Source organism: Bos mutus, chromosome 26 (assembly GCF_027580195.1).
Source record: "Bos mutus isolate GX-2022 chromosome 26, NWIPB_WYAK_1.1, whole genome shotgun sequence".
NCBI lineage: Eukaryota > Metazoa > Chordata > Mammalia > Artiodactyla > Bovidae > Bos > Bos mutus.
The window spans coordinates 50,924,071-51,068,249 of NC_091642.1; the positions used below are offsets into that span (position 1 = coordinate 50,924,071).

Below are 144,179 nucleotides of genomic sequence, written 5' to 3' on the forward strand. Positions count from 1 at the left end.
GTCCATTTTAGTTCACTGATTCCTAAAATGTTCATACTCACTCTTGCCATCTCCTGTTTGACTGCTTCCAATTTGCCTTGATTCATGGACCTAATATTCGAGGTTCCTATGCAATATTGCTTTCTACAGCATCAGACTTTACTTCCATCACCAGTTATGTCCATAACTGGGTGTTGATTTTGCTTTGACTCTGTCTCTTCATTCTTTCTGGAGTTATTTCTCCACCAATCTCCAGTAGCATATTGAGCACCTCCCAACCTAGGAAGTTTACCTTTCAGTGTCCTGTCCATTTGCATTTTTATAGTGTTTATGGGGTTCTCAAGGCAAGAATACTGAAGTGGTTATCCTTGATTGTGCATGTCCAATTCAGTTGCTTGAAACAAAACAAGCAAAAGCAAAATAAATAAATAAATAAATAAATAAAGTGGTAAACTATTTAAATATCCCAACTGTTTCCGATGCATTGTCATCATTTGTTCACATTTGTCTCTTTCATTCCCTGTGACTTTCCTAGTTGAGGGGATTCTGATTCAAATTATTTGCTTTACATCTACTAACTGTGTTTTTCACCTAGATGTTATAAATCATAAGTTGTTTTCTTCATTCTTTGCTATGTGTAGACCTAAGAACAATAAATACCCTCTGTCTACATCATATATCATTAAAATTCAACTTTAAAAATTACATAGCATTAATTTGTTCTGTGACCTGTGGCAAGAATCTAAGCTATTGTTTTTCCACACAGCAAACTAACTTCCCTAACATTGTTAATTTAATAATCTGTCCCTTTCTTATTAATTTATAATTAACATGATTTTAAAAATATCACCTCATTTACTAAACTAACTCAATAAAATCCATGAGTTTAGAGTTTCAGAAACTTGATAGGTATAGGGCATTTTTATATATGCTTTACTTTATGAAAAGAAAATGTTTTTTTAGAACATAAATAAAGTATAGTTGACACCTGAACAATACGGGTTTGAACTGCATGGATCCACTTATATGCCATTTTCTTTTCAATAAATACTACTACAGTCCTACTCCATTCAAAGTTGTTTGACTCTTCAGATGAAGAACTGCATATCTAATGCAAAATTAAGGCAAATTCTACAACAAGTGGGGTTTATGTCCCTAATTCTACATTGCTCAAGGGTCAAATGTATATGTATGCATCATAATAAAATTTGATATATAGAAAAATATGAAAAAATATACAGTATAAATCATACAGTACAGGTAACTACTCTTTAAGTTTGAAGACAATTCATTTTACTTCATAATTTATGTACTTTATTAAAATATGTTCATAGAGTATATGATGATTTACTACTTATACTGCCTCCCCCTCTTTTTTTTTCCCATCCAGTCAGTCATTCATCAATATCCAGGGGGGAATGGTTCAAGGACAACTTTCCTCCCTCCCCACCAAATGCAGGGGTGATCAAGTCCCTTATACAAAATGGCATAGCACAGCACAGTTGTCCCTCCAATTCAGAGGTTCTGCATCAGTGGATTCACCAACCATGGTTCCTGGATGAATTGCCAAATTCAGGGTCCTCATATATAAAAGCCTGATGATATAGCAGGATTCTGGGCTTCCCTGGTGTCTCAGATGGTAAAGAATCTGCCTGTAATGCAGAAGACCTGGGTTTAATCCCTGGGTCAGGAAGATCCCATGGAGAAGGGAATAGCAACCCATTCCAGTATTCTTGCTTGGAAAATCCTATGGGCAAAGTAACCTGGCAGACTATAGTTCACAGAGTTGCAAAGAGTTGGACATCAGCTATTAACACTACTATTACTACAATATCAGGATTTTATATACCATGTAAGATTATTTCAAAAATGTTTCTAATACTCTGTTATATATCCAATTTTAATATTTTGTCACTTTTTCTAGTTAGTAAAATGCTTCCCTGGTGGCTCAGTTGTAAAGAATCCACCTGCCAATACAGGAGACATGAATTCTATCCCTGGGATAGAACCCAAGGAGAAGGAAATGGCAGGAAGATCCACTGGAGAAGGTAACGGCAACCCACTCCAGTATTCTTGCCTGGAAAATTCCATGGACAGAAGTTGCTAGCTGACTACAGTCCATGGACATGACTTGTCATCAAAAGAGTCAACATGACATAGTAACTAACCAACAACAAATTAGAAAATACTAATCCTATGATAAATTCTCTTACTCAAGATTGGTTTAGAATGATCCAATATTTTTAAGATTAAATAATGAAAAATAGAAATGCTGAATAAAACAATAAGTCTACTTTAACATTTTCCTGTTGTTGTTCAGTCACTAAGTTGTGTCCAACTCTTTTCAACCCCATGGACAGCAGCTTGCCAGTCTTCCCTGTCCTTCACTATCTCCAAGAGTTTGCCCAAACTCATGTACATTCAGTCAGTGATGCCATCCAACCATCTCATCCTCTGTCACCTCCTTCTCCTCCTGCCCTCGAACTTTCTCAACATCAAGCTCTTTTCCAATGAGTTGACTCTTCACATCAGATGGCCAGAGTATTGGAGCTTCAGATTCAACATCAGTCCTTCCAATGAATATTCAGGGTTAATTTCATTTAGGATTAATTGGTTTGATCTCCTTGCAGTCCAAGGACTCTTAAGAATCTTCTCTGGCATTACAGTTTGAAAGAATAAATTCTTTGGCCCTCAGGCTTCTTTATAGTCCAACCATCTCATCTGTACATGACTACTGGAAAAAACAAACAAACACACAAACATAGACTTGTACTTACTTTGCTTCAAAATTATCTTTTTTGCAGCACTGTTCTTTGCAAAGTTGTTTGTGTTTGTATGCTGCTTCCAGTGTATGTCTTCCCACTCCTCATGAAATCATTCCAGTCATCCTTTTATTCCCATTATTCAATATAGAGTCCACTTAACAAGATCATGCTATTAATCTATCAGCCGTATTTGCCATAGTTTTTCCTTCCTTGATGAATTTTCTTACATTTGAATTTTCATGCCCCCTGAATTTCTTCCTGAATGTTCATCCTCAGTTTCATTGCTGGTTTCTCTTCATTGCCTTGACTTCTAAAATGTTGGACAGATACAAGTTCAAGTCCTTGTAAATTTCATCTGATTATATCTACACATTTTCCTTTATTTGTTAATTTCATTCAGTCTTATTCCATTTAACAGTGCCCATATGCAAATTGTTCCTAATATAACTCTTCACCTTAGTACATTCTGAATTCTAAACTCTCATATTCAGCATCAGATTGATGTCTTTACTTGGTAGTGCACTAAGCATCTTAGATTTAGTGTCCAAAACTGAGTTTCTAATACCATTCTCTTTCCTTTCTCAAGTCTGTTCTCAAACTCCTCTGAATCCTATGGTTGCTCCAGGCAAATACCTTGAGTCACTCTTGACTTGGAGGAAATCAGATTGGTGCTTTATTCCAATTTATCTGTCATCAAACTTATTTTACCAGCTAGAATGCTACTCCATGTTTTTATCCATCATCCTTTCAGCTAGGTTCCCTGTTTCCATCCCTTCTCTCTTCAGTTGATTGTAAAGCAGAGTAATTTGTTTAAAGAGTAAATTTGGTTATCTCACTCCCTGGTACAGAATCCTCCAACAGTTGCCCATTTTACCCTGTATAGAAATCAGATTCTTTTTTATGTTTTTTTTTTCAAATTTATTTTGAATTGGAATATAATTGATTTACAATGTTGTATTGATTTCTGCTGTGCAGCAATGTTAATCAGCTTTAAGTAGACATATCTCTCTTTCTCTTGAGTTTTCCTCCCAGTTTTCCTCTCCATCCCATCCCTCTAGGTCATCACAGAGCACCAAATGAGCTCCCTGTCCTCTACAGCATTTTCCCACTAGCTATCTATTATATACATGGTGGTGTATACATCTCAATGCCACACTCTCAATTTGCCCCACTCTCTCAGATAGGCAGATGACACTGTTCTAATGGCAGAAAGGAAAGAGAAACTAAAAAACCTTCTGATGAAGGTGAATGAGGAGAGTGAGAAAGCTGGCTTAATACTCAGTGTTCAAAAAATTAAGGTCTTGGCCTCCAATCTCATCACTTCATGGCAAATTGATGGGGAAAAAGTGGAAACAGTGCTAGATTTTATTTTCTTGGGCTCCAAAATTTCTGCAGACTGTGACTGTAGCCATAAAATTAAAAGATATTTGCTTCTTGGAAGAAAAGATAATAAATCTAGACAACTTCTTAAAAAGCAGAGACATTATTCTGCTGACAAAGGTCCATATAATCAAAGCTATGGTTTTTTTCAGGGGTCATGTAAGGATGTGACAGTTGAACCATAAAGAAGGCTGAGTGCTAAAGAATCAATGCCTTCAAATTGTGTTGCTGCAGAAGACTCTTGAGATTCCCTTGGACTGCAAGAACATCAAACCAGTCAATCCTAAAGGAAATCAACACTGAGTATTCATTGGAAGGACTAAGGAAGAAGCTCCAATGATTTGGCCCCCTGATATGAAAAACTGACTCATTGGAAAAGACCCTGATGCTGGGAAAGACTAAGGGCAGGAAGAGAAAGGGGTGACAGAGGATGAGATTGCTGGATGGCCTTACTGACTCAATGGATATGAGTTTGAGCAAACTCCAAGAGAAGGTGGAAGACAGGGAAGCCTGGCATGCTGCAGTCTACGGGTTTGAAAAGAGCCGGGCATGCTTAGGGGCTGATCGACAACTTATTCTCCTCCTGTGTTCACAAGTCCCTTCTCTAAATCTGTCTCTATTTCTGCCCTGCAGATAGGTTCATCAGCACCATTTTTCTAGATTTCATATATATGCAGTAATATATGATATTTATTTTTCTTTTTCGGACTTACTTCATCCTGTATAACAGGCTCTAGGTTAATCAACATCACTTCAAAAATTTTACAGAGGTCCACAGAACTGGGAATGATTGAGCTGTATATGGCTTTCTGACTACACTTATCTTAATTCTTCCCCCTCCCCCATTCCCTTTTTTCTATCTATCTATCTATCTACCTATATATTAGTATTTTGGGGCATGCAAGCTTGCATGTGTGTGTTCTGGGCTCTTCTGTCCATTGGATAATCCAGGAAAGGATACTGGAGTGGGTTGTCATGCCCTCCCTCAGGGGGAATCTTTCCATCCCAGGGATCAAACCCATGTCTCTTATATCTCCTGCACTGGCAAACTTGTTCTTTACCACTAGAGCCACCTGGGAGACACCATGTTTGCATTTGTTCCCTCTGCCTAGGATACCTTTCTTTGACATCTCAATCTTTCGCCCCCTGGACACTTTCACAGTGTGAAATGTGAGAACACTAAAGTTAGATTATCTAGGCCCAAATTTTGGATTTGTTGGTATGAGTCATGACAATACTTATTCACGTAACACCCTATGTTTTGCTTTCAACATCTTTGAAACAAAAATGGACATAGTAACTGCTTCTGGTGTGGCTTTGAGGATTAAATGTGTGTGTAAACTATGCAAATATAAAGGATATAAATTGTGTAAAAGATCTAGAATCATGTCTGTATTATCATAAATGCCACATCAGCATTAATTGCTAGTGCACTACTTCTCTTCCCTAATTTAAGTTTTTTCCCCAATATCATTTATCATTATACCAAACTTTTAGTTGGTTTGTTCCTTTGTCTTCTCTGTTGTTTATCATATGGGAAGAAGTTTTGGTCTCTTATCAGCCTCTTTATATGTGTTTGTTGACACAAACTGGAGACTCAGTAAAGATTCTCAACAGAGTTGTAATCGTTTTTATTTTTTTCTGCATTAACATTAATAATTATATATGTAGTTTTCACTTGCCAAGCTCATTCTTTAAAAATAATATTTTCTCTCTTATGCCTATTAAATCATTGTTGTTGTTTAGTTGCTATGTCATTTCCAACTCTTTTGCAACCCCAAGGACTGTAACCCACTAGGCTCCTGTGTTCATGGGATTTTCCAGATAAAAATATGAAGTGGGTTGTCATTTCCTTCCACAGAAGGTCTCCCTGACCCAGGGGTTGAACTTGTGTTTCCTTCATTGGCAGGCAGATTCTTTATCACTGAGCCACCAGGAAGCATTAAATCTTTAGTAAATTATATGTTTATCATTAGTAAAATTTAAATTTTACTAATAATTAAATAAATTAACATAAAAGAGGAAACATCCTTTGAAAATAATGAGATTGGTATTGTTGGGAGTCAAACTGCCAAAACTTTTTGAGAAATTCATTTATTGCTCAGCAATAATTTAAGTCCCCAGTTGTGTCAGGAACTACAGATAAAGTGGCTCAAAAATGTTTTATTTTTTGTTGTTTTTTTTAAATTTCTAAATCAAGTTACATAAGGCTTTTTATTTTCTTTGCCCAGTTTTTGGTACTTAATTTCTAATATACCTAGGTTCAATCTTTCTTATTTAACTATGAAGGAGGATACTGCTATTCATGAATAATTCTCTACATATACCTTCATTTGTATTCTTTTAGCTTTTATTTCAGAGAAGGCAATGGCAACCCACTCCAGTACTCTTGCCTGGAAAATCCCATGGACGGAGGAGCCTGGTAGGCTGCAGTCCATGCAGTCGTGAAGAGTTGGCCACGACTGAGAGACTTCACTTTCACTTTTCACTTTGATGCTTTGGAGAAGGAAATAGCAACCCACTCCAGTGTTCTTGCCTGGAGAATCCCAGGGACGGGGGAGCCTTGTGGGCTGCCGTCTATGGGGTCGTGTAGAGTCAGACATCACTGAAGCGACTTAGCAGCAGCAGCAGCAGCTTTTATTTGAGCTTCCCTGGCAACTCAAATGGTAAAGCATCTGCCTGCAGTGTAGAAGACCCTGGTATTAAACACACACACATACGCAATTATTTCTCTGATATTTTTAAGCTGAAAATTTGACATTCCTTGAAGCAAGTTTTTTATTTGTTTTCACAGAGTAAGTTGATTTGAGGGCTTCCCAGCTAATGATAAAGAAAATGCCTACCAGTGCAGGAGATGCAACAGACATAGGTTCAATCCCTCAGCTGGGAAGATTCCTTGGATTAGGAAATGGCAACCTACTCCAGTATTCTTGCTTGGAAAAGTCTGTGGACAAAGGAGCTTGGCAGGTTACAATTCACACAGGAACAAAGAGTTGGACAAAACAGGACACTGGGCACTGGCGCTGACTGGACTTATGAATAATTGCTGATCATTAAGTAAAGAGAAACTGAAGTTAGAGTGTGCTTAAGTTTCAGTGATGAAACTGTCTCTCTGGGTCTTATTACAAAACTCTTCCCTGCAAACAGAATTCCCTACTGTAATTGCTAAAGGTAGATTTACCTTTTAATCAGTTTCAAGGAGACTTATTAAAATTATGTTCCTCAGCTTTTTCTTGGTGATGTATTAACAGAAACCAATTTCAACAAATAAAGTTTCAACTCAGGATTAATGAATATGGAGTTCAGTTTGAGTGTGCTGAAGTAATCATCTGATTCCTCAGGGATGACTATGTCCTCAGCCTTGAAGCATCTTCCTTTAAGAGATCAAACTGCAGACTGCAGTGGGAAGATTACAGGTTTTGGAGCAGGATGTAGGTTTGACTCAAGCTCATCAATTACCTCCCTACACACACTTGGGAAAGTCATAAACTCTGAGTCCCAATTAAGAAAGAAAAATACTTATAACACCAGGCACTTTTGATGAGTAAACCTTTCAATTCAGTTCAGTCACTTTGCAGACTGCAAATTGATGCTGCTATAATAATTGCAAGTAGAATGATAGTAATGATGATAACTGTGACTAAGATTTATTGGGTCCTAATTATATGATAAGAAAGGTACTAAAAAATCTACATACTTTATATTGTTATTCCTTGCAAAACACAATGATGCAGGAAAAATACTCCCATATATTAGATAAGAGAAACTCAGATAATTTAAATAATTTGTCTCAAGTCACAGCTGATTAAATCATTAGCTAGTATCAAGAATCAAGGTCTAACTGCAGAATGGCTATATATTTCAAAATTAATGCTATCTAAAATTCTCAAGAATGTACTATTATTATGTCCCTTTCAGAATGTCTAACAAAATTCTTGGATACTTTTGTCATTTGTAGTAGTATATTAGATAGATGATAGATAGATAAATACATACATACATATATACATATGTATATCATTAAATTATTTTAAATATCTCAACCAAAGAAATTATTTTTCTTTCCTCAAAAAGAATCCCACTATAAAACCCCTTATCACACCAACATAAACCAGAGAGCAATGAACTATGAAAGTACATCTCTAAATTCTCTTGTTTTTGAAGTACACACATAGCATCTATAATATATATATTTTTCATTTTGAATTCCATTTTTTCTATCACATTCGGAGCTAGCAACTGTAAAGGACAGTTTGAAGGTATATATGTAATATATATTTTTTCTTGTGTAAAGATTTGCTGACCTGTATGATAATAGTTTTAATAAAGATGTATTAATATTTCAAACCACAAGCTGAAACAACTACTAACAGACTTTCAATGATTTTTATCTTTTTACTAAAAAAACTAACTATCATGTAATCAGGATTTTTGCTATGGAAATTTTCAAACCTATACATAATTACAAGATTTGATACAATAATTTCCTCCATAAAACCTGCCAGCTTTAACATGTCTGTTCATTGTTAGATATGTTCCATCCATACCTCTTGTTGTTCAGTGGCTCAGTTCATCTCTAGGTCCATTCATGTTGCTGCAAATGGCATTATTTCATTTTTTCTTTATGGCTCAGTAGTAGTATTCTATTGTATATATTTTAATCGTAAGGACATATAGAATGGATAAACAACATGTTCCCACTGTATAGCACAGGGAACTATATTCAATACTCTGTGATAAACCATAATAGAAATGAACATGAAGAATATGTATATTCAATATTATATATTATATATAATATTATATATTATATATTCATATATATTATATTATTCAATATTATATATATATTGCATGCTTATATATGTTATATATTATATTATATATTATCAGTTCAGTTCAGTTCAGTCGCTCAGTCACGTCCGACTCTTTGCGACCCCATGAATCGCAGCACGCCAGGCCTCCCTGTCCATCACCAACTCCCGGAGTTCACTGAGACTCACGTCCATCGAGTCAGTGATGCCATCCAGCCATTTCATCCTCTGTCGTCCCCTTCTCCTGCCCCCAATCCCTCATAATATATATTATATATATATATAAAATATATAATTATATATATATATTATTCAATATTATATATATATTGCATGCTCAATATTATATATATATATATATATATATATATATATATATATAAAATGCATGCTCAGTCACTCAGTCATGTCCACCTCATTGTGACCCAATGGACTGTAGCCTTTCAGGCACTTTTATATATATATATATATATATATATATATATATATATATCTCTGTGTGTATATACACACAGATATGAATCACTTTCCTCTGAAGAAATGTCAACTATCCTTTAATTAAAAAAGAAAAGAAAATGTGGCATATACATACATAGGAATATCAGTCTTAAAAAGAAAGAAATTCTGCCATATGTGACTACATAAATGAGCCTGGAGGATATTGTAAGTAAGATAAGCCAGTTAGAGTAGGATAAATTGCTCATTATTCCACTTATATAATGTATCTAAAATAGTCCTTCAAAGAAATGGTCGAATGGTGGTTGCCGGGATCTGGGAGGAGGGGTGAATAAGAGCTGTTTAGGAAAGAAAAGTGTCAGTTATACAAGATGAATAGCTCTAGAGATCTCCTGTACAATACTTTGTCTGTAGTTAACAATATCTTATTGTGTACCTAAAAATTAAAGTGGGTAGATCTTATGTTAAGTGTCCTTACTACAGGTAAAAAAAAAAAAGAAAGAAAGAAAGAGGGACTTCCTTGGTGGCCCAGTGGTTAAGAATCTGCCTGCCAATGCAGCGGACACAGGCTCTATCCCTGGTCTGGAAAGATCCCACATGTTGCAGAGAAACTGAGCCTGTGCAACACAAACTCACAAATTACTGAAGCCAACAAAGGTCCGTCTAGTCAGGGCTATGATTTTTCCTGTGGTCATGTATGAATGTGAGAGTTGGACTGTGAAGAAGGCTGAGTGCTGAAGAATTGATGCTTTTGAACTGTGGTGTTGGAGACGACTCTTGAAAGTCCTTTAGACTACAAGGAGATCCAACCAATCCATTCTGAAGGAGATCAGCCCTGGGATTTCTTTGGAAGGAACGATGCTAAAGCTGAAACTGCAGTACTTTGGCCACCTCATGTGAAGAGTTGACTCATTGGAAAAGACTCTGATGCTGGGAGGGATTGGGGGCAGGAGGAGAAGGTGACGACAGAGGATGAGATGGCTGGATGGCATCACTGACTCAATGGACATGAGTCTGAGTGAACTCTGGGAGTTGGTAATGGACAGGGAGGCCTGGCGTGCTGCAATTCATGGGGTCGCAAGAGTCGGACACGACTGAGTGACTGAACTGAACTGATGTTCCTAGAGCCCATGCTCCATAACAAGCATAGCCACTGGAATGAGAAACCCACACACTGCAATGTAGACCAAAATGAATAAATTAAAAATATCATAAAAAAGAAACAAATCAAAGAAATCATGGTATCATAAATGACAAGAAGTGAGATAATGTACATTTTCAAATTTCAGAGGAATCTAACTAAGACTGACAAAAGTTTATTGTGTTTATCAATCATATAAGCTAGAAAGGACTGGTGTCAGTGTTGTGGGAAAAAACTGGGTGGAAAGGACAAGGTTTAGGAAAAACTGGAAGCAGTGGACAGCTTTTTCAGGAAGTTGGTGTACTGCTGTGAGTAACGTTTTCATGCACAAACATATTTTGAAATTGGTTTAAAGTTGATTTTCTAGTTTGAAATTTGTGAAAAAAAATCTGGATTTCACCATTAATGGTAACATTTCCTTTACTGTGCAGATTCACCAAGATAGAGTCTGACACTGTGTTGAAGTGGTTCCATTTTTCAGGTAGTTTTTTGGAGTATGTTTATTTTTTTTAATGTTCTGATTTACTTCCTTTTTTCAGAGAAGGCAATGGCACCCCACTCCAGTACTCTTGCCTGGAAAATCCCATGGACGAAGGAGCCTAGTATGCTGCAGTCCATGGGGTCGCTCAGAGTCAGACACAACTGAGTGACTTCCCTTTCACTTTTCACTTTCATGCACCAGAGAGGGAAATGGCAACCCACTCCAGTGTTCTTGCCTGGAGAATCCCAGAGACGGTAGAGCCTCATAGGCTGTCGTCTATGGGGCCGCACAGAGTCGGACACGACTGAAGCGATTTAGCAGCAGCAGCACTTCCTTTTTTAAAGAAAATATCTTTTGAGTATTCACTATTTATCATAGAGTTTACTGAGTCTTTACATATATTAATACATTCAATGTTCATTAAAACATAAAACATGTTTTACTTGATTTTACAATTGAGGAAGCTGAGATCTAAAAAGAATAAGACATTACCCACATTCTTATACTTTACTCAGAATTTAAATTCTGGTCTTATCCTTTCACAAAGCTTGAGTTCTTATTTAAATGAATGAAAGTGTATGGTCTTTTTACATTGCTGTCTTTAATACAGCCTACTTTTGCTTCTGTGGAAATTGTCTGATAGGTATACTTGAAATATAGCTTCTTTAGGAATACAGATAATTATATATTTTTTTCAAATCCCCAGTTATAATTTGTTCAGCTCATCACACTTTGAAAGAAACAGATATCTCTCGAGGTTCAAATTTAGACTCAAAGGGATCTAGGAACTATTAAATCACCCAGACAACTTTGGAATGAGTACATTTGGAGCCAGAATCATGGCTAAGCAGGTGAGTCTTGTGAAGTTTGTAGAGTGAATAGTCAACCGTCCACCTAGAACTTAGCTTTCCACTAGAAACCTTTCTCCTTTATATGCTGAGGTATTGAATGGAATCCTAATACCTCTTAACTGCATTTCTTACTTTCATACTGTCTGCATTTCAGTCCTTTCTACAGGATATCTATTGGTACTTCAAATACTTTTAAAAGAGTTTTTAGAAGTTTGATCTCCTGAAATTTGGCTCAACTATAGTTTTCATTTTTGACTTCTCTAAACATTAGGTTCATACCAGAGCAAAATAGGCATATCTGCCAGTATTGTTACACATTGGGCAGCATGGCTTGATGGATTAGGAATATGGACTCTGCAGTCAAACAAACCCAGTTACATCCATACTGTACCATCTACTCTCTGTGTTGCTGTTGCTGTTTAGTTGCTAAGTAATTTCCAACCCTTTGCAACCCCATGGACTGTAGCCCACCAAACTCCTCTGTCCATGGGACTTCTCAGGCAAGAATACAGGAATGGGTTTCCATTTCCTTTTCTACAGGATCTTCCCAACATAGGGATAGAACCTGCATTTCCTGCATTGGCAGGCATATTCTTTACTGCTAAGCCATCAGGGAAGTCCCTATTCTCTGTGACCATAGCTCTAAGCCTGAGTTTTTCCATTGTTACTCAGACATGATGGGATAGAAATTTCATCAGAGTGTGTTAGCAAGAAACTATGAAAAATGAAAGTGAAAGTCGCTCAGTTGTGTCCAACTCTTTGCAACCCCATAGACTTCACAGTCCATGGAATTCTCCAGGCCAGAATACCGGAGTGAGTAGCCTTTTCCTTCTCCAGGGGATCTTCCCAACCCAGGGATTGAACTCAGATCTCCCACATTGCAGGTGGATTTGTTACCAGCTGAACTACAAAGGAAGCTCAAGAATACTGGAGTGGGTAGCTTATCCCTTCTCCAGTGGATTATCCTCACCCAGGAATTGAACCGGGTTCTCCTGCATTGCAGGTGGATTCTTTACCAACTGAGCTGTGAAGGAAGCCCATAGCACAAGTGAATTCATGTTTTGCACTATGTAGAATATCTGTAAGGACAGTCCTCAACTTCAACAGATAAATAATTATAGTATTAATAAATAAAATTTGAAATGCGAAGGAATTATACAGAGTTATGTCTTGAGGCTCCTTTTTTGTTAATATTTCATGGTTCCACTATGTGGGAAATAAAAACAGGATCAAAAATAAAATTCAAATAGGCTAACATTGGATTTAGTGAAACTAGTCTTATTTTTCCAGAGCTGCCAAAAATAAAAGTAATTATTCGGAAGCATTCATGAAGAACTACTATACATCCTTCCACAAAACTTCGTTTACAATTGAAGGTAAGTACTTTGGATGTTTTAAGCCCCTGAAATATACTGACACATGTTTATGGGAAAAGATGTTATCTACATATAGTATAGAATACATTATCTAACAGACTACTTAATTAGTGTTATCTATCAGAAACAAAGTACAAAATGTAGTAAATTTTTGAATGGGAACATAATCCTAAGTCTCTTTAATTATTATGCAAATAAAATTATATTTTCACATAGATCTGATTAATTTCCTTTTAACTTACATAGCATCAAGTATGTATTTTATAAAAGTAAGTAAGTCATGCTAGATCATTTTTATATTTTAAAGCTTTGGGGACTTACACAAAATTGAAAAACAGGGAAATATAAGTGTATTTTCATTTATCTATTATGTATTTTTAACTGCCACTTTTGTTACCAAATCAAAGCTTACTCTGCTTACTGCAAGGCAAGCCAATTAACTGTGAGCTTAAGTATTGAGGCAAGGAATATTGACTTTATTCAGAAAGCCAGCAGGCCAAGAAGATAGCAGACTGATGTCTCAAAATAATCATCTAATCAGGGTCCAGATGACAGGTTCTTTTATAAAACAGAGATGAGGGGAGGATGAAGAAGTAAATTTAAAAGGTCATTAGTTTTGCAATCATCTCCTGGAGTCTCAAGTCTTGGGCAGAAGATGTGTTAATTCTTTCCCTCCCATAGCCATCCACAGGTGGACAGGGTCCTGAACAAATGCACTTTGGTTTAACATTCAGGCAGAGGGGAAGGGTTTTCTGAGGTAGACCAATATGTATGAACAGTATTCTTTCAGTGAACAAAAGCACAGGAAACAAAGGTTAAAGAAAATAAATATATCCAACATGGAGTAAGTTTTTCCCTGTAACGTATACATGGGCATCAAAGCCTTGGTGGCACCAAAAACACTGGAATATTACTATCAGTCATCTCAAGTGCTTTCTTTCAGATACTATTTAATTTTTAATCAGCATCTTCCCATATTTTCTACATCACAAAGCAAAGAAGTACTGCTTATTTGTAGAGCAAAGTAAGGCTTAAGAGGACTACTCTGAGAGTAACAGACTCCTTTCCCTGGGGCTAGAATGGCATGCCATTGGAGAGCTGTAGCTACCTTGTGCCCACAAGACGCTTTGACTCACAGATAGAAGATGCTAATGATCACCTTCCCCAGCACTAGAAGAAGCCATAGAAGGTATCATTTTTATTTTTCAACTCGCAACAAACTCTGCCAAATCCACAGACTAAATGGCTAAAGTGAATCTTACTTTTGTCACTGATTCATTCTCAAGGGAATTACAGACCAGCCAGAGCTTCAAGTCCCCTGCTTCGTGGTGTTTTTGGTCATTTATCTGGTCATGGTGCTGAGCTTGATAACCCTTATTGGAATTGATGCTCAACTCCACACGCTTATGTACTATTTCCTCAGTCACTTGGTCTTTGTTGATGTTTGCTGCTCCTCTGCTGTCACACCAAAGATGATGGTAAACTTTGTTGTGGAGCATGATACTACTGCTTTCTATGCTTGTACAATGCAACTGGGCTGTTTTCTCACCTTCATCATCATGGAGTGTTTCCTTCATGGCCTATGATAGCTATGTAGCCATCTGCAGTCCCTGCATTATTCCACACTGATGTCAAAGAGAGTCTGCATTCGATTAGTGGCAGTTCCATATGTATACAGATTTCTAGTTGCCCTGTTCCATACCATCATCACCTTCCATCTAACAGTGTGGGCCCAATGTTAATAAGCATTTCTACTGTGATGGTCTTCCTCTCTTGGCTCTGTCATGCTCAGACACACACATGAAGGAAATTCTGATCTTTGCCTTTGCTGGTTTTGATATGATCTGTTCATCTTCCATTGTCCTCACCTCCTACCTCTTCATCATCAACACCATCCTAAGGATCCACTCTACCCAGGGGTGACACAAGGCCTTTTGTACCTGTGACTCTCACATGGTGGCTATTACTATTTTTTTATGGCACACTGATCTTTATGTACCTACAGCCCAAGTCAAACTACTCCCTGGACACAGACAAAATGGCATCTGTGTTTTACACAGTGGTGATCCCCATGTTGAACCCACTTATCTATAGTCTAAGAAACAAAGACGTAAAAGATGCCTCCAAGAAAGTCTTGGGAAAAAGTTGTGAAACTTTAAATATATTAAAATTAAGAAAATAATAATAATAATATTTTATTACATACAAGAAGAGAAATAAGTCAGTCTTTCCCTTTTTGACATTGCTTGTAATTTTTTTTTTTTTTTTACCAATAAACTGAAAATGTGATTGTTAATTCAGAAAGTGAAAGTGAAAATGAAGTCGCTCAGTCATGCCCGACTCTTTGTGACCCCATGGACAGTGGCCCACACCAAGCTCCTCCGTCCATGGGATTTTTCAGGCAAGAGTACTGGAGTGTGTTGCCATTTCCTTCAGAAGATCTTGATAATTACTACAAAGACCCAGGTCAATTCTGGAAAGTCAGTTTGATTCTGAGTCTTGCTCAGGACATTGTAGCATTTAAAGACCATGAAATCATCTTCAAATACAAACACAAATACACTCCCAAACACATACACATGTATCCCAAACAAAGGTATCAGCATCTTTTTCTTAGAACTCAGGACTTTAGAACCAAGACTGCCTGAGTTTGAATTCTGTCTTCTTTTATTAGCTGTGAAACTTGGGACAATTGACCTGAACTCTGCATGATTCTCTTTCCAACTTTACAAAATAATGGGAACCAACTGGTTGATCCGGTTTTGAAGGTTAAGCAGGTTAATGTTTATGAAAGGCTTAGAACAGTATCCTGTTATAGTAAGTGCTATGCATGCTAAGTCACTTCAGTCATGTTCAGCTCTTTGTGACTCCATGGACTATAGCCTGTCAGGCTCCTCTGTTCATGGGCTTTATTGGACAAGAATACTGAAGTGGATTGCCATGCCCTCCTCTAGGGGATCTTCCTGATCCAGAAGTCAAACGTGCATCTCATATGTCTCCTGCAGGCAGATTTTTTACCACTTGTACCACCTGGAAAGCCCATAAGTTCTATGTGTTTGTTATATAAATGCCTTTATGTGTTTGTTATATAAATGCTTTTATGTGTAATTAAAAATCAATCAATTAAGTTCTCAAAAGTTCATCAGTCTTAAATAAGAAAGTCAGAGCCTAGATAGATTTATGCTGCCAGGATTTTAATCACCTAGTTCTACTTAATCCTATGTATCAAATCTACTGGAGTGTAAGGTTTCACTTCTAGGTCTCACTAATTTATAAATTGTCTAAGGTCACATGACTAATAATAGGAATAGTCTAAGTTCAAATTCAAGTCTATTTGAATTTTGTTTTCTTAACAGTTTGGATGTTAAGAGTATTATAGATTGCACCCTTAGTCTTTCAGGCATGTCCATTTCTTTGCAACACTTTGGACTGTATGCTACGAGGCTTCTGAGTCCATTGGATTCTCCAGGGAAGAATGGAAGGAGGCTTGGCATACGCAAAGGCGGGATCAAGCCTCAGGAGTCTCCCTGAAAATTCTCGAGCAATCTACCCCCCAAACCAGAGTCTGCCTACTTTCTGCTTTGTGCTTTCACCTACACCTCTGACTTTACGGGGGGCTGTCCCCCACTACCTCTCTCTGAAAAAAAAGTTAGCTTATAGCTCCAGTTAATAATTCCTGGGTGTGACAGTGTTTCAACCTACAAACTCCCTTGGAAGTCCTCTAGCCTGCCTGAATAGGTTTTTCCGGCCACATGTGATTGCTCAGAGCCTCCAAACTGTGAGAGGCATGAGATGTTCTAAACTGTCTAAATACAGATTCCTTCGAGCAGTCAAAAGATTGATTAGAAATTGTATTGGTGAAGGGATTTTCACTTGTTGGGCCAATATTTGCTGTTAAGTCTCCATATCCCTTACCTGCTGTGTCCCTGGCAGTGTATTGATTAATATAACTGGTGTAAATGGTAGCTTTAATGTTTGTAACCTGGGACCCTTGAGTTAATTCTTTTTCTTGTTATAGCCCACCACACCTTTGCTCTGTAGGAATGCAACTTTATCTAATGCTTTTTGGAGGCTGGCGCCAGACTTTAGAATAATCACCTTTAGAGGAAAAGGCCTCCGGGCCAGAAGATGATGCAAATCACCTAAACTTTTGCATATGATAAGTTTGCAGGAGGAAAGCCTGGCTTACTGCATGACTCTACCCCTTCCCCCATTATCCTCTATGCATAACTTAAGGTATAAAAACTACTTTGGAAAATAAAGTGCGGGCCTTGTTCACCGAAACTTGGTCTCACCATGTCGTTCTTTCTCTTACCTTCTGGCTGAATTATTCAGCCTCTTTTCTCCACTGAATTTCCTCACTGAGCTATCCTTATTTCAGCCTGTTTTCTCCACTGAATTTCCTCACTGAGCTATCCTTATTCTATTACTCTTTATATCCTTAATTAACGTTTAATTAAGCAGTTGTTTCCTGATCCTCACCGACGGCGTCCCCGCTTCGAATTCCCTGGATCCACCGGGGCTGGACCCCAGCAGTCCATAGCATTTTCCAGGTAAGAATACTGGAGTGGGTTGCCATTTCCTTCTCCAGTGGATCTTCCCAATCAGAGATCAAACCTAAGTCTCCTGCATTGGCAGCTGAATTCTTCACCCCAGAGCCAATAAGGAAGCCTTGAGATGTATTGTACAAGGGAATTATTTCCTCTTCTGAACTTAATTTGTAAAGAACCCATGTATGTTGCCAGGAAATATGTTTGGAACCTTGTGAGTTGGATGAATTCTCAGATTTTTAAATTAGGTTTAACAGAGAACATGGTGCTTCTATTCACTGCACTGTGCCTTGTGAGTACATATTTATATGATGGATATTCACACATATTCTCATATATCACATATAAAACACATAGAAACAACATAAGAAGGTTCCCCTTCACAGGAAAAGAAGTTCAAACCTAAAGAATCTTAATGCCTCACTTGAGGAACTCTGCTCTTCTGGAGTTTCACTTTACCTTTTTGATTCCAATGATTATTTACAATAGCAATGTTGAAACACAAATTGGAGTTTTCATATAAACACAATTTTAATCCCTTACTATTAGCAGTCATTTCTTAAAGTAATCCTGACTTTTCTCAGGGAAATTCAAGGAGAAATTCACATATAATCAATAGCTATGTTATTCAGCTTCTTCCTAAACAGACACATACAATTATGTGCAGCCTTTAAAACTGTACTGTGAAACATCATTCCCTCAGCTAAAATATCAAAATCCACACTCTTATGCAGTCTTTGGAGCAGCGCTTCCCCAGGTCTATCCCAGGCCTGCACTCACTCTAGCTGGAGTCAACCTGCCAAAGTCACCACTTGCAAGCAGTGGACACAAGAGATGAACCCACACAAAGATACTCCTTCAAGACAAGGAGAGGTAGATGTTTTGCTAATTCATAAAAACAGAAATCAAAAGTCAAACATAATGAGGAGATAAAGGAATAAGTTCCAAACAAAAGAGCAAAATAAAACCCCAGAACAAACCCTAATGAAATGGTCTTTAGATAAGTGTTTACCTGATAAAGAGTTCAAAAAAATGATCAAAGGAGGCTCACCAAACTCAGAAAATGAATGGAGAAATTCAGTGAGAAACATCAACAGAGACAGAAAATATAAGAAAGAAGCAATAAAACTGAATATAATAACTGAAATTTTAAAATTTATATGTATATTTATATGTATATATATATGTATATATATATATTTTTGGGTGTTAGTTCTAAAAGGTCTTGTAGGCCTTCATAGAACCGTTCAACTTCAGCTTCTTCAGCGTTACTGGTTGGGGCATAGACTTGGATTACTGTGATATTGAATGGTTTGCCTTGGAAACAAACAGAGATCATTCTGTCGTTTTTGAGACTGCATCCAAGTACTGCATTTTGGACTCTTTTGTTGACCATGATGGCTACTCCATTTCTTCTAAGGGATTCCTGCCTGCAGTAGTAGATATAATGGTCACCTGAGTTAAATTCACCCATTCCAGTCCATTTGAGTTCGCTGATTCCTAGAATGTCGACATTCACTCTTTCCATCTCTTGTTTGACCACTTCCAATTTGCCTTGATTCATGGACCTGACATTCCAAGTTCCTATGCAATATTGGTCTTTACAGCATCGGACCTTGCTCCTGTCACCAGTCACATCCACAACTGGGTATTGTTTTTGCTTTGGCTCCATCCCTCCGTTCTTCCTGGAGTTATTTCTTCACTGATCTCCAGTAGCATATCAGGCACCTACTGACCTGGGGAGTTCCTCTTTCAGTACTCTATCATTTTGCCTTTTCATACTGTTCATGGGGTTCTCAGGACAAGAATATTGAAGTGGTTTGCCATTCCCTTCTCCAGTGGACCACTTTCTGTCAGACCTCTCCACCATGACAGGCCCGTCTTGGGTGGCCCCACAGGCATGGCTTAGTTTCATTGAGCTAGACAAGGCTGTGGTCCTACTGTGATTAGATTGACTAGTTTTCTCTGATTATGGTTTCAGTGTGTCTGCCCTCTGATGCCCTCTTGCAACAACTACCATCTTACTTGGGTTTCTCTTACCTTGATGTGCCGTGTCTCTTCACAGCTGCCCCAGCAAAGCTCAGTTTCTGCTCCTACCTTGGAAGAGGGGTATCTCCTCACTGCCACCACTCTTGACCTTGAACGTGGAATAACTCCTCTAGGCCCTCCTGTGCCTGTGCAGGCACTGCTTTTTGGACATGGGGTTGCTCTCCAAAAGATGTCCTTTTCATTATAGGGGATAGGAATGCAAAAGAAGGAAGTCAAGAAATACCTAGAGTAAACGGCAAATTTGGCCTTGGAATATGGAATGAAGCAGGACAAAGACTAATAGAGTTTTGCCAAGAAAATGCACTGGTCATAGCAAACACCCTCTTCCAACAACACAACAGAAGACTCTACACGTGGACATCACCAAATCGTCAACACTGAAATCAAATTGGTTATATTTTTGCAGCCAAAGATGGAGAAGCTCTATCCAGTCAACAAAAACAAGACCAGAAGCTGACTGTGGCTCAGACTGTGAACTCCTTATTGCCAAGTCCAGAAATTGAAGAAAGTAGGGAAAACCACTAGACCATTCAGGTATGACCTAAATCATATCCCTTATGATTATACAGTGGAAGTGAGAAATAGATTTAAGGGATTAGATCTGATAGACAGAGTGCCTGATGAACTATGGACTGAGGTTCATGACACTGTACAGGAGACAGGGATCAAGACCATCCCCATGGAAAAGAAATACAAAAAAGCAAAATGGCTGTCTGGGGAGGCCGTACACATAGCTGTGAAAAGAAGAGAAGCGAAAAGTAAAGGAGAAAAGGAAAGATATAAGCATCTGAATGCAGAGTTCTAAAGAATAGCAAGGAGAGATAAGAAAGCCTTCCTCAGTGATCAATGCAAAGAAATGAGGAAAACAACAGAATGGGAAAAACTAGACATCTCTTCAAGAAAATTAGAGATACCAAGGGAACATTTGATGTGAAGAACATTTGATGTCCTCAATAAAGGGCATAAATTGTATGGACCTAACAGAAGCAGAAGATATTAAGAAGATATTAAGAAGAGGTGGCATGAATACACAGAAGAACTGTACAAAAAAGATCTTCAAGACCAAGATAATCACGATGGTGTGATCACTGACCTAGAGCCAGACATCCTGGAATATGAAGTCAAGTGGGCCTTAGAAAGCATCATTACGAACAAAGCTAGTGGAGGTGATAGAATTCCAGTTGAGCTATTTCAAATCCTGAAAGATGATGCTGTGAAAGTGCTGCACTCAATATGCCAGCAAATTTGGAAAACTCAGCAGTGGCCACAGGACTGGAAAATGTCAGTTTTCATTCCAATCTAAAAGAAAGGCAATGCCAAAGAATGGTCAAACTACCACACAATTGCACTCATCTCAAACGCTAGTCAAGTAATGCTCAAAATTCTCCAAGCCAGGATTCAGCAATATGTGAACTGTGAACTTCCAGATGTTCAAGCTGGTTTTAGAAAAGGCAGAGGAACCAGAGATCAAATTGCCGACATCTGCTGAATCATTGAAAAAGCAAGAGAGTTCCAGAAAAACATCTATTTTTGCTTTATTGACTATGCCAAAGCCTTTGACTGTGTGGATCACAATAAACTGTGGAAAATTCTTCAAGAGATGGGAATACCAGACCACCTGACCTGCCTCTTGAGAAACCTAAACGCAGGTCAGGAAGCAACAGTTAGAACTGGACATGGAACAACAGACTGGTTCCAAATAGGAAAAGGAGGATGTCAAGTCTGTATATTGTCACCCTGCTTATTTAACTTATATGCAGAGTACATCTTGAGAAACACTGGACTGGAAGAAGCAGAAGCTGGAATCAAAATTGCTGGGAGAAATATCAATAACCTCAGATATGCAGATGACACCACCCTTATGGCAGAAAGTGAAGAGGAACTAAAAAGCCTCTTGATGAAAGTGAAAGTGGAGAGTGAAAAAATTGGCTTAAAGCTCAACATTCAGAAAATGAAGATCATGCCATCTGGTCCCATCACTTCATGGGAAATAGATGGGGAAATGGTGGAAACAGTGTCAGACTTTTTTGGAGGGGGCTCCAAAATCACTGCAGATGGTTATTGCAGTCATGAAATTAAAAGATGCTTCCTCCTTGGAAGAAAAGTTATGACCAACCTAGATAGCAAATTGAAAATCAGAGACATTACTTTGCCAACAAAAGTCCATTTAGTCAAGGCTATGGTTTTTCCAGTGGTCAAGTATGGATGTGAGAGTTGGACTGTGAAGAAAGCTGAGCAACGACGAATTGATGCTTTTGAACTGTGGTGTTGGAGCAGACTCTTGAGAGTCCCTCGGACTGTAAGGAGATCCAACCAATCCATTCTGAAGGAGATCAGCCCTGGGATTTCTTTGGAAGGAATGATGCTAAATCTGGAACTCCAGTACTTTGGCCACCTCATGTGAAGCACTGACTCATTGGAAAATACTCTGATGCTGGGAGGGATTGGGGGCAGGAGGAGAAGGGGACGACAGAAGATGAGATGGCTGGATGGCATCACTGACTCAATGGACGTGAGTCTGAGTGAACTCCGAGAGTTGGTGATGGACAGGGTGGCCTGGCATGTGGCGATTCATGGGGTCGCAAAGAGTCGGACAGGACTGAGCGACTGAACTGAAGTGAAATATATAATCACTAATGGTTTTTCTTCACAGATGACACTGTAATGTTACTATGAAGCAGTCAAACTATATTAATATATGGACTTCTCTGAACTAATATGTAAATAAGAAATATACTTGAGGGAATATGAGGTATGTATACGTAAGCAGCAAAATATTAAACTCATCAGAGTATTTACATTCTAAACATATTCTTGAAAATTTAGTGCTTCTACAATTTATTTTGTTAAATTATTAAATCATACTTTCAAGAAAATTTAACTTAATATGTTTTCTACTTATAATTTTCTAAAAGTTATGGGTTAAATCTCACTTTCTTTATTTTGTAAATCCTGATTTTCACATTGCTAAACAAATGCATATGACTTATTTCTTAGCATTGGTAACAGGATTAAATGAGTTGATAAAATTCAAAATTAGGCTAAGCAAAAGTAAGCACTCAATAAAGGTCAGGCATTTTTCTTCTTTTTCTTTGTTGCTGTAAATAAATTGTATAACTGAGTGATGGTCTTTGTTTAAATATATCATGTAAAAATAAGTTATAAAGAAAGTGTGCCCTCCTTTTTAAAATAATTCAATTGTTACTCAAGAAACTGAAAAGAATTGAGAGGAGCTTGTTTTCGGTACCAAAGGGTCTGTATTCTTCCCCAGGTTAGGGTAATTTTCTGCCTTTTTAAAAATATATATACAAATATATTATTTTTGAAATTATTTCAATTAAAGGCTACTACAAGATACTGAATACAGTTCCCTGCTACACAGTAAACATTTGTTGCATGTCTATTTTTTAAAAAGAAATCCAAAGAAATCCCAGGGCTGATCTCCTTCAGAATGGACTGGTTGGATCTCCTTGCAGTCCAAGGGACTCTCAAGAGTCTTCTCCAACACCACAGTTCAAAAGCATCAATTCTTCGGCACTCAGCCTTCTTCACAGTCCAACTCTCACATCCATACATGACCACAGGAAAAACCATAGCCTAATGCTCAAAATTCTCCAAGCCAGGTCTCAGCAATACTTGAACTGTGAACTTCCAGATGTTCAAGCTGGTTTTAGAAAAGGCAGAGGAACCAGAGATCAAATTGCCAAAATCCGCTGGATCATCAAAAAAGCAAGAGAGTTCCAGAAACATATATTTCTACTTTATTGACTATACCAAATCCTTTGACTGTGTGGATCACAATAAACTGTGGAAAATTCTGAAAGAGATGGGAATACCAGACCACCTGACCTGCGTCTTGAGAAACCTGTATGCAGGTCATGAAGCAACAGTTAGAACTGGGCATGGAACAACAGACTTGTTCCAAATAGGAAAAGGAGAACGTCAAGGCTGTATATTGCCACCCTGCTTATTTAACTTATATGCAGAGTGCATCATGAGAAACACTGGGCTGGATGAAGCACAAGCTGGAATCAAGATTGCCAGGAGAAATATCAATAACCTCAGATATGCAGATGACACTACCCTTATGGAAGAAAGTGAAGAGGAACTAAACAGCCTCTTGATAAAAGTGAAGGAGGAGAGTGAAAAAGTTGGCTTAAAGCTCAACATTCAGAAAACTAAGATCATGGCATCCAGTCCCATCACTTCATGGCAAATAGATGGGAAACAGCAGAAACAGTGACTGACTTTATTTTTCTGGGCTCCAAAATCACTGCAGATGGTGACTGCAGCCATGAAATTAAAAGACACTTATTCCTTGGAAGGAAAGTTATGACCAACCCAGACAGCATATTGAAAAGCAGAGATATTACTTTGTCAACATAGGTCTGTCTAGTCAAGGCTATGGTTTTTCCAGTGGTTATGTATGGATGTGAGAGTTGGACTATAAAGAAAGCTGAGTGCCAAAGAATTGATGCTTTTTAACTGTGGTGTTGGAGAAGACTCTTGAGAGTCCTTTGGACTGCAACAAGATCCAACCAGTCCATTCTAAAGCAGATCAGCCCTGGGTGTTCATTGGAAGGACTGATGTTGAAGCTGAAACTCCAGTATTTTGGCCCTCTGATGTGAAGAGCTGACTCATTGGAAAAGATCCTGATATTGGGAAAGACTGCGGGCAGGAGGAAAAGGGGACTACAGGGGATGAGATGGTCAGATGGCAGTACCGACTCAATGGACATAGGTTTGGGTGGACTCCAGGAGTTGTTGATGGACAGGGAGGGCTGGTGTACTGCCGTTCATGGGGTTGCAAAGAGTCGAACACGACTGAATGACTGAACTGAACTGAACTGAAACCCTTTTTCTACTACTTCAGTTACCTTGATTTTTCCTCACTGCCTGCTGCCTTTGAGCAAACCACAATGAAACAAAAAAGGTGTCCAATATACCTTGTGGCAAACTCTGTGAATGTCAACAACATTTAACTTTACTTAACTGTAGTGAGTATATTTTGTATCATTTGTTGGTCCCTCCAGAATGTGTTCCCTGTGTTGCACAATTTTAAGCAATTTCTGAACAAAACAACGTAATGATGTTTCACAAGCATAAACAATCATTATGCCTAATCTTTTGGGACTCAGTTTGCCTAACAGACAGGGACTGATCACTTGAAATTTCAGATCATTCTGCTGAATCTATGTAAAATTAAACATTAATAATTACCAGCAAAGATTATTTTATCATGTGGGAAAACAACTCAGAAATGTTTAACTGTTTTTATTTATTTTTTATTATTGGGGTTTGCAGGGACACTAGTGGTAAAGAACTCTCCTGCCAATGCAGGAGCATAAAAGACAGGAGTTCAAACCCTAGGTCAGGAAGATACCCTGTAGGAGGACATGGCAACCCACTTTAGTATTCTTGCCTGGAAAATCCCTTGGACAGAGAAGCCTGCTGGGCTACAGTCCACAGGGTCGCAAAGAGTCAGACATGATTGAAGTGGCTTAGCATGCACACATATACATGAGCCTTATTAAAATTTGAATTTTATAAGAACTCAGTGCACATTAAAGCAGTGAGTTAACTTTTCTGTTGGACTTTGCAAGGCTAACAAGTAATAGTTTATATTGTACCAAAGATTCAACCCTACATCTGCAACCCACTCAGTTATCTGTTAGGTTGTAAGGAAATAATAATTAAGCCATTAATTTAGAAGCTTGGAGTTACATTTAGTTAAGTCTCAAAAAATTGTTGTTTGAACATTCTGTTCAAAAAATAAAATAATTTAAAATTAACTTTGTTTTTTTTCTGAAGTCTGATGGAAAGCTTTTAAAGGCATGCAAGTCAGAGAGAAATGAACACTTCTTTTCTTCAAACTCTCTAACAAATTCTCCTCATTCCACACATGTATAAAGTGATAAATAGAAAGACATACAGATAGAAAATCCATAGACAATGCTTATTACAAAGAAAGAAAGAACAATTATTATTAAATGTGGATATTTTGTCCTAGGAAGACTTTTATGATTTTTATAACACCATTTTCTCTAGTAGAATAAATGACAAAGAACCTCAAACATAAATTGTACAGAAGTCATCGTATTTGTTTGCATTTTATTTCTAATCAATCTGTAATGATTTAACTCTGTAGTTTTTCTTAGAGGCTTGGTAGAAATTCAAGAAAGTTTAAAAGAGATCTATCAGCATGCACAAAGCTATGAGTGTCTAAAATATGTTCCTCAATTATTTTAGAAAAAAATTTTTCAACATTTTCCTTCTGTCAAATCATAAAATCTATCTTCAGGATTTCTTATTAGAGTTAATTTCACTTTAAAATGTTTTTCAATTCATTCTATGATCACTGTTGTTTCAACTATATAACATTTTTTTTAAAGAAAACCCCTAAGTTTTAGAGCCCTCAGGCAAAAAGGATTTATTATCTCTCATGTTTACATGGGCTAAGAACAATCTCTCTCCACTTGTGGTGTCAGCTGAGCAGTAGGCTGGCTGTATGGTCAATGAAGACCTCAGTCACAGGGCTGATATTATACTTGATGAGGCTGACAGCTGGATGTGATCCATGTAATGAGTGTCTGGCTTGGACTTCCAGTGAAAACATGGTGGTTGAGTTCAAACATTTAAAATTTCCCTGGAAAAAAGTTCTAGCCTTAGAAGCTGTACACTTTTAAGCATTCTATTGAAAAAAGCGTGTCACAGGGCTTATAGCTCTGAGCTATGTGTTGGATATTTCTGAAGACTACCAGATTTGATTTAACCTCAGAAAGAGTAGGTTCTGCAAGTAATCCAAAGATATTAGAAATATCTATGTTGGGAAAGAATGATGTCTGAGTCTCTAGGAAGCTGAAATCAGCATCACGGCACAGACTTTACAGAAAAGCCGGATATTCTGATGAAGAAATAAAATGGTTTTGTGTGTTCTAGTGTGCCCCAGTAGAAACTAAGTGCCAGATGATGAGCTAGCAAGTAAACATTTAGCATCTGCTGTCTATTCTGTGCTGGGTTTTACATGATCCACCAACTCAAATTTTGGTCCAGCACAATAGCAATCCATGAAATGGGAGTCATTCACTTACAACCTGGTTAAATTAGGTTGAGATGTTAGTAACAAATTATATGAACAAAGGATGCGGATTTTTATATTACCTGTCTCTGCCACACAGACCCTTACACAGTCTATGCTACAGTTTAATAAGCTAGGGGTTTCAAATTAAGAGGCCCCAAATAATATTTGGAGCTTAAACAGATCCAAAAAAGGAGACTCCAAATAAGGTTGGAGTGGCAACAGTGGTAGTGAATCTGCCTGCCAAGGCAGGAGATGCAAGAGATGGGGGTTCAGTCCCTAGGTTGGGAACATTTCTTGAAGTAGAAAATGATAACCCGTTCCAGTATTCTTGCCTGGAAAATTCCATAGACAGAGGAGCCTGGTGGGCTACAGTCCAAGAAGTCACAGAGTCTGACATGATTGAGCATACACACACAAATAAGATTTGAGCCAAGTGCAAAGAAGGGCTTTTACACCATGTAGGAAACAGTGGTGGTTCTGAATGATAGCAGTGAAGGCAGTTTGTCTTGGTGGTCTTCTATTTCAAATTGAGAGAGTGTGGCCTGAAGATGGTGGCCACTCTCTGACCCACAGATGGTGATGAACAGCGCTGGACACTCATTTATGGACTGAGGATAGCAAGGGTCCAAGAACATGGCATTTGAGGAAGAGGACTTTAGATGAAGTTGTGAAAGAGGCACAAAGCATGCTGATTTGATATATATATATTTTAAACTACTAAGGAGTAACTGGGCTTCCCAGGTGGCTCAGTGGTAAAGAATTTTCTTGCTAAGCAGGAGACAAGAGTTTGATCCCTGGGTTAGGAAGACCCCCTAGGGTAGGAAATGACAACCCACTGCGGTATTCTTGCCTAGGAAATCCCATGGACAGAGGAGACTGATGGGCTACAGTCTGTGGGGCTACAAAGAATTGAACTGCTTAGTGACTAAACAGCAAGGAGTAACTACAACAGAAGAGGTCTGCACTGATAAGAAGGATTGGAAAACCCATCATATGCATACTCGTCCCCTTCCCTTCTCCCTCACAGCCCCAGGGACACCATGGGCAGCATAGTCACAGTGTAAGGAATGAAGACCATGTGTTACCAAAAACATGACTCCTTCCTACTGCTACCAATGCTGAATGTCCAATCTGTTAGAAGCAGAGACCTATGCCAAGTCCTGAGTGTGGCACCCATCTTTTGAGATAAAAATCAGAAACATGTGATACAACAGTTATATCAAATCCCTTCAATGTTGAATGGGACAGCAGTTTGTCCCCACTAAAATCAATAGACTGAAAAGGAATTTTTCTTCCCAAGACCCATTATCCTAAGATGTGTTATTTTTCAATAGTTTAAAGGATGTTTTGTTCTTGAAAGTATAAGCCATACAATATTCCCTCAGAAGAAATACACTCACTCTATAGCAATGAAAGTTTGACATGGCCATGGTCTTAATAGTTTATCTCTTGTCAAGACTCAGTTGGCTTGATTGGATCTATGAATGGCAACCTGACAACACAGCCAAGTCACCAGCTCAGAAAATGATTTGGCTACATTGGTGCACCATCCTCCATGATACACTGTAGGTAATGAACTGATGAGAACATAAGTTATAGTGTCCCTAACAGCATAGGATCATGCATCTGGAAACAAAGACGTGAAAGTAGAATTGATCCTTCTCATCATTACATCTTGTGAATAATTTTCTGATTTTATGTCTCCTATTCCTATAATATTAGGCTCACTGGATTGTAGTATGAGAATCCCAGAGGGCAAATATTTGCACTAGCAGCTCAATTAGTGTTTTAAGAAACTGGAATCTTTGACTACTTCACACCAACCGACTGTCAGACAAGGAAAGACTTAATGTGCCAGTTAAGGTAATGAACTCGGATTAACTTAAGAAATTAGGGGTACCCATGCACAATGGAGCAAGGAAAAAAAATATATATATATATATGAAACATAGGAATTCATATGGCATCTTTAGAACTTCTGTGTCCAGTGATAATGCCACTGCCAGTGGGAAACTGCACAAACTATTAATATAAATTGACAAAAATGGGCAATTAATTTCTCAGTAATTATGCAGAATAAAAATTATGTCACTGCACCCAGAACTAATCAGTGGAGCTAAAATGCAGGCTGAATATAGAAGAGACAGTGCTTAAATGATCATGGTAAAATGTTCAACCAGAAGAGTTTGGCTGTTTCATACAAAAATAAACACATTTTTTTTACCATACAAATCAACAATTTATCAAAAGGATTTGAAAACTTGCATCTCTATAAAAATATGCATAAAGACATTTATGGCTGATTTATTCATAATTGTTAAAATTTTGAAGCAACCAAGATGTCCTTCAGTAGGTGAACAGATAAATAATCTTTGGTACATCCAGATAAAGGAATGTTATTCCAAGCTAAAAAGAAATGAGCTATTAGCTATGAAAAGACACAGAGGAACCTTAAATGCATGTTGCTAAGTGAAAAAAGACAACCAAAAAAGGCTATGTATTATATAATTACAACTCTATGACATTCTGGAGAAGGCAAAACATGAGAGACGATCAGAAAATCCATGTTTGCCATGGGTGAGGGCAGTGGGGATGAGATGAATGAACAGAGCAGAGAGGATGCTTAGGGCAATGAAAATACTCTGTGCAACAGTACAATGATGGATTAAATCATTACACATTTGTCCAGAATCACAAAATGCACAATATCTAGGGTGAAACCTAAGGTAAATTATGGACACTGCATGATTAAGATACATCAATGAAGATTCATCTATTGTAACAAGTGCACCACTTTGGTGCTGCTGCTAAGTCGCTTCAGTAGTGTCCGACTCTGTGCGACCCCATAGACGGCAGCCCACCAGGTTTCCCCTTCCCTGGGATTCTCCAGGCAAGAACGCTGGAGTGGGTTGCCATTTCCTTCTCCAATGCATGAAAGTGAAAAGTGAAAGTGAAATCGTTCAGTCCTGTCCGACTCAGCGAACCCACAGACTGCAGCCCACCAGGCTCCTCTGTCCATGGGATTTTCCAGGCAAGAGTACTGGAGTGGGTTGCCATTGCCTTCTCCGCCACTTTGGTGAGTGGTGTTGATAACTGGGAGGTTATGTATCTGTGACAGTAAGGGGGTATAAGATAAAGCTCTGCATCTCTCTTCAATTTTGTTGTAAACATAAAACTTCTCTAAAAAATAAAGCCTTTTAAAAAATGTCTGACCATATACATGTAACACTGTAAAGATAATAACTTCATTTTATGGACATTTTAAAACCAAAACATTTTAACCAAGCAACATATCATATTTAACTTTGGTTCAACCTGAAGGAAAAAATTTACATGGTGTTTATACTATTTGCATAGCTTGTGTCTCTCAAGATAGCTAAAATCCTCAATATTAGAGAGAAATGAGGCAAAATTATGATTTTAAAGTGCTTTATTTTTCATCTCTATTGACAAAGCATTTTATGTTCAAAGAGAACGGATAGTTTCTATCTCTTTCTTAGAATTTGACCATTAAAATATTTGTTATATCTACTATGTGTAAGTTAAAATAGGAAAATATCTATTTTCAAGGAGGAAATAAGACATCAGCAAACTGAGCCACAAAGGCCAAAGGCTTCTCTGCCTATTGATACTGAATCATTGTACAAGTCTTGATTTAAAATGTCCTAAATCTGTACCCTTATGGCAGAAAGTGAAGAAGAACTAAAGAGCCTCTTGATGAAAGTGAGAGTAAAGAAGCTGGCGTAAAACTCAACATTCAGAAAACTTAGCTCATGGTCCCATCACTTCATGGAAATACATGGGGAAACAGTGGCTGGCTTTATTTTCTTGGGCTCCAAAAATCACTGCAGATGGTGATTGCAGCCATGAAATTAAAAGATGCTTACTCCTTGGAAGGAAAGTTATGAACAACCTAGAGAGTATTTTTAAAAGCAGAGACATAACTTTACCAACAAAGGTCCGTCTAGTCAAGGCTATGGTTTTTCCAGTAGTCATGGATGGATGTGAGAGTTGGACTATAAAGAAAGCTGAGTGCCAAAGAATTGATGCTTTTGAACTGTGGTGTTGGAAAAGACTCTTGAGAGTCCCTTGGACTGCAAGGAGATACAACCAGTCCATCCTAAAGAAGATGAGTCCTGGGTGTTCATTGGAAGGACTGATGTTGAAGCTGAAACTCCAATACTCTGGCTACCTGAGCAAAGAGGCTGACTCATTGGAAAGGACCCTGATGCTGGGAAAGATTGAGGGCGGGAGGAGAAGGGGACGACAGTGTATGAGATGGTTGGATGGCATCACCAACTCAATGGACATGAGTTTGGGTAAACTCTGGGAATTGGTGATGGACAGGGAGGGCTGGTGTGGTGTGGTTCATGGGGTTGCAAAGAGCTGGACATGACTGAGAGACTGAACTGAACTGAAAACTATACCCAGCATTTCTTTAGTAACAACACAATTCTTATTTTTTATTCAAATACATCTTTTCAATAATCTTTCTCAAATCATTTTTTACCTCCCAATTCCTCAAGCTGTAGATCAATGGGTTTAGCATAGGAATCACCACAGTATAGAAAACGGAGGCAAAATTGTCTTTATATAGTGAGTGGCTTGATCTGGGCTTCAGGTACATAAAACTGAGGGACCCATAATGCATAGCAATAGAAAACAGGTGAGAGGTGCAGGTAGAAAAGGCTTTCTGTCTCCCTACAGCAGAACGGATCCTTACGATGGCAAAGATGATGAATACATAGGATATGAGTACAATGATAAGAGAACAGAAGACATTGAATCCTGCAGGGCTAATAACATCAGCTCTTTGACTTGGGTATCAGAGCAGGCCAGAGTGATCAAGGGAACATCATCACAGTAGAACTGATTGATCACATTAGGGGCACAGAAAGCCATGTGGAATGTAGCTACTGCTTGTATGAATCCCACCAGGAATCCATAAATATAAGAGCCAGTGACCATTTGGATGCAGAGTTTCCTAGGCATAAGAACTACATAGAGTAAAGGGTGACATATGGCCACATACTGATCATAAGCCAAGGCAGACAGCATTAACAATTCCCAAGCTGAAAATGTGATAAAGCAACACACTTGAGTGGCACATGCATAAAGTGATACACTTTTAATTTCATGAAAAGTGTTTACAAGCTTGTTTGGTGTGATGGTGGAGGAACCATAAAAATCCACAAAAGCCAGATGACAGAGGAAAAAATACATGGGTGTGTGAAGTTGAGGACTCACTTGTATTAGCACAATAAAACCAAGATTGCCCAAGGCAGTAATCAAGTAGATTAACAATAAAATGCAAAAGAAAATGAATTGAAGCTCTGGGTTATCTGTGAGGCCCAAAAGGATGAACTCAGTAACCACTGAACGATTGCTTTCTGCCATGAAATAAGCAATTCTATAGTAAATCCCACCAGATCACATGCTCTGAATAATCTTGACTCTGAAAGGAATGATTAAGTGTGAGAAGGCAGCCCTGGCACTTCAGGCTGTCATGCTAAATTCAGTTAAAGTAGAATCTTGATAAGCACCCTGAATTATGTGTAGATTTATTGTGAATTTACTGTAAAAACATTTGGTCCAGGTGGAAATTCCACTAAGAAGCTATGAAAGAAGAAAGAGAGAATTTCAATTAAAATTTTATAATCAATACAATAGCAAAGACTGTGTTGTGCTTTTCTTTAAAGAAACAAAAAAGAGCATTCAGGATATAAAGTGGCTTTGATAGAAAATACATTAACATAATTTCTTAAGTTGTATATTTCTTTCACAGAACTGTCATTTTATCATTTCATAAGAATATTAAAAATAAGCAAAATCAAGCATGGAAAGTATAAGTAAAAAATCAAAATACTAACAGTATGTATCTTTAGGGAACCAGTTTGGTATAATCGTAAAAGTTTCTTCACCTTGTTTTTTCTTCATATTCTATTTTTTTCAATATATACATAATATTTATATTTAGGAAAATGGCATTGTGAAATTTTCTGGCTATCTTTTGGGAAAATACACACCAGTGAACAATTTTCCAGATTGTAAAATGTTTTTAAGTAATTAAGATATATGTTTTTAAGCTCTATCTTGAAGTATCAAATGGTCCCAAGTGAAGAGCATTTGGACAGAATTTAGAAGAACCTCACTTCACAGAAAATTTATATAAACCCAAGGTGGCTTCTCAGTGCTCAAAAACTGGTACAATTGAATTTGTTCCCATCCTTTCTTAACAGGGCAGAATATAAGTTAACATGATTTTCCTTTATCACTGTATTTTCTCAGGTTACTTTACATGCACCTTATAGATTTTCAAGACAGTAAAAAACATGATAAAATAAATATAAAAGCTCCTCCCACATTAAATTTGGATTTACATCCCCTTGAAAACTTATCTTGGTTACTCCTTTCTCTTTCTGTCCCCATCACCAGTTTTCAACCAAACTTATTGGAACAGGTATCTGTCCCCAACTTCTCAAATATATTTATAACTATTTTCAGTTGCTAAGTTGTGTCTGATTCTTTGTGACCCCATGGACTGCAACATGCCAGGCATCCCTGTCCTTCACTATCTCCCAGAGTTTGCTCAAATTCATTTCCTTTGAGTCATTGATGACATCAAAACATCTTATCCTATCTCGCCCTCTTCTCCTCCTGTCCTCAATCTTTCCAGCATCAGGGTTTTTATCAGTGAGGCTGCTCTTTGCATCAGGTTGCCAAATTATTGCAGCTTCAACTTCAGTATAAGTCTTTCCAGTGAATATTCAGGGTTACTTTCCTTTAGGATTGACTGGCTTGATCTTGCAGCCCATGGGACTCTCAAGAGTCTTCTCTAGCACAACAATTTGAAAGCATCAGTTCTTCGGTGGTCAGCCTTCTTTATGGTCCAACTCTCACATCCATATATGACTATTGGAAAATGATAGCTTTGACTATACAGACCTGTGTTGGCAAAGTAATTTCTCTGCTTTTTAATATGCTGCCTAGATGTGCCATAGCTTTTCTTCCAAGAAGCAAGCATCTTTTAATTTCAAGGCTGTAGTCACCATTAGCAGTGATTTTGGAGTCCAAGAAAGTAAAATTTGTCACTGTTTCCACTTTTTCCTCTTCTGTTTGCCGTGAAATGATGGGACTGGATGCCATGATCTTAGTTTTTAGAATGTTGAGATTTAAGCCAGCTTCTTCACTCTCCTCTTTCACTCTCATCAAGAAGCACTTTCTGCCATTAGAGTGGCTCTTTGTGATCCAACGGATTGTAGGCCACAAGGCTCCTCTGTCCATGGAATTTTCCAGGTGAAGATATTGGAGTGGGTTACCATTTCATACTCCAAGGGATCTTCACAACTCAGATATGTAACTTGCATCTCTTATGTCTCCTGCACTGACAGGCAGACTATTTAACCACTAGTGCCATCCTGGAAGCTCCATTTATAACTTAACAAGGTGTAATCCACCTATCTTTCTCATTAAAACAAAAAAATTCCTGAGCATGTTTATTATCTACTTCCCTATTTTTGAATTCAGTAAAACCTGTATTTTTTGGCAGCACTGTAGCACTGAACTCGATTGAATACAAGTTTGAGTTCTAAAGCAAAGCAGTCTTCTGAGTTTGTTTATTTTGATCCTCAGTCTTGGAGTCTGTTTCTATTACTATGCTTTAGATGGCATGTTCTTCATGTTCTCTCCAAAGCTCCTTCCTCTCATTTTGGCACCTTCTTGATCAATTATCCAATCCTATGTGCTCAATAGGCATCTATATGCTGATTATGAACAAATCTATTAATAAATTATTTTTCCAACTACCTCTTTCTGCTCCAGTTTTATACAACTAAATATCTCTCAGAAATTACCATTTAGATATTTATCAAAGTATTACACACAGAAAACAACTTGATATTTCTGCACATGGGACCCAAAACCCAAGACTTGGCATATACATTTTCTAGCGCAATGAATGGTCTTCCCAGATGGTGTTAGTGATAAAGAATCTGCCTGTCAATGCAGGAGACATAAGAAACACAGGTTCGATCCCTGGGTTGGGAAGATCCCCTGGAGGAAGAAATGGAAACCCACTATAGTATTTTTTTGCCTGGAGAATTCCATGGACAGAGGAGCCTGGTTGGCTCTAGTCCATGGGGGTCACAAAGAGTCGCAATGAACAGTGTCATTATCCATTTGCTCTCCAAATCAGAGAGCAATTTCTTTTACTATGCTTTCCTGATCCTCATGCCAATGTTCAATTTGCCCCCCTACTACCGATAAAGAATCCACCTGTCAATGCAGGAGACACAGTAGATGCGCATTCAATCCCTGTGTTGGAAAGATCTGCTGGAGGAGGAAATAGCAACCCACTCTAGTATTCTTGCCTGGGAATTCGGCTCCTTTGTGACTGAGAGACTAAACAATGACAAGACTAACAATTTTATCCCTCACACAATTTTCAAATCTTGTCATATATATTGCTTTATTGGTCCAAGCACAATGATTTTTTTTTTTTTTTTTTTACTTTTAGTCTTGCCTCTAATCTGTCTTATTTTTCTCTGTTCCTCAGTTTTCAGCTTATATGAGATTTTACAGAAACTTTATTCTTATTTTGTCCTGATGAAACCCTTCAGTATCTTCCCATTGCCGTTTGGATAAATTTCAAGTTCTTTCTCATGGCTAACATAGCCCTTGAAAACTTCATTTCTGCATCTCAGATCAGGCACCTCCTGAAACATTTTTTATTTTTTTTAATCTAGTTTCTATGTCACAAGTATTCCAAATTTAAATATGAGACAGAATTTTGTACATCCTTTATTCTCCTCCTAGAACACTTTTCCTCTGCCATCATTGTTTTTATTTGCCTGATTTTTCTTTTACTTAATTTTCTCTACTCTATTAAATCACTTCCTCCTAGAGAATTTCAAGGGAGTTTAAGTCCTCCTCATATATACATTCTTGCAGCCACTGATTCCTTCATAATATTCACCACACTATACTGAAGACAACTATTAATATGTCTATAACACATTCTAAAGGAATGATGCTAAAGCTGAAACTCCAGTACTTTGGCCACCTCATGCAAAGAGTTGACTCATTGGAAAAGACTCTGATGCTGGGAGGGATTGGGGGCAGGAGGAGAAGGGGACGACAGAGGATGAGATGGCTGGATGGCATCACTGACTCGATGGATGTGAGTCTCGGTGAACTCTGGGAGTTTGTGATGGACAGGGAGGCCTGGCGTGCTGCGATTCATGGGGTTGCAAAGAGTCAGACACGACTGAGTGACTGATCTGATCTGAAGCTTGAACTCCTTTTGGCAAGCAATAATATTTCTATTTCATATTCAATTTAATCTTTACCTCCAACTGTACCTAGTATACAGAAGATGGTCAATCAGATCAGATCAGATCAGATCAGTCGCTCAGTTGTGTCCGACTCTTCGACCCCATGAATCGCAGCACACCAGGCCTCCCTGTCCATCACCAACTATCGGAGTTCACTGAAACTCACGTTCATTGAGTCGGTGATGCCATCCAGCCATCTCATCCTCTGTCGTCCCCTCCTCCTTCTGCCCCCAATCCCTCCCAGCATCAGAGTCTTTTCCAATGAGTCAACTCTTTGCATGAGGTGGCCAAAGTACTGGAGTTTCAGCTTAAGCATCATTCCTTCCAAAGAAATCCCAGGGCTGATCTCCTTCAGAATGGACTGGTTGGATCTCCTTGCAGTCCAAGGGACTCTCAAGAGTCTTCTCCAACACCACAGTTCAAAATAATTATCCCTAAATAATTAAATGGATAAAGTTATATTTTTGTAAGTCCAAATTCCTTCCCCCAAAAAGGGGATTGAGCATATTTTTCTACTACCTAATGCCTTTCAATATTCAATATGTCATCATTCAGTTCAACAGCAAACCCCTAAATAGTTCAGTGTGCCTGAACTATTTCAGGAATCTTTGTGAGGCCAGTAACATTTAAAATTACCTGGGTATTTATGAGACAACTTTGTATTTTATGTATGTAGTCCCTTGGGTAGATTTCTTTTTGTACTACATTCTTTTTAATAAAGGTTGAAAACAATATAATTATACATACATACATGAACATAATTATTTAATGTTTAGTAACTGGGGGGAAAATTATTTCCCTTGAAATGGTAGATCATTTTTTCATCTATGTTTAGTTAAAGATCTAAAGTAAAGGAATATTTTCATGATCTCTTTTGGGAAAACAACTTGATTAGTTGCTATGTCTGCTTTGATTATTTGCTTTGAAGTCTGTCACATTTGCTTTATATTAAAATTATGAATTTATTTAAGATAAGTGTTACATCTATGGGCCTTGTATTTGGTAGCAGTTTTTGTAAACCATTGGATAAAAATGAATTTCCCAATAAGTAACTTTCATTCCTTCCTTCTGAGATTCATGTTCAAATCAATATTATGATTGACATTTCAGTTCAGCTGCAAAGATTAAAAGTATTCATTTCTTTCTCTTCAGTATCTAGAAGACAAAACATATAAAACATAGGTCAATTTACATTTCAGATAAATATATGTGTACTTGCTTTAGATGGCCAGCCAGATGATACTGCACATCTAAGAAGAAAAGATATTAAGAGTTTTGTTCACATAATAGGGCTTTCTAGGGAGAGAAAGGTGAACTCCCAATCTGATCTGAAAATATGGCTAGGAGGAGCCAGCAATGGCTATGGGGTTTGAGGTTTTTTATTGTGATGAGTGAGTGGGACTGAGTGAGGATCCCCATGTGCAAGAAAATACTTATATAGTTTGAATCTTCTGCAAAAGATGGAGCAGTGGGTTCCTTACTCCAGTTATGGACTAAAATGAGACAAAGTGGTGAAGCTGGAAAGCTGTAACTGGTCAAAACAGCAAAAGACAGTTAGATACTTCTCTCCACACCTCTCTTTTTCAATAGGCTCTCCATCCTGTGATATCAGAGATGAATTTTATAATCATGTTTTTGAACCTGTCCTTTTCTGTCCCAAATAAGAAAGAATCTTTCTGTGATATAGGGTGAGATTATTTCTGTAATGAAACAAAGGGAAAGAGTCAAGGAAGAGTGAGAAACAAAATTCTATGAGTTGGGAGCTGACTGAGGTTTGGACAAAGGCACCCAAGAGGATGTGCCCTCGGGCTGCACCAGGCCTCTCTAGTGAGCACACATGGCCAGTGGAGACAGCGTCCCAACCAATGAGTCTGTCAGGAGCCTGTACCAGGAGTCTCTAAGGCTAGCCTGGATAACAGTCTGACCATGTCTAAGCACAGAGTCGGTCAGCTTGTCAACTGGAATCTCCCAGGCCATGCCCAGCACATGCTGGTCCACTAGTGGTCTCCCATGGGAGGAAGGGATGGCACCCAGACTGAGGAAGAATGGCAATACTCAGAGCCCACAGCCAACAACCATCCCTGAGCATGACCCCTCCTGAAGCCGCCCTGTCTGCAGGGTTAGGGAGGGCCCACCCATCCTCAGGGAGGACCCATTCATCCTCAAGGAGATGCTGGTGTCCAGAGAGTCTTAGCCAGGAGCTTCTTTTAAATGAAACATTCTGAATTCCTTGGGGGAAAAAAAAAAAAAAAACTTGCTATGTATTAATTATTGTATTTTTGGTTCCTGGGTTGTTGCCAATGGCCTAGCTGTTTAGCCTGCCACATGGAAAGTTGCATACAGAGAGATCTGTGGCCACAGACAGTGGAAGCAAGTAGTGGTTGCTGATAAATTTGTCTTAGACTTTCTCCAAATGGGCTAAGGTGAAGTCCCTGCAATCTAACATATCCTGATGTACTGGATTAATGCCATGAGGCAACAGGGAAGGTCACTGAAAAAATTTCAGGTGAAAAGGCATCTGCCTTTCACAAATATACTACAAATTGGGTAAAATTTGGGGGGACTTGGGTTGGATCCTGAATAGCATGTTTGAGGTTTATATCAAGATTGACCTCACCCTGTTTTTTTGAATCTTGTGATTGTGTGTACGCATGCTCAGTTGTGTCTGGTTCTTTGAAACCCCATGGAATGTAATCCACCAGACTCCTCTGTCCATGGAATTTTCCAGGTAAGAATACTGGAGAGGGGTCCCTATTCTAGTGTTAAAGAATATGCCTGCAATGCAGGAGATGCAGGAGTCATGGATTCGATCCCTATGTTGGGAAGATCCCCTGGAGGAGGAAATGGCAATCCACTCCAGTATTCTTGACTGGAGAATCCCATGGACAGAGGAGCCTGGTGGGCTACAGTCCATGGGGTCAGAAAGAGACACGACTAAAACAACTGAGCACACATGCAGGCATATATATATATATGTATATATATATACAAAATCTCCCTTTTCTTGTACTGTATGTATACAGATGTTGAAATATAATGTTGTACACTTGAAACTTATATAATATTATAAACCAATGTTACCTCAATATATAAAGAATGTAAACATGTCAGTTCCTTTTGTGCTAAAGGGAATTGTGCCTTCAAGCAAGAGACTGTATCATTAACCATTTTTAAATTTTATTTCAGCTTTGAATCACATTTTATAGATCATCACCATGAGTCTATCTTGAAACATACTTCAGAAGACCTGTCTTAGGAGTACATAGCACATGGTACATAGTGATGCAGGCACAGTGGAATCTGTGGAAGTGACTAGGAATCTGACAGGTGGTGGCTATGATTAAAGACTTCTCTGCTTGGGCCAAGAAACACTTCAGGCACAATAAGAATGATACAATGGATACAGAGGTTGGTTTTACTCTGCCATGCCTGCAAAGTACTTTACTTCCAAACATGAAGTAATGAAATAGAATCTAAAAGAGCTCTATTTATCCTCCTAACTTAAAAGAGTTGAATATTTGAGAACAGACTTTGATATATTCATTATTGTGGTTGTAATTTTAAGGCTAATCATAAAGTTATTAACAAATATACAGTCATTTAAAAAATTTTTTTTCAGGGTTTTCTTTTTTTTTTTAATTTTATTTTATTTTTAAACTTTACAATATTGTATTAGTTTTGCCAAATATCAAAATGAACCCACCACAGGTATACCTGTGTTCCCCATCCTGAACCCTCCTCCCTCCCCATACCCTCCCTCTGGGTCGTCCCAGTGCACCAGCCCCAAGCATCCAGTATCGTGCATCAAACCTGGACTGGCGACTCCTTTCATACATGATATTATACATGTTTCACTGCCATTCTCCCAAATCTCCCCACCCTCTCCCTCTCCCACAGAGTCCATAAGACTGATCTATACATCAGTGTCTCTTTTGCTGTCTCGTACACAGGGTTATTGTTACCATCTTTCTAAATTCCATATATATGCGTTAGTATACTGTATTGGTGTTTTTCTTTCTGGCTTACTTCACTCTGTATAATAGGTTCCAGTTTCATCCATCTCATTAGAACTGATTCAAATGTATTCTTTTTAATGGCTGAGTAATACTCCATTGTGTATATGTACCACAGCTTTCTTATCCATTCATCTGCTGATGGACATCTAGGTTGCTTATTTAAAGTTTTCTAAGGGATGGTATGGGGAGGGAGGAGGGAGCGGGGTTCAGGATGGGGAACACATGTATACATGTGGTGGATTCATGTTGATATATGGCAAAACCAATACAATATTGTAAAGTAATTAACCTCCAATTAAAATAAATAAATTAATATTAAAAATAAAATAAAAATTTCTAAAAAGCTATGGTATATTGTTTTGTAACAGTTTGTAACAAATGAAAAATACAATCTTAGTAATAAGCCCTTATAAAGCAAAAGGCAATTGTGTTAAACTAAACTTTGGGAAAGATGGATTGTTTTATTTATTTTCATAAGGAAAGATATATTGCTTTTAGGTATTACTGGCAAAGAGGTATTTAGGTATTACTTGCTTTTAGGTATTACTGTTCTTTTAAAGTTACAAAGGATTATGAATTGGAACATCAAAATAAGAAATATGTTAAAAGATATTGTTCAATTAAAGCATTAAATTAAAATTAAAAAACAAATGCTAGATGACTCATTTAACTTTTATTTTGACATAGATTCAGAGTTTCAAAAAAGATGCTTTTCTCAGAAATCTATGACATTTGTGAATAAAATTAAAGACAAAATAAATGAAAAGATATATTGTACTCATTCAGTTGAGTTCAGTTCAGTCGCTCAGACGTGTCTGACTCTTTGCGACCCCATGAATGGCAGCACACCAGGCCTCCCTGTCCATCACCAACTCCCGGAGTTTACTCAAACTCATGTCCATTGAGTCGGTGATGCCATCCAGCCATCTCATCCTCTGTCATCCCCTTCTCCTCCTGCCCCCAGTCCTTCCCAGCATCAGGGTCTTTTCCAATGAGTCAACTGTTCACACGAGGTGGTCAAAGTATTGGAGTTTCAGCTTTAGCATCATTCCTTCCAATGAACACCCAGGGCTGATCTCCTTTAGGATCGACTGGTTGGACCTCCTTGCAGTCCAAGGGACTCTCAAGAATCTTCTCCAACACCACAGTTCAAAAGCATCAATTCTTCAGCACTCAGCTTTCTTCACAGTCCAACCCTCACATCCATAAATGACCACTGGAAAAACCATAGCCTTGACTAGATGGACCTTTGTTGGCAAAGCAATATCTCTGCTTTTGAATATGCTATCTAGGTTGGTCATAACTTTCCTTCCAAGGAGTAAGCATCTTTTAATTTCATGGCTGCAATCACCATCTGCAGTGACTTTGGAGCCCCCCAAAATAAACTTAGCCACTGTTTCCTCATCTGTTTCCCATGAAATGATGGGACCAGATGACATGATCTTCGTTTTCTGAATGTTGAGCTTTAAGCCAACTTTTTCACTCTCCTCTTTCACTTTCATCAAGAGGCTCTTTAGTTCCTCTTCATTTTCTGCCATAAGGGTGGTGTCATCTGCATATCTGAGGTTATTGGTATTTCTCCCAGCAATCTTGAGTTCAGCTTGTGCTTCATCCAGCCCAGTGTTTCCAATGATGTACTATGCATATAAGTTAAGTAAGCAGGGTGACAATATACAGCCTTGGCGTACTCCTTTTCCTATTTGGAACCAGTCTTTTGTTCCATGTCCAGTTCTAACTGTTGCTTCCTGACCTGCATAGAGGTTTCTCAAGAGGCAGGTCAGATGGTCTTGTATCCCCATCTCTTTCAGAATTTTCCACAGTGTATTGTGATCACACAGTCAAAAGCTTTGGCATAGTCAATAAAGCAGAAATAGATGTTTTTCTGGAACTCTCTTGCTTTTTTGATGATCTGACAGATTTTGGCAATTTGATCTCTGGTTCCTCTGCTTGTTAAAATAGTTATATTCTCCAAGGCAGTTTACATATTCAGTGTAATTGTTTTCATACAATCATAAGTGTATGTTACTCAAACAAGGACATTCTTTAAAGACCAAAGAACTTCAGTTGAAATCAGCAAATTAACTTTATTATTGGAGCCATAGATCTTACTCTGTGCAGAAGGACATGCTTCCTTGTTAAAATTCAAGTTGCTGTTTCAGTCTTTTAAAGTGAGATTTTCTGTCAGTGTTGATATCAGTGTTCATGTTAGAGTTTCAGAATCAACAGTTCTTTTCAGATTCCTCTTACTCTATGTGTGTGTGTGTGTGTTTGTGTATGTGTGTGTGCATGAGTGTATTTTATACCATTCTGATAGTTGAAAGCTACTTTAATAATCTAAAGAAGATATGATATTTTTTTTACCATGTAAGTTTTTTGAATTGAAGCATTCAAGTAAAAATTCTGCTGTGAAAAAAAAAAAAGAGATTTTAAGTGATCTACAAAACAAAATTTAAACCACTGTTTGCAACTGAATTTATTTCAATCTTATATCTTTCAATATTGCTGTTGTAGTTCAATCATTAACCATGTCCAACCCTTTGTGACCCCATAGACTACAGCACGCCAGGCGTCCCTGTCCTTCATTATCTCCTGGAGTTTGCTCAGACTCACATCCATTGAGTCGATGATGCCATCCAACTATCTCATCCTCTGTCATTCCCTTCTCTTCCTGCCTTCAGTCTTTACAAGCATCAGGGTCTTTTCCAGTGAGTCAGCTCTTCACATCAGTTGGGCAAAATATTGGAACTTCAGCTTCAATATCAATCTTTCCAGTGCATATTCAGCATTATCAGAAGTTATAATTTACAAAATAATAAAAAATAAAATTAGAAAATAAGTGTATCTTCTGTATTAATAATTAACTAATTAACTTTCTAATTAATAAATAATTAACTAACTAATTAATAATTAATTAACTTTCCCTTGGTGGCTCAGATGGTAAAGAATCTGCTGGCAATGTGGGAAATTGGTTTCATCCCTGTATCAGGAAGATCCATGGGAGAAGGGAATGGAACTCATTCCCATATTCTTGCCTGGAAGATTCCTTGGGCAGAGGAGCCTGGAGGGCTACAGTCAATGGAGTCAAAAAGAGTTGGACAGGACTGAGATTAACACTATCACTTTCATTTTTTAAATATTGCAGTGTTAGAAAGCATGCTACTAAAGGTATGATCATGCAGAAAAACTATTTGTTTTTTTTTTTTTTTTTTTTTGCCTCCTAAATGTGAAGGCTTTCAGTTAAAACATAAGTCACTTATTTTATAGTAGAATACACTTTTGCCATAGTTCTCTTCAAAGCATTTTTACTTCCTTGTTCCTCAGGCTGTATATGAGAAGATTTAGCATGGGAATTACCACTATATAGAATATGGAAGGTATTTTATCAGTATCAAGGGAATGGCTTGTTTCTGGTTGCATATACATGAAAATGATCAGACCATAAAATATAGTGATAGAAGTCAAGTGGGAAGCACAAGTAGAAAATGCCTTTTTTCTGCTTTCAGCTGGTTTAATCCTTAGAATGGCAAATAGAATGAATACATAGGAGACAAGGATGATAAAAAGAGAAAAAGACATTGAACCCAGCAAGTGTGAACAGTAACAGCTTTTTTATCTATTTGTAATGGGTTTCATGACAGGCCAGGGCAACCAAGGGGATAGCATCACAGTAAAAGTGATTTATTATGTTTGAATGACAGAAAGATAAGTGGAATGTAAGAACTGCTTGTAGGAGTCCCACAGAAAAGCTATATAGATATGTGCTAACCTCCATCTGAATACAGACCCTTCTGTTCAAACAATGGTATAGAGTAAAGGATTACAAATGGCCACATACCTGTCATAAGCCATGACTGAGAGCATATAAAATTTGCAAACCACAAACATGATAAAGCAAAACAACTGAGTGGCACAAACAAGTAAGGATATTCTTTTAGTTTATTGGAGGAAGTTCACCAGTGTTAGGAGTGACTGAGGAGGTATAGCAAAAATCAACAAAAGCTAGGTGGCTAAGGAAATAATACATAGGTGTGCGAAGCTGAAGACTGACACAAATTAGCATGATTAATCCAAGATTACCCATGATATTAATTAAGCAAATCACTAAAAATATCCCCCAAAGTAGGACCTGAAGCTCAGGACTGTCTGTGAGTCCCAAGAGGATGAATTCAGTTACTTCTAAATTGTTGTGTTTGGCCACAAATTGTGTATAGAAGCATATCATACTTTTATTGCCAGAATACCCATTGCAGATAATCTGTCACTTTGTGGATTAAGGACTTCACTCATGCTTATTTTATGGTGACCATATTGGAAAGATAAATCCTCACTGGTCAATGGGCCATTCTCAGATTTCAGTGCTGCCTGCTTTGGATTTGAAGGGATTTGCTCCAGGTAGGAATTCCAACACACTCAGTAGTCCAGATGTTTGTTAAGAAAAACTGAATGTTTTGAATTAAAATGTAGGATATCATGCACATAAAAATCCAGCATCATAGGTAGTATGCTGCTGCTAAGTCACTTCAGTCGTGTCCGACTCTGTGTGACCCTATAGATGGCAGCTTACCAGGTTCCTTCATCCATGGGATTTTCCAGGCAAGAGTACTGGAGTGGGGTGCCATTGCCTTCTCTGCATAGGTAGTACAGCAGGATAAATATTTCAAGAGTTAAAGAGATGACCATGAATATATTAAGGTTAATATATTAAGAAACAATAGGCATTTCTACTAAAATTAAGACAATTGTGACTCTTACTAAATGTTATTATTAATGTGCTAGCCAATGCAATGAAGGAAAGGGTAAAACAGTTATGTATAAAATATGCTGCTGCTGCTGCTGCTAAGTCACTTCAGTCGTGTCTGACTCTGTGCAACCCCATAGACGGCAGCCCACCAGGCTCCCACTTCCCTGGGATTCTCCAGGCAAGAACACTGGAGTGGGTTGCCATTTCCTTCTCCAATGAATGAAAGTGAAAAGTGAAAGTGAAGTTGCTCAGTCATGTCCGACTCTTAGCAACCCCATGGAATGCAGCCCACCAGGCTCCTCCATACATGGGATTTTTCAGGCAAGAGTACTGGACTGGGGTGCCATTGCCTTCTCCAGTATAAAGTATGAAAGTGTATCTAGATCAATATGTTTATTGAAAAGGTAATGGATTTTTTTTTATGATTGTAACAATGTCTTCTATCGTAGTGCTGCGTAAAGAAAATTATAACATAATTTCACAAAAAATGTGAAACTTCAATGAAATGTGAAAACATAGTTATCACAATTCCACTTCATATGATAAACAAAACATTTAAACATAAAGCTTAATTTAACATTGAGCTGAGCAATATTAAATTGCTATATTCATCTTATATATTCATGTTATTTATGTTTAAGTCCAATAAATTCATCAGTTCAGTTCAGTTCAGTCACTCAGTTGTGTCGGACTCTTTGTGACCCCATGAATCACAGCATGCCAGGCCTCCCTGTGCATCACCATTTCCAGGAGTTACTCAAATTCATGTCCATCGAGTCGGTGATGCCATCCAGCCATCTCATCCTCTGTCGTCCCCTTTTCCTCCTGCCCCCCAATCCCTCCCAGCATCAGAGTCTTTTCCAATGAGTCAGCTCTTCGCATGAGGTGGCCAAAGTACTGGAGTTTCAGCTTTAGCATCATTCCTTCCAAAGAAATCCCAGGGCTGATCTCCTTTAAAATGGATTGGTTGGATCCCCTTGCAGTCCAAGGGACTCACAAGAGTCTTCTCCAATACCACAGTTTGAAAGCATCAATTCTTTGGCGCTCAGCTTTCTTTATAGTCAAACTCTCGCATCCATACATGACCACTGGAAAAACCATAGTCTTGACTTGATGGACCTTTGTTGGCAAAGTAATGTCTCTGCTTTTCAATATGCTATCTAGGTTGGTCATAACTTTTCTTCCAAGGAGTAAGTGTCTTTTAATTTCATGGCTGCAATCACCATCTGCAGTGATTTTGGAGCCCCCCCCAAATAAAGTCTGACACAGTCTCCACTGTTTCTCCATCTATTTCCCATGTAGTGATGCGACCAGATGCCATGATCTTAGTTTTCTGAATGTTGAGCTTTAAGCCAACTTTTTCACTCTCCTCTTTCACTTTCATCAAGAGGCTCTTTAGTTCCTCTTCACTTTCTGCCGTAGGGGTGGTATCATCTGCATATCTGAGGTTATTGATATTTCTCCTGGCAATCTTGATTCCAGCTTTTGCTTCCTCCAGCCCAGCATTTCTCATGATGTACTCTGCATATAAGTTAAATAAACAGGGTGACAATATACAGCTTTGACGTACTCCTTTTCCTATTTGGAACAAGTCTGTTGTTCCATGTCCAGTTCTAACTGTTGCTTCCTGACCTGCATACACATTTCTCAAGAGACAGATCAGGTGGTCTGGTATTCCCATCTCTTTGAGAATTTCCCACAGTTTATTGTGATCCACACAGTCAAAGGCTTTGGCATAGTCAATAAAGCAAAAATAGATGTTTTTCTGGAACTCTCTTGCTTTTTCCATGATCCAGCAGATGTTGGCAATTTGATCTCTGGTTCCTCTGCTTTTTCTTGTGGGGAGCTGCCCGTGAGAACGGGGTCCTTTGTCTGAAGGACACAGCTCTGGGAGCTGCCTCAGTCCTTGAGGGTTTGCTTGCAAACATAGCTCTCTGTCCCGCCACCCCAGAGATTAGGCGCTTATTTACTGCAGACACCTGGAGTTCTGTGCAAACTTCTCATGCACAGAGAAATGTTATCTGGTGTAAGAAATAATAACAGGGTGCCATTCCCATGCTCTCAAGATTTCTTGTGACTGTTTGTAAGATGTATAGGTCAACCAAGAAAAAATGTCAACTGTCTTGTCTTTCTCACGCTCTCCTGTATAAATATAAGATGCTGAATAAAGTCGGTGTCAGAGCGCTCCCCTTTGTGGAGACGTGTCTGAACCTCTTGACCCCATCTTTGTTGTAGTCTCTTGCTGTAGTTTCCTTTCTCAGCTCCTCCGTGCATGTTCTTGGGATGTGATTGACTTTGCCGGCTGGCACCAGCAGGTGGCGCCTGAACAGGGACCCAGGAATCGGAGCATGATGACAGCTGCTGCCCGCCAAGATTGAGGTAAGTGACAAAAAATTCCTAATTAATTAAAGTAAAGGACAGGGAGTGTTATTGTCGAGAGTAATAAATCATGGGACAAGACAATAGCCGCCAGTTATTTGTACATATGTTGAAAACTATGTTAAAAGGTAGGGGAATTCATGTAAATAAGTTATAGCTAGAGAAGTTTTTACTTTTTATAAAAGAAGTTTCTCCTTGGTTTCCAGAGAAAAAAACAGTTAGTCTGGAAACTTGGAAAAAAGTAGGAAAACAATTACAGACGTATTATTCCTTACATGGTCCCAATCGTGTCCCTGTGGATGCTTTCTCTTTGTGGACTCTCAGAAGAGACTGTCTGGGGGGAGGAGCTAAGATGGCGGAGGAGTAGGATGGGGAGAACACTTTCTCTCCCACAAATTCATCAAAAGAACATTTAAACGCTGAGTAAATTCCACAAAACAACTTCTGAATGCTGGCAGAGGACATCAGGCACCCAGAAAAGCAACCCAAGTCTTCGAAAGGAGAGAGAAGAAATACAGCTCCACCCAACAGAACACCGACACAAGCTTCCCTAACCAAGAAACCTTGACAAGCCACCTCTACAAACCCACACAGAACGAGGAAATGCCACAATAAAGAGAACCCCACAAACTGCCAGAATACAGAAAGGACACCCCAAACTCAGCAGTTTAAACAAGATGAAGAGACAGAGGAATACCCAGCAGATAAAGGAACAGGATAAATGCCCACCAAACCAAACAAAAGAGAAAGAGATAGGGAATCTACTTGATAAAGAATTCTGAATAATGATAGTGAAATTGATCCAAAATCTTGAAATCAAAATGGAATCACAGATAAATAGCCTGGAGACAAGGATTGAGAAGATGCAAGAAAGGTTTAACAAGGACCTAGAAGAAATAAAAGAGAGTCAATATATAATGAATAATGCAATAAATGAAATTAAAAACACTCTGGAGGCAACAAATAGTAGAATAACAGAGGCAGAAGATAGGATTAGTGAATTAGAAAATAGAATGGTAGAAATAAATGAACCAGAGAGGATAAAAGAAAAACGAATTAAAAGAAATGAGGACAATCTCAGAGACCTCCAGGACAATATTAAACGCTACAACATTCGAATCATAGGGATCCCAGAAGGAGAAGACAAAAAGAAAGACCATGAGAAAATACTTTAGGAGATAATAGTTGAAAACTTCCCTAAAATGGGGAAAGAAATAATCACCCAAGTCCAAGAAACCCAGAGAGTCCCAAACAGGATAAACCCAAAGTGAAACACCCCAAGATACATATTAATCAAATTAACAAAGATCAAACACAAAGAACAAATATTAAAAGCAGCAAGGGAAAAACAACAAATAACACACAAGGGAATTCCCATAAGGATAACAGCTGATCTTTCAACAGAAACTCTTCAAGCCAGGAGGGAATGGCAAGACATACTTAAAGTGATGAAAGAAAATAACCTACAGCCCAGATTATTGTACCCAGCAAGGATCTCATTCAAATATGAAGGATAAATCAAAAGCTTTTCAGACAAACAAAAGCTGAGAGAATTCAGCACCATCAAACCAGCTCTCCAACAAATACTAAAGGATATTCTCTAGACAGGAAACACAAAAACCGTGTATAAACTCGAACCCAAAACAATAAAATAAATGGCAACAGGATCATACTTATCAGTAATTACCTTAAACGTAAATGGGTTGAATGCCCCAACCAAAAGACAAAGACTGGCTGAATGGATACAAAAACAAGACCCCTACATATGTTGTCTACAAGAGACCCACCTCAAAACAGGGGACACATACAGACTGAAAGTGAAGGGCTGGGAAAATATTTTCCATGCAAATAGGGACCAAAAGAAAGCAGGAGTAGCAATACTTATATCAGATAAAATAGACTTTAAAACAAAGGCTGTGAAAAGAGACAAAGAAGGTCACTACATAATGATCAAAGGATCAATCCAAGAAGAAGATATAATAATTATAAATATATATGCACCCAACATGGGAGTGCCACAATATGTAAGACAAATGCTAACAAGTATGAAAGGAGAATTAACAATAACACAATAATAGTGGGAGACTTTAATAACCCACTCACACCTATGGATAGTTCAACTAAACAGAAAAGTAACAAGGAAACACAAACTTTAAACCATACAATAGACCAGTTAGACCTAATTGATATCTATAGGACATTTCATCCCAAAACAATGAATTTCACATTTTTCTCAAGTGCACATGGAACCTTCTCCAGGATAGATCACATCCTGGGCCATAAATCTAGCCTTGGTAATTTCAAAAAAATTGAAATCATTCCAAGCATCTTTTCTGACCACAATGCAGTAAGATTAGATCTCAATTACAGGAGAAAAACTATTAAAAATTCCAACATATGGAGGCTGAACAACACGCTGCTGAATAACCAACAAATCACAGAAGAAATCAAAAAGGAAAACAAAATTTGCATAGAAACTAATGAAAATGAAAACACAACAACCCAAAACCTATGGGACACTTTAAAAGCAGTCCTAAGGGGAAAGTCCATAGCAATACAGGCATACCTCAAGAAACAAGAAAAAAGTCAAATAAATAACCTAACCCTACACCTGAAGCAACTAGAAAAGGAACAAATGAAGAACCCCAGGGTTAGTAGAAGGAAAGAAATCTTAAAAATTAGGGCAGAAAGAAATGCAAAAGAAACAAAAGAGACCATAGCAAAAATCAACAAAGCCAAAAGCTTGTTCTTTGAAAGGATAAATAAAATTGACAAACCTTTAGCCAGACTCATCAAGAAACAAAGGGAGAAAAATCAAATCAATAAAATTAGAAATGAAAATGGAGAGATCACAACAGACAACACAGAAATACAAAGGATCATAAGAGACTACTATCAACAATTATATGCCAATAAAATGGACAACATGGAAGAAATGGGCAAATTCTTAGAAAAGTACAACTTTCCAAAACTGGACCAGGAAGAAATAGAAAATCTTACCAGACCCATCACAAGCACGGAAATTGAAAATGTAATCAAAAATCTTTTAGCAAACAAAAGCCCAGGTCCAGACGGCTTCACAGCTGAATTCTACCAAAAATTTAGAGAAGAGCTAACACCTATTCTACTCAAACTCTTCCAGAAAATTGCAGAGGAAGGTAAACTTCCAAACTCATTCTATGAGGCCACCATCACCCTAATACCAAAACCTGACAAAGATCCCACAAAAAAAGAAAATTACAGGCCAATATCACTGATGAACATAGATGCAAAAATCCTTAACAAAATTCTAGCAATCAGAATCCAACAACACATTAAAAAGATCATACACCATGACCAAGTGGGCTTTATCCCAGGGATGCAAGGATTCTTCAATACCCGCAAGTCAATCAATGTAATACACCACATTAAGAAATTGAAAAATAAAAACCATATGATTATCTCAATAGATGCAGAGAAAGCCTTTGACAAAATTCAACATCCATTTATGATAAAAACTCTCCAGAAAGCAGGAATAGAAGGAACATACCTCAACATAATAAAAGCTACATATGACAACCCCACAGCAAACATTATCCTCAATGGTGAAAAATTGAAAGCATTTCCTCTAAAATCAGGAACAAGACAAGTGTGCCCACTTTCACCATTACTATTCAACATAGTTTTGGAAGTTTTGGCCACAGCAATTAGAGCAGAAAAAGAAATAAAAGGAATCCAAATTGGAAAAGAAGAAGTAAAACTCTCACTATTTGCAGATGACATGATCCTCTACATAGAAAACCCTAAAGACTCCACCAGAAAATTACTAGAACTAATCAATGATTATAGTAAAGTTGCAGGATATAAAATCAACACACAGAAATCCCTTGCATTCCTATACACTAATAATGAGAAAACAGAAAGAGAAATTAAGGAAACAATTCCATTCACCATTGCAATGGAAAGAATAAAATACTTAGGAATATATCTACCTAAAGAAACTAAAGACCTATATATAGAAAACTATAAAACACTGGTGAAAGAAATCAAAGAGGACACTAATAGATGGAGAAATATACCATGTTCATGGATTGGAAGAATCAATATAGTGAAAATGAGTATACTACCCAAAGCAATCTATAGATTCAATGCAATCCCTATTAAACTACCAATGGTATTTTTCACAGACCTAGAACAAATAATTTCACAATTTGTATGGAAATACAAAAAACCTCGAATAGCCAAATCGATCTTGAGAAAGAAGAGTGGAACTGGAGGAACCAACCTGCCTGACTTCAGGCTCTACTACAAAGCCACAGTCATCAAGACAGTATGGTACTAGCACAAAGACAGAAATATAGATCAGTGGAACAAAATAGAAAGCCCCGAGATAAATCCACGCACATATGGACACCTTATTTTTGACAAAGGAGGCAAGAATATACAATGGATTAAAGACAATCTCTTTAACAAGTGGTGCTGGGAAATCTGGTCAACCACTTGTAAAAGAATGAAACTAGAACACTTTCTAACACCATACACAAAAATAAACTCAAAATGGATTAAAGATCTAAATGTAAGACCAGAAACTATAAAACTCCTAGAGGAGAATATAGGCAAAACACTCTCTGACATACATCACAGCAGGATCCTCTATGACCCACCTCCCAGAATACTGGGAATAAAAGCAAAAATAAACAAATGGGACCTAATTAAACTTAAAAGCTTCTGCACAACAAAGGAAACTATTAGCAAGGTGAAAAGGCAGCCTTCAGAATGGGAGAAAATAATAGCAAATGAAGCAACTGACAAACAACTAATCTCCAAAATATACAAGCAACTCCTACAGCTCAACTCCAGAAAAATAAATGACCCAATCAAAAAATGGGCCAAAGAACTAAATAGACATTTCTCCAAAGAAGACATACAGATGGCTAGCAAACACATGAAAAGATGCTCAACATCACTCATTATCAGAGAAATGCAAATCAAAACCACTATGAGGTACCATTTCACGCCAGTCAGAATGGCTGCGATCCAAAAGTCTACAAGCAATAAATGCTGGAGAGGGTGTGGAGAAAAGGGAACCCTCTTACACTGTTGGTGGGAATGCAAACTAGTACAGCCACAATGGAGAACAGTGTGGAGATTCCTTAAAAAACTGGAAATAGAACTGCCTTATGATCCAGCAATCCCACTGCTGGGCATACACATTGAGGAAACCAGAAGGGAAAGAGACACGTGTACCCCAATGTTCATTGCAGCACTGTTTGTAATAGCCAGGACATGGAAGCAACCTAGATGCCCATCAGCAGATGAATGGATAAGAAAGGTGTGGTACATATACACAATGGATTATTACTCAGCCATTAAAAAGAATACATTTGAATCAGTTCTAGTGAGGTGGATGAAACTGGAGCCTATTATACAGAGTGAAGTAAGCCAGAAAGAAAAACACCAATACAGTATACTAATGCATATATATGGGATTTAGAAAGATGGTAACAATAACCCTGTATACGAGACAGCAAAAGAGACACTGATGTATAGATCAGTCTTATGGACTCTGTGGGAGAGGGAGAGGGTGGGGAGATTTGGGAGAATGGCAGTGAAACATGTATAATATCATGTATGAAAGGAGTCGCCAGTCCAGGTTTGATGCACGATACTGGATGCTTGGGGCTGGTGCACTGGGACGACCCAGAGGGAGGGAATGGGGAGGGAGGAGGGAGGAGGGTTCAGGATGGGGAGCACGGGTATACCTGTGGCGGATTCATTTCGATGTTTGGCAAAACTAATACAATATTGTAAAGTTTAAAAATAAAATAAAATTAAAAAAAAAAAAAAAAGAGAGAGAGAGACTGTCTGGATCCTGAACATGAGGGACATAAAATTCAAACGGCTCTCAGGGATTCCACAAAACCCGAAGTTGCAGAGCCTTCCGCCCCTCCGCCTGAGGTGCTTTATGCTGTGCCTGAGGGAACAGCTTGTAAGGCTGGAGGGAGTGATGATGTGTTAAGCTCTGATGAACAGAAAGAGTTAAATGAACAAGCAACTCAGTACCATAGAGAGGATATGCCTTGGGAGATGATGGTTAACATACAATCCCCCTCGGAAAAGGGGGAAATTAAAACATTCAGGGCTTTCCGAAAAACAGCTGGAAAATTTAATTCAAAAGATTGTTATACCAGTAAAAAAGGATGCACAGGGAGACTCCCACTCCAGCCAGCCTGTGCCTCCAGCATATCCTCCCTCGGTTCTTGCTGGGCTCGATCCACCTCCACCTTTCGTAGAACCGTGAGAGCTTATATCTATCCCTGCTTTTTTGCCCAGTGAAAACATAAAAATTAGAAGTGAGATATTATTATCTCCTCTTCAACAAGCGATTAAGCGAGCTACTGAAGAAGGAGAACATATTCCCGGGTTTTCAGGAATCTATCCAGTATTTGAAAATGCTGAACAACAGAGGTATTATAAACCGCTACCCTTTGAACAACTAAAAGAATTAAAAATGGCTTGTGCACAATACGGCCCGACTGCGCTGTTTACTCAGACTATTATAGAGGCTTTAAGAAATCAAAATCTGCCACCTAATGATTAAAAACAGGTTGCTCGGGCTTGTTTATCTGGAAGAGATTATTTATTATTGAAATCTGAGTTTGCTGAACAGTGTGGGATCACAGCCGATATCAATCGACAACAGGGGCTAAACACCACTTATGAAATGATGGTGGAAGAGGGAGATTATCGAGACATTAATAATCAACTTAATTATTTGCCTGGAGCCTATCCTCAGATTAGTACTGCGGCTCTACAAAACATGGAAAAAACTTCCAAATTCTGATAAAAAGACCAAAGATTTATCTAAAATTCGCCAGGGGCCAGATAAACCATATCAGGATTTTGTTGCCCGCCTGCTTGAGACAATTAGTAAAATGATAGGCGATGAGCAGGCGGGAATGGTGTTGGCTAAATTGGGTTATTGCCTTAGCTGGTTTTAGTGGACGGCTTGATAATCATTATCCCTCAGATAAAATTTTGCAATTTGCTCACTATCACCAATTTCTCTTCCCCAAAATCCGTTGTTTCTCAGCCCCTTGCCGATGCCCTAACTGTATTTACTGATGGCTCTTCTAATGGAATAGCTAGTTTGATTATATAGGACAATACTGCCGCCTGGCATACTAATTATAAGTCTGCTCAAAAAGTAAAACTATTTGCCGTTTTTCAGGCTCTATTACAAATTTCTGCTCCGTTTAATTTATATTCTGACAGTCTATATATCATAAGAGCCTTAAACACTATTGAGACTGTTCCATTTATTGGTACCCTAAATTCTACTATCCAAACTCGTTTTCGTGATATACATTTAATTTGCTCCAAAGTTAATAAATGCTATTTTGGTCATATTCGTGCTCACTCTGGACTTCCTGGACCTTTAACACAAGACAATGCTTTGGCTGACAAAGCTACACGTATGATATTTCCTTCATTGGAACAAATGGCAAAAACTTCCCACAGCTTACACCATCAAAACAGTAATAGCTTAAGACTTCAATTTGATATTACCCAGGAAGCTGCCAGACAGATTGTTAAACAATGTCAAACATGTCCTCAATTTTTTAACGCCCCCCATTATAGAGTTAATCCTCAAAAATTGTTGCCAAACGATATATGGCAAATAGATGTTACCCATATTCCTAAATTTGGTAAACAAAAATTTGTTCATGTTACTATTGACACCTTCTCCAGTTTTTTACATGCCTCTCTACAATCCAGAAAAGCTAACAAACATTGTATAGCTCATTACATTAAATGTTTTGCTGTTATGGAAACCCCTAAGACCATAAAAACAGACAATGGTCCAGGATACATTGAAAAAAAATTTCAACTATTTTGTACACAATTGTCTATCTCACATAAAACAGGTATCCCTTATAATCCTCAAGGTCAAGGAATTATTAAATGGGCACATCAAACTCTCAAACATCAATTACAAAAACTAAAGAAGGGGGAATTGTATCCCAATACCCCCTCCAACTCTCTAAACCATGCTTTACTTGTTCTAAATTTTTTACAATTGAATATAAGTGGCCATTCAACAGCACAGCGATTTTGGAACTTTGATGCACAAACAATAAGACCTAAAGTCTTTTAGAAAGATCCACTTGTGGGAAAAATGGTATGGACCAGATCCTGTACTAATCTGGGGACAAGGGCATGTTTGTGTTTTCCCACAGGATGCTGAAGCACCGCACTGGCTGCCAGAAAGGTTGGTACGCATGGCGGAGATGATCTCTAGTAAACCAGATGAGGAGATTGACGATTCAAGAACATGATGAATTACCATCTCAGCAACAACTTCAGACATTGATGCGAGAGGCACAAAATCATGTTGCTGTACAGGGTGATTCGATATCGCCTTTAAGCTTCCTGATAACCTTATTAATTATCTTAAATCAGATTAATACTGCAAGTTCTGAAAAATATTCAAATGCTTACTGGGCTTATTTTCCTGACCCTCCCCTTCTCCAACCGGTGGGCTGGGAGGGTCAGTCCATAACTGTTTTATTTCTTGCACCTTGTTTAATTAAAAAACTGATTGATAATCTATGGATGATAAAGGCTTCCATCTATTAAAATGCTCTGCGGTTAAAAGAACATAAGCGTGTGCCTATATAAAAAGAAAGGGGGAGATGCGGGGAGCTGCCCGTGAGAACGGGATCCTTTGTCTGAAGGACACAGCTCTGGGAGCTGCCTCAGTCCTTGAGGGTTTGCTTGCAAACATAGCTCTCTGTCCCGCCACCCCAGAGATTAGGCGCTTATTTACTGCAGACACCTGGAGTTCTGTGCAAACTTCTCATGCACAGAGAAATGTTATCTGGTGTAAGAAATAATAACAGGGTGCCATTCCCATGCTCTCAAGATTTCTTGTGACTGTTTGTAAGATGTATAGGTCAACCAAGAAAAAATGTCAACTGTCTTGTCTTTCTCACGCTCTCCCATATAAATATAAGATGCTGAATAAAGTCGGTGTCAGACCGCTCCCCTTTGTGGAGACGTGTCTGAACCTCTCGACCCCATCTTTGTTGTAGTCTCTTGCTGTAGTTTCCTTTCTCAGCCCCGCCGTGCATGTTCTCGGGACCTGATCGACTTTGCTGGCTGGCACCGGCATTTTCTAAAACCAGCTTGAACATCTGGAAGTTCACGGTTCATGTATTGGTGAAGTCTGGCTTGGAGAATTTTGAGCATTACTTGACTAGCGTGTGAGATGAGTGCAATTGTTCATAGTATCACATTATTTTTGGTACTATGACATTTAGAAAAGAACTTTATCTATAGTTGATCTCATCACAATAGATTTAGTATTTGTTATTAGTTTCACTTTCACACTGTTGAAGAGATGGCGGCATACTTAAGTTTCTGAGATGTTTTGACTCCTAAAAGGTCAGACCTAGCATTCAGATTCGGGCTTTTAGACACCAGGGAATCTATGATCTTTAATTGAAGAGCTGTGTCATGGTAAAAACTGCATCTTGCCAAGACAGGACGGTGTGAATTCAAAGACATTAATGACAGGTTTTGAGGATATGTAACACTGAAATGTTCAAATAGTAGGTAAATATGTTCAAAGAAAAGACAAAAAAAAAACTTTAGAGAACGGTGTATTAAGTCAACCCTGTATCTCTGTGATTCACCAAAATATATACTGTATTTCCTTTCCATGGTTATGTTTAAATGGCATACACACACACACACACATGCACACACATAGACTTCTTCACAGGTGGCCCTACTGGTAAAGAATATGCCTGCCAATTCAGGAGATGGAGGAAATACAGATTCGATTACTTGGTCAGGAAGATCCACTGGAATAGGAAATGACAACCCACTCTAGTACTCTTGCCAGGATAGTTCCATGCACAGAGCAGCCTGGTTGGCTACTTTCTATTGGGTCACAAAGAGTTAGACAGAACTGAGTGCCTGAGCGTGTGCACACACACACACACACAAACACATTAATATATATTAAAATTTTATGCAAATTACAATCTCAAAACCATTTTCTGTGAAATTGAAACTGCAAAATTATCATTACGCTTATCTGAAATTATATATCCATATCTGTATATCTATATCTGTCTAGCTATCTATATCATAGTTATCTGTTGTATATGTTAATCTTCATTTATAAATTGACCTCTCAAGGTTAGTGTAGTTGAGACTAGAACTCAAGTCTTTAGCAAGAGAGATGATATGCAAATGCTTATGATTTTATTATTACTCTTTTGTGTGTTCAATATTTTAGAAGACTTCACATTTTGTAATACTGTCCTTATTTAATTGACAAATAAGCTACAGGAAGACCACACACAGTTCAAGTCCATCCTTTGATTACAAGGCATGTGTTCTTTTCCAAGCTAGGCTGTATTGCCTAGTGTGTCATCATATTATAAACTATACCTTATCCAGTGGTGACCAACTAACCTGAGATCTGCCCAGTATAGCTGCATAGGATCCTTGCTACTGGAAAATGATCTATGATGCTTCAATTATTTTATGTATATTAATTTAGAATATATGATACACCTGGGATTCTATTCTTGAGTTATACCTTTTTTAGATACTTTGAAAAAATATAACAAGGTCTCATAGGCTTTAAAAAATGGAGTTCACTTAAAAATTAGTCTTCAGAGATCAGACCAGATGCCAGGCCACGTTAAATCAGTGACTCAGGTAAACTTAGGATTTGGTATTATTCTCCTCAATAAAGACAATTTGAAAAAACAATAAAGACAATTTGTTAAATGTATAAATATGGAGTAGTTTTATTAATTCATTCATTAATTTAAAATTATTTTTATTGAAGTATACTTGATTTATGGAACAGTTTTATAAAGCTTCCCTTGTGGCTCAGCTGGTAAAGAATCTGCCCACAATGCAGGAGACCTAGGTTCAATCCCTGGGTTGGGAACATCCCCTGGAGAAGGGAAGGCTATCCACTCCAGAATTCTGGCCTGGAGAATTCCATGGACTGTATAGTCCATGGGGCCTCAAAGAGTTGGACACGACTGAGTGACCCTCACTTTCACTTTTCACTAATCAATGGAAAGTTTAAAGATAAAACTGATCTTTGTGAGAGTATTAAATAACTATGAGAAATCCCTCTACATTATGTTTTGAGGCTTCCCTGTAGCTCAGATAATAAAGCGTCTGCTTGTAGTGTGGGAGACCTGGGTTCAATCCCTGGGTTGGGAAGATCCCCTGGAGAAGGAAATGACTACTCACTCCAGTACTCTTATCTGAAAAATTCCATGGACTGAGGAGCCTGATATGCTACAGTCCTTGAGGTCACAAAGAGTTGGACATGAGTGAGTGACTTCACTTTCACTTCACTTGATAATGTTATATTTTTCTGAGATACTAGCAAATCAGGGAAAGAAGTGCAATGTGCATCTTTGCTGTTCATATGGGATATGGTTAATGGAACTGGAGAATCCTGACCCAGGGATTTTGAAGTGGTGGAAAGGTGAAACCTTTGTCCTATATCTAGTTACATATCCAGATAATGGTTTGTTATGCAATTATTCATTTGAGAAATTTTAAAAAAGTGGTATAAATTCTTATGGAACAAAGAATTATTTTTTAATATAATTTCATTTGAAAATGAGAGAATTGGCAAAAATTCTAATGGACACTTTTATATCTGAAATCTCATTCTAATTGAAAATCTTTAGAAAATTTTATTACACAATGAACAGACATGTAGAAATCCAGTATTAAGAATAGGCATTTTGGTAGCTTAAGAGAAAAAAATCAGACTGTGAGGAAAATTCCATTTTTATTCATTCAAGTTACTTTCTTAATTTCATGAACATAAAAGCCTGGTTTCTATTCATGATAACTTTTTTCAGGGCATCTTTCACCTACTTATTCCTAAGGCTGTAGATTAAAGGGTTCAACATGGGAAAGATCACTGTATACAAGACAGAGGCCAAATTATCTGTGTCAATGGAATGATTAGAACTTGATTGTAAGTATATAAAGATGAGCGTCCCATAGAATATGGTGACTGCCAGCATGTGGGAACCACAGGTGGAAAAAGCCTTGCATCTGCCTTCAGTGGAGTGCATCTTCAGGATGGCAGAAATAATGTACATGTAGGAGACAAAGACAACCAGAAGAGAAAAAATGAACATGAGGCCAGCACAGGCAAAAATCCATAGCTACTTGGAGTGAGTGTCTGAGCAAGTGAGCCTGAGAAGAGGCATGTCATCACAATAGAAAGAAATGATTGATGATATTGGAATGGCAGTAGGAGAGGCAAAAGGTGAGGATGGTATGAAATAGAGCAACCAGGAATCTGTAGTTATAGGGGCCAGCTACAAGCTGAATGCAGATGCCTGGGGACATTACAACCATATAAAGGAGAGGGTTACAAATGGCCACATACCAGTCGTAGGCCATGGAAGCCAGTAGCAAACACTTGGCAGTCATGAAGGCCAGTCATGGGCCATGTGAAGCCCAGCTGGCACCACATCCATTGAAAGAGATAACATTTTGTTTGTACAAAAAATTCCCCAGCATTTTGGGTGTAATGACAGAAGAATAACAGAAATCAACAAAAGCCAAGTTATTAAGAAAGAAGTACATTGGTGTGTTGAGCCTTGAATCTGTTCTGATGACTAAGATCAGACCTAGGTTGCCTGCTATTGTGAAGAAGTAGATGGATAAGAACAGGACAAAGAGGGGCATCTTCAACTCCTGAGGATCTGTGAGGCCCACAGAAACAAATTCTGTTACCTGGATGCAATTTATCTGGATTATGTGTCTTTAGTATGTCTGGATGAAGAGACGATAATGAAATCCAACTTAATTAAATTCAAGTCTTATTATCCTTTAAAGCAATTGGTATTATCAACATGGAAATGATAACAGTAAAAGTGCTACCATCTTTGAGTCTGGCAATGGGATAAAGAGTAAATTGAGATATTTTATAGTCCAGGCATATTTCTCTCCCCCAAATCAAATGCATTTTATGAAATTAACAGCTGTAGATAGGATTCAGCCCACATTGAATCTGTGCTCAAAGCTAATATGTTATTTGGAGAAGGCAATGGCAACCCACTCTAGTACTCTTGCCTGAAAAATCCCATGGAAGGAGGAGCCTGGTAGGCTTCACTCCATGGAGTCGCGAAGAGTCAGACACGACTGAGCGACTTCACTTTCACTTTTCACTTTCACGCATTGGAGGAGGAAATGGCAACCCACTCCAGTGTTCTTGCCTGGAGAATCCCAGGGACAGCAGAACCTGGTGGGCTGCTGTCTATGGGATCTCACAGAGTCGAACACGACTGAAATGACTTAGCAGCAGCATTATGTTATTTAAAATTTAACGTTATTTTTTCAAAACATTAAAGCCATTGCTTTTATTAAAAATATTCTAACATTAATAATATAAAAGAAAATGAACCCCCTGCAGTGACATCATTCTGACAGATTTGCATATATAATACAAACTCCACATTCTGCAGTGCTGACAGAGCAATGAACAGCATGCTCTAGCCATCTATTCTATAATCACTACTTATTGCAGAGAGGCCACCGTGGATTGCTCCATAATCTTTACAAATCTGTTAATGATGCAAATGCTGAAAATGGGCAACTTTATGAGACTATAACCCACATCATGGGTTGTTATTTTTTTAAATATAATATAATATATTTTTTTTTTTTGGCTGCTCTGGACTTCCTCAGTGCACTCAGGCATTCTCAGCTTTCAGTGACCAGGGCTACTCCTCTGTGTGGCACCCAGGCTTCTCATTTTGCTGGCTTTCCTTGTTGCAGAGCACAGGCTCAGTAGTTGTGTCACATGGGCTTAGTTGTCCCACAGCATGTGGGCTCTTCCTGGACCAGGTATCAAACAGGTCCAGGAATGTCCCCTGCATTGGCAGGTGAATTCTTAACCACTTAAATATGAGAGAAGTCCTACTTTGCTTCTTATATGCCCATTTTATATGCAGGGAAGAGACACTGAGAGACAAAGCAACTGAAGTACGCTCAGACAGCCTGTCTGTAGCACAGGGGGTTTCAAACTTGTGTTTTTTTGATGCAGGAGCTCACCCACTATTACATAACTAACAAAGACCTACCTTATAATGCAGGGTAGTCTACGCAATACTCCAAAATGGCCTATATAGAAAAGAATCTACAAAAGATTGAATATATGTATATGTATAACAGCGGAAATTACAATATTGTAAATCAATAAAAATTATACTCCAATAAAAATTAAAGAGTAAATGCAAAATTTCTATTTGATTTCACTTATTCTATCTATAAGAAAAAAAGTACAATGGAGTCTCAGTAATGAACAGTTGATTTTCTAATAAGAGACAACTGTTGAAAAGTGCCATTTCATTGAGATTTATGCCAAGCACAGCACAGCAGGAAGAACCCTGAATGAAACTGGGAGATCTTTATCTGAATGCTCTGTCACCCTCAAAATACATTAATTTTAGCACATCAAAAATTCAATTTGTTACTCATTTTCCTAATTTAAAGTGGTGCCTATTTTATCAAAATCAAAAATATTTTTTAAGTGTGCGTGTGTGGGTGTTTCTACAACTTTCTATGGGAAGAGGATAATTTTTGATGGTATTGATCATTACATGAAGTGAGTCAGCAGAGTGTTTAAAAGCCTAGTTAGTGGTCCCACAAATAGATAAATTCCACTTTGAAATAGTTAAGCAAGTATTTGATTGGAAGTTTTGTTTACTATTTCCAAGACATCAGCTAAGACTTCACTGTTTAGCAGTTAGAAAGTGCTTCAGTATGCCATTGTATTTTATCTTAAAGGTAGAGCATGCATATATTTGACAATATATTTGAAATTATATTATATATTATCTTTTATGATCTATCCCATGATAGTTTATATCCATATTCCAGTCACATCTCTTTTGTTGCAGTCAACACACAGAATAATTATTTTTCAACCCTCAATTACAGTATGACTTTCCATTTTCCCCTACTTCTTATGTGTTTTATCCTATGCTTATCTCTACCAGGTGAATGATAATTAAACAGTTGGAAGAAAAGCTTCTATTTATTCTTCAAAGCCTATCAAAACTCAACCTTTCCTAAAAAGAGACTTCTTTAAATTCCAGTTCCTCTGTTACTTACCCGTTTTCATTTTTGTGTTCTGGAAACGTTTTATACATCATTTATTTACATATCATTTATGATTTCCATCTGTTTCCATATTTCTTCTTTTGATAGATTGTCAACTCCAGGGGTGGGAGCCATGAATTTTTAATTCATTTCTTAATATAGCCCCTTCTACATTCTTGGTGATAATGAATTAAATATTAATTTTTGTCATACTATTTCAATTTATGCCCCAATTCATAATTCATACTTTTATTTGTATCAAATATATTAAGGGTCACAATGATGATTTAATTTTAATGTGCTCATCTCTCATTCTGGGTAAAATGACTAGATTTGCTAAAATGGAAAAGAGACTTTTGACATAGTTTATAATCTAATCAGTTAAGTGCCTAACTTGTCTAAATGTTTGAATAGATTCTATCTCAGAGATTTCAAGTTTTTTTCACTCCTACCTACTAAAAATGCATTTTATATAATACCACATGTCTACATAACTGAAATAAGATTAGAGGGAATATTATTTTCCCTTGTTTTGAAAATGTCATCCAAAATATTTTATTCTAAAATATATTCTATTCCAATTCATTTTAAAACTGTTCATCTGTATCCCAATTTTTAAATATACTCTTTTAAACTATACCTGGGCAGATTGTTTTCCTATTTCTTCTCCAAATAAGTCTAGGCAGCAGCAAACTGAAAGGTTTCATCACTGACATATCCTAAGGGATCTTTCATACTTAGAGCATGATGCAAGTAAAATAATCAGAAAGCTTAGAGCCCACACCCCAAAGGGATCCCAAGGCAGGCTGGAGATCAATTAGCATTATTATTCATTTTGAAGAACTTCAGGTCTACAATTTTGCCTATGATATTATTGCCCTAAGATTTTCTAGTTTTTAAATTGCTCTTAATTATTTGTTGTTTTAATTGTTATGTGGTTGTTTTTGTTCAACAAAAGGATTTAAATCTATCCTTGGAAGAAAGATAAAAAAATTACCTTGTGAACTTTATAACTACATCTCTTTCAAAGAAATAAATATATAGCTCCCCCAAGAATCTATTTCTGAACATCATTGCCCTATTCTTTGAAATGTTCATGAAGAGTTCATTTCCTCTTTAGGTTGTCTCTGTCCATCATTACTTGATTTCTTTGGTGACCTAGTCTAAAGAGCACTCTCCCAGAGAGCTTTCTTAGTTCTTCTGTGTCTACAACAATGTTGTACAGATAAAAGATGGCTTTAAAATTTATTTGGAAACAATGTGTCTGCTATAAATTGAATTATATCCTCCCCAAATTCATAGATGGAGGCCCCAAATCCAGTGTGATGATATTTGCAGATAGTCCTTAGGGAAGTAGTGTTAGATGCAATACTGAGAATGGAATCCTCATGATAGAATCAGTGGCTTTATAAGGAGAGACACTAGCTTGCTCTCTCTCTATTTACATATAAACACACACAAACATCACACTGTCATACACACACAGAAGAGGCTATGTGAGCACAGTTAGATAGCAGCCACACACAATCCAGGAAGAGAGTTCCTACAAAGAGCCAAATTGGTCAAGACCTTGATCTTTGACTTACCAGTCTCCAAAATTATGAGAAAATGACTTTCTATTATGAAAAAACCACTGATTTTTTTATAGTATTTTGCTATGGTAGCTTGAATGGACAAAGCATGTTTATGGAAACAGTAATTTTCTACAATGGAAAAGTTTTTGTTGGGTTGGTGGAAGGGAGTGATGAGGGAGAAAGGAATTATGGAATTATCTTTATTTTTCCAATATAGTGCAATTTCTGTTACCTTCTCAGTAATATACAGTGTCCAGCATTTAAGTGAGGATGGACCACATACTTTAATTATATCTTTCAGAGGTTTTGAATAGATAGGAGGTGAAAAACAAAACTTCAGTTATACATAGTGAACCTAAAAGACATAGATGAGAGGAACAGTAAGACATTTGATGCAAACCGTGATGTCCAAAGCAAGAAAAAGTTTGCATCCCTAAAGATTCTGGATTAATGATGGATACCCTCAGATAACCATTATATCTACTACTGTGGGCAGGAATCACTTAGAAGAAATGGAGTAGCCATCATGGTCAACAAAAGAGTCCAAAATGCAGTACTTGGATGCAATCTCAAAAATGACAGAATGATCTCTATTCGTTTCCCAGGTAAACCATTCAATATCACAGTAATCCAAGTCTATGCCCCAACAAGTAACGCTGAAGAATCTGAAGTTGAACGGTTCTATGAAGACCTACAAGACCTTTTAGAAATAACACCCAAAAAAGATGTCCTTTTCATTATAGGGGACTGGAATGCAAAAGTAGGAAGTCAAGAAACTCCTGGGGTAACAGGCAAATTTGGCCTTGGAATACGGAATGAAGCAGGGCAAAGTCTAATAGAGTTTTGCCAAGAGAACACACTGGTTATAACAAACACCCGCTTCCAACAACACAAGAGAAGACTCTACACTTCGACATCACCAGATGGTGAACACGGAAATCAGACTGATTATATTCTTTGCAGCCAAAGATGGAGAAGCTCTATACAGTCAACAAAAACAAGGCCAGGAGCTGACTGTGGCTCGGACCATGAACTCCCTATTGCCAAATTCAGACTTCAATTGAAGAAAGTAGGGAAAACCACTAGACCATTCAGGCATGACCTATATCAAATCCCTTATGATTATACACTGGAAGTGAGAAATAGATTTAAGGGACTAGATCTGATAGACAGAGTGCCTGAAGAACTATGGAATGAGGTTCATGACATTGTACAGGAGTCAGGGATCAAGACCATCTATCCCCATGTAAAAGAAATGCAAAAATGCCAAATGGCTGTCTGGGGAGGCTTTAGAAATAGCTGTGAAAAGAAGAGAAGTGAAAAGCAAAGGAGAAAAGGAAAGATATAAGCATCTGAATGCAGAGTTTCAAAGAATGGCAAGACGAGATAAGAAAGCCTTCCTCAGCGATCAATGCAAAGAAAGAGGAAAACAACATAATGGGAAAGACTAGAGATCTCTTCAAGAAAATTAGAGATACAAAGACAACATTTCATGAAAAGATGGGCTCAATAAAGGACAGAAATGGTATGGCCCTAACAGAAGCAGAAGATATTAAGACGAGGTGGCAAGAATGCACAGAAGATTTTCATGACCAAGATAATCACGACGGTGTGATCACTCACCTACAGCTAGACATCCTGGAATGTGAAGTCAAGTGGGCCTTAGAAAGCATCACTACGAACAAAGCTAGTGGAGGTGATGGAATTCCAGTGGAGCTCTTTCAAATCCTGAAAGATGATGCTGTGAAAGTGCTGCACTCAATATGCCAGCAAATTTGGAAAACTCAGCAGTGGCCACAGGACTGGAAAAGGTCCATTTTCATTCCAATCCCAAAGTAAGGCAATGCCAAAGAATGCTCAAACTACCGCACAATTGCACTCATCTCACACGCTAGTCAAGTAATGCTCAAAATTCTCCAAGCCAGGCTTCACCAATACGTGAACCGTGAACTTCCAGATGTTCAAGCTCGTTTTGGAAAAGGCAGAAGAACCAGAGATCAAATTTCCAACATCAACTGGATCATCGAAAAAGGAAGAGAGTGCTAGAAAATAATCTATTTCTGCTTTATTGACTATGCCAAAGCCTTTGACTGTGTGAATCACAATAAACTGTGGAAAATTCTGAAAGAGATGGGAATACCAGACCACCTGACCTGACTCTTGAGAAATCTATATGCACGTCAGGAAGCAACAGTAGAACTCCACATAGAACAACAGACTGGTTCCAAATAGGAAAATGAGTTTTTCAAGGCTGTATATTGTCACCCTGCTTAGTCCAGCTCCAGCAACCAGGGATTCAACCTGAAAAGATGGACGGTGTTGGAGATGAGAAATGAGACAACCTCTCAGTTTTCTGTGGACTGCCTGTTTATTTCAAGTTCAAGATTATCTTTTATACTTTTACAAAAACATTAGGCCAGAGGTTTGACATTTTCAGTTCCCCCTCTCCCAGATTTATTATCTCCATAAATTGTTGCTCTTCAAAGAGAGTTCCTGCTTCAGTGATTCTCTCAGAATCAGCCTTATCATCTATTATCTACCTCCTCTAACGTATCCTGTAGTTAACTTGTGGTTACATTGTAACTCATGCTACATTCCTCAGTTTACTACTTATCTTCTTAAATCCTGTTTGCCCCTAACATCCTGAGCTCACTGTTTCTTAAAAAGGCTTCTAGCTATAGTGTCTCTAAAAATTCCTAACTTCTATAAGCTATACAAAATATGATAACTTTACAACATTCCTTAAATCTTTAACTTCTAACTATTTTAATTATTTCTATGCCCTAAATTCAGTAAACTCCTTTCCCATAAACATTTTCCTCACAAATAGACTTCAGATAGCAATCTCTCCTATGGCCTCGAGCTGCGGCCTATGTGCTCATTCTGGAACACTCTTTTGTAAAAGTCCTTAAACAAATGTTAATGATTAACTTTATGAATTATTCTCTGAGCACAGCTACAGAAGACTTTGTGCCTTCTCATGCTCCTCTCAAGAACAATAAGCACCTTAATATTCCTTTTCAGTCAACTCAGCCGAGGAGAGGAAAAGACAAGTCAGAATTACAAGGCCTAACTCCTTAATCCCAGGTCTGTGCCTGTGGAATGAGAAGAGGGGGCTGGGGGCTGTGTCTCCATTTTGTCAGTAATGCCTAACACGGCTCCCGACATATATGCAGAGTACATCATGAGAAATGCTTGGCTGGAAGAAGCACAAGCTGGACTCAAGATTGCCAGGAGAAATATCAATAACCTCAGATATGCCGATGACACCACCCTTATGGTAGAAAGTGAAGAGGAACTAAAAAGTCTCTTGATGAAAGTGAAAGAGGAGAGTGAAAAAGTTGGCTTAAGCTCAACATTCAGAAAACTAAGATCATGGCATCTGGTCCCATCACTTCATGGGAAATAGATGGGGAAACAGTGGAAACAGTGGCTGACTTTATTTTGGGGGCCCCCAAATGATTGCGGATGGTGATTGCAGCCATGAAATTAAAAGGCTCTTACTCCTTGGAAGGAAAGTTATGACCAACCTAGATAGCATATTCAAAAGCAGAGACGTTACTTTACCAACAAAGGTCTGTCTAGCAAGGCTATGGTTTTTCCAGTGGTCATGTATGGATGTGAGAATTGGACTGTGACAAATGCTGAGCGCCAGAGAATTGATACCTTTGAACTGTAGTTTTGGAGAAGACTCTTGAGGGTCCCTTGGCCTGCAAGGAGATCCAACCAGTCCATTCTTAAGGAGATTAGTCTTGGATGTTTTTTGGAATGACTGATGCTGAAGTGAAACTTCAATACTTTGGCCACCTGATGTGAGGAGTTGAGTCACTGGAAAAGACTCTGATGCTGGGAGGGATTGGGGGCAGGAGGATAAGGGGACGACAGAGGATGAGATGGCTGGATGGCATCACCGACTCAATGGACATGAGTTTGAGTGAACTCCGGGAGTTGGTGATGGACAGGGAGGCCTGGCATGCTGTGATTCATGGAGTCTCAAAGAGTTGGACATGACTGAGCGACTGAACTGAGCTGAACTAAACTGAACCAGATTGTTGTGCATATAGTTTGTGAGGACACATATTAGTCTGCTTTGTATATTGCACGGTAAAATTTACCATGTAGTTCTCTATGAAATCAATTTCCAGGAATAACTATGAGCTTTAATATAATGACTACAGTGGAGTGGCAGTGTTAGTATCTAACATTGTTTGTACATGATACATTAAAATGTCGTTCAGCAAGCAGGAAAAGCAGCAAATCCTTGCATTTCAAAGCTTGACATAATTACAATTTGTCAGCATCAATCAGGATTATATGAATTATGCTTAGTAAATTACATAATTATTCTGTAACTATGCCATACTTAATTTTACTTTAAATGACAAACATAATACAGTTGTTCTGGTTTCATTTATGTTTTATTGTAAAATGGCTTGGCTTCTACTTCGTATAGGGATGATGGAAAATTAACTAAGTAGAAATCTTCTGTATAAATCCCTCATAAAAATACATTAGGTTGAATTCAAATGACAATAAAGAGAGGTTATTAACCACAGCTTGTTAGTACTGGGTTTTTATAATGCTATTTCAACATTAGTTTTATATATATATCAACAAAGACTCTTCCCAGGAGAAGGTTTATCTTTATCTTTCCATTTCTTAAACTTTAGGAGAAAAAGTTCAGTTCAGTTGATCAAAGTTTTGGGGAGGAGAGAGTATTTGACTAGGAGGTACATTAAGGGAATTTTTAAGGTGAAGGAACTGTTTTGCTTGTTATCAGGGCTTCCCTGGTGGCTCAGAGGTTAAAGTGTCTGCCTGCAATGCGGGACACCTGGGTTCTATTCCTGGGTCAGGAAGATCCCCTGGAGAAGGAAAAGGCAACCCACTCCAGTATTCTTGCCTGGAGAATCCCATGGATGGAGGAGCCTGGGGGGCTACAGTCCATGGAGTTGCAAAGAGTCGGACACGACTGAGCAACTTCACTAGAGGGTTGTTACTTGACTCTATACAATTGTCATAAATTCATAGAACTTTATATTGCAAAGATTAAATGACATATATAAATTTATAAAAAGTTAATGAGATTGTCAGCCAATGCCAGGAAGAAATGCACACAAATGTATTTGGCTGTATTATGAATGTATGACATAATCACACTCAAGAAGGGGGATTTATTGTCATGAGTAACTATGGAAAATAGCACTTTGATTAGACACTGTAAAATTACAGACAAAAGGAACTGAATATACACTTTGCATTCTGGTTTATAAATCTGTTTCTCATGGTGGTTCAAGTTAATTTTGAAAGTGCTATACTGGAGTTGAACAAGTAATTAAATGGCTTTTAAGTAGTAGAACTAGGTGTCTTACTGTTGGACAGAAACTTGATAAATAAGCTTGCAAATGAGATAAGCATGTGGTCATTAAAACTTTTGAGTAGTATGTAACCTGAGATATTTTTAGAATAGTTGAATAAAGCTTTAGCCTTGCTTTCAGTGCATTCCACAATCAGATACATCCATTCAGTTCAGTTCAGTTCAGTCGCTCAATCGTGTCCGACTCTTTGCGACCCCATGAATCACAGCACCCCAGGCCTCCCTGTCCATCACCAACTCCCAGAGTTCACTCAAACTCATGTCCATCGAGTCAGTGATGCCGACAGCCATCTCATCCTCTGTCTTCCCCTTTTCCTCCTGCCCCCAATCCCTCCCAGCATGAGTCTTTTCCAATGAGTCAACTCTTCACATGAGGTGGCCAAAGTACTGGAGTTTCAGCTTTAGCATCATTCCCTCCAAAGAAATCCCAGGGCTGATCTCCTTCAGAATGGACTGGTTGGATCTCCTTGCAGTCCATATCATTTTTTTCTATTCATATCACCTTGGAACAAGCTTTTTGAACTCTAAATTTTCATCTCAGTCTTTCTGTTTACCTATTGATATTCAAAAGTATCAGTTGAACTAAGAGTAAACGATCTAGAAAATAACCATTTTATTCTTAGATGTTATTTTCTCTCTAAGATGCTACAGAGATTCTGAATTATCAAACCAGGAATCTAGTCCAATCCAAGGAGTGAGGTTGAGAAATAAAGGAAATACTAAAGGTTGTTGAGCCAGTTCATTCCTCTTTCCTAGATAGTATTTTCTGCTGTTGCTCTGGGCTTCTGTGATTTCTCAGGTGGTAAATAATCTGCCTGCAATGCAGGAGACTCAGATTTGATCCCTGGAAGATCCCCTGGAGAAGGAAATTGCTGTTTCTGTACTGAGTCCCACTCTGCTTTCAGGCTCCTTCCTCACGCACAGATAAGGACTAGGTGTTGCCTGGTCTGCTATCTTGGGTTTCATTGTACAAATAGACACACATTGGATTAAGCAAAGAAATTCAGATTTCTGGTAACAGTCCTACAATTCTGAAGTCTTCAGCTGTGTTAGGATTATTCTAATGCTTACTGAGGGTATCTCCATTTTCAGTGTCAATTATTATCTCCTTAAATTCCAGATTTTTTACCTTGCCCGTTCTTTTTTAAAATTTGATTTTAATGTTCTGTTTTAAGAATATATAGCATGCAATATGTCCCATTAAGTGATTTTTAGGTCATTTGTACAGTATTGTTAATTACAGGTACTAAATTGTACAGTGGATCTCTATATCTTATTCATGTTACATAAATGAAACTATATTTGTTGATTAGCAATTCCCCATGTGACCCAACTTACAACCTGTTTTTATGCAAAAGAACTGCTATCAGTATCTTAAATAGATAGGGATACACTGCTGATTCTTACTTGGCAAAAAGTTGTCTCCAGTCATTTTTTAATATCTTGGTGCAACATTTTATATCCTTCCATTGAGGACCAATCCTTAGAGTAGACAGGATAGAAAAAGCATGTAGTGGGATGACTGATTTTTCAACCTTCAGTCCTGGTGATAGCAGTTAGGAGTTATGTGGAGTTCATGACTTTCTCATAACTCTTAATAAATCATTATACTTATTTGCCAGTCTACTCACTAAGCTTGTAAAATGTTTTCTGGGAAACAAACAAGTGCTAAGAAATGAGTAAGAGAAACAAATAACTAAAACTTTTCCAAGTTAATGCATGGGAGTTATTTTCATAGAGAAGAATATGCATATCCATATATTAAAATTACTTTTGGGCTTCCCTGGTGGTTGACCTGGTAAAGAATTAACCTGCAATATGGGAGACCTGGGTTCAATCCTTGGGTTAGGAAGATGACCTGGAGAAGGGAACAGCTACCCACTCCGTTAAACCCACAGTATTACGGCCTGGAGAATTCCATGGACTGTATAGTCCATGGGGTCACAAAGAGTCAGACGTGAATGAGAGACTTTCATTTCACTTCACTTCAGAGCCAACTGTAAAATAAATAAAATTATTTTAGGTATATACAATATTTCATGAATAATGCATAATTTAAATTATTATTTTTCAAATATTACATTGGGTATATTTATTTATAAAAAAACAAATATTATATACAACATATGAAAAATTATCTGTTATTGATCTCAAATTTAAATGCCACTGAACAGCCTGTATTTTATCTGGAAATCCTAACATAAATGGATTCTCTTAGATTAAATTGGTGATGATTATTTTCCGGTACTTGTAACTTCTGCACTTGCAATATCCAAGTACCACTTTTGACTGTCACAAATTGAAGGATATATGACATGTAGTCAAGTGATAGGATTAATGCCTTAAAACTACCATCCTATTCCAGGGAAACCAGTTAATAAAGGAAATAATGACATTTTTGTGGTGTAAAGAATTCAAAGTGTCCTTAGTCAGAATCTAAGAATCAATGGAAATTACCAACACCCAAGTTGTTATCAAAATCAAAAAGTTTTATATACTCACCTTTATGAAGAATCAGATTTTCTGCTCTTATGTTCTTCTGATATTTCCTTGGGTAGGGAGAATATATGCTTTTTATCTTTCTTTGTAATGTCCTTGAGGAAGTAATATGGAATTTAAATCATCTAAGGGATTTAAAAAATAATTGCCTGTGATGCTTGCTAATTCTCCAGAATATTTTGCATATTCTCTAGGGGAAAAAATTGTAAGGAATAATTCAAGGAAAAAAAAGAAAGCAGCATAAATGATCTGTAGAGTTTCACGGACACCTACATGCCATAAAGTACTTACTCACAGAATCAGTGATTTAAATAACAATAAAACATTACAGTATGAGTTCCCTCTCAGCAAAACTGCAACAGTTCCAAAAGTCATGATAAAACTGTAAATGAATCACCTTCACTGCATAGATTTTTTTTTTCCTAAATTTGTTTTTCCAATAAAATAAGTAGTAGGCCCTAGGTTAAAAATATATCATTTGACCCTATATAGATATAGGTAATTACTATATAGTAATATAGATATTACTATCTCCATATCCAGAGGACACCAAGCTAAGACAAAGTATATCACTTGATCAAAAACATGTAATTGAAGATTAGAAGGTTTGAAATTAAAACGTCATCTTTGAGTGATATACATACATTGACCTTTAATATGACAAACACATAATTCTTGCAGTACAATGTATTACGATAATAATAGTCTATCGTAGTGTTTTCTGAGTTATCTCATCATTCTTGCATAATGTTCAGCACAAATTCATAGACATTAAAATCTAACAGCAGATAATATATTCCCTCTCATAACATTTACCCATGATCTCTTCCTCTATTACTTCCTCAAGTAGAATTGAGGGGAATTCATATATAGGTAAGGATGGATCTAAAATGTAAAATAGGATATGTTTTAGTAAATGTGCCATTTGTACCTGATACCTAAATCAAGATATAGAAAATTATCAACAACAAAAAGGCTCCTGATATTTTAAATGCATCCAAAATATCTCTACACCCTAGGCTACTCGCATTATAATGCCCTGAACAACATCCTCCCACTTCCATTTACTGCTACTATAAGCTTATTTTCCCTGTTTCTGAATTTCATATAAGTGGGATCACACAATAAACAGTCTCAAATAAACTGTATTTCACTCAGCATAGTGATATTGAAATTTATCTGTGTTGTATTTATACAAATACATAATAACTGACTGCATGCATATATCCCATCTTTAACCAGTCTCTTATTGATGGGTATTTGAAGTTTGGCTTGTTTTAATCAAGCTGGCTTTAGAAAAGGCAGAGGAACCAGAGATCAAATTGGCAACATCTGCTGGATCATTGAAAAAGCAAGAGAGTTCCAGAAAAACATCTAATTCTGCTTTATTGACCATGCCAAAACCTTTGACTGTGTGGGTCACAATAAACTGTGGAAGATTCTGAAAGAAATGGGAATACCAGACCACCTGACCTGCCTCTTGAGAAACCTCTATGCAGGTCAGGAAGCAACAGTTAGAACTGGACATGGAACAACAGACTGGTTCCAAACAGGAAAAGGAGTACGTCAGGCTGTATATTGTCACCCTGCTTATTCAACTTATATGCAGAGTACATCGTGAGAAATGCTGGGTTGGAGGAAGCATAAGATGGAATCAAGATTGCCAGGAGAAATATCAATAACCTCAGATATGCAATTGACACCACCCTTTATGGCAGAAAGTGGAGAAGAACTAAAGTGCCTCTTGATAAAAGTGAAAGAGGAGAGTGAAAAAGTTGGCTTAACGCTCAACTTTCAGAAAACTAAGATCATGGCATCTGTTCTCATCACTTCATGGCAAATAGATGGGGAAACAGTGGAAATAGTGGCTGACTTTATTTTTTGGGGCTTCAAAATCACTGCAGACGGTGATTGCAGCCATGAAATTAAAAGATGCTTACTCCTGGAAGGAAAATTATGAACAACCTAGACAGCATATTAAAAAATGGAGACATTACTTTGCCAATGAAGGTCCGACTAGTCAAGGCTATGGTTTTTCCAGTAGTCATGTATGGATGTGATAGTTGGACTATAAAGAAAGCTGAGAACTGAAGAATTGATGCTCTTGAACTGTGGTATTGGAGAAGACTCTTGAGAATCCCTTGGACTGTAAGGAGATGCAACCAGTCCATCCTAAAGGAGATCAGTCCTGGGTGTTCATTGAAAGGACTGATGTTGAAGCTGAAACTCCAATACTTTGGCCACCTGATGAGAAGAGCTGATTTGAAAAGACTTTGATGCTGGGAAAGACTAAAGACAGGAAGAGAAGGGGAAAACATAGGATGAGATGACTGGATGGCATCACCGATTCAACGGACATGAGTTTGGGTAAACTACGGGAGTTGGTGATGGACAGGGAGGCCTGGTGCCCTGCTGTTCATGGGGTCACAAAGAGTCGGACAACACTAAGTGACTGAACTGAACTGAATAAATCTAGTATAAACACTCTTATGTAACTGTATGTGTGCATATATGTGGGGCTTCCTAGTGGGTAAAGAGCCCGCCTGCCAATCAAGGAGACATAAGAGATGAGATGCAGTTTCCATCCCTGAGTTGGAAAGATCCTCTGGAAGAGGGCATGGCAACCAACTCCAGTATTCTTCCCTGGTGAATTCCATGGACAGAGGAGTCCATAGTGTCGCAAAGAGTCAGGTGCAACTAAAGTGACTTAGCATGCATGTTTATAGATGTATTAATTTCCCTAGTAATAGGTCTATGAAGGAAATTGCTGGAACATAGATAATTATATATTTAACTTTATAACAAACTGCAGATTTCTAAACTAACTCTTGCATTTTCATTACCTAAATCCATGTAAGAGAATTCATACTTTCCCCACATATTTTTCAATATTTGAAGTAAAAAAAAAGATTTATTTATTGAAACTGGGATAAAAATAATCTCTTTGTCAGATTATTTTCATTTACTTGATGATTAATAGTAGTGAACACTTTTCTACATACTTGTTCATTCATATATCTCCATCTTAAATGTCTAAATTTTGTTCATTTCAATTGAGATTTTTCTTTTCATTGGTTTTTAGAATTTTTATGTGCGATAGATAAAATTATTCTTTCAAATTTTATTCGAGAAGTTTTATATTTGATTTTTCTGTTTAGCACTTTGACCCATGATCTTGCAGTTTTACAAAAAAGAGTTTTGCTACAGTGAAGAAGGCAGAACAGTCTCTCCCAGCAAAGAGTTCCATGTGTACAAAACAGTTTGTGATGAAGAAGATGAAGTGGGTAGGAGAAGACATAAAGCTGAAAAAATCCCAACCTAAGGTACACAGACTAACACTGAAGACTGAGAAGGGATCAGGATAACACAGATTCACTCTCTTTTGTCACTTCAATGATTACACCAATTTTCTTGAAAACATTGATGTTCAGGGGACATGGAGTCTATGTTGGACACAGGGACATCATACTGTGAGGGTTTCTAAATATTGTTATAATCTTAAAAGAGTTGATTATATTTGTTCTTTTCCTTTTATTTTAGAAAAAGTTAACAAAGTTTGTGTCAAACTATAAACCCTGTCTCATTGGTGGTTACATAAATATTTCTTTGTATTTTTAGCCTTGTCTTGGATTCCCAGGTGGCCTCGTGGTAAAGGATCCACCTGAAGGAGACACAGGAGACATGGGTTTTATCCCTGGGTCAGGAAAATCTACTGGAGGAAGAATAGCAACCCATTTGAATATTCTTGCCTGGAAAATTCAATGAACAGAAGAGCCTGGTGGGCTACAGTCCATGGGGTCTCAAAGTGTCAGACATGACTGAGCATATGCACACACACACACACAGACACACACACACACACACAGCCTTTCCTGGGATACTAAATCTCCACACCTAAATGCCTCAAGACCAGTGAATTGCACAGATTTTGTACAAATAATATGGATCTGATTTTCACTAGCTGTGTTTCCAATTCATCCCCAAAATTTCTGTGGCAGTTGTCTCAATTTTTTCATTTTTATATTAGAAAAAAGGGCTTGTATTAAAGATTTCTGTTTGAAAGCTGTAGACTAGGACCTTTTCTAAAAACAGAAATTGTACAACGGGAAAATAACCCATTCATTTATCTTCTAATGTTGTTCAGACTATATGCCACACAATGGCAGCCTGTCTTCACCATCTCTTCAGTGACCTATAGAGTTTTAACATTGCATCACTAATTTGTCAGAAATATCTGCTGGGGTCCAGCCCCGGCTGATCCAGGGTATTCAAAGGAGAGACGGCATAGGCAAAGATCAGGAAACAATTGCTTAATTAAACGTTAATTAAGGATATAAAGAGTAATAGAATGAGGATAGCTCAGTGAGGAAATTCAGTGGAGAAAAGAGGCTGAATAATTCAGCCAGAAGGTAAGAGAAAGAATGACATGGTGAGACCAAGTTTCAGTGAACAAGGCCCGCGCTTTATTTTCCAAAGTAGTTTTTATACCTTAAGTTATGCATAGAGCATAATGGGGGAAGGGGTAGAGTCATGCAGCAAGCCAGGCTTTCTTCCTGCAAACTTATCATATGCAAAAGCTTAGGTGATTTGCATCATCTTCTGGCCCAGAGGCCTGTTAACATTTTAAGACCCTTTCTTCAGAAAACTTATTTTTCTCTAAAGGTGATTGGTCAGGAGCCACCCTCCAAAAGCATTAGATAAAGTTGCATTCCTACAGAGCAAAGGTGTGGTGGGCTATAACAAGAAAAAGAATTAACTCAAGGGTCCCAGGTTACAAACATTAAAGCTACTACTTACACCAATTATATTAATCAATACACTGCCAGGGACACAGCAGGTAAGGGATATGGAAACTTAGCAGCAAACATTGGCCCAACAAGTGAAAATCCCTTCACCAATACAATTTCTAATCAATCTTTTAACTACTCAAAAGAATCTGTGTTTAGACAGTTTAGAACATCTGCCTCTCACAGTTGGGAGGCTCTGAACAATCACATGTGGCCGAAAAACTTATTCAGGCAGGCTAGAGGATTTCCAAAGGAGTTTGTAGGTTAAACACTGTCACACCCAGGAATTATTAACTAGAGCTGTAAGCTAACTCATTTTTTCAGAGAGAGGTAGTGGGGGACAGCCCCCCGTAAAGTCGGAGGTGTAGGTGAAGGCACAAAGCAGAAAGTAGGAAGACTCTGGTTTTGGGTGTAAATGCTCGAGAATTTCCAGGGGGACTCCTGAAGCTCGATCCCGCCTTGCGTATGCCGAGCCTCCTTCCTCATGACCTTTGTCATGGGCGGAGTTCTCACTGGCTCCCAGCAGTGATAAATTCCAGTTGAGCTATTCCAGATCCTGAAAGATGATGCTGTGGAAAGTGCTGCACTCAATAGGCAATGGTACGTGAGGGAAAGAAGAAGACAGCAGGTCCGCCGAGATACCACCATCGTGTAAAGCAGGGGATGACAAATGGCTGCATAGTGGTCATAGGCCATCACAGCTAAAATGAAATTTCAGCTACAATGAAAACCAAGTGTTGCGGTCTTTTACAGACTGGGACCTGGGGGCTGGAGTCAACAAAAAGAAAGAGAGAAAGAAAGAGCAATATCCTTCGGGTTATGTGGAAAGCCAATAAAGCCCATACACAGGGCTTGTACCACTCACGAAGGCACAGGGCCTCAAGGAGGTCTTGAAAGCCTGGGCAAGAAAGTGAGCTCAGTAGGCTTCCACACTCTGAAGAACTAGCCAGAGACAGAAAGAAGGACACGGGGGACCCAAGTCTCTAGTGGAACAAGGGTATTTTATTAGCAGAAATGCATGCTTATATATCTTTAGTAAAATGATTACTAAACCATGAAATTCTACCAGTTGCAACAAAATGGATAGTCTATTAAGTACAAGGTCGCTGAAGAGAGTCACTGAAGGGAGTCACTGAAAGGAATCCAAGCAGGTGCTCTTTCCCATTATCTCAGTCCTGAGAACTGTGTGCAGCTCTACTCATTCCTGTATTACAGGAATTGATAAGGAACAGAGAGTCCTTCAGAAATGGCACACAAAGGAAGAAAATGCAACATATTGGATCCCTTAAAGTTGAACATCCCCTGATAATCAAGAACCCTCCTAGTTGGGTGGCACATTCTTAGAAGGAGGTGGTACAGGTATGCATGTTTTTACTAAAAATTGATCAACACTTTAGGGGCAATGACAGTTGAATTTCCAGGATTGATGATAGCCAAGTGCCTGAGGAAGAAATACATGGGGGTCTGAAGTCGGGAGTCCATACTGATGAGGGTGATGATGCTTGGGTTCCCTGTCACAGTCAATCCATAGATGACCAGGAAGACAAAGAAGAGTGGGATCTGGAGGTTTGGACATTCTGAGACTCCTTTGAGGATAAACTCAGTTACTTGGGTAAAATTTAAATTAGCCATGTATGAGTTTGGAAAGTCATCTATATGGAAGAAAAAGAGACTTGGTTAGAAATTAAGGAACTATTTTCTAGGACTGTCAATAGATGGCAAAAGCATCCCTTGGATGAGATTTCCTCAAATAATTTATTGAACTCATGTTTCTAGGTCTATTAAATCAAATTTGAAATCATCTATTAAAGAGAATATTTAAGTGTGGCAAATTAAACAGATGATCCAACATTATGAATATTTCGAAGATCCAATTCATTGAATTTTTTCATGGATATCTTATTAGCTTGAAAATATTTAAAGCCATGACTCATATCATGGCATCATATTAATATCTTCTGCACTGAGTGTGAGAAACTCTTGAGTAATTGTATGCTTCCAAATAATTCAATGTTCCTTGTGATCTTTAATTTGAAAATATTTGCTTATTCTGAATAATGCATGATCTAGTCATTTTTAAATATTATTTAGTTGCTAAATCATGTCCAACTCTTTTTGTGTGTGTGTGTGTGTGACCCCATGGACTGTAGATTGTCAGGCTCCTCTGTCCCTGTCATTTTTCAGGCAAGAATACTAGACTGGGTTGCTATTCCCTCCTCCAGAGGATCTTCCTGACCCATAGATCAAACCAATGTCTCCTGCATTGGCAGGTGGATTCTTCACCACTCTAACACTGATCCAATCACTATTCTGCTCTCTTTTCTTTATTCCATCGTTGTATTAACATTTATTCAGTGTAGACTGAAATTGTGAATTCTGTCATTTTTACACTTTTGATAATTTTTATTACTGTAATAATGCTAAACATTTTATTTTCCTAAGGTTTCTCTGAAAATTACATTGAATACAGTTGCCAAAGAATCAGCATGGAATTATAATATAATATTTTCCTAGAAATATCTGCTTGAAGGATGGCTTCCTGTTACTAACTAAGCCAATTATAGTCCCTTCTAACTTTTAATTGATTTCAGTAATGGTCTGTGGCCTTAAATATTCTGTCACAGTCTCTTATATGAAAATGTAAAATTTAGATTCAGAGAATCAACACTACTTCATCATTTAATATAAGCTCTACCCTTTAACAAAAAGTTAATTATGTATATGTATAAAATAATAATAATAATAATAAAATGGACAGGATGATACTTTTGGGAATGGTGGATATGTTTACAGCATAGATTTTTGGTAACTGTATCACTAATATATACTTATCTTCAAATTCATCAAGTTTTATACATTGACCATGTACAGCTCTTTTATGTCAATCATAACTCAGTAAAGTAATTTTTAAAAGATATGTATCATAAATGTCTGACCAGTAAAAGGCCAGAGTTATTGATATCTCTTCTCCTAAAGAAGATTTTAAAAAGTTCTGAATGAAATAAATAAATGAAATAAAATGAAATAAAAAATGAAGCAGTGATATAAAAACAATTGAAGAGTTAAGGCAGTAATAACACTAAACAGTTTTGAGTATTTGATATTAGTCATTTCTGACTCCAAATCTTTCTTCCTCTTAATTACTTTGAGTCATACTAGAAGGCTGAGGGTCCAAGAATTGACACTTTCATACTGTGGTGCTGGAGAAGATTTGTTAGAGTCCCTTGGACAGCAAGGAGATCAAACCAGTCAGTCTTAAAGGAAATCAACTCTGAATATTCATTGGAAGGCCTGATGCTGGAGCTCCAATACTTTGGACAACTGATGCAAAGAGCTGACTCATTGGTAAAAAACCTGATTCTGGGAAAGATTGAGGGAAGGAGGAGGTGGGGAGGCGACAGAGGATGAGATTGTTGGATGGCATCACTGACTCAATGGACATGAGTTTAAGCAAATTCTGGGAGATAGTGAAGGAGAGGGAAGCCTGGCATGCTGCAGTTCATGGGGTCACAAAGAGCTGGACACAACTTAGTGACTGAACAACAACAATATAATCTTATTTGTTTCCTACTTGTTCCAAGAGATATTAAAGTTTCAGTTACTTTATTTTCCCCTTACCTCTGGACCTACTATTCCAATAATGAGAAAGAAACAAAGGGCTAGAATAAAACACATAAACAAGATAAGTAAATTACCATAAGTAAATTACACAAAAATGATGCATCAAGATGACTTAGGAGAATTACTTCTTAGATGTTTTTAAGAGAATTCCTTTCTGATGGTGATATTTCAACTAAAACATAAGAATAAGAAGTAATCAAGTATTGAATAAATCATAGGAAGAATATGCCAGGATTCCAGGAATCTTTAAGAAATACATTAAGGATTATAAGAAACAGTGTATTTCCTAAAGATGCTGTCCTGAGATAGAAAATCCTTTTTTGTGTTTGTTTGTTTGTTTCATGGGAACTTAATAGAGTCTAGTGTTTCCTTTAAGGCCAGAGTGACTGAATAATAGTATTAGTAAAATCAGATAATGTAGGTCACAATAAATATTTGGATTTTTTTCTAAGTAAGTTGTAAAACACTGAAAGGATTTACATTTATAAAAAATAAGATTAATCTTGCAGTTACAAAGATAATGAATTATATGATTGGAAAGGGGTAGGAATTATATGTTGGAAGGGGGTAGAAAATATATGTGGGAAGGGAGCAAAAAATCGAAGAGGGGAGTAAAATCTTAACAATGAGCTAAACAGTGGAACAGGATTTCTGGCAGAAGATAATAAGCCAAAGAAGAAAACTTGAAAATAGAGAGAAGAGGTAAATTTTACAATTGGAAGAAGAAAAAAGATAATACCTGCGACATAATCTGTGTTACATTAGGAACAAGAAAGGGATTTGATTTAGGTCAGACCTGAATGGTCTAGTGGTATTCCCTGCTGCTGCTGCTAAGTCGCTTCAGTCATGTCCGATTCTGTGTGACCCCATAGTCAGCAGCCCACCAGGCTCCCCCGTCCCTGGGATTCTCCAGGCAAGAACACTGGAGTGGGTTGCCATTTCCTTCTCCAATGCATGAAAGTGAAAAGTGAAAAGGAAGTTTCTCAGTCCTGTCTGACTCTTTGCGATCCCATGGACTGCAGCCTAACAGGCTGCTCCACCCATGGGATTTTCCAGGCAAGAGTACTGGAGTGGGGTGCTATTGCCTTCTCTGGTGGTATTCCCTACTTTCTTCAACTTAAGTCTGAATTTGGCAATAAGGAGTTCATGATCTGAGCCACAGTCAGCTTCCAGTCTTCTTTGTGCTGACTATATAGAGCTTCTTCATCTTTAGCTGCAAAGAATATAATTAATCTGATTTTGGTGTTGGCTATCTGGTGATGTCCATGTGTAGAGTCTTCCCTTGGGTTGTTGGAAGAGGGTGTTTGTTATGACCAGTGCATTCTCTTGGCAAAACTTTATTAGCCTTTGTCCTGCTTCATTCTGTACTCTAAGGCCACATTTGCCTATTACTCCAGGTATTTCTTGACTTCCTACCTTTGCATACCAGTCCCCTATAATGAAAAGGATATCTTTTGGGGGTGTTAGTAATAAAAGCTCTTATAGGTCTTCATAGAACACATGGACCTTGATATTGAATGGTTTGCCTTAGAAATGAACAAGATCATTCTGTCGTTTTTGAGATTGCATCCAGGTACTGCATTTCAGACTCTTTTGTTGACTATAATGGCTACTCCATTTCTTCTAAGGAATTCTTGCCCACAGTAGTAATATAATGATGATTAATGGACCTAACATTCCAGTTTCCTATGCAATATTGCTCTTTACAGCATCAGGCTTTGCTTCCTTCACCTGTCACGTTCACAATTGGACATTGTTTTTGCTTTGGCTCTGTCTCTTCATTCTTTCTGGAGTTATTTCTCCACTGATTTCCAGTAGCATATTGGGCATCTACTGCCTTGGGGAGTTCTTCTTTCAGTGTCCTCTTTTTGCCTTTTCATACTGTTCATGAGGTTCTCAAGGCAAGAATACTGAAACAGTCGGCCATTCCCTTCTACAGTAGACCATGTTTTGTCAAAACTCTCCACCATGACCCATCTATCTTGAGTGGCCCTACAGGGCATGGCTCATAGTTTCATTGAGTTAGGCTAGGCTGTGGTCCATGTGATTAGATTGGCTGGTTTTCTGTGATTGTGGTTTTCAGCCTGTCTGCCCTCTGTTGGAGAAGGATAAGAGGCTTATGGAAGCTTCCTGATGGGAGAGAATGACTGAGGGGGTAACTGGGTCTTGTTCTAATGGGTGGGGCCATGCTCAGTAAAACTTTAATCTAATTTTCTGTTGGTGGGTAGAGCTGTGTTCGGTCCCTGCTATTTATCTGTGGCTAAACTGTGGTGCAAGTAATGAATATAATGGTGACCTCCTTCAAAAGATCCCAGGTACACACTGCTACATTCAGTGCCCCCAACCCTGCAGCTGGCCACCACCGACCCATGCCTCTGCTGGAGACTCCCGGACACTCACAGGCAAGTCTCGGTCAGTCTCTGGAGGGGTTCACTGCTCCTTTCTCCTGGGTCCTGATGGACAAGATTCTGTTTGTGCCCACCAAGAGGATTTTTCCCAGTCCTGTATGTGTTGTGGCAGCTCTCTGATAGGGTTACTGGCGACCTCCTTGAAGAGGGTTTTTGCCATTCCCAAGTCTGCTGCACCCAGAGCCCCTGTCCCTGCGGCAGCCCACTGCTGACCCATACCTACACAGGAGACGCTCAAACACAGCTCTGTCTCAGTCTCTGTGGGGTCTCTGGGTCCTGGTACTCACAAGGTTTGTTTTAGCCCTCTGAGAGTCTCTAGAGGGAATGGGGTTTAATTATAAATATGAATTCGCCCCACCTACTATCTTGCTGGAGTTTCTCTGACCTTGGATGCGGGGTATGTCCTCACGGCTGCTCCATGCCATGCAGCTGCCACTTCAGTGCTGCAGCTGAAAAGTTCAACAGTACCTGAACCCTGTTCTTCCAGATGTTCAAACTGGTTTTAGTAAAGACAGAAAACAGAGATCAAATTGCCAACATCCCCTGGATCACCAAAAAAGTAAGAGAGTTCCAGAAAAATATTAACTTCTTCTTTATTGCCTATGCCAAAGCCTTTTGCTGTGTGGATCACAACAAACTGTGGAAAATTCTTCAAGAGACTCGAATATCAGACTACCTGACATGCCTCTTGAGAAATCTGTATGCAGGTCAGAAAGAAACAGAACTGGATATGGAACAACAGACTGGTTCCAAATAGGAAATGGAATACGTCAAGGTTGTGTCTTGTCACCCTGCTAATTTAACTTCTATGCAAAGTACATCATGAGAAATGCTGGGCTGGATGAAACACAAGCTGGAACCAAGATTGCCAGGAGAAATATCAATGACCACAGATATGCAGATGACACCACCCTTATGTCAGAAAATGAAGAAGCCTCTTGATAAAGTGAAAAAGGAGAGTGAAAAACTTGGGCTTAAAGCTCAACATTCAGGAAACTAAGATCATGACATCTAGTCTCATCACTTCATGGCAAATAGATGGGGAAACTGGAAACTGTGACTGACTTTATTTTTTTGAGCTCCTAAATCACTGCAGATGGTGATTGCAGCCATGAAATTAAAAGATGCTTACTCCTTGGAAGCAAAGTTATGACCAACCTAGACAGTATATCAGAGAAGGCAATGGCAACCCACTCCAGTACTCTTGCCTGGAAAATCCAATGGACGGAGGGGCCTGGTAGGCTGCAGTTCATGGGATTTCTAAGAGTCGGACACGACTGAGCGACTTCACTTTCACTTTTCACTTTCATGCATTGGAGGAGGAAATGGCAACCCATTCCAGTATTCTTGCCTAGAGAGCCCCAGGGACTGTGGGGCCTGGTGGGCTGCTGTCTATGGGGTCACACAGAGTCGGACACGACTGAAGCGACTTAGCAGCAGCAGCAGACAGTATATTAAAAAGCAGAGACATTACATGCCAACAAAGGTCCGTCTAGTCAAGGCTATGGTTTTTCTAGTAGTCATGTATGGATGTGAGAGTTGGACTATAAAGAAAGCTGAGTGCCAAAGAATTGATGTTTTGAACTGTGGTATTGGAGAAGACTCTTGAGAATCCCTTGGACTGTAAGGAGATCCAGCCAGTACATCCTAAAGGAAATCAGTCCTGAATATTCATTGGAAAGACTGGTGCTGAAACTGAAACTCCAATACTTTTGCCATCAGATGGGAAGAATTGACTCATTGGAAAAAACCCTGATGCTGGGAAAGGTTGAAGGCAGGAGGAGAAGGGGGCAACAGAGGATGAGTTCATTGGATGGCATCACAGACTCAATGGATGTGAGTTTGGGTAAACTCTGGGAGTTGGTGATGGACAGGGAGGCCTGGTGTGCTGCAGTCCATGGGGTTGCAGAAAGTTGTACACGACTGAGTGACTGAACTGAACTGAACTGAAGGAACAGGAAAGACTTTTGTGATGTTTTCACAGTTAGGCCTTTGGCCATGACATTTTTCAAATATTAGAAGATATGATTAAAATAAAGTGATCAAAGTGATATTTTGAACATATTAAGTTTTAGGTACTTATGAGACATTTATAAAAATAGTCAGGCAAGTTAATGTAAGTCTGGGACACATTTGGTGTGATTAGTCTTCCAAGTACTTAAGAAAATGCCAACCTTGATAGGTATACTATTTTTTTTATTTATTTCAAAATTATTTGTTAAAAGTTGTAAAAAAATTTCCTAATATGTTCCTCAATCAACCTGCATCCTTTTACACTGTGGACAACCCTCTATTTTGAGATTCTAGCTTTTTTTTCCCCTCAGACACTGAACTACAGAATATTGCTTCTGTGTTCCCCCTGTTCCTACCATGCCTATTTTTTTCATCTTGTCTTCTCCATGTTTACAATTTTTAATATTTTGCCTGCAATTGTCAGTCTCTGTGTTGTCTTCCTTGGCAAACATATCATTTATCAGCCCAAACAAAAACTTCCAAGCTCCTGTATTTCTGCTGAAGTCTAATGCCCCACTGGTTATATACTTTATCTTAAATTGTAAAATTACATTTCAAAAAACAACTATTTTAGATCACAAACATTCTATTTATCCTCTAATTTTCTTATTCAAGTTTCCACATTGAAGTATTTGGCAATTTTTGTAATACTGTGCCATCCTAAGCACCCCCTCTTTTTCTTTCTTAGGTCTAGACTTCCCTGGGTCATTAACACAGTCATTGACTGCTATCCTTAATGGTCACTGTGTCATGATTCTCAGATTAGCTGATAGGCAAATGGCAGTATCACAACTTTTTAACTTATTAATTCATGCAGTCTAAGCTTTTCCTTTTAGAATAATTGAAGTATCTTTAGCTTCATTTTCAATGTATTCCACAATCAGGTTCATATTATTTTTCTTGTCTTATTACCTTATACCGGGATACATTGAAAATTTGAAAATAAAATCAGTAAAATCAGATAATTTAGGTCACAATAAATATTTGAATTTTTTTTCTAGTAAATTGTAAAATTGATAGGTTTTAATGTAGGTGAATAATAAGGTCACCTTTAAATTAAAAAAATATTCTTGCTGTTATAAAGATAATGAATTATGTAATTGGAAAGGATAGATATTATATGATTGGAAGGGGGTAGAAATTGGAAGGAGTAAAATTTTAAGAATAAGTTAAGCACTGTTACAGCATTTCTGGCAGAAGATAATGCACCAAAGTAGGAAATTTGGATTTTATTAGGATCTCTGGCCTTTTGTATCCATATTCATATTGATTCTTCAAATATATAGATTGGTGAGAGGTACCTTATTATCTGAAAAAAAGATTGCTTATCATTTGCAGCAGTTGCCCCATGCTACCAGAAACTGCAAATGAATGTAACTTCAAATGAGGCTACAAAACTTGAACTTGTAGTATTGAAAAACATCATTCCTGATCATACTCTTGGCATTTTCAGTCTTCTTATGAGCACAAATGAGTAACAGGAAGGCTAAAAGAAAGAGGAATTACCTTTAAATTAGCAACAGTGCTTATGACTAAGGAGGAGTAATAATATATATATATATATATATATATATATATATATATATATATATAATAATTTTCTCCATGTACTTAGAAATTTATTTTATTATAAAATTATAAGGCCAGTTTTTTTAAGTAAATTTATTTCAGATATCTTATTTTGGGTTACTTGAACTAAAAGCATCCCAGTAAATGAACATTCTCTTTCTTTCTGGGTTTCATTTTCTCCTTGAGAATGTTACAGAAAGTCTTGTCTTATCAAATCAGAAATTTAGGGGTCTGCAGTTGTTAATGTCTTGATCCTGTTTATGCACTGTTTCTTCAAACTGTTGTCTTCTTCTGAAAACTTCTTGAGTAAAATGTTGTCAGATTAATTTTATTGTACATAGGTGATTTATCTAAATATATATTATTATAGTATTAGTTATATGTTTTATACACACACACACAGATAAGGTGATGGCAAGCCACTCCAGTACTCTTGCCTAGAAAATCCCATGGATGGAGGAGCCTGGTAGGCTGCAGTCCATGGAGTCGCTACAAGTCGGAAGCAACTGAGCAACTTCACTTTCACTTTTCACTTTCACACAATGGAGACGGCAACAGCAACCCACTCCAGTGTTCTTACCTGGAGAATCCCAGGGACGGCAGAACCTGGTGGGCTGCTGTCTATGGGGTCGCACAGAGTCGGACACGACTGAAGTGACTTAGCAGCAGCAGCAGCATATATATACACATATATATTCACTTCTATTGTATTGAATATATTACCATAGTTAATGGAAATTTTCTTGAGAAAATTGGTGGTATAGCATTGTATTCTCAAAAAGAATCATCATTTTAAGTTTGGGTGACTCTATACTCAGTTTTCCTTCACTTTTTCTGTGTATGTGTGTGAAAGATGAATTTTTCATTTTAGTTAGTATTGCAGAAACAAAACTATGATATAAATAATCTCAGTGAGCAAAAATCCATTGTTTCAATAGTGGTATAAATATATAACATCTAATGATACCAGTTGTAAGTTTGAAATATAAACAGTTAGATAGTTTTTAATAACTTGTTTTCTCTAAAAATGTTACAAATCTTGGAAATAAGCTTTACTTATGTATTGTATTATTTGATCATACATAATGTCTGATACCTTCCAAAATGAAAGTGAAGTGGTGCAATTTAAAGTGTAGATTTCAATCTTTTGAAGGCCCTATGCCAAAATAAGATAAATATTTTCTACCCACCTCTAAGGCATATCTGTTTCAGCCTCTTAGTGAGAATTTCTATGTGGTTGTGTCAGTGAGAGTTGGTGGGCTCTATAAACCTTTGAGAACCTAACTAAAACACAGGTGATTCTAATATCCACAAATTGTCTTTTGCATCCTTTGGGAAGATGCCATTTGGGATTTGCTCTTTAATAAGATATCCCCTAGGAGTTCAACCAGACATCTCCTCAGTCTTCTTCTTTTTGGTGGCAATATGACCTATATTACTGAAGTGAGTTCAACTCCATGACGTCTGATTAAAATGTATCTATCAAAGTAACTTCGTTGCATTCACCGACTCATTACTGCAAAAATGCAAACCAAAGATCTAGAAACCAATAGACTAACAATGAAATAAAAACAAATTCCATCTACACATTTTGTTTTTATATGACACTATTTCTGTTTGTTTCCTACTTTTACTTCAAAGAATGCAATTTAGCACAGTCATTATTTCAAGAATGAGATAAATTGGATATTAAAGGTGAGGCTATGTCCTCAAATTTTTTTTCTATATTAAATATATTATTTCAATCAAGTCTTTATAATTGTATTTCAGGTGAAAAAATGTAGAAGATAAATTCTAGGCAAGGATCAAACATAGTATTTGAAACTAAAGCCTTTATATAATGTCTATAAATTTCCTATCATACAATTTTTTAAAATACTAAATATTTTACATATATATTTTCCTGCATTTAAAGACTAAGAGAATCATGTAAAAACCAAAATGCCCTGCAGAAATGATAACCTTTGGGGCTTAAGTTCTGTTTGCAACATTTTTTTTTTTTTTATCATATCATTTTCCCCTTTAGAGCCTTAGATTTAAAGCTGGAAGTGGAGTAAATGGCAAAATGTGATTTACATAAAGTATAGATACAGGCACATGGAACAATCATGTATATTTTGTAAGAATACAAGAAAATAGATTCACATTAAATACATTGAGATGGTTATCTGCCAGGGTCCAGCCCCAGTGGATCCAGGGAATTTGAAGCGGGGTTGGCGCTGGCGAATTGGATACAATAGCTTTAATTAAATATTAATTAGAGACATAAAAAGTAATAGAATAAGGATAGCTCAGTGAGAAAATTCAGTGAGGCTGATTAACTTGGTTACGTGGAAAGTTAATAAAATTCCAAAATAAAGAATTTGCGTCACCTATGTAGGCCACAGGCGTCCTCCTGTTCTCCCAAAGGAGAGGCGACACTAAGGCCTCCCTGGTCAGATCTTAGAAGCCCAGGCATAATTAGTAGGCTTGAGGAGCCTCCACGCTACAGATGGGAATTCAGCCAGGAGGTGAGAGAAAGAACGACATTGGGAGACCAAGTTTCGGTGAACAAGGCCCACACTTTATTTTCCAAGGTAGTTTTTTTTTTTTTTTTTTTAATTTTATTTTATTTTTAAACTTTACGTAATTGTATTAGTTTTGCCAAACATCAAAATGAATCCTTCACAGGTATACATGTGCTCCCCCTCCTGAACCCTCCTCCCTCCTCCCTCCCCATACCATCCAAAGTAGTTTTCATACTTTAAGTTGTGCATAGAGGATGATGGGGGAAGGGGTGGAGTCAGCAGTAAGCCAGGCTTTCTTCCTGCAAACTTATCATATGCAAAAGTTTAGGTGATTTACATCATCTTCTGGCCCGGAGGCCTGTCAACATTTTAAGATCCTTTTTTTCAGAAAACTTATTTTTCTCTAAAGGTGATTATTCTAAAGTCAGGCGCCACCCTCTGAAAGCATTAGATAAAGTTGCATTCCTTGTGGTGGGCTATAACAAGAAAATAATTAACTCAAGGGTCCAAGGTTACAAACATTAAAGCCTCTACTTACATTCCTATACACCAATTAGATTAATCAATACACTTCCAGGGACACAGTAGGTAAGGGATACGGAAACTTAGCAGCAAACATTGGCCCAAGAAGTGAAAAACCCTTCACCAATACAATTTCTAATCAATCTTTTAACTGCTCAAAGGAATCTGTATTTAGACAGTTTAGAACATCTCATGCCTCTCACGGTTGGGAGGCTCTGAACAATCACATGTGGCTGGAAGAACCTATTCAGGCAGGCTAGAGGACTTCCAAAGGAGTTTGTAGGTTGAAACACCCTTGGCACGCCCAGGAACTTTATTAACTGGAGCTGTAAGTTAACTCTTTTTTAGAGAGAGAGATGGTGGTGGGGTACAGCCCCCCATAAAGTCAGAGGTGTAGGTGAGAGCACAAAGCAGTAAAGTAGGCAGACTCTGGTTTTGGGGGTAGATGCTGGAGAATTTCCAGGGGGACTCCTGAGGCTCAATCCCGCCTTTGTGTATGCCGAGCCTCCTTCCTCATGACCTTTGCCACGGGTGGAGTTCCTCACGCTGGCTCCCGGCAGTTATCTAGTAAGGTTTTGTTGTTGTTTAGTTACTAAGTCATGCCCAACTCTTTTGTGAGCCCATGGACTGTAACCTGACAGTGTTGGGAGGCACAGTGCAGAATAGCCTTGAAGGAGAAAGTCCTCAGGGAAATGACAAAGGGCCAGAAGTACCCAGGCATTATGTACTGATAGCTGAAAAACATTTCCTGCCTTTGGCTATGCTCGGTGCCAAGATTTAACAATTAAATATTAAAGATGTTTCTTGAGAAAATGGGTCATGGGATAAACACATGGGTCTTTAAGAACGCGCTGTTCCTTGAAATATCTTTTACTGATTATGTCTTAGCCTCGTACGTGTTCTGCTGGCCGTATGCTCTAAGCTCTTTGTTCCTCACTCCTATAAAAAGGCTCAACTGCAGAAATAAACTTGTCAATCCTTGCAGAGATTGTCCATGTGTTGTTCTTTCAGGTTCGCCATTTCCAAGTCCCGCAGAGATATCTCCAACAGCCAGGCTCCTCTTTCCATGGGATTTCCCAAAAAAGAATACTGGAGTGGGTTGCCATTTCCTTCTCCAGGAGATCTTTCTGACCCATGGCTCAAACTTGTGTCTCCTGTATTACAGGCGGATTCTTTACAAGTAAGCCACTGGGGAGCCCACCTCATGGGGTAAATAAATAAAGATGAAAAATGTATTCATTTGCTTGAGCAGCTGTAACAAAAATACCAAAAACAATTTCCTTTAAATAAAAGAAATATGTGTTCTCAGTTCTCGAGTCTAAAATCCCATGATAAAGGGGCTTCCCTAGTGGTCCACTGCTTACGACTTCACACCCAGTGGGTGTCGGTTTGAAGAGTAAAGATCTCACATGCCTATGGGCCAAAAAAAGCAAAACATAAAACGGAAGCAATGTTCTAACAAATTCAATAAAGACTTTAAAAGCAGTCCGTATCCAAAAGGGCTTCCCCAATGTCTCAGCAGGCAAAGAATCTCTTGCCAGTACAGGAAGTACGAGTTCAATCTCTGGATCAGAAGATTCCTGGAGGAGGAAAACGGCAACCCACTCCAGAATTCTTGCCTAAAACATCCCACGGACAGAGAAACGTAGAGGGTTACAATCCAAAGGGTCACAAAGAGTCAGACACAACTGAGCAAATAAGCACACATATAAAAAAATCTTAAAATAAATAAATAAATAAAGTCTATGAGTAGGAGATTAGCAGGTTTGATTTCTTCTGGGGCCTCTGTCCTTGGCTTGCATATAGATGGTCCCCATCATGCTGTATCTTCATGTGATTGTCACTTGGTTTGGGTACATCAAAGTGTCTGGTGTCTCTCTATGTGATTTAGCCTCTTCTTATAAGGACACTTATGATATTGGATTAGGGCTAACTTTAGTAACTTGTTTTAACTAATTACTTCTTTAAAAAGCCTTATCTCTGAATACACTTAGATTCTGAGATACTGTGAATTGAACCTTCAACATACAAATTTTGGTGGGACACAATTCTGCCCATAACAACTTGGAAGAAAAAAATAAATACGTAAGAGAAGAGGTTACACCTGGCCCAGTATTGACAAAGTGTCACAATCTGAAAAACATAATTATTCTGAGGGTCTTGCTATAGAAACCTTGCTTCTTGAAGTCTGTTCTGATGAAGTCAATTCAAGGTATTAAGTTAATATCATCATGAGGGTATTATCAGTACAGAGAAATACTGCAAACTATGTATACAGTTTGGAAGTTTATACAGTGAGTTATAGATATATATTTAATATACTTTTATATATCCTTTAAATCTTTGTCTATATGGATTATATAAACATTCTAGAAAAGTGTCTAAAAAAAGTAAAAATAGTATTGAAAAGGTCATATTGCATTTTAAAGACATTAATATGGTATATTTTAGGCACAATAGAATATAAAAAAAATGTGAAGTATGTATGTCTGACCTTGAAAAATGATGACATGCTACTACTGCTCTCAATAAGAGAGAATTTCCACTATCTTGAAATATTTCTCAATCTCTCTTTACAGTGAATCACTCCATACTCTATCACAAAGTGTATTACTTTTTATTAGCATTTTATTTTTTTATTTTAAATTATTATGCAAATAGGTAAATAATTTACCAACAACACAGTTAGAATGTGGAAGGACCCTTATGCATCTATTTTATAAACAAAAATCAATAGTGTATCATAAGTACAAAGCTATTTATTACATCACTTTTTATAGTGGCAAAGAAATAAAAATATGCAAAAACCTAGGTCCATCAGTCGAAGAGTATCCAAATAAAAAGAGATCAGTGTATACTCCACAGTTATATGCTGTGATAGTGTCACAACCTGACAAACATAATTATTCTGAGGGTCTTGCTATAGAAATCTTGCTTCTTGAAGTCTGTTCTGCTGAAGTCAATTCAACATATTAATTTAATATCATCATAATAGTATTGTATCATGTATCACTTTATTAATTGTCATGTATCAATGTATTAATTTTCAATAAAAAATTTTAAAAAAGAAACTTTTATTAGCTAAGAAGGTTAATGTGATGCATTCTCAAATTAGGAAATTAAATTGTAGTTAATATGATGTATCATGGTTTTTTTTAAGGCTTTCCTATGTGATGAAACTAAAGATGCTTTTAATACTATTTAACTTAACTTATGGATTGTGAAAAGTAAAGGAAATTATATAATTTGGGGAAAAATGTGACCAAAATTGTCTACAGTATAATATAAAGTGTTGCTTTAGAAAATAAAATTTATTCATGACAATAAATATACATAAAGACAGGATCCAAAGGTACTGTAGCAAGTAAAATTGATGTTCTTGGAGAAGGCAATTTTGTGCTTTTTAATTTAACTTGCTATATTTTATTTCATTGATTTATTTTAAAAAGTCAAAATTTTCTGTCTTTATAATGTTAAAATTAATAAATAAAATTAGTATATATTTCCAGTGTGCAAATATGATATTCTGATATACATGTATAAAGGTGAAATATTATGATAATCACCTAATTAACATCCATCATCTCACGGGGATAGTTTTTTTTTTTTTTTCTTTTGTGGTAACACTTTCTTAATAAAGTAATTTGTTGTACATTAAAGAAGGGACAAATAAAATACATGAGTCTAAGATAAAGTGACTCTGGTTCATATTTTGATTTAATTCCCCAAAATTTTCACTTTGAATGCTAGACCGGATCAAAATGACTGGGGTAGTGTTTATAACCTTTTAAAAATTTAAAAATTGTCTATTCAAACAGCTAGGGTAACACTAATGTATAAGGAATCTGTTCATTTACTGGGTGTTAGTCGTTCAGTCATGTCTGACTCTTTGCAACCCCATGAACTGTAGCCCACCAGGCTCCTCTGTCCATGGAAATCTCCAGGCAGGAATACTGGAGTGGATAGCCATTCCATTCTCCAGGGGATTTTCCCCACCAAGGGGTCAAACCCAGTTATTCTGCATTGCAGGCTAATTCTCTACCATGAGCTACCAGGGAAGCCCTGAGTAAGTACAAAAGATGAAGTATTCTGTTAGCACAGAGTTCATGCAAAATACTGGATCTGTGTATACAAGCTGATGAAGAAACCAAAATATACATGACGAAAGGTCATTTAACCTAGAGTGTATCACTCCTCTCTAACCTAGGTTATAATTGCTATGGATTTTCAAAATATTTATGTCATTTTAGTAAATGACTGTATACACACAATCCTTCAAGCTAGGCTTCAGCAGTACTTGAATCAAGAACGTTCAGATTACAAGCTGGGTTTAGAAAAGGCAGAAAAACAAAAGATCAAACTGCCAAGGGAAATTCCAGAAAACAAACAAACAAACAAAATCTATTTCTGCTTCATTGATTAAGTGAAAGCCTTTGACTGTGTGGATCACAACAAATTGTGGGAAAATTTTAAAGAGATTATAATGCAAGACCACCTGACCAATCTCCTTAGAAACCTGTATGAGAGTTAACAAGCAACAGTTAGAACCTTACATGGAACAACTGACTGGATCAACGTTGAGGAAGAAGTTGCAAGGCTGCACATTGTCATCCTCTTTAACATATATGCAGAGCACATCACATGAAATGCCAAGCTGGATATTACAAGCTTGAATCAAGATTACTGGGATAAATAACAACAACCTCAGATAAGCAGATGACACCTCTCTAATGGCAGAAAGCAAAGAAAAACTAAAGAGCCTTTTGATGAGGGTGAAAAAGGAAAGTGAAAAAGCTGGTTTAAAACTTAACATTCAAAAAACAAAGGTCATGGTATCCAGTCCCATCACTTCATGGCAACTAGAAGAAAAAGTAGAAATAGTGACAGATTTTCTCTTCTTGGGCTCCAAAATCACTGCAGACAGTGACTTCAGCCATGAAATTAAAAGACTGCTCCTTGGAAGAAAAACTATAACAAATGTAGACAGTGTATTAAAAAGCAAAGACATCACTTTACTGACAAAGGTCCATCTAGTCAAAGCTTTGGTTTTTCCAGTAGTCATGTATGGATGTGAGAGTTGGACCATAAAGAAGGCTGAGAACCAAAGAATTGATTCTTTCAGACTGTGGTGCTGGAAAAGACTTCTGAGTGTCCTTTGGTCTGCAAGGAGATAAAACCAGTCAATCCTAAAGGAAATCAACCCTGAATATTCAGTGGAAGGACTGATGCCAAAGCTGAAGCTCCAATACTTTGGCCACCTGATGTGAAGAGCCGACTCAATGGAAAAGACCCTGATGCTGGGAAAGATTGAAGGCAAAAAGAGTGGAGGGTGGCAGAGGATGTGATGGTAGGATAGCATTACTGACTCAATGGACATGAACTTGGGAAAACTCCAAGAGATAGTGAGGGATAGGGTTGTACGGTGTTTTGCTGTCCATGGAGTGGCAAAGAGTCAGACACAGTTTAGTGACTGAAAAACAACAACCAGTAAATGATGAGATAAGTCATTTTTCTTGAATCTGCTGATCCTAAATAAACTTGTTTATCAGGAGGCTAGCATAAAACAAAACTAACTACAGTGTGTGACTCTGTCAAAGGAGACTCAGAGTTAGCCAGTAGTTTTCTCATGGTTCTTAATTTAAATATCTTCCCAAACCCCCACTGTATCCTTGAGATAGAAATATTAACTCAATCTGACTGAAAATTTAATTCTGAGAGACTTATTTATTTTCTATATTGCATATGTTCTTCAAATAATTTATACAGTTATAATCATAAACTTATTCACTTTCTTGCCTCTTGTCTAAATCTATACATTCAGTTCGATTCAGTCACTCAGTCATGTCCGACTGTTTGCGACCCCATGAATTGCAGCACACCAGGCCTCCCTGTCCATCACCAACTCCCGGAGTTCACTCAAACTCATGTCCATCGAGTCAGTGATTCCATCCAGCCATCTCATCCTCTGTTGTCCCCTTTTCCTCCTGCCCTCAACCCCTCCCAGCATCAGAGTCTTTTCCAATAAGTCAACCCTTCACATGAGGTGGCCAAAGTATTGGAGTTTTAGCTTTAGCATCAGTCCTTCCAAAGAACCCCTAGGACTGATCTCCTTTAGAATGGACTGGTTGGATCTCCTTGCAGTCCAAGGGACTTTCAAGAGTCTTCTCCAACACCACAGTTCAAAAGCATCAATACTTCGGCACCCAGCTTTCTTCACAGTAATATTCTTTACCTTTAGTACAATCCCTGGTTTAACATATATATCACTAATTTGTGGTCCATTGTACTCCATTTTGACAAATAAATACTTTTTTAACCTCTGCAAGTCTGAATTTGAACAAAAATTTGGTGTGATTTGCTTTATTTCTAAATAATATAGATTCTAATATGATCATGAAAATCACTTGAGACTTAATCATCTGACTACCATGCTTATTCAGTTAAAGTGGAGAATAATACTGGGATCCTAAGATGGCGGAGGAATAGGATGGGGAGACCACTTTCTCCCCTACAAATTCATCAAAAGAACATTTAAACACTGAGTAAATTCCACAAAACAACTTCTGAATGCCGGCAGAGGACATCAGGTGCCCAGAAAAGCAGCCCATTGTCTTCGAAAGGAGGTAGGAAAAAATATAAAAGACAAAAAACAGAGACAAAAGAGGTAGGGATGGAGCTCTGTTCCGGGAAGGGAGTCTTAAAAAGAGAGAAGTTTCCAAACACCAGGAAACACTCTCACTGCTGAGTCTGTGGTGAGCCTTGGAAGCACAGAGGGCAAGATAACAGGGAGGAAAAATAAATAAATAATTAAAACCCACAGATTACGAGCCCAACAGTAACTCCCCCAGTGGAGAAGCAGTGCAGATGCCTGCACCCACCACTAGCAAGCCAGGGCTGGGCAGGGAGGTGCAGGCTGCAGTGCTTAGAGTAAGGACCGGGCCTGAATGCCCCGAGAGCAATCTGAGGGAACTAACTTGGGCTAGCAAACCAGACTTTGGGATAGCTACCACGCACAAAGCCAGCCTTAACCTAAGACATCGCCAGGCCTGCGCACAGAACAAAGGACTGAACAGAGATAGCTGGCTGCAGACCATCCCCCTCCGGTGACAGGCAGCCAGAGCCAGAAGGGGGCAATTGCAGCCCAAGAGAGACATTATCTACCAAACTGCAAGCAGGCTTCTTTGCTAACTAAGACTTCTTGGGGTTCTGGACAGTCAACATCTGCCTGAGAAGGTGCGCAGGTTGTACACCCAGAAACCCGAGTGGAAGGGACAGGGGAGGTGATAAGTTGCAGCGACCACACTAGCCAAACACCTCATCACCTGAGCTGCTTAGACCTGGGAAGGGCACAAAACGCAGGCCCAACCGAGTCTGCACCTCTGAGGACTACCCGAGTGCCTGAGCCTGAGTGGCTGAGACGTGGGAGGTGCATGCAGCCTGGGAACCACCTTGGAAGTGACAGGTGCAATAGATTAAAACCCTATTGTTAGTACCGACTACATGGGAAGTGGCCTATAGATCTTGAGAAATATAAGCCAGACCAAGGAACTATCTGAAAATGAACTGACCCCACAATACCCAAAACATCAGAGACAGTCCTAGATATATTTTTACTATTTTTATGATCATTCTTTTTTTATTTTTTTTTTTAAAATTAAGTCCTCTATTACCCCTTTTATTTTCACTTTTATAACCTACTATTACTTTGCAAAAAAAAAAAAAAAGACTCAATTTTTAAAAGCAAACTTCATATATATATATATATATGTGTGTGTGTGTGTGTATATAGTAAATTTTGTGACTTTTTTTCTCTTTTTTTTCTTCTTTTCTTTAATATTGTATTTTTGAAATTCCAAACTCTACTCTAGATTTTTAATCTGTGCTTTTTGGTATTTGTTATGAATTTTGTACCTTTAAGAACCCAATCTTCAGTACCCATTTTTACTTGGGAGTGAGATTACTGGCTTGACTGCTCTCTTCCCCTTTGGACTCTCCTTTTCTCCACCAGGTCGCCTGTGTCTCCTCCCTAACTTCTCTCTACTTTACCCAACTCTGTGAATCTCTGTGTGTTCCAGATGGTGGAGAACACTTAGGGAACTAATTTATGGCTGGATCTGTCTCTCTCCTTTTGATTCCCCCTTTTATCCTCCTGGCTACCTCTGTCTCCTTCCTCCCTCTTCTCTTCTCTGTATAACTTCATGAACATCTCTGAGTGGTCCAGTTGTGGAGTGCACATAAGGAAGTGATTACTGACAAGCTTTCTCTCTCCTCTATTGATTCCACCTCATTTCATTTGGGTCACCTCTAACTCCCTCCTCCTTCTTTTCTCCATGTAACTCTGTGAACCTCTCTGGGTGTCCCTCACTGTGGAGAAACTTTTCATCTTTAACCTAGATGTTTTATCAACGGTGCTGTATAGAAGGAGAAGTCTTGAGACTACTTTAAAAATAAGACTGAAAACCAGAAGCAGGAGGCTTAAGTCCAAACCCTGAGAACACCAGAGAACTCCTGACTCCAGGGAACATTAATTGACAGAGCTCATCAAACACCTCCATACCTACACTGAAACCAAGCACCACCCAGGGGCCAACAAGTTCCAGAGCAATACATACTATGCAAATTCTCCAGCAATACAGGAACACCGCCCTGAGCTCCAATATACAGGCTGCCCAAAGTTACTCCAAAACCATTGATATCTCATAACTTATTACTGGACACTTCATTGCACTCCAGAGAGAAGATTCAGCTCCACCCACCAGAACACCAACATAACCTTCCCTAAACAAGAAACCTTGACAAGCCACCTGCACAACTCCACCCACAGTGAGGAAACTCCACAATAAAGATAACTCCACAAACTGCCAGAATACAGAAAGGCCGCCCCAAACTCAGCAATATAAACAAGATGAAGAGACAGATGAATACCCAGCAGTTAAAGGAACAGGATAAATGTCCACCAAACCAAACAAAAGAGGTAGAGATAGGGAATCTACCTGATAAAGAATTCCAAATAATGATAGTGAAATTGACCCAAAATCTTGAAATAAAAATGGAATCACAGATAAATAGCCTGGAGACAAGGATTGAGAAGATGCAAGGAAGGCTGAACAAGGATCTAGAAGAAATAAAAAAGAGTCAATATATAATGAATAATGCAATAAATGAGATCAAAAATACTCTGGAGGCAATAAATAGTAGAATAACAGAGGCAGAAGATAGGATTAGTGAATTAGAAGATAGAATGGTAGAAATAAATGAATCAGAGAGGATAAAAGAAAAACGAATTAAAAGAAATGAGGACAATCTCAGAGACCTCCAGGACAGTGTTAAATGCCCCAACATTCGAATCATAGAAGTCCCAGAAGAAGAAGACAAAAAGAAAGACCACAAGAAAATACTTGAGGAGATAATCGTTGAAAACTTCCCTAAAATGGGGAAGGAAACAATCACCCAAGTCCAAGAAACCCAGAGAGTCCCAAACAGGATAAACCCAAGGCGAAACACCCCAAGACACATATTAATTAAATCAACAACGATCAAACACAAAGAACAAATATTAAAAGCAGCGAGGGAAAAACAACAAATAACACACAAGGGGATTCCCATAGGGATGACAGCTGATCTTTCAATAGAAACTCTTCAGGCCAGGATGGAATGGCAAGACATACTTAAAGTGATGAAAGAAAATAACATACAGCCCAGATTACTGTACCCAGCAAGGATCTCATTCAAATATGAAGGAGAAATCAAAAGCTTTACAGACAATCAAAGCACCACAAAACCAGCTCTCCAACAAATGCTAAAGGAGATTCTCTAGACAGGAAACACAAAAAGGGTGTATAAACACTAACCCAAAACAACATAGTAACTGGCAATTCGATTATATTTATCAATAATTACCTTAAACGTAAATGGGTTGAATGCCCCAACCAAAAGACAAAGACTGGCTGAATGGATACAAAAACAAGACCCTATATATGTTGTCTATAAAAGACCCACCTCAAAAAAGGGGAAACATACAGACTGAAAGTGAAGGGCTGGAAAAAAATATTCCATGCAAATACAGACCAAAAGAAATCAGGAGTAAAAATACTCATATCAGATAAAATAGACTTTAAAACAAAGGCTGTGAAAAGAGACAAAGAAGGACATTACCTAATGATCAAAGGATCAATGCAAGAAGAAGACATAACAATTATAAATATATATGCACCCAACATAGGAGCATCACAATATGTGAGACAAATGTTAACAAGTATGAAAGGGGAAATTAACAATAACACAATAATAGTTGGAGACTTTAATACCCCACTCACACCTATGGATAGATCAACTAAACAGAAAATTAACAGGGAAACACAAAATTTAAATGATACAATAGACCAGTTAGACCTAATTGATATCTATAGGACATTTCACCCCAAAACAATGAATTTCACCTTTTTCTCAAGCGCACACAGAACCTTCTCCAGGATAGATCACATCCTGGGCCATAAATCTAGCCTCGGTAAATTAAAAAAAAAAAAAAAAAATTAAATCATTCCAAGAATCTTTTCTAACCACAATGCAGTAAGATTAGATCTCAATTACAGGAGAAAAACTATTAAAAATTCCAACAAATGGAGGCTGAACAACACGCTGCTGAATAACCAACAAATCACAGAAGAAATCAAAAAAGAAATCAAAATATGCATAGAAACAAATGAAAACGAAAACACAACAAACCAAAACCTGTGAGACACTGTAAAAGCAGTCCTAAGGGGAAAGTTCATAGCAATACAGGCATACCTCAAGAAACAAGAAAAAACTCAAATAAATAATGTAACTCTACACCTAAAGCAACTAGCAAAGGAACAAATGAAGAACCCCAGGGTTAGTAGAAGGAAATAAATCTTAAAAATTAGGGCAGAAAGAAATGCAAAAGAAACAAAGGAGACCATAGCAAAAATCAACAAAGCCAAAAGATGGTTCTTTGAAAGGATAAATAAAATTGACCAACCATTAGCCAGACTTATCAAGAAACAAAGGGAGAAAAATCAAATCAATAAAATTAGAAATGAAAATGGAGAGATCACAACAGACAACACAGAAATACAAAGGATCATAAGAGACTACTATCAACAATTATATGCCAATAAAATGGACAATGTGGAAGAAATGGACAAATTCTTAGAAAAGTACAACTTTCCAAAACTGGACCAGGAAGAAATAGAAAATCTTAACAGACCCATCACAACCACATAGGAACATAGGAAATTGAAACTGTAATCAGAAATCTTCCAGCAAACAAAAGCCCAGGTCCAGACGGCTTCACAGCCGAATTCTACCAAAAATTTAGAGAAGAATTCACACCTATCCTACTCAAACTCTTCCAGAAAATTGCAGAGGAAGGTAAACTTCCAAACTCATTCTATGAGGCCACAATCACCCTAATAGCAAAACCTGACAAAGATGCCACAAAAAAGAATACTACAGGCCAATATCACTGATGAACATAGATGCAAAAATCCTTAACAAAATTCTAGCAATCAGAATCCAACAACACATTAAAAAGATCATACACCACGACCACGAGGGCTTTATCCCAGGGATGCAAGGATTCTTCAATATCCACAAATCACTTAATGTAATACACCACATTAACAAATTGAAAAATAAAAGCCATATGATTATCTCAATAGATGCAGAGGAAGTCTTTTGACAAAATTCAACATCCATTTATGATAAAAACTCTCCAGAAAGCAGGAATAGAAGGAATATACCTCAACATAATAAAAGCTATATATGAAAACCCACAGCAAACATTATCCTCAATGGTGAAAAATTGAAAGCATTTCCCCTAAAGTGAGGAACAAGACAAGGGTGCCCACTATCACCACTATTATTCAACATAGTTTTGGAAGTTTTGGCCACAGCAATCAGAGCAGAAAAAGAAATAAAATGAATCCAAATTAGAAAATTAGAAGTAAAACTCTCATTGTTTGCAGATGACGTGATCCTTTACATAGAAAACCCTAAAAATTCCACCAGAAAATTACTGGAGCTAATCAATGACTATAGTAAAGTTGCAGGATATAAAATCAACATACAGAATACTAATAATGAGAATATAGAAAGAGAAATTAAGAAAACAATTCCATTCGCCATTGCAATGAAAAGAATAAAATGCTTAGGAATATATCTACCTAAAGAAACGAAAGACCTATATATAGAAAACTATAAAACACTGGTGAAAGAAATAAAACAGAACACTAATAGATGGAGAAATATACCATGTTCATGGATTGAAAGAATCAATATAGTGAAAATGAGTATACTACCCAAAGCAATATATAGATTCAATGCAACCCCTATCAAGCTACCAACGGTATTTTTCACAGAGCTAGAACAAATAATTTCACGATGTATATGGTAATACAAAAAACCTCAGTCATCATGACAGTATGGTACTGGTACAAAGACAGAAGTATAGATGAGTGGAACAAAATAGAAAGCCCAGAGATAAATCCACAGACCTATGGACACCTTATCTTTGATAAAGGAGGCAAGAATATACAATGGATTAAAGACAATCTCTTTAACAAGTGGTGCTGGGAAAACTGGTCAGCGACTTGTAAAAGAATGAAACTAGAACACTTTCTAACACCATACATAAAAATAAACTCAAAGTGGATTAAAGATTTAAACATAAGACAAGCAACTATAAAACTCCTAGAGGAGAACATAGGCAAAACACTCTCCGACATTAATCACAGCAGGATTCTCTATGACCCACCTCCCAGAATATTGGAAATAAAAGCAAAAATAAACAAATAGGACCTAATTAAACTTGAAAGCTTCTGCACAACAAAAGAAACTATAAGCAAGGTGAAAAGACAGCTTTCAGAATGGGAGAAAATAATGGCAAATGAAGAAACTGACAAACAACTAATCTCAAAAATATACAAGCAGCTCAATATATCCTGCAGATCAATTCCACAAGAATATACGACCCAATCAAAAAATGGGTCAAAGAACTAAACATTTCTCCGAAGAAGACATACAGATGGCTAACAAACACATGAAAAGATGCTCAACATGACTCATTATCAGATCAGATCAGATCAGTCGCTCAGTCGTGTCCGATTCTTTGCGACCCAATGAATCGCAGCACGCCAGGCCTCCCTGTCCATCACCAACTCCCGGAGTTCACTCAGACTCAAGTCTATCAAATCAGTGATGCCATCCAGCCATCGCATCGTCTGTTGTCCCCTTATTCTCTTGCCCTCAATCCCTCCCAGCATTAGAGTCTTTTCCAATGAGTCAGCTCTTCGCATGAGGTGGCCAAAGTACTGGAGTTTCAGCTTTAGCATCATTCCTTCCAAAGAAATCCCAGGGCTGATCTTCTTCAAAATGGACTGGTTGGATCTCCTTGCAGTCCAAGGGACTCTCAAGAGTCTTCTCCAATACCACAGTTCAAAAGCATCAATTCCTCGGTGCTCAGCCTTCTTCACAGTCCAACTCTCACATCCATACATGACCACAGGAAAGAAGAATAGCCTGGACTAGACGAACCTTTGTTGGCAAAGTAATGTCTCTGCTTTTGAATATGCTATCTAGTTTGGTCATATCTTTCCTTCCAAGGAGTAAGCATCTTTCAATTTCATGGCTGCAGTCACCATCTGCAGTGACTTTGGAGCCCCCCAAAATAAAGTCTGACGCTGTTTCCACTGTTTCCCCATCTATTTCCCATGAAGTGATGAAACTGGATGCCATGATCTTCGTTTTCTGAATGTTGAGCTTTAAGCCAACTATTTTACTCTCCACTTTCAATTTCATCAAGAGGCTTTTCAGTTCCTCTTCACTTTCTACCATAAGGGTGGTGTCATCTGCATATCTGAGGTTATTGATATTTCTCCTGGCAGTCTTGATTCCAGCTTGTGTTTCTTCCAGTCCAGCACTTCTCATGATGTACTCTGCATATAAGTTAAATAAACAGGGTGACAATATACAGCCTTGACGTATTCCTTTTCCTATTTGGAACCAATCTGTTGTTCCATGTCCAGTTCCAACTGTTGCTTCCTGACCTCATACAAATTTCTCAAGAGGCAGATCAGGTGTCTGGTATTCCCATCTCCATCAGAATTTTCCACAGTTTATTGTGATCCACACAGTCAAAGGCTTTGGCATAGTCAATAAAACAGAAATAGATGTTTTCTGGAACTCTCTTACTTTTTCCATGATCCAGCAGATGTTGGCAATTTGATCTCTGGTTCCTCTGCCTTTTCTAAAACCAGCTTGAACATCAGGAAGTTCATGGTTCACATATTGCTGAAGCCTGGCTTGGACAATTTTGAGCATTACTTTACTAGTGTGTGAGATGAGTGCAATTGTGCAGTAGTTTGAACATTCTTTGGCATTGCCTTTCTTTGGGATTGGAATGAAAATTGACCTTTTCCAGTCCTGTGGCCACTGCTGAGTTTTCCAAATTTGCTGGCATATTGAGTGCAGCACTTTCACAGCATCATCTTTCAGGATTTGAAATAGCTCCACTGGAATTCCATCACCTCCACTAGCTTTGTTCATAATGATACTTTCTAAGGCCCACTTGACTTCACATTCCAGGATGTCTGGCTCTAGGTCAGTGATCACACCATCGTGATTATCTGTGTTTTGAAGATCTTTTTTGTACAGTTCTTCTGTGTATTCTTGCCATCTCTTCTTAGTATCTTCTGCTTCTGTTAGGTCCATACTATTTATGTCCTTTTTCAAGCCCATCTTTGCCTGAAATGTTCCTTTGGTATTTCTGATTTTCTTGAAGAAATCTCTAGTCTTTCCCATTCTGTTGTTTTCCTCTATTTCTTTGCATTGATCGCTGAAGAAGGCTTTCTTATCTCTTCTTGCTATTCTTTGGAACTCTGCATTCAGATGTTTATATCTTTCCTTTTCTCCTTTGCTTTTCGCTTCTCTACTTTTCACAGCTAATTGTAAGGCCTCCCCAAACAACCATTTTGCTTTTTTGCATTTCTTTTCCATGGGAATGGTCTTGATGCCTGTCTCCTGTACAATGTCACGAACCTCATTTCTCATTATGAGAGAAATGCAAATCAAAACCACAATGAGGTACCATTTCACGCCAGTCAGAATGGCTGCTATCCAAAAGTCTACCAGCAATAAGTGCTGGAGAGGGTGTGGAGAAAAGGGAACCCTTTTACACTGTTGGTGGGAATGCAAACTAGTATAGCCACTATGGAGAACAGTGTGGAGATTCCTTAAAAAACTGGAAATAGAACTACCTTATGACCCAGCAATCCCACTGCTTGGCATACACACGGAGGAAACCAGAATTGAAAGATTGATGAACCCCAATGTTCATCACAGCACTGTTTATAATAGCCAGGACATGGAAGCAACCTAGATGTCCATCAGCAGATGAATGGATAAGAAAGCTGTGGTACATATACACAATGGAGTATTACTCAGCCATTAAAAAGAATACATTTGTAGCAGTTCTAATGAGGTAGATGAAACTGGAGCCAATTATACAGAGTGAAGTAAGCCAGAAAGAAAATCACCAATACAGTATACTAGTGCATATATACGGAATTTAGAAAGATAATAATGATAACCCTGTATGCGAGACAGCAAAAGAGACACAGATATATAGAACAGTCTTTTGGACTATGTTGGAGAAAGGGGGGGGGGGATGATTTGGGAGAATGGCATCATCAGTTCAGTTCAGTTGCTCAGTCGTGTCCGACTCTCTGCAACCCCATGAATCACAGCACGCAATGCCTCCCTGTCCATCACCAACTCCCAGAGTTTACTCAAACTCATGTCCATAGAGTCGATGATGTCATCCAGCCATCTCATCTTCTGTTGTCCCCTTCTCCTCCTGCCCCCAACCTCTCACATCATCAGGGTCTTTTCCAGTGAGTCAACTTTACCCATCAGGTGGCCAAAGTATTTGAGTTTCAGCTTTAGCATCAGTCCTTCCAATGAACACCCAGGACTGATCTTCTTTAGAATGGACTGGTTGGATCTCCTTGCAATACAAAGGACTCTCACTGAGCAGCAAACAATGGCCCAACAAGTGAAAAACCATTCACCAATACAATTTCTAATCAATCTTTTAACTACTCAAAAGAATCTGTGTTTAGACAGTTTAGAACATCTCCTGCCTCTCACAGTTGGGAGGCTCTGAACAGTCACATGTGGCCGGAAAAACCTATTCAGGCAGGCTAGAGGATTTCCAAAGGAGTTTGTAGGTTAAACACTGTCACACCCAGGAATTATTAACTGGAACTGTAAGCTAACTCTTTTTTCAGAGAGAGAGGTCCAAAGGAGTTTGGGGAGAGCCCTGTAAAGTCATAAAGTCAGAGGTTTAGGTGAAAGCACAAGCAGAAAGAGGCAGACTCTGGGTTTTGGGGTATATGCTCGAGAATTTCCAGGGGACTCCTGAAGCTCGATCCCCTTTGAAAGATGATGCTGTGGAAAGTGCTGCCTCCTTCCTCATGACCTTTTTGTCATGGCTGGTCACCATCTTCAGGATTTTCCTGACACTGGCGCTGAGTTTTCCAAATTTGCTGTCATATAGAGTAGCACTTCCACAGCATCATCTTTCAGGATTTGAAATAGCTCAACTGGAATTCTATCACCTCCACAAGCTTTGTTCGCAGTGATGCTTTCTAAGGCCCACTTGACTTCACATTCCAGGATGTCTGGTTCTAGGCGAGTGATCATACCATCATGATTATCTGGGTCATGGAGATCTTTTTTGTACAGTTCTTTTTTGTATTCTTGCCACTTCTTCTTAATATCTTCTGCTTCTGTTGCTGCTGCTGCTGGTATATCGCTTCAGTCGTATCCGACTCTGTGCGACCCCATAGATGGCAGCCACCAGGATCCCCTGTCCCTGGGTTTGTCCAGGCAAGAACACTGGATTGGATTGCCATTTCCTTCTCCAATGCATGAAAGTGAAAAGTGAAAGTGAAGTCGCTCAGTTTTGTCCAACTCTTCGCGACCCCATGGACTGCAGCTTACCAGGCTCCTCTGCCTATGGGATTTTCCAGGCAAGATACTGGAGTGGGGTGCCATTGCCTTCTCCATTAGTTCCATACAATTTCTGTCCTTTATTGAGCCAATCTCTGCATGAAATGTTCCCTTGGTATCTCTAATTGTCTTGAAGAGATCTCTAGTCTTTCCTATTCTATTCTTTTCCTCTATTTCTTTGCATTGATTGTTGAGGAAGGCTTTCTTATATCTCCTTGCTATTCTTTGGAACTCTGCATTCAGATGCTTATATCTTTCCTTTTCTCCTTTGCTTTTCACTTCTCTTCTTTTCACAGCTATTTGTAAGGCCTCCCCAGACAGCCATTTTTCTTTTTTGCATTTCCTTTCCATTGGGGTGGTCTTGACCCCTGTCTCCTGTACAGTGTCACAAACCTCCATCCATAGTTCATCAGGCACTCTGTCTATCAGATCTAGTCCCTTAATTCTATTTCTCACTTCCACTGTATAATCATAAGTGATTTGATTTAGGTCACACCTGAATTGTCTAGTGGTTTTCCCTACTTTCTTCAAATGAAGTCTGTATTTGGCAATAAAGAGTTCATGATCTGAGCCACAGTCAGGTCCTGGTCTTGTTTTTGCTGCCTGTATAGAGCTTCTTGATCTTTGGCTGCAAAGAATATAATCAATCTGATTTTGGTGTTGACCATCTGGTGATGTCGATGTGTAGAGTCTTCTCTTGTGTTGTTGGAAGAGGGTATTTGCTTAATTAACTCTACTAATTTTTGCCCTGCTTCATTCTGTACTCCAATGCCAAATTTGCCTGTTACTCCATGTGTCTCTTGACTTCCTACTTTTGCATTCCATTCCCCTATAATGTAAAGGACATCTTTTGGGGGTGTTAGTTGTAAAAGGTCTTGTAGGTCTTCATAGAATTGTTCAACTTCAGCTTCTTCAGCGTTACTGGTTGGGGCATAGACTTGGATTACCATGATATTGAATGGCTTGCCTTGGAAATGAACAGAGATCATTCTGTCGTTTTTGAGATTGCATCCTAGTGCTGCCTTTTGGACTCTTTTGTTGACCATGATGACTACTCCCTTTCTTCTAAAGGATTCCTGCCCACAGTAGAAGATATAATGGTCATCTGAGTTAAGTTCACCCATTCCAGTCCATTTCAGCTCGATGATTCCTAGAATGACGACGTTCACTCTTGTCATCTCCTGTTTGACCACTTCCAATTTGCCTGGATTCATGGACCTAACATTCCAGGTTCATATGCAATATTGCTCTTTACAGCATTGGACATTGCTTCTAGCACCAGTCACATCCACAACTGGGTATTGTTTTTGCTTTGGTTCCATCCCTTCATTCTTTCTGGGGTTATTTCCCCACTTATTTCCAGTAGCATATTTGGCACCTACCTACCTGGGGACTTCCTCTTTCAGTATCCAACATTTTGCCTTTTCATACTGTTCATGGAGTTCTCCAGGCAAGAATACTGAAGTGGTTTGCCATTCCTTTCTCAAGTGGACCACATTCTGTCAGACCTCTCCACCATGAACGTCAGTCTTGGGTGGCCCCACATGGCATGGCTTAGTTTCATTGAGTTATACAAGGTTGTGGTCCGTGTGATCAGATTGGCTAGTTTCCTGTGATTATGGTTTCAGTGTGTCTCCCCTCTGATGCCCTCTCGCAACACCTACCACCTTGCTTGGGTTTCTCTTACCTTGGACGTGGGGTATCTCTTCACGGTTGCTCCAGCAAAGCACAGCTGCCACTCCTTACCTTGGACGAGGGGTATCTTCTCACGGCTGCCCTTCCTGACCTTGAACGTGGAGTAGTTCCTCTCTAGATATATATTTATTCTTGGTTAACCTTCCTTTTGTAGCACACAAGACTCTTGATTAAACCTTCCATCTATAGGGCATGTACAACCAAGAGTCAGTATTCCCACAAGTTCTCAAATGTGTGACTGTGGGGAAATTTTCAACTTTGTTCTATTACAGTATTTACTATATTTAGGAAATTAAAATAATACGTTATGCTGATATGAGGTGTTGCTTCCTTGATTTGTTGCCCATGTGACTGTTTTTACTTATGTCTCAGAGATAGAATTTAGTTACTTACTGTTACTTCTTATTTCATCATGAATTTCTATCACATGGATGTTTACAAATTCTGCTTTTCTTTTTTATTATTCTTTACTGCATAGTCTATCATTTTAGTTTTTCCAGTCTGTGTTATCCCATTCCAATAGCACCTGTTTCATCACATGCTCCCTGTGTATTCCTTTTACAACCACATCTCTTTCCTCCTCTGCCACCATTCCCAACCCTCGGTATCACTAATCTTTTTGATCTCTACACTTTGTCATATAGAGAAAAGGGATTGGAATTTTCTCTCAAGATAAATATCTTGAGAATCTTTGGTACTTTTCTGTGTACAGATAATCTCTTCCCTATGTTACTGAATAATATTCTTGATATTGATGATAATTTGTTTAAATATTCACTTATTGAGAGACTTGTGAGTTCTTTCAGTTTTCTATTATGATAATTAGAGCTACCATGAATTTTCACTTAGAAGTGATTATATTTTTGGTGATGAAAATTTTCCTTACTCCTCTAGGTTCTTATGACAGCAAATGGATGGACATTTCTGGTGATTCTGGGCTTTTGCCACCACAAAAGATAAATAAATAAATAGCTCAGTTCAGTTCAGTCATGCAGTCATGTCTGATACTTTGTGACCCCATGGACCACAGCACTCCAGGCTTCCCTCTCCATCACCAATTCGCAGAGTTTACTCAAACTCATGTCCACTGAGTCAGTGACGCTATCCAACCATCTCATCCTTTGTCATCCCCTTCTCTTCCCATCTTCAATCTTTCCTAGCATCAGGGTCTTTTCAAACGAGTCAGTTCTTCGCATCAGGTGGCCAAAGTATTGGAGTTTCAGCTTGAACATCAGTCCTTTCAATGAACATTCAGGACTGATTTCCTTTAGCATGGACTGGTTGATCTCCTTGCAGTCCAAAGGGCTCTCAAGAGTCTTCTCCAACACCACAGTTCAAAGGCATTAATTCTTCAGTGCTCAGCTTTATTTATAGTTCAACTCTCACATCCATACATGACTACTGGAAAAATCATAACTTTGACTAGACAGACTTCTGTAGGAAAAGTAATGTCTCTGCTTTTTAATCAGTGAAAGTGGAGAGTGAAAAAGTTGGCTTAAAGCTCAACATTCAGAAAACGAAGATCATGGCATCCAGTCCCATCACTTCATGGGAAATAGATGGGGAAACAATGGAAACAGTGTCAGACTTTATTTTTCGGAGGTCCAAAATCAGTACAGATGGTGATTGCAGCCATGAAATTAAAAGACACTTACTCCTTGGAAGGAAAGTTAAGACCAACCTGGATAGCATATGCAAAAGCAGAGACATTACTTTGCCAACAAAGGTCCGTCTAGTCAAGGCTATGGTTTTTCCTGTGGTCATGTATGGATGTGAGAGTTGGACTGTGAAGAAGGCTGAGCGCCGAAGAATTGATGCTTTTGAACTGTGGTGTTGGAGAAGACTCTTGAGAGTCCCTTGGACTGCAAGGAGATCCAACCAGTCCATTCTGAAGGAGATTAGCCCTGGGATTTCTTTGGAGGGAATGATGCTAAAGCTGAAACTCCCGTACTTTGGCCACCTCATGCGAAGAGCTGACTCATTGGAAAAGACTCTAATTCTGGGAGGGATTGGGGGCAAGAAGAGAAGGGGACGACAGAGGATGAGATGCCTGTATCATTGACTTGGTGGACGTGAGTCTGAGTGAACTCTGGGAGTTTGTGATGGACAGGGAAGCTTGATGTGCTGCGATTCATGGGGTCGCAAAGAGTCGGACACAACTGAGCAACTGAACTGAACTGAACTGATGTTGGTCATCACTTTTCTTCCAAGGAGTAAGCGTCTTTTACTTTCATGGCTGTAGTCACCATCTGCAGTGATTTTGGAGCCCCCCAAAAATAAAGTCTGACACTGTTTCCCCATGTATTTCCCATGAAGTGATGAGACTGGATGCCATGATCTTCATTTTCTGAATGTTGAGCTTTAAGCCAACTTTTCACTCTTCTCTTTAACTTTCATCAAGAGGATTTTTAGTTCCTCTTCACTTTCTGCCATAAGGGTGGTGTCATCTGCATACCTGAGGTTATTGATATTTCTCCCAGCAATCTTAAGTGCAGCTTGTGTTCTTCCAGCCTAGAATTTCTCATGATGTACTCTGCATATAAGTTAAATAAGCAGGGTGACAATATACAGCCTTAAGATACTCCTTTCCTGTTTTGGAACCAGTCCGTTGTTCCATGTCCAGTTCTGCTGCTCCTGACCTGTATACAGATTTCCCAAGAGGCAAGTCAATGGGTCTGGTATCCCCATCTCTTTCAGAATTTTCCACAGTTTGTTTTGATTCACATAGTCAAATGCTTTGGCATAGTCAATAAAGCAGAAATAGATGATTTTTCTGGAACTCTATTGCTTTTCTGATAGTCAAATGGATGTTGGCAATTTGATCTCACGTTTCTCTGGCTTTCTAAAACCATCTTGAACATCTGTAAGTTTGTGGTTCATATGCTGTTGAAGTATGGCTTGGAGAACTTTGACCATTACTTTGCTATCATGTGAGGTTAGTGCAATTGCGCAGTTCTTTGAGCATTCTTTGGTATTACCTTTCTTTGGGGTTGGAATGAAAACTGACCTTTTCCAGTCCTGTGGCCACTGCTCTGTTTTCCAAATTTGCTGGCATTTTGAGTGTAGCACTTTCACAGCATCATCTTTTAGTATTTGAAATAGCTCAACTGGAATTCTATCACCTCCACTAGTTTGTTCATAGTGATGTTTCCTAAGGCCCACTTGAGTTTGCATTCCAGGATATCTAGTTCTAGATGAGTGATCACATCATCGTGGTTATCTGGGTCATGAAGATCTTTTTTGTATAGTTCTTCTGTGTATTCTTGCCACCTCTTCTTAATATCTTCTGCTTCTCTTAGGTCCATACCATTCTTGTCCTTTATTGAGCCTATCTTTGCATGAAATATTCCCTAGGTATCTCTAATTTTCTTGAAGAGATCTCTAGTTTTTCACAATCTATTTTTTTCATCTAGTTCTTTGCATTGATCCCTGAGGAAGGCTTTATTATCTCTCCTTGCTATTCTTTCGAACCCTACCTTCAAATGGGTATATCTTTCCTTTTCTCCTTTTCTCCTTTGCTTTTCACTTTTTATCTTTTCACAGCTATTTGTAAGACCTCCTCAGACAGCCATTTTGCTTTTTTGCGTTTCTTTTCCTTGGGGAAGTTCTTGCTTCCTGTGTTTTGTACAATGTCCGGAACTTCCATCCATAGTTCTTCAGGCATGCTGCCCATCAAATCTAATTACTTGAACTATTTCCCACTTCCACTTTATAATGTAAGAGGGTTCATTTATGTCGTACCTGAATGGTCTAGTGATTTCCCCTACTTTCTTCAATTTAAGTCTGATTTTGGGAACAAGGAATTCATGATCTGAGCCACAGTCAGTTCCTGGTCTTGTTTTTGCTGACTGTTTAGAACTTCTTCATTTTGGGGCTGCAAAGAATATAATCAATCTGATTTCAGTGTTGACCATCTGGTGATGTCCATGTTTATGGTCTTCTCTTGTTTGTTAGAAGAGGGTGTTTGCTATGACCAGTGTGTTCTCTTGGCAAAACTCTTATTAGCCTTTGCCGGCTTCATTCTGTACTCCAAGGCCAAATTTGCCTGTTACTCCAGGTGTTTCTTGACTTCCTACTTTTGCATTCCAGTCCCCTATAATGAAAAGTACCTCTTTATTGAGTGTTAGTTCTATAAAGTTTTGTATATCTTCAAGAATTATTCAACTTCAGCTTCTTCAGCATAACTGGTCAAGGGGTTATTACTGGTCAAATAGCTCAAGGGAAAGAAAGATGTCTTCTTTACACACTTAGTAGCTCTTACCTGGCTTAATTATTAGATTGACATAAGGTTAACTGGACCAAACCATATTTATTTTATTTAGTAAATTGTATGTGTAGATGGGAGATATCATCAGACTAATTAAGATTCAAGAAATGGGTAGGCTTAATTGCTTTTATGGGCTTCTTAGGTGATGTAGTGATAAAAAATCTGCCTGCCAATGCATAAGACAGAAGATAATTTGGTTTGATTCCTGGGTCAGAAAGATTCCACGGAGTAGAAAATGGCAACTCGCTGCAGTATCCTTTCCTGGAAAGTTCCTTGAACAGAGAATCCTGTTGGGCTAGTCCATGGGTTCGCAAAGAGTCAGACACAACTGAGCACACAGTTGTTTATATACTAGGCTGAACCAAAAGCAACATTTGTAGGCAAGTCACTAAAATATATGGGAAGACTAAAGAGAAATAAATTTAAATCTGAATATTCATTGAAAGGATTACTGTTGAAGTTGAAGCTCCAATACTCTGGCCACCTGATGCAAAGAACCAATTCATTGGAAAAGATCTTAATGCTGGGAAAGATTAAGGTCAGGAGGAGAAGGGGGTTACAGAGGATGATATGGTTGGATGGCATCACTGACTCAATGGACACGAGTTTGAACAAACTCTAGGTGATAGTAAAGGGCAGGAAAGCTAGACATGCTACTGTTCATGGGGTCACAAGAGTCAGACATGACTTAGTGACTGAAGAACAACATTTAAAATGCATAAAATATATTAGAAAACTTGGTATATCTCTACATATTTTGTTCTCTTTCTGGTTTATCTTTTGGGGGACTATAGAATACAGGATTTATTTTAGAAATGGGATATTGGGATATGAATAGTCACAGTTAATTTTTTTCAAATCCAGATATTAGATTCTTTTACTTTTTTCTGTTATAAAAATCACACTTATTCACTGAAGATAATTTAGAAAAATACATATCCAAAAATATTAATTTAAACATTTTCATGTTCTCAAAAGCTATCAATAAATAATCATCATTTTACTGTATGTTTGTCCAACATATATTTTCCAAAAACCAAAAAATTTTCATGTATTTATATTTGAAATGTTTATATTCAGTACATATTTTTCTTAGTAATTTAAAAACACCTATATAAACTATATATATATATATATATATATATATATATATATATTTCCTCACTTGAAAGAGTACTTATAATTACTTTTTATTCTAATGAATTATTTTAATTACTTTAAATAAATTATTTTAATTCAAATTTGATTGACAACATGAAGAATTTAATCCATGACAGTGAAAAAAAATGTTTACTCTATGATGTAAATAAAGTTTCATGAGTGTTAAAATGCTAAATATAACCAGAGAGGGTGGAAATTTAGAAGGGTTAGGAGAATTCACAAGACTTAATATTTATATAAATTCGTACATATCTTACTACACTTTCACTAGAAACAAACTATAGAACCACAGAATTACCTTCTTTTGCTTCTTATAAGAATGATTATCAAATTCAACATAATAAAATATATTATAAACTCTTATGAACCAATATTGAGGAAAGTCACCCCATGAAAGAGACCACAAGCCTAATTCAACATAGAATAGACCTCTTATGTAAAGATGCACAAATATTAAACAAGAAATATTCTTGCTCTTCACAGAGGTAAGGAAATGTAACAACCTCATGAAACAAAGGTCCACATAGTCAAAGCTTTAGATTTTCCAGTAGTCATGTACAGATGCGAGAGTTCTACCATAAAGAAGGCTGAGCACTGAAGAATTGATGCTTTCATATTGCAGTGCTGGAGAAGACTCTTGAGTCTCTTGGACTGCAAGGAGATCAAATCAGTCAATCCTAAAGGAAATAAACCCTGAATGTTCATTGGAAGGACTGATGCTGAAGCTGAAGCTCCATTACATTGGCCCCCTAATGGGAAGAGCCATCTTATTGGAAAAGACCCTGATGCTGGGAAAGATTGAGGGCAAGAGGAAAAGGGGGTGGCAGAGAATGAGATGGTTAGTTAACATCACTGATTCAATGGACATAAGTCTGATCAAGCTTAGGGAGATGGCAAAGGACAGGGAAGCCTGGCATGCTGCAGTCCATAGGGATGCAAATAGCCAGAACTGACTTACTGACTGAACAACAACATTAAACAAACAGAAGTGGTTGGTAATCAAAATCTGCAAAAAATTATAAATACAAGATTGAAAGTGTCCATGGGAGACCTCAAGAGATTTATTTATTTTTTTTGCATCACTGAGATATAATTGGCTTACAGCATTCTGTAAGTTTGTGGTGTACAATGTGTTATTTGATACACTTACACACTGCAGCAAGATTACAAGTTAGCATGAGGTAATACCACCTTCAGTAGAAGGAGAAGGGATGGCAGAGGATACGATGATTAGATAGCATCACCGACTCAATTGACATGAATTTGAGCAAACTCTGAGCTTCCCTGGTGGCTCAGTGTAAAGAATCTGCCTGCTAATGCAGGAGATGCAAGTTTGATCCCTGGGTCAGCAATATCCCCTGGAAAAGGAAGTGGAAACCCACTCCAGTATTCTTGCCTGGGGAATCCATGGACAGTGGAGCCTGGCTGACTACAGTCCATGGGGTCGCAAATAGTCAGACATGACTTAGCAACTAAACAGTAAAGATGGGATATGGTGGAGGACAGAGAATCCTAGAGTGCTGTGATTTATGGCGTTTCAAAGACTTGAACTTGACTTAGTGATTGAACACCACCACCACCACCACCAATACCTCCATCATATTACCTTTTCTTTTGTGTTGAAAACATTTAAATGCTGCTATCTTAACTTTCAGGTATACACAGTACAGATTGCTAACTATAATCAAAGAAATTGATCTTAATTGGAATGTCCACTGGTACAGAGAATGAACTGATTCAAATAAAATATCAGGCTGATTTTGTAGGTTACTGAATTGCAAAGTGTGTTGAGTTATTAAGATTTCTAGAGCTCATGTATGAAAGCAACTTCACTGATGAGAACAGATCAAGACTCTAACCTCCTCCATGCAGTATGGAAACATTTGGGAAAGTTCAGATAATTGCTGAGGTCAAATCATTATGCTACACTGAGCAGCCTTGAAACCACAATAAATTGAATTTTTTTGTTGTGTGCTCAGTCATGTCCAATTCTTTGTGACCCCATGGAGTGTGGCCCATTAGGCTCTTCTGTTTGTGGAATTTTCCAGCAAGAATACTGGAGTGAGTTGCCATGTACTTTTCCAGGGGAGTTTAATTTTGCATATGCCTTAGAAGCATATGGAGAATCAAACAGATAGATATTCTTACACAAAAAAACATATGCACATACTCAAACATACACATAGTCATGGGGAGGTTTATTCTGGTAGTTGATAAAAGCAATAGTCATTTAAACTCACCTTTTATATCTACTATTCTTCCTTTCTCACACACAGCATACTCAATGTCCTTATCTACTTGAATACTCTGTAGGGTCCTAATCAATTCTCCTGTATAATAACATTTACTTAATTATATTTATGATTAATCTCTCTTACACAAAGAAGGCAGATGTTTTTCTTGCTTTGTGTGCTAGTGTAATTACAGCACATTAAAGTGTTACTGGTGCATAAAAGACCATCTCTAAAAGTACATTGAACTTATTTGTGCTTGTTATTCCATTTAAAGACACATAGAAAAATGTTTGAAGCACAGAATTTAAGTGATAGGAATCATATTGTATGTAGGCTTTAAGAGGAAATGTTACAAAGCTTATTCCACACCTTTTGTAGTGCATATTTCACATCTTTGTTCCTCAAACTGTAGGTCAAGGGATTTAACATGGAGATAACAAGGGTGTAAAATATAGATGCCATTTTATCAGTGTCAAAGGAGTGTTTGCATATACATAAATATCAAAGTCCAAAAGACCACTGTGACCACTGTCAAGTGGGATCCACGGGTAGATAAAGCCTTGTGCTTAGCTTATGCAGTTCATCCTGAGAATGGCTACAAGGATGAGCAGATAAGACATAAGAATAACTGGAAGGAAGACATACAGATGGCTAACAAACACATGAAAAGATGCTCAACATCACTCATTATCAGAGAAATGCAAATCAAAACCACTATGAGGTACCATTTCACACCAGTCAGAATGGCTGCGATCCAAAAGTCTACAAATAATAAGTGCTGGAGAGGGTGTGGAGAAAAGGGAACCCTCTTACACTGTTGGTGGGAATGCAAACTAGTACAGCCACTATGGAGAACAGTGTGGAGATTCCTTAAAAAACTGGAAATAGAACTGCCTTATGATCCAGCAATCCCACTGCTGGGCATACACACTGAGGAAACCAGAAGGGAAAGAGACACGTGTACCCCAATGTTCATCACAGCACTGTTTATAATAGCCAGGACATGGAAGCAACCTAGATGTCCATCAGCAGATGAATGGATAAGAAAGCTGTGGTACATATACACAATGGAGTATTACTCAGCCATTAAAAAGAATACATTTGAATCAGTTCTAATGAGGTGGATGAAACTGGAGCCTATTATACAGAGTGAAGTAAGCCAGAAGGAAAAACATAAATACAGTATACTAACGCATATATATGGAATTTAGAAAGATGGTAACAATAACCTGGTGTACGAGACAGCAAAAGAGACACTGATGTATAGAACAGTCTTATGGACTCTGTGGGAGAGGGAGAGGGTGGGAAGATTTGGGAGAGTAACATTGAAACATGTAGAATATCATGTAAGAAACGAGTCACCAGTCCAGGTTTGATGCACGATACTGGATGCTTGGGGCTGGTGCACTGGGACGACCCAGAGGGATGGTATGGAGAGGGAGGAGGGAGGAGGGTTCAGGATGGGGAACACATGTATGCCTGTGGCGGATTCATTTTGATATTTAGCAAAACTAATACAATTATGTAAAGTTAAAAAAAAAAAAGAATTACTGGAAGGGAGAGAATCGTATTAGCACCTGAGAAGATCAGAATGATCAGTTCAATTTTTTGTGTGTTTGAACAGAGCAAAGATATCAAGTGGAGACAGTCACAGTAGAAGTGTTTGATGATATTGTAGCCACAGAAGGATAAATTAAAAATATTTACTTTGACAGTAAGAGACACAGATGCACTATAGAGGTAGGGGATTGCCATCAGTATCCAACACACCCTTTGTGACATGATGACTGTATAAAGCAGGGGTTTACAGATGGCCACAAAGTGGTCATAGGACATTGCTGCCAGAATAAAAAGTTCACTTATAATGAACATGATGAAGAAAGCCAGCTGTGTGGTGCACAAATAAAAGGAGGTTGAATTTTGACCCATAATAAAATTTGCCAACATTTTGGTTCCTACAGCTGTTGCATAGCCAAGATCAGTAAGAGCCAGGTGTCTGAGAAAGAAGTACATGGGTGTCTGTAGCCTGGAGTCCACCTTAGTGAAGATGACCATGCCCAAATTGTCCACCGCTGAGGTCACGTAGATGATGAGGAAGAGCCCAAACAATGGAGCCTGCGGCTCAGGGAGGTCTGTGATTCCCATGAAGATGAATTCATTTGGCACAGTTAGATTTTGTGTTTTCATGCAGGTTTATCAGGATATGTATTCTGGGTTGAGACATCAAGCATAGCAAGCAGATTTCATGTAGGTTTTTCATATGTGAAGCTTGTCAAAGTCAAATACATCCTAACTTTCCAAAATAGGATGTTTTTTAAAAATCCCATATTCTATGTATAATAATGTGCATAAATAAAGATAGAGACAGAGTCTGAAATATTCACTAGTTCTCAAATAGGGGCTTTTTTACTAAGCAAATAACAATTGTCAACATCTGAAAGACAACTGGAAGCTTATTGCAACTGAAAGGTGAGTGGTACTTGCATATAATGGTCAATGGTCAGTTATGTTTATAAGCATCTCATAATACCCCTTATCAGTCCAAAATCTCAGTAGTGCTAAAGCTGAAAAACCAGAATGTTATAGATGGTATACCTAGAGATAAATACAGAGATAGATACATATCCTCTGTCCATGGGATTCTCCAGACAAGAATATGGGAGTGGATTGTCATGCTTTCTCCAGATAATCTTCCTGACCCAGGCATTGAACCTGTGTCTCTTATGTATCCTGCATTTGCAGGCAGATTCTTTAACACTAGAGCCACCTGGGAAGCCCCATATAAATATATAGATACACATATAGGTGTGGATACCTATGGATACATAGATAAAGACACAGAAATGTATGCATAGAAGTACATTAGAAATGAAAAAAATTAAAAGTGTGATACATATATAAATTTATACAAATACAAACATATGATACATATTTAAAGTTTTCTATTAGTCATTTATGGATAATTGCAATCACATTATAATATTTATGTTATACTTGATAATATCACTTAATCATATTGCTGAATACATATAAAAACTGTATTATTCAATTATATAAGAATTATGATAAAAATGTAAAGCCATACATTCCAAAAATGTACAGAACACACTGGGCTTCCCTGGTGGGCTTAGATGGTAAACATTCTGCCTGCAATGAAGGAAATCCGGGATTGATCCCTGGGGTGGGAGAATCCCATGGAGAAGGGAATAGCTACCCACTCCAGTATTCTTGTCTGGAGATTTCCATGGACAGAGGAGCCTGGTTACAGCCCATGGGGTCACAAAGAGTTAGACATTTTCACTTCTCTTTTATGCTGCTGCTGCTAAGTCACTTCAGTCGTGTCCAATTCTGTGCGACCCCATAGACGGCAGCCCACCTGGCTTCCCCGTCCCTGGGATTCTCCAGGCAAGAACCCTGGAGTGGGTTGCCATTTCTTTCTCCAATGCATGCAAGTGAAAAGTGAAAGTGAAGTCGTTCAGTCATGTCTGACTCTTAGCGACCCCATGGACTGCAGCCTACCAGGCTCCTCCATCCATGGGATTTTCCAGGCAAGAGTACTGGAGTGGGGTGCCATGGCCTTCTCCAACCTACTATTTCAACACATAGTCCTAAAAATCCTTTATTTAGGTGATACAGACTGAAACAGTTAACAGACAACAAAATTTAGACATTTGTATAAATAAGAAAAATATAATAGATTGCAGTGAGAATTATCCCTTTATAGAAATATGTGAGACATATATGTATAGAGATAAAATCTCTGCTATACTTTCTTTTATGTTATATACAAATGATTCCTTTGGACAAATAATTTAATTTATTTGAAAATCTTCATTTTCTTATGCAAAACTGATATTTCTTTACAGGGTAGTTGGGAGAAAAAATGAAGAGTAAAGGATTCAATATGTTTAGGCTACCTGAAATCAGGTTAAATATATATATATATATTTATTTATTTATATAAAAAATATATATATATATTTTACATGGTGACAATAATTTAGCTCAAAGAGAGTTTCTTTATATATTTGTGTGTCAGTTCTTCTGCACTGTGACATTATCTTATTTGTCAAGGTTATGATATAATGATCAATAGGTGAGGTCTAGGTCAAGTAGAATGGAGCACATTTAACTTACTCCAAGCCCTTCACTATTCCCCTTTGCAGGCCTAAAATTGGACCTCTGAAGTCCATAAAGTGGATTCTTTATGTTCTAGTTTTATTTACTATGTTAGCAAAAATGAAAGCTCATTATGATGCAAATTTTCCTAAAACATAATCTTTCCCTAGGAGCATTTTCACTACAATTGACATATGCTAATTTGTATGTAACAATTCAAATATATGTAGTCGTGCATGAACCCAGGAGAATACGAGGAGATCTAAGCAAACTGAAGGAAAGAGTAGTCAGTGGCATTTTTTCTGCATAATGAAAATTCATTAAAAACTCCTTTTGGGAAAGAAGATGCTATGCTCTAAAAAAAACAAAACAAAACAAAAAAAACAAAAAAAAGTGTAAGGTTACTATGTCACACAAGGCTATGCTGTTGTTTAGTCACTAATTCCTTTTTGACTCTTTGTGACCCCGTGGACTGTATTCTTCCAGCCTCCTCTGTCCATGAGATTTCCCAGGCAAGATTAGTGGAGTGGGTTGCCATTTCCTGACCCAGGGATAGATACTGCATTGACAGGTGGATACTTTACCACTGAGTCACAAGGGAAGTATTGTCTACACAATACTATAGACATGAATAAAATACATTAAATAGATATACATGGATTAGGGGTGTTTCTTAATTTTTTTTTTTTTTTTTTGTATTTTAAGGCCACAAAACTTCACAAATTATAATGTAATACAAAACACAAATCAACATTTTATAAAAACAAATTAAAGTGTATCTAAATATAATAATAATAAACATAGTACAAATATACCAGAATAAGAGGTGGATTTCCCTGGTGGCACAGACACTAAAGGATCTGTCTGCAAGGCAGGAGTCCTGAATTCTATCCCTGGACTGGGAAGATCCCTTGGAGAATGGAATGGCTACCCACTCCAGTCTTCTTTTCTGGAGGATTTCATGGACAGAAGAGCCAGTGGGCTACATTCCATGGGGTCTCAAAGAGTCAGATACATCTAAGCAACCAACTTGCTAGAGTAAGAGGTAGATGGCAGATCAAGGTAAGAGGATTATTAGGTGCAAAATATTGTCAGCATAAATGCTTCCTTTAAAAAATATAAATAACATTGGTTACAATAAATTTTCAGTACTGCAGTCTCTGAGTACTCTGTAAGAAAATTAATTTAAACAATTTATAACATTAAATATAAAAGTGTTTATATTTAATTAGCATTTTGCTCACTTAAAATATTGTTTGCAATTTTAAGATCTCCTGATAGTCTTCCTGGACTTGATGCAGACAATTTTCTAATATCAGAAACATGAAATGTGTATCAGTCAACAGTTATTGTAGAGAAATATCTTCAGTAAATGTAATAAGTAGTATAAATCTTGTTTTCTTGTCTTTATTTTGTTTTACAATTATGAAAAGCTAAAAAAAAATCAGACTTTGTAAATTCTGATTTTCCTGTAAAGGTAAGAAAAAATAGAAGTGTTTTTGGTTCTTTTCTCACAAGCTTTACCATTCTATGAAAAGACCCAAATAGCTATCTCATAGTTTAACATTTTCATTAAATCCCAATTGTCAAATTTTTAAAGCTGTGCCCTGTGAGATAATTTTATCTAATTTGCTGTCAAGATTCCACTTGAAATTGAAGGACACCCTGAAAATTGCACCATTGCCGTAAAACTAGGTACTTAAAAGCCTACTAATAACCAAATAACCATTTCCACATCTCATTGTGAGGTGGAAATGCTCTTTGTCCCATCAAGGGATCCAGAAATAATCATATTTATATACTGATGTACATAATCATTAAATATTAAATTATATTGAAACCGTCACAAAAAAACACCCAGAGCACTAAATGACTAAGAATTTAGAAGACCATCACAATAAGAGATTGAATACATGAGGCTTCTTAATTTTACCAGTTTCTAAATATTCATGTGTTTTTGGCAGTGGTGTTGTTTCAGTCTCTAAAGCATGTGTGACTCTTGTAACCCCATGAACTGTAGCCTGCCAGGCCTATCTGTCCAGGGGATTTCTCTGGCAAAAATGCTTATGTGGGTTGCCATTTCTTTCTCCATGGTATCTCCCTGACCCAGGGAATGAACCAGGGTTGTTGCAGGCAGATTCTTTACCAGCTGGGCCACCACGGAAGCCCTCACGCATCGTTAGTTTTGCTTTACTGCCTCTTAGTTTTGCCTTCCACTAGAGATATCATTATTTATATAAATGTGTGTTATGATGATGTTTCAGAAATGCTTTTTAGCATTTAGTCTGTAAATCCATATGAATATTTAAAAAAAAATAATATGAAAAGAGAAGAAGAGGATTTCTATTCCTGCTCAGGCATTACAGAGAGGTAGAAAGCTGAGAGAACTGAACCAGAAATGGTCTCATTTTGCTTAGACTTTGCCAGTGAATTAATGTGATATTTTGAATTTGTCACTGAAATGCTGTCAGCATATTGGAAACAAGGCATCACATGAAACACTCTATCATTTTACCTGTAATGAAGTCTCTGTCATGACTCCCTCATGTGGCTCTCACATGGCTAAGTGGAACAGTTTATGGATTTCTTTCACCTTTTGATACTCCCCCTGAGGAGATGTCAAAGAATGTGCTGATCATCCCTAAAGACCTGAGACCACAACAAAATATCTTGAGATTGTTTTTTTTTTTTTTTTTTCAATTTTCTAGGACAGTTATTTCTTTCCTCCCTATTGTTTCCTACTTTTTTTTTTTTAACTCTGGAATGATGCTAAAGCTGAAACTCCAGTACTTTGGCCACCTCAAAGAGTTGACTCATTGGAAAAGACTGATGCTGGGAGGGATTGGGGGCAGGAGAAGAAGGGGACGACAGAAGATGAGATGGCTAGATGGCATCACTGACTCGATGGACGTGAGTTTGAGTGAGCTCCAGGAGTTGGTGATGGACAGGGAAGACTGGCATGCTGCATTTCATGGGGTCGCGAAGAGCCAGACACAACTGAGCCAGAACTGAAATGAAATGAACTTTCTTTTTGTAGTATGTAAGTCTCTTAATTAAACCTATCTCTAGCAAATGTCCATTAAGTCTGCAAGTCCACAGTGGTCTTCTCAGATGAATGATGGTATAGAAATGTTTAAACATTGTCCTATTTCATTATTGAAAAATAGGAAATTAAAGATGGGCTTCTCAGGTGACTCCATGGTAAAGAATCCGCTTACCTAGAAGGAGACACAGGTTCTATTCCTGGGTCAGAAAGATCCCCCAGAGAAGGAAATGATAACCCACCCCAGAATTCTTACCTGGAAAATCTTATGGACACAGAAACCTGGTGGGCTACAATCCATGGAGTCTCAAAAAGTTGGACACAATTGAGGGTCTGAGCACATATGCATGATATCAAGTCTTCATCAGACCTAGATCCTAGATATGGATTTTACCCTATTGTTTTATCTAAATATTTTATTTGTGGCTGTTATTTAATTGCTAAGTCATGTCTGATTCTATTGTGAACCCAAGGACTGTAGCCTGCTAGTCTCCTCTGTACATGGAATTCTCTGGGCAAGAATACTGAGTGGACTGCCATTTCCTTCTCCAGGGAATCTTCCTAACCTGGTGTTTCCTGCACTACAGGCAGTTTCTTTACCACTGAGCCACCAGGGATGCCCTAAATGTTTCATATTAGGTCAACATTATTTATTTGCTTGCTCATTTTTTCCTCTATATCCCTAATTACCTCAGCACAATGATTTAAAAGGCTATACCCCTTCTTTTGAATTACCTTTGCAACTTTATAAGAAACTAGTTGAACTATTTGTAAAAATCTATTTCTGTCGTCTATTCTGTTCCATTAATTTATGTTTGTGTTTCTACCAATATCAAAATCTTGATTATTTGGTTATATAATTAATCCTAACATGAAGGAGTGTTATTTCCTAGTTATACTAAATTTTAAAATGTATTTTCATCTATCTTTTGCCCTTAACTTTTCAATAAAATTCAGTATAAAATCACCTCTGCACTAAATCTTGCTGAGGTATTATTTAGGTTTTCATTAAATCTATGGATCAATTTGGGAAGAATTTTATCTTTAGTATACTGATCTAAGCTAAATATATCTATTAAATTATTCAAATCTCTTTCAATTTTTAAAATTGGGATTTGTACTTTTCAGCATATAGATCCTGTGCAGGCTTTGTTAGTTTTTATGTACATTTTCATTAGATATGAAGTGACTGTAAATGGTCTTGTTTTTATATATATATATATATATACATATATATATATATATTTCTATATCTTTTGTTAATCACATATCTGGTCTCCTTTGTGAACTCATGTTTTCCAGATTGTTTTATTTTCCTCAGTTTTGTGGAAATTTTCTATTAGAAAGCGTATCTTTTGAAAATAGGGATGTTTTCGTTTCTTTCTTTGAAATTTCTATGAATTTTTATTAGTGTTTTTTTTTTTTTTGTTGTTGTTGTTGTTTGTTTCTTTTTTTCCTTACACTTGGACACTACTAAGCAGTTAACAGTTTCACTTTCACTTTTCTGGGGATATAAAAGCAATAATTTCAATGAGTCCAGACTCTTGCATATTTCCATTCATAGAAAGATGCTAATTCATTAATTTGAGATGTCTGCTTTTTCTTCAACAATAATCTGGTAATCTGATAATGTTCCAACTACCCATGTTTTGGTTTAAGTGTCTAGGATAAGATTTTTAGAACATTAACTCTAAATTTGAATGTCATCCAATGAGGTATGTGATTTGTTTGAACCTTCACTGCTTTATCTCAGCAATCAATTTTGTACTGAAAGCTCATTGCAGGTCAAATGTAATATGAAAGTAACACCTAAAGACAAAGTTGAAGTATTCAACCTAATGTTTTAGAATATATATATATATACATCAAATTTAGCATAAAAGTGATTATACTCATTGAGTACTTAAGAATCATACTTTGTTTATTCATCCATTCATTTGTTCAGTCACTAAATGGCTTCCCACTCTTTTCCATCTCATGGACTGTAGTCTGTCAGGCTCCTCTGTCCGTGAGATTTTCCAGGCAAGAATACTGGAGTGGGTTACCATTTTCTTCTCCTGGGGATCTTCTGGACCCAGAAATTAAACTCAGGTCTCCTGCATTGGCAGGAAGATTCTTTACCACTGAGGCATCTGGGAAGGCACAAGCCTTATTATTAACTCATAAGTATTAATAATAGGCCTTAGTATGGCATTATCTATGGATTTCCCTGGTGACTCAATGGTAAAGAACCCACCTGGTAATGCCAAAGACTTAGGTTCAATCCCTGGGTCAGGAAGATCCAGGAGTGGAGAAAGAAATGGCAATCCATTCCAGTATTCTTGCCTGGGAAATCCCATTAACAAAAGGAGCTCGATGGGCTTTAGTCCATGGGGTCATAAAAGAGGAGACACACTTAGTGACTAAACAATGATGACATGGCTTATCTATGGAAGCAAGAGACATTCTAAAAGAAGGACAAAATATGCAGCTTCCTCCCCCAAGGTCCAGAGTTCCTTCCAAAGATAGCCTAAGAAATCAAAGTCCTTTGTGTGCCTCCAGCCACAGAATTACAAAGCTGTGACAACAGGTATACAATACCAGGATTAGATTTTTCCAGAAGTGGATATTTTCCAGCAATGAGGATCAAAGTGACAAAGTTCTTCTCTTATGGATTGGAACTTGTTCTTAAGACTAACTCCCCTGAGAACTGGTATGGTTGGACAAAGGAATGCTACCTGTCACATCATGACTCTGGCCCCAGCCAGCTGGCTTGCCTTGATGCAAGCCTGACAACCAGCATCTTCAGCCAGCAGAAACTGGAGGGAACGTCCCCACTGGTTACAAGGTCTCAGGACAGAAACAAGATGAAAGGAGAACTTGAAATTCTATGCTTTCTCCACAAAATGGCTTTTTTCTGTTTTTCTCTTTTGCTTGTGGAACATTTATTGTTCATATACAAATGAGTCTATTTCTGATCTATCAATATATTTTCATTGATATATACTGCCAATTTTTATATCAGGAGCAGACTTAAAAAATAATTGTAGCTTTGGAATAAGACTGGATATCATTACTGCTTGTCTTAATGTTCATATTACAAGTTTATTCCTTTTTGAAAAGTTAGTTCAGCTATTCTAGATCTCTTTTTCTATATGATTTGATTTTAGCTCCTTTATGTATTTTGGTTTTAGCTTCTCAATTCTTATCAAAATAGAATTTCTGCTTAAATTTTAATTGTGTTTGATTTGAGAAATTGTCACATTTACTTAATATTGAATAAATCAGTAAATAAATATGGTACAATCTCATTTGTGTGTGCCTCCATTAATATCTTTCAGGAATATTTTTTTAATTTTTACCATAAAGGTTTGCATATTTTGTATATATCTTTAAGCATTTCATAATTTTGATGAATTTATAACAGGTATTTAACATTTTAACAAGGCTATGATTTTTCCAGTAGTCATGTATGGATGTGAGAGTTGGACCATAAAGAAGGTAGAGAGCATAAGAATTGATGTTTTTGCACTGTGGTTTTGGAGAGTCCCTTGGACTGCAAGGAGATCAAATCAGTCAATCCTAAAGGAAATCAACCCTGAATATTCATTGGAAGGACTGATGCTGAAGATGAAGCTCCAAAACTCTGGCCAGCTGATGTGAAGAGCTGACTCATTGGAAAATACCCTGATACTGGGAAAAAATGAAGGCAAAAGGAGAAGAGGCTGACAGGATAAGACGGTTGGATGGCATCAGCAGTTCAATGGACATGAGCTTGGCAAACTCCAGGAGATGATGAGGAAGAGAATGGCCTGGTGTCCTGCAGTCCATAGGGTTGCAAAGAGTCAGACAAGACTTGTCAACTGAACGATAACAACAACATTTAACAATTCCATTTCTAATTTTTCATTTGTAGTATATAGAAATAAAAAAAATTATTGTGTGTACTGATCTCTCCTTGAAGCCATTCTAAATTCACCTTTTAATTCAATGCTTTTTTCTATAGTTTATACTTCCACCTGCACAACCTCATCATGTAGTAATAAAAGCAGCTTAAATTTCTTCTTTCCAATCTGAATTTTTTTTCTTTGCCATATTGAATACCACCTCCATTAAAATGTCAATATCATGGGAAAGAAGAGCCATACTTGCCTTTTTCTTGATTTAGTGAAAATGTTTTTGAGTTTTTAAGGACACTGAACAAAGAACAGTGCAGTCTCTCTATGATGTAAATGAAATTTCATAAATGTTAAAAATACAAAATTAAACAAAAAAAGTGACAATTAAGAAGAGGACATTTGTATGCATATTATATATATAACAAATTGTTGCATATCTTATTACATTTTTCCTAGAAATATTGACAAAATCTTGGAATTTTGTCTTTTGTTTGCTACAAAGAGATGATCAAATTATGGCAATCAAGCAAAAGAATAAAAGTTATAGAATATAATTAAATATATTACAATACAATATACAATACAGTACACATATATGCATGCATATATAGTAAAATATTTTTTACACACTCCTATGAACCAATACTTTTTTTTTTCTTTCTCTTAGGATTAAAAACAAAATGCTTAAGGTCAAAGAGGCCCTGTTTCATATGTCTAATATGGCCTGGACTACTGCACTAACTACATAATACCCCTCTTTCCCCTTGCTTTCTACATTCTAGCTACACTGGCCTTTCAATTTCTTCAATGTTCTGTGCCCCCTCTCACCTCAGGCCCTTTGCACAGTCTGCTCTCTAGGTGAAATGATTGTTTTGTGAATGTATTGTTTCCTCAGAGAGCTCCTGTCTAGATCAGTTTTATTTGCTGGATATTCTCACTGATCTCTCTTTCTTTCCTTCATAGCTACTTGTGAGGACCAGTATAGCATAATGGTTAAAAGCAGGGGCCAGGTTATCGAGGTTTGAATTCCAGCTCTATCATTTATTGACTGTGCAACATTGGACAAGTTACTTAACCTCTCTCTGACTCAGTTTCATTGTCTGCAAATATGTATAATAGTGGTGGGTATAGCAGAAAGTGAAGAAGAACTAAAGAGCCTCTTGATGAAAGTGAAAGAGGAGAGTGAAAAAGTTGGCTTAAAGCTTAACATTCAGAAAACGAAGATCATGGTATTTGGTCCCATCTCTTCATGGGAAATAGATGGGGAAACAGTGGAAACAATGTCAGACTTTATTTTTTGTGGCTCCAAAATCACTGCAGATGGTAACTGTAGCCATGAAATTACAAGATGCTTACTCCTTGGAAGGAAAGTTATGACCAACCTAGATAGCATATTGAAAAGCAGAGACATTCGTTTGCCAACAAAGGCCCGTCTAGTCAAGGCAATGGTTTTACCAGTGGTCAGGTATGGATGTGAGAGTTGGACTGTGAAGAAAGCTGAGCACTGAAGAATTGATGCTTTTGAAGTTCAAAAGTTTTATCCCTTTTAGAAACACACAGAGAGCAGTTTGAAGCCCATCACCTAAATTATAGGATTCATATTGTACAGAGCCTTAAGAGAAAAAAATTGCATAGCCTTTTCCACGTCCTTTGTAGGGCATGTTTTACATCTTTGTTCCTCAAAGTGTAGATCAAGGGATTTAGCATAGGGATAATGAGAGTGTAAAATACAGATGCCATTTTATCTGTCAAATGAATAGTTAGACTTTGGCTGCACGTACATAAATATTAAAGCCCCATAGAATACTGTGACCACTGTCAGATAAGACCCACAGGTAGAAAAACCCTTGTGCCTGCCTCCAGCAGAGCTCATCCTGAGAATGGATGCAAGGATAAGAAGGTAAGACACAAGAATTATCAGAAGAGAGAAAACCAAATTAAAACCTGCTTAGATAAGAATAATCAGTCCAATTTCATTTGCATTTGAGCAGAGCAAAGATAACAAGGGGAGACTGTCACAGTAGAAATGTCTGATGACATTATAGCCACAGAATGATCAGTCAAATATCTTTACAGCGATCAAAAGAGACTCAAATATTTTATAGAGATATGGCATTGCCACCAGCACCTGACATACCCTTTGCAACATGACCACTGGGTAAAGCAGAGGGTTACGGATGGCCACAGTGGTCATAAGACATTGCTGCCAGAATAAAAAGCTCACTAATAATAAACACAAGAAAGAAAGTGAGCTGTGTAGTGCAAAAAAATAGATTTTATTTTGATCTGCCACAAAATTTACTAACATTTTGGGGCCCACAGCTGTTGAATAACCAAGATCAGTGAAAGCCAGGTACCGGGTGTCTGCAACCTGGAATCCACCTTAGTGAGGATGACCATGCCCAAATTGCCCACCACAGACATCAAGTAGATGATGAGGAAGAGCCCAAACAATGGAGCCTGCAACTCAGGATGGTCTGTGATTCCCATCAGGATGAATTCACTCAGCACTGTTCCATTCTGTGTTTCCATCCAGGTTTATGGGGAAACCTATTCTGGGTAGACAGAGCAACAGAGTCAATAGATTTTGTGTAAAATATCCTCTAAGATGTGTTAGCATGCATAACTGGTAAGTAAGATAAATTTAAATTTCCAATTTAGAACATTTAAAATTAAATCCATCTGACACATATTAAAATATACATAAATAGAGACAGTAGGAGATATGGAGGTAGATCAGCTCTTCTCAATTAGAGTGATTTTACTCCCCCAAGAATATTTTTCCACTGTCTGGAGACATTTTGGCTGTCATAATTGAGAGTTGAAATGCTATTGGCTGCTAATGTTTATAGGTTAGTTAAAGTGCTCAATATCTTAACATATCAAATATGCAACCTGTAACAATATTGAGCCAGTAGTCACAATAGTATCGGGTTGACAAGCAATATTGTATAGGTATAGAAACATAGACAATTAGACAGACATATGTAAATATAGATAATAAAGCAAAACTGAGAAGTTAAACAATCATAAAACTTTAGGTATTTCAGTACTCTTCCTTAAAGTTTTATTTTTATTCTTTATAAGGCATAATCACATAATGGCATTTTAAAAATACATCAATACTAGGATATAGTTCAGTTCAGTTCAGTTGCTCAGTCTTGTCTGACTCTTTGCGACCCCATGGACTGCAGCACACCAGGCCTCCTTGTCCATCACCAACTCCCGGAGTTTACTCAAACTCATGCCCATTGAGTCGGTGATGCCATCCAACCATCTCATCCTCTGTTGTCCCCTTCTACTCCTGCCTTCAATATTTCCCAGCATCAGGGTCTTTTCATATGAGTCAGTTCTTTGCACCAGGTGATCAAAGTATTAGCATTTCAGCTTCAACACCAGTCCTTCCAATGAACATTCAGGACTGATTTCCTTTAGGATGGACTGGTTGATCTCCTTGCAGTCCAAGAGATTCTCTCAAGAGTCTTCTCCAACACCACAGTTCAAAGGCATTAATTCTTCAGTGCTCAGCTTTCTTTATAGTCCAACTCTCACATCCATACATGACTACTGAAAAAACCGTAAATTTTACTAGATAGACCTTTGTTGGCAAAGCAATTTCTCTGCTTTTTAATATGTCATCTAGGATATAATGCATATGCTAATGATACAATAAATTTTTAAACCACAATTCCCAAAATTCATATAACCCACTACTCAAAACATAGTCTATGAAAGATATTTTTTTCCTTCAGATGGTACTGATTAAAACTTAGCAGACCACTTGGCAGGTATGAATAAGAAATGCATAATGGACCACAGTGGGAATTAAATTTGTTTACATGGTGAATCATACCAGGACATGCATGACTATGTATCAAACATGTATGTCCATGTATAGGACATATATGTCTATAAATACAGTTTATGCAGTGCTTTCATTTATGGTGAGAAGAGGGCAGCAGAGGATGAGATGGCTAAAGAGCATCACCAACTCAATGAACATGAATTTGAGCAAACTCCAAGAGATAGTTAAGGATAAGGAAGCATGCTACCGGGGTCCAGCCCCGCCTGGATCCAGGGATTGCCTCCGGAGGACAGCATTGAGAAAGAGATAAGGAAAGAATTTTGCAGTTGAGAAAATAGAGGAGAGAAAAGAGGCTGATATTCTTTGGTTTATGCAGAAAGCCAATAAAGCCCCAGGAAGGGACTTGCTCTGTTCACATAGGCTGCAGGTGCTCTCTTGAATCGCGGAAGGTGCCCCACCTTAGGCACCTTCTCGAGTGGGTCTTAGAAGCCCAGGCAGGAAAGTGAATGCAGAGAGCCCCTGCACTCAAGGGGATCAGCCTGAAAAGGAAAAGGAAAGAGAAAGAATGACATGGGGAGACCAAGCTTCAGTGAGCAAGGCCCGCACTTTATTTTCCAAAGTAGTTTTTATACCTTAAGTTGTGCATAGAGGATAATTGGGGAAGGGGTAGAGTCATGCAAGGTTAGCAGTCTTTGATCCTTATTGAAGCCAGGCTTTCTTTCTGCAAACTTATCATATGCAAAAGTTTTAGGTGATTTACATCAACTTCTGGCCAGGAGGCCTGTTAACATTTTATGACCCTTTCTTCAGAAAACTTATTTTTCTCTAAAGGTGATTATTCTAAAGTCAGTCGCCATCCTCCGAAAGCATTAGATGAAGTTGCATTCCTATAGGGCAAAAGTGTGGTGGGCTATAACAAGAAAATAATTAACTCAAGGGTCCAAGGTTACAAACATTAAAGTTACTACTTACATTTCTATACACCAACTATATTAATTAATACACTCCCAGGGACACAGTAGGTAAGGGATATGGAAACTTGGCAGCAAGCATTAGCTCAACAAAGAAATCCTCTACTAGTTCTATTCTAACAATTTTAACTCTCTGAGAAGCTCTGCATTGTTAGAATATCTTAAGCTTTCTGTGTCTCTCATAGTTGGAAGGCTGTAAACAATCACATGTGTAGCTGCAGGAGTCCAAACAAACCTATCAGGCAAGCTAGAAAATCATTAGAGGGGTTTGAATTGAAACACTCCTGTTATGCCCAGGAGACTTATTAACTAGAGATTTTTTTTTTAATTTATTATTATTTTAAAATTTTATTTATTTATTTTTTAAATTTTATTTTGTTTTTAAACTTTACAATATTGTATTGGTTTGGCCAAATATCGAAATGAATCCACCACGGGTATACATGTGTTCCCCATCCTGAAACCTCCTCCCTTCTTCCTCCCCATACCATCCCTCTGGGTCATCCTAGTGCACCAGCCCTGAGCATCCAGTATCATGCATTGAACCTGGACTGGTGACTCGTTTCATACATGATAGTATACATGTTTGAATGCCATTCTCCCAAAAATTCCCACCCTCTCCCTCTCCCACAGAGTCCATAAGACTGTTCTATACATCAGTGTCTCTTTTGCTGTCTCGTATACAGGGTTATTGTTACCATCTTTCTAAATTCCATATGTATGCGTTAGTATACTGTATTGGTGTTTTTCTTTCTGGCTTACTTCACTCTGTATAATAGGCTCCAGTTTCATCCACCTCATTAGAACTGATTCAAATGTATTCTTTTTAATGGCTGAGTAATAATCCATTGTGTATATGTACCACAGATTTCTTATCCATTCATCTGCTGATGGACATCTAAGTTGCTTCCATGTCCTGGCTATTATAAACAGTGCTGTGATGAACATTGGGGTACACGTGCCTCTTTCCCTTCTGGTTTCCTCAGTGTGTATGCCCAGCAGTGGGATTGCTGGATCATAAGGCAGTTCTATTTCCAGTTTTTTAAGGAATCTCCACACTGTTCTCCATAGTGGCTGTACTAGTTTGCATTCCCACCAACAGTGTAAGAGGGTTCCCTTTTCTCCACACCCTCTCCAGCATTTATTGCTTGTAGACTTTTGGATTGTAGCCATTCTGATTGGCGTGAAATAGTACCTCATAGTGGTTTTGATTTGCATTTCTCTGATAATGAGTGATGTTGAGCATCTTTTAATGTGTTTGTTAGCTATCTGTATGTCTTCTTTGGAGAAATGTCTATTTAGTTCTTTGGCCCATTTTTTGATTGGGTCATTTAATTTTCTGGAATTGAGCTGTAGGAGTTGCTTGTATATTTTTGAGATTAGTTGTTTGTCAGTGGCTTCATTTGCTATCATTTTCTCACATTCTGAAGGCTGTCTTTTCACCTTCCTAATAGTTTCCTTTGTTGTGCAGAAGCTTTTAAGTTTAACTAGGTCCCATTTGTTTATTTTTGCTTTTATTCCCAGTATTCTGGGAGGTGAGTCATAGAGGATCCTGCTGTGATTTGTGTCAGAGAGTGTTTTGCCTATGTTCTCCTCTAGGAGTTTTATAGTTTCTGGTCTTACGTTTAGATCTTTAATCCATTTTGAGTTTATTTTTGTGTATGGTGTTAGAAAGTGTTCTAGTTTCATTCTTTTGCAAGTGGTTGACCAGTTTTCCCAGCACCACTTGTTAAAGAGATTGTCTTTAATCCATTGTATATTCTTATCTCCTTTGTCAAAGATAAGGTGTGCATAGGTGCGTGGATTTATCTCTGGGCTTTCTATTTTGTTCCATTGATCTATATTTCTGTCTTTGTGAGAGTACCATACTGTGTTGATGACTGTGGCTTTGTAGTAGAGCCTGAAGTCAGGTAGGTTGATTCCTCCAGTTCCATTCTTCTTTCCCAAGATAGCTTTGGCTATTTGAGGTTTTTTGTATTTCCGTACAAATTGTTAAATTATTTGTTCTAGCTCTGTGAAGAATACCGTTGGTAGCTTGATAGGGCTTGCATTGAATCTATAAATTGCTTTGGGTAGTATACTCATTTTCACTATATTGATTCTTCCAATCCATGAACATGGTATATTTCTCCACCTATTAGTGTCCTCTTTGATTTCTTTCACCGGTGTTTTATAGTTTTCTATATATAGGTCTTTAGTTTCTTTAGGTAGATATATTCCTAAGTATTTTATTCTTTCCGTTGCAAGGGTGAATGGAATTGTTTCCTTAATTTCTCTTTCTGTTTTCTCATTATTAGTGTATAGGAATGCAAGGGATTTCTGTGTGTTGATTTTATATCCTACAACTTTACTATAATCATTGATTAGTTCTAGTAATTTTCTAGTGGAGTCTTTAGGGTTTTCTATGTAGGGTCATGTCATCTGCAAATAGTGAGAGTTTTACATCTTCTTTTCCAATTTGGATTCCTTTTATTTCTTTTTCTGCTCTGATTGCTGTGGCCAAAACTTCCAAAACTATGTTGAATAGTAATGGTGAAAGTGGGCACCCTTGTCTTGTGCCTGATTTTAGAGGAAATACTTTCAATTTTTCACCATTGAGGATAATGTTTGCTGTGGGTTTGTCATAAAAAGCTTTTATTATGTTGAGGTATGTTCCTTCTATTCCTGCTTTCTGGAGAGTTTTTATCATAAATGGATGTTGAATTTTGTCAAAGGCTTTCTCTGCATCTATTGAGATAATCATATGGTTTTTATTTTTCAATTTGTTAATGTGGTGTATTACATTGATTGACTTGCGGATATTGAAGAATCCTTGCATCCCTGGGATAAAGCCCACTTGGTCATGGTGTACGATCTTTTTAATGTGTTGTTGGATTCTGATTGCTAGAATTTTGTTAAGGATTTTTGCATCTATATTCATCAGTGATATTGGCCTGTAGTTTTCTTTTTTTGTGGGATCTTTGTCAGGTTTTGGTATTAGGGTGATGGTGGCCTCATAGAATGAGTTTGGAAGTTTACCTTCCTCTGCAATTTTCTGGAAGAGTTTGAGCAGGATAGGTGTTAGCTCTTCTCTAAATTTTTGGTAGAATTCAGCTGTGAAGCCGTCTGGACCTGGGCTTTTGTTTGCTAAAAGATTTTTGATTACAGTTTCAATTTCCGTGCTTGTGATGGGTCTGTTAAGATTTTCTGTTTCTTCCCGGTTCAGTTTTGGAAAGTTGTACTTTTCTAAGAATTTGTCCATTTCTTCCACGTTGTCCATTTTATTGGCATATAATTGTTGATAGTAGTCTCTTATGATCCTTTGTATTTCTGTGTTGTCTGTTGTGATCTCTCCATTTTCATTTCTAATTTTATTGACTTGATTTTTCTCCCTTTGTTTCTTGATGGGTCTGGCTAATGGTTTGTCAATTTTATTTATCCTTTCAAAGAACCATCTTTTGGTTTTGTTGATTTTTGCTATGGTCTCTTTTGTTTCTTTTGCATTTATTTCTGCCCTAATTTTTAAGATTTCTTTCCTTCTACTAACCCTGGGATTCTTCATTTCTTCCTTTGCTAGTTGCTTCAGGTGTAGGGTTAGGTTATTTATTTGACTTTTTTCTTGTTTCTTGAGGTATGCCTGTATTGCTATGAACTTTCCCCTTAGGACTGCTTTTACAGTGTCCCACAGGTTTTGGGTTGTTGTGTTTTCCTTTTCATTCGTTTCTATGCATATTTTGATTTCTTTTTTGATTTCTTCTGTGATGTGTTGGTTATTCAGCAGCGTGTTGTTCAGCCTCCATATGTTGGAATTTTTAATAGTTTTTCTCCTGTAATCTTACTGCACTGTGGTCAGAAAAGATGCTTGGAATTATTTCAATTTTCTTGAATTTACCAAGGCTAGATTTATGGCCCAGGATGTGATCTATCCTGGAGAAGGTTCCATGTGTGCTTGAGAAAAAGGTGAAATTCATTGTTTTGGGATGAAATGTCCTATAGATATCAATTAGGTCTAACTGGTCTATTGTATGGTTTAAAGTTTGTGTTTCCTTGTTACTCTTCTGTTTAGTTGATCTATCCATAGTTGTGAGTGGGGTATTAAAGTCTCCCACTATTATTGTGTTATTGTTAATTTCTCCTTTCATACTTGTTAGCATTTGTCTTACATATTGCAGTGCTCCCGTGTTGGGTGCATATATATTTATAATTGTTATATCTTCTTCTTGGATTGATCCTTTGATCATTATGTAGTGACCGTCTTTGTCTCTTTTCACAGCCTTTGTTTTGAAGTCTATTTTATCTGATATGAGTATTGCTACTCCTGCTTTCTTTTGGTCCCTATTTGCATGGGAAAACTTTTTCCAGCCCTTCACTTTCAGTCTGTATGTGTCCCCTGTTTTGAGGTGGGTCTCTTGTAGACTACATATGTAGGGGTCTTGTTTTTGTATCCATTCAGCCAGTCTTTGTCTTTTGGTTGGGGCATTCAACCCATTTACGTTTAAGGTAATTACTGATAAGTATGATCCCGTTGCCATTTACTTTATTGTTTTGGGTTCAAATTTATACACCATTTTTGTGTTTCCTGTCTAGGGAATATCCTTTAGTATTTGTTGGAGAGCTGGTTTGATGGTGCTGAATTCTCTCAGCTTTTCTTGTCTGAAAAGCTTTTGATTTCTCCTTCATATTTGAATGAGATCCTTGCTGGGTACAATAATCTGGGCTGTAGGATATTTTTCATCACTTTAATTATGTCTTGTCATTCCCTCCTGGCTTGAAGAGTTTCTATTGAAAGATCAGCTGTTATCCTCATGGGAATTCCCCTGTGTGTTATTTGTTGTTTTTCTCTTGCTGCTTTTAATATTTGTTCTTTGTTTTTGATCTTTGTTAATTTGATTAATATATGTCTTGGGGTGTTTCACTTTGGGTTTATCCTGTTTGGGACTCTCTGGGTTTCTTGGACTTGAGTGATTATTACCTTCCCCATTTTAGGGAAGTTTTCAACTATTATCTCCTAAAGTATTTTCTCATGGTCTTTCTTTTTGTCTTCTTCTTCTGGGACCCCTGTGATTCGAATGTTGTAGCGTTTAATATTGTCCTGGAGGTCTCTGAGATTGTTCTCATTTCTTTTAATTCATTTTTCTTTTTTCCTCTCTGATTCATTTATTTCTACCATTCTATCTTCTAATTCACTAATCCTATCTTCTTCCTCTGTTATTCTAATATTTTTTGCCTCCAGAGTGTTTTTAATTTCATTTATTGCATTATTCATTATATATTGACTCTCTTTTATTTCTTCTAGGTCCTTGTTAAACCTTTTTTGCATCTTCTCAATCCTTGTCTCCAGGCTATTTATCTGTGATTCCATTTTAATTTCAAGATTTTGGATCAATTTCACTAGTATTATTTGGAATTCTTTATCAGGTAGATTCCCTATCTCTTCCTCTGTTGTTTGGTTTGGTGGGCATTTATCCTGTTCCTTTATCTGCTGGGTATTCCTCTGTCTCTTCATCTTGTTTAAATTGCTGAGTTTGGGGTGTCCTTTCTGTATTCTGGTAGTTTGTGGAGTTCTCTTTATTGTGGTGTTTCCTTACTGTGTGTGGGTTTGTACAGGTGACTTGTCAAGGTTTCTTGGTTAGGGAAGCTTGTGTCGGTGTTCTGGTGGGTGGAGCTGTATTTCTTCTCTCTGAAGTGCAAAGAAGTGTCCAGTAATGAGTTATGAGATGTCTGTGGTTTTGGGGTGACTTTGGGCAGCCTGTATCTTGGAGCTCAAGGCTGTGTTCCTTTGTTACTGGATAATTTGTTTGATATGTCTTTCCCTGGAACTTGTTGGCCCTTGTGTGGTGCTTGGTTTCAGTGTAGGTATGGAGGTGTTTGATGAGCTCCTGTCAGTTAATGTTCCCTGGAGTCAGGAGTTCCCTGGAGTCAGGGTTTGGACTTAAGCCTCCTGCTTCCAGTTATCAGTCTTATTTTTACAGTAGTTTCAAAACTTCTCCTATACAGCACCATTGATAAAACATCTACGTTAAAGATGAAAAGTTTCTCCACCATGAGGGTTACCCAGAGAGGTTCACAGCATTACATGGAGAAGAGAAGAGGAAGGAGGGAGTTAGAGGTGACTCAGATGAGATGAGGTGGAATCAGTAGAGGAGATAGTGGGCTAGCCAGTAATCACTTCCTTATGTGCACTCCACAACTGGACCGCTCAGAGATGTTCATGGGGTTATACAGAGAAGAGAAGAAGGAGGAAGGAGGCAGAGGTGGCCAGGAGGATAAAAGGGGGGAATGAAAAGGAGGGAGACAGATCCAGCCAGTAATCAGTTCCCTAAGTGTTCTCCACCGTCTGGAACACACAGAAATTCACAGAGTTGGGTAGAGTAGAGAGGGGTTAGGGAGGAGACACAGGTGGCCTGGTGGAGAAAAAGGAGAGTCCAAAGGTAGAGAGAGCAGTCAAGCCAGTAATCTCGCTCCCTAGTGAAAAATGGGTCCTGAAGATTGGGTTCTTAAAGGTACAAAATTGGGAACAAATATATAAAAGCAAAAATTAAAATCTAGAGTAGAGTTTGGAATTTCAAAAATACAATGTTAAAGAAAAGAAGAAGGAAAAGAAAGAGAGAAAAACAAAGAAACAAAAACAAAGTTGCAAAAATTATAAAGAAAATATAGGTATAAAATTGATAACAAGTGCCAAAAAGCAAAAGTTAAAAATCTAGAGTAGAGTTTGGAATTTCAAAATACAATGTTAAAGAAAATAAGAAGGAAAAGAAAGAGAGAAAAACAAACAAAAACAAAGTCACAAAATTATAAAGAAAATATAGGTATAAAATTGATAACAAATACCAAAAAGCATAAATTAAAAATCTAGAGTTTAGTTTGGAATTTCAGGTATACAATGTTATATAAAAGAAGAAGAGAGAGAAAGAGAGAAAAAAAGTCACAAAATTATGTATATATAAAATATATATATAGGTACAAAATTGATAACAAATACCAAAAAGCTAAAATTAAAAATCTAGAGTAGAGTTTGGAGTTTCAAAAATACGATGTTAAAGAAAAAGAAGAAGAAGAAGAAGAAAAAAAAAAAACAAGGTCAAAAAATTATAAAAATATATATATATGAAGTTTGCTTTAAAAAAATAGTTTTTTTTTTTTTTTTTTTTGCAAAGTAATAGTAGGTTATAAAAGTGAAAATTAAAGGAATAATAGAGGACTTAAAAATTTTTTTTTAATTAAAAAAAGAAAGAATGATCGTAAAAATAGTAAAAATATATCTAGGACTTTCTCTGGTTTTGTTGTAGGTATTGTGGGTTCAGTTCATTTTCGGCTAGTTCCTTTGTCCGACTTATATTCTCAAGATCTATAGGCCCCTTCCTATGTAGACGGTACTAACCACAGGGTTTTAATCTATTGCCTGTAGCTTCCAAGGCGGTTCCCTCTGTTATAGCTTCTTCTGTTTTCTGGTCTCCTCAGTGTCTGGTTTCCGCCCTGACACAAAGGGGACGGTGGAGGACACTTTTTTTTTTTTTTTTTAGGCTCACTTGTTTAGTCATGTTGTGGGGAGGGAGGGACGCTGCAAACAAATAACACTGGCGTGTGCTCGCAGTGACTCAGCCACACTGGGTCTGCCCCTGCTCACCCCGCATGTAGCCTCCCTGCCCACACTGCTCAGGCTCTAGGTTGCTCCACCGGGAACCCTTGGTGGCCGGCCCTGGGCTGCTTGCACCTCTCAGGTCCAAGCCGCTCAGGTTCAGGCACTTGGGTAGTCCTCAGAGGCGCAAACTCGGTTGGCCTGTGTTTTGTGCCCTTCCCAGGTCTGAGCAGCTCAGGTGATGAGGTGTTTGGTGAGTGCGATTGCTGTGACTTATCGCCTCCTCGCCGCTCAGTTATCTAGGTGTACAACCGGCGCACCTTCTCAGGTGGATGTTGACCGTCCAGACCCCCAAGAAGACTTTGTTAGCAAAGAAGCCTGCTTACAGTTTTATGGATAACGTCTCTCTGGAGCTGCAATTGCCCCCTTCCAGCTCTGGCTGCCTGTCACCGGAGGGGGATGGTCTGCAGCCGGCTATCTCTGTTCAGTCCTTTGTTCCGTGCGCGGGCCTGGCGGTGTCTTAGGTTAGGGCTGGCTTTTCACGTGGTAGATATACCACAGTCTGGTTTGCTAGCCCAAATTATTTCGCTCAGATAGTGCTCGGGGTATTCAGGCCAGATCCTTACTCTAAGTGATGCAGCCCATGCCACGCCTGCCTGCCCAGCCCCCGCTTGCTAATGGCAGATGCAGGCGTCTGCACTGCTTCTCCGCTGGGGGAGTTACCGTAGGGCTTGTAATCTGTGGGTTTTAATTGTTTATTTATTTTTCCTCCCTGTTATGTTGCCCTCTGTGCTTCCAAGGCTCCGCACAGATTTGGCAGTGAGAAGGTTTCCTGGTGTTTGGAAACTTCTCTCTTTTAAGACGAAATATAAAACAGATTTGATATCTGTTTATAGCCTTTGCATATCAGGTCTCTCCATGACCTTTGTCATGGGTGGGAAGCAAGGCAGGCAGATTATAACTCTGCCACCTATAGAAGATTCAAAACATTTATTTAGTTGGAATCCATTCTGAAAATACTTGAAAAAAAAAAAAAAAACATTTCAGGGATGGATAGAAAAAAAAAAAAAGATCAGGGATGGATAGAACACAATTGTGCCCAGACTGACAGCTTTGGGAGGAGTGGGATATTCCAGTCTGGAGTAGTCTGGAATATTCTCCATATGCCCCAGTGCTGAGCACCAAGCCTGGCTCAAAGCTGACAGCCAGCCAGCCAGTGTGTGTTCATCCAGACTGAAGCACGTGCATGTTTGCATTTGAGCTGCTCTCTTAGCTCATCAAAAGGAGTATCTTAGAGTTTTTCATTTCTGATTCCTCCAGGGGTTCCTATCAGGCTCCCCTGGATTATTGGGAGAAAACTGGATCCTGAAATTAGCCCAAGGGAGTGAGAACTCAGAAGGCCTTGCCTTGAAGTTCAGAACCTTGAAGCAGCCATGCAAGATGTGGCCAGGACGAGCTGCCAGTGCTGCTGGGCTGGTGTGTAGAAGAGGCCCCCTGGCCAGCTCATCAATCCCCCTGCCCAGGAGCCTTAGCATCCAGAGCAAGGTGCTGGCTCCCAGGTGCTCCGAGCTAGATCTGTGGGTGCTTCATCCATATTATTGTTTCTAACCTGCTGATGCAGGCTGCGTGTAAGTACAAGGAAAGGAGCAACTTGGGTTCACATGAAATCCACCTGAGCACCCAGCCTGCTGCTTGCTGCCTGCCTTCCAAGAAGAGATGTGGCAGCTCTGCTGCTGAACCTCAGCAAGTCCTCTACATGTGTTTGTGATAGGAGCTTCCTCTTCCAGAACACAGATACTGTTGGCTGTTTGTTTTCCTGAGACAATCAACTTGTGTTCTTTCCCAGCAGAGTGCCTACACAGCCCTAGGCTTCTGTTTCTCTGGATTGTGGAAACACTGACTCTCCTTTTCAGCTCTCCTTGGAAAACTGTTAGGGACCTCCTAGAGAGGAAAGCTATTGCTTGGGGTTCTAAGTGGATTCAGGGAGGAGTAGGGTGGTGTGGGCACAGATGATACATGCACCAGTTTCATTAAGTGAGACAATGCAGATTGTCCACAATATCAAACGATACACCTCTGGAAATCCTAGCTGGCCAGGGGGTGGTTCACAGCTTAAGAAATGGCTTCATAACTTATTCAGAGTGTGGCAAGTCCTTCAGGATTCTGAGCCCAGTTTTTTCAAGCTACTCAATGACATGGGAAAAGAAGGGGAATGTTCTAATGTGAAAGAAATGTAAAAGAGACCTAAGTCACATAATAATAACCTTACATAGTGTCTCAAAGAAGCCTACAGTAAGAAAGAGTGTTTTAGGTATTTGAGGAACTTTTGGATATATGAGAACAAAGAGGAATTTGTCTGTATCTGCTAGGTTATCTGATTTTTTGGTATATAATTGTTCATCAAAGTCTCTAACAATCCTTTGTTCTTGTATCCTATCATTTGTAATGTCTTCTCCTTCATTTAGAATTTTATTTCAGTCCTTTCTTTTTCTTGATGAGTCTAGCTAAAGATTTGTTTATATTTTAAAAAAACAGAGCTTATTAGTTTCATTGATTTTATGTTATTTTTTTAGTTTCTATTTCATTTATTTCCATTCTGTTCTTTTCCTTATATTAATTTTGGGCTTGGTATGTTCTTATTTTTCTGGTTCCTTATTAGGTTGCTTATCTGAGAGCATTTCTTTTTTCTTAATGTACACATTTATTGTTATAAACTTTCCTCTGAGAACTTCTTTTGCTCCATCTGTTCCATTAAGTTTTGGTGGTATTCGTTTTCTTTCTTTCTCTCTCTCTTTTTTTTTTTTTTTGGTGCCTAATATCTATTGTTTAGCTGCTGTGCTATAAAACCCATCATAGTGTCATGCCAAAAGGTGCAAGTTTCTTTATCTGACTTTCAGGAAGCTAGTAGAAAATTAATGTAAGACATGCTGGAGCAAAACAGGAGCAAAAAGCACTGAAGCTTGCAGAGGCCACTTCCACCTAGTAAAGTCCCCACATGTAAGATTGCCACCCAGAAATAGAGAGAGCCATGGTGTGCTCTACTTGGGCATCCTGAAATAATCCCAGAGCTGCATGTTACAGAGATTTCCTTCAGTCTTTTCTGTTTGTAACTCAAATGTACAGAATGAAACTAGTTCCTCAGGCAGTATCAAAGCAGCTTTCCTCATGTCACAAAAATTTCCAGAAGTTTGAGACTTAAAAGTGGATCCCCAGTGGGGGCAGTGGTGTCAGAGCCCACAGCAGGAGCCCGGGGGAGAGGCTTACAAGCCTCCACTCTCATCCTTGCTCACACACCACACACCTTGTTTAGAACAGGTTACTCTAAATCAGCAGGAAATTCCATGCATGGTTAGATCACACAATGACCCATTCACTGTGTTGAGTGCTGACAGTGTGGCCACCACTTTTCAGGGTGCAGCGATGTAGCAGGGACTGAGACACCATGCTTCCTGTCATTGTGGCATTTATAGTTGAGCAATGTCTGAAGTAACCTCATTTATAAAGAGGCAGAAACCTGGTTTTGGTAGATTTGATTGTCAGAAAAAGAGATAGTACCCTTTACACTTTACTGTCCTTGTATTTTCTGTATTTGTGTTTTTGCATCAATTTGTCCTCCTAGGACTCCAACTCAGACCAGTTATGTAGTAGTCTAAGAAACCAGCAGAAGTCCACAAGTTGGCTCCAATTCCCTTTTTTTTTTTTTTTTTTGGTGGGTGAAGTAGTATAATCCACTAAATCTCTCAAGTTTTGGTACTGCTCTGTCATCTGGGAGTGCTCTAGGAACTGTGAATTAGAGAAAAGTTGACAAATAAATTAGAAATCCCAGTGAGGTTGTTTGGATGTCTGGGTCACATGTGTTCCCAATTCTGTTCTGAGATATTCCATTGACTATCGATGCTGAGACGCCATGTCTTATGTTGACCTGGCCTTTGTAAAGCAGGGGAAAGTGAAAGGGAAGTCACTCAGTCATGTCCGACTCTTTGGGAGCCCACAGACTGTAGCCTACCAGGCTCCTCTGTCCATGTGATTTTCCAGGCAATAGTACTGGAGTGGATTGCCATTTCCTTCTCCAGTGGATCTTCCCAACCCAGGGATTGAACCTGTGTCTTTCACATTGTAGACAGATGCTTTACCGTCTGAGCCACCAGGGAAGTCCTCTTGTAAAGCAGAGGGGTCCTGGTCAAAAATGTGGTCAGCATTCCACTGCAGAATCATGGTATCTCCCTAAGAGGAATATTAACCTTGGTTTCCATCACTCATTGAGAAGATAGAATAGAAAGTTTAAATGCTGGCTCCAGCATTTACTAGCAGTACGACCCTGAGAACTTAAGCAAGTTAATATAACCTCTCTAAACTATTGCTTTAGTTCATCATCAATAAATGAGGCTAATAATATTTACCTTGTAGTGCTGCAATGGTTAAATAATAAAGTCCGTGGCAGAGGGTTCATATACACTGTGGGCTTCCCTTGTGGCCTGCAATAAATAAATAAATAATCGGCCTGCAATGCGGGAGACCTGGGTTCATTCCCTGGGTTGGGAAGATCCCCTGGAGAAGGGAAAGGCTACCCACTTCAGTATTCTGGTTTGCTTTACACTTGTACCCCCAGGCATCCCCTCACATGCTGATTGTAAAGCAGAGGGGTCCTGGTCAGAAATGTGGCCATGTCCAGATGAGCATTGACCAGTGGAGCGTTAGCAAGAGTGATGCAACTGAAAGCCTGGTAAGTCCTTGTACATTGGGCTCTATTTTCTTGGAATCCATCTGCTATGCTGTGAAGAAGCATAAGCAGCCATGTGGAGAAGCCCACTTGGAGGAGAATGGAGGCCTTAAGCCAACTCCCAGCTGGGCTCCCAGCCTGCAGCCAGTACTGATTTCCATCCATCTGTATGAGTCCATTTTAGATCTTCTAGGCATCCAACTCAAAGCCAGCAACATTCTTGAAGCCTAGTAACCTTGAAGCCTAGTAACATTTTGGTCAAACCCCAGAGCTGTA

The 144,179-nt window shown here is 38.1% G+C and overlaps 1 protein-coding gene and 6 pseudogenes across 1 annotated transcript; 2 read left to right on the forward strand and 5 right to left on the reverse strand.

Moving 5' to 3' along the window:
- The first annotated feature begins 14,485 nt into the window (after positions 1-14,485).
- Positions 14,486-15,425, forward strand: LOC106701042 (olfactory receptor 8U3-like; annotated as a pseudogene).
- Positions 15,426-31,379: 15,954 nt separating this feature from the next.
- Positions 31,380-32,320, reverse strand: LOC138985845 (olfactory receptor 5AL1-like). The gene is given in 2 exon segments (XM_070363950.1): positions 31,380-31,717; positions 31,720-32,320. Coding segments are annotated over 2 exon segments (939 nt in total).
- Positions 32,321-43,524: 11,204 nt separating this feature from the next.
- LOC106701039 (olfactory receptor 5AL1-like) lies at positions 43,525-44,493 on the reverse strand (annotated as a pseudogene).
- A 112-nt stretch (positions 44,494-44,605) lies between these two features.
- On the forward strand, positions 44,606-55,709 carry LOC106701040 (endogenous retrovirus group K member 10 Gag polyprotein-like; annotated as a pseudogene).
- Positions 55,710-59,225: 3,516 nt separating this feature from the next.
- LOC106701041 (olfactory receptor 8U9-like) lies at positions 59,226-78,410 on the reverse strand (annotated as a pseudogene).
- Positions 78,411-116,142: 37,732 nt separating this feature from the next.
- Positions 116,143-117,993, reverse strand: LOC138985814 (olfactory receptor 8K3-like; annotated as a pseudogene).
- A 10,449-nt stretch (positions 117,994-128,442) lies between these two features.
- Positions 128,443-129,378, reverse strand: LOC102269144 (olfactory receptor 8K3-like; annotated as a pseudogene).
- Between the last annotated feature and the right edge of the window lie 14,801 nt (positions 129,379-144,179).